Here is a 144,179-nt window from a genome sequence, read left to right as displayed (position 1 = left end):
TTACATCTATACTGATTCATATGCAGTATACAAAGGCTGTACTGAGTGGCTCCCTTTCTGGCAACAGAATGGCTGGGAAGTTAACAGAATCCCAGTGTGGCAGAAGGATAAATGGAAAGAAATCCTAGAAATCGCCAGTAAAGGAAACCTTCTGGTCGCTTGGGTAGCTTCTCATCAAACTGATGGGAACCAAGCAAGTGAATGGAATAACAGAGTTGATGAACTAGCAAGGCTTAGCCGCCTGAAAAAAAGAAACTATCTCAGAGGATTGGAATAAACTGTTAGAATGGTTTCATGTAAAAAGACAGTACACAGGTGCAAAAGATCTGTGCCAGGAAGCACACGCCCGCTGCTGGCCGGTCACCAGGGAAATGTGTAAAACATGCATATCGGCCTGCGAACAGTGCCACAAGCGACTGGAAAGGCACCCTTTAGAGGATGAACCTCTGCATTTGAGGAAAGGTAAAGGCTTGTGGGAAGTGTGGCAGGTAGATTATATTGGTCCTTTTAAGAAATCAGGAGGAAAACATTTTGTGTTAGTAGGAGTGGAAATTGTATCTGGGTTGGTATAAGCTGATGCTTTTAAAAGGGCCACAGATGATAACACAGTTAAAGCTTTGCAGGGGTGGTTTGGAACTTTTCCAAAGCCGCAAGAAATTCAGTCTGACAACGGGTCTCACTTTACTGCCAAGGTGGTTCAGGATTGGGCCAGAGCCGAAGGCATAAAGTGGACCTTTCATACTCCTTACTACCCTCAGGCTAACGGGATCGTGGAAAGGACAAATGGCCTTTTAAAGCAGTTCCTTAAGCCCCAGAAAGCAAGCTGGGACTGCCGGCTGTGGGAGGCTGTTAAGGGGGTAAATAGCAGGTGGGGGGTGAACGGCTGTCCCAAAGACACTGCTTTTTACCACACACCTCCAAGCATCATCCCTTCGCTGGAAGGTCCCGACGATGCAAACAATTCATCACACTACCCTGGACAACCTGTCTTAGTGGACCTCCCCACAGTGGGCGAGGTACCACTTGTGCTGAAAACCCCTCTGAATAAATATGCATGGGTAGCCTCTGACGCTCTTGGAAAAGAGCACCGCATACACACACGCTGGATAATCCCCTCATTTTAAACTCCTTTCTGCCTCTCAGTGGAAGGATTTTTTGTTGTTCTTGCTTTTACAGGTGAATCATCCTCTTTAAGTTTCTTCCTCCCTCTAGTGACTATGACAGCTCAGATGACAAATTCCTTTTGGTTGCCTAGCTTTTGGGTAGCTAAAGTTAAGTGAAAATCCTATGCTAAAATATAAATTACTTCCTCCATTTTAAAATCTGAATTACATTAAAAGTCTACTTTGAAGGGAATGAAAAAGTTCTATATAGAACCTAAGCAGTTCAGTTCTTTCCTGTAAAGTTGCCATATGGCAGGGGAGTGAAGAACTATTGAGAGTGAGATATCTTATCATAGAGCATTTGGACCAAATTCTCCTCTCAGTTACACTAGTGAAAATATGGAGTGAACAACCCTGCCTTGATAGTAAATTCAGGTCACTTAGTGGATATACAAAGCCAATTATTAGAGTGAAATAAAAGCAAACTTGAGAAATATTATGGTACAGTAAAGAACACATGGTAGTGCAGCAGGCCCTGAGGCTGCAATGCCTCCGTGGCGTTCAGCAGCCTAAGATAGGAAATGCCAAGTCATGGTGAATGGGCTAGAAGCCCGTCTTTCGCCTTTTGGAACCCCTGCTTATCTCTTTGTAACCCTATAGGTCACTTTCCTTTAACCTCTGCCATTGGACAATTTCTGATTCCCCTTGAGACAGAGGAAAAATCCATTTTGAATTAGGTGAAGTGTCTAGGAGAGGTAAAAAGTCTGTGAGGCCAAAGCTGAAGGGAAAAACTGCAGGCCAGAGACAGTGAGGGGACAGAAAAAAAACCCCAGAAACGACCACAAGGTCGATCTGCCCCCGACCTAGGAATACTTTTGATAAAGAAGAACTGGCGATACATGTCACGTGGAATAAATATGTATGAACCTATTGTGAAACTGTATACATATGTATTTGGAAGGGGGATAAAAGGAGACCTGAAATCCTAAGAGGTACGCATGCATTTTGAGGAGAGTTTCCTCCGCATGTGTCCGGCGCCGTAATAAAACATACCGAGCTTTACAACTTTTATAAAGTTGTGAGCTTTCTTCTTTTCTCCGCAAAACATCATGGCGAGCCAAGCCGGGAGTTCTCTGTCCCCGCAGCAGCAGGGGGGATAGACGGACCTCCAAGGCGAGCCCAGGATCTTTTTTCCTGGTGGTGCTCCGCTCGTCTTGACTTGCCTCCTGCGAGGACAGACAAGGACCTGCTGGCCTGTGGAGGAAGAATACGGTATGTACTGAGGGGCCCCCGGGGGGGGAAGGAGAGCTAGAAAGTAAATCACTCAGAGACGTCTGGGTACAGCTGATGAAGCAGCTGGAGTAGAAACGGGGTTCATTGTTCTGATAGGGCAGACCACCAGCTACTCTAGGGGTGGGTCAGGTGAACCCGTGTATGTGTGTATTGGGGGTTCATTGTTCTGATAGAGCAGAACTGCTGAACCCGTGTGTGTTTTGTTTGTCTGTGTGTGTGTGTGGTGTCCGGACACTGGGTTGCTGTATGGTTAATGCATTGTGTGGTCGGTGCACTGTGTTTCTAATCATGCAAGTGTATAAGTGTATGGTGTATAAAAGAGACTAGATCTACAGTGCTCTACAGTGTGTATGTGTGTGGGGGGGTGAGTACTACCCATGTTTGAAGCAGCCAAATGAGGCTTGATGCACCGGCTGCAGCAGGCTGTGGGGGCAGGGAGAGATGTGCCCCGCGGAGAAGCGAGTGGAGAAAACTCAGTGATGGTATTTATTGTGTTTAAATGTAGTGATTTGTGTAAATTTGGTACATTTTAACTGTGAGTACGAGCTCAGAGAGTTCCTTTGCCCTGGATGTTTGGACTTGATCTCTAGACTGTGTGCTGTTATTTTGATTGTGTCCAGGAAAAACTGATGTGAGTAAATGCTGAATTATGGTATGCTGTGCTGTGTTGAGAAGAGTGGGCACTTTGAGAGATATGCCCTGTGATTTTGTGTGGTGATTTTCTTCCACTGCATTGTGGTAATTTGATTCTCAGATTGTATAGTGGTGTTTGTGGAGATTTTAAGATTTTGCATGCAACAAGAGTAGCATTTTACACAGAAGGACTATGGTATGGTGATTTATGCTTAACTACGGTAAAGCAAATTAAAGGAATTCCAAGAATTCTCCCCTCACAGCAATTCAAGCCTTGGCTCTAGTGAATTTGAGATAAAGGGGGGGGGTGCATGTGTGTCTGTGGGCATATCAGAGTTTCGGCTGTGACAAGCACAGCCTTTTTGCAAGGCAGTAAAACAAGTGTAAGTAGACACAGCGCTTAATTAGATTGTGCAAGAAGAGAACTAGAAAAGACTGATATTTTGGAAAACAGAGTTTAGATAGAAGAGATGAATGAGTTTATGAGACTTCAGCTGGTACTATAGTAAGTCTGGACTGAGAACAGCCTGCTGTAGGGATTTAGAGTTCTCTGTAATAAACAGAATAGCCTGCCTCGGCGGGCAATTTTGGAGAGCCTTTGGTGCATCAAGAGGCTGGCATGCTGTGTGAGGCGACAGTGGCAGTCCCCTGAGGACAGGGACAGCTCTGGCTGCCCTGCTTCCCCAGGGAAAACGGGAATGACCTGTGGGCAGAAGCTGGATGTGCAGGTATTATTGCAGTGCCGTGTTTGTGAGAAACACTGGTATTGCTGTTTTGCTGTTCTAATAAGAGTCAGGGCACATGCCCTGAGTGTAAATTACAGGTTTCTGATGAAACGGATTCAGAACCTAAGATCTTAAGGCTCATGTGTTAGAAATCACATCTGATACCTGCCACCTGGAGCTGTGTGTGTGTAGGAGGAAAACTCAGAAACTACTGTGAAGGTCTGTAAAAAGAGGTTTAAGTGGAAGCGAGATAGGGAAAGGAGAAATACATAATCAGAACTGACCAGAGCAAAGAGGTTCCTAAATTATCCCCTTTTAGGAGGGGCTCACTGGGAGAAGATTGCCAGTAAGAGCAGCTCAGAAAATAAAAAGATTTATAATACTACATTGCAGTTAGTACTGTTTTAAAATAGGAAGATAAATGGGATAGGGTTTTTGTATGCTGAAATGTCTTTTTGTTTTAAGAAATCACCCAGAAGGGTAAAGAGACTGTGAGATCAGACCGCCCTCTGGTCTTGGACCTTGAAAAGGAAAACAAGGCAAAGAGAAAGCAAATCAAACGTGTGGTTCAGCATGCAGCATAAGATAGCAACGTATGAAGTCAAGCAAAGATTATCATGCTGAAATGCAAAGCAATCACAGTTCGCAAAATAAGTACATATGATTTGTTAAAGGCTCCTCCCAAGGTAAGGGAGGAAGGATAAAAATGACCTCCCCAAAAGGGAAGAATTTCAGTCGACACAAGGGTCATAGATTCAGTTTTAAATAAAGCTTTAGTACCTGTGGAGAATGTTTATGTTGTAGTGTGGGGAATGAACAACTGGCCAGTCTGAGAAGGCATGCTTTTGCTAACCTTTAAAGTAACATGTGTACTATGTGTACCTAAAAGCTTTTGTACAATTCGCTCAATTTGCTAAACATTCCCAAATGAGAAAGGTTACTCTGGAGGCAAATAATATAAAGATGTTAGGCTTAATATCAACAGACACTGAAATTAAGACAGACATTAGTAAGGAGATTTTAGAATAAGTAAATAAGTGTTTTCAAGGGTATGGGCCTCTGCTGTACCAGGGAGAGTGAAAGATGCCCCCCCATGGTAATCAAGCTTAAGGAAAGAACACAACCAGTGAGAGTTGAGTAGTACCCTCAAAAGGAAGATAAGGAAGGAATCAGCCCAATAATTGATAGTACTGGATTAAGGGCTGTCAATAAGATAACACAGAATTTATACCCTGTTGTAGCAAGTTCATATACTTTACTAATTTGTTTAACACCTGAGCTAACCTGGTTCACTGTTTTAGGCCTAAGAGATGCCTTCTTTTGCCTCCCTATCCACGAAGCCAGCCAGAAAATTTTTGCATTCAAACACAAGCTCACATAGTCCATGTGCCTGAAGGCTTCAAAATTCCCCAGTCCAGTTGGAGAACAGCTTGCAAAGACCCAGAGTCTCAGGAAGCTCCACAAGAGGAAAGGAGGCTGTTGCAGTACGTGGATGATCTTCTAGTAGCCACTCAGACGAGGGAAGCGAGAGAAGCCTGGACGGTAAGCCTTTTGAATTTCCTAGGACTCCAAGGATGCAGAGTCCCAAAGAAAAAAGCACAGGTAGTGAAACAGAAGGTAATCTACCTGGGGTAAGAAGTGAGTGCTGAGCAGCAGACTTTAAGGCAGGGAAGCCATATGCCAAACCCTGAAACCCCAGACAACAAAGGAACTCCGAACCTTCTTAGGCATGGCAGGGTAGTGCCAGCTATGGGTTTATAATTATGGACTGCTCGTCAGACCCCTCTATGCTCTTATTGCCGTTGGAAACAGAGATCTCCAATGGACAAGAGACGCCGCACGGGCCTTTCACCAGCTAGAGTGGGCCCTCATGTCAGCTCCAGCTTTGAAACTTGCAGATGTAAGTAAACAATTCTTTCTATTTTTTCACGCAAGGAATTGCCCTGGGAATATTGGCTCAGGACTTGGGTCCATACTGAAAGGCAGTTGCTTACTTCTCTAAGCAACTAGAGGCAACAGCCAAAGGATGGTCAGGTTGCCTCAGAGGTGTAGCAGCAGTTGTGCTGAATATTCAAGAAGCACGCAAGTCTACCCTAGGACAAAAATGACTGTGCTAGTGTCCCACACAGTGTCCGCAGTACTGGAAGTAAAGGGTGGCCACTGACTTTCACCACAGAGGTTTCTGAAATACCAGGCCATCATGGTAGAGCAAGATGATGTAGAGATAGTGGTGACTAATATTGTCAACCCAGCTTCTTTTCTCAGTGGAAATCAAGAAGAAGCAGTACACCATGATTGCCTGGAGACCATTGAAGCTACCTACTCCAGCCGCCCAGACTTAAAGGACGCTCCTTTGGACGATACAGAGACCTGGTTCACTGACAGGAGCAGCTACATTGCCAATGGAAAACGACATTGCAAAGTACACAGTGACTACCTGCAGAGAGGTAATACAGTCTGGACCCTTACCAACAGGTACCTCTGCACCGAAGGCTGAGATAAATGCATTGACCCATGCCTTAGAAACAGCAAAAGGCATTCAGAGTTGTGCATGCACATGGAGCCATCTGGAAGGAGAGGAGACTGCTGACCTCGCAGGGAAAGAAGAGACAATCCAGCTGCTGGAAGCAGTTCAGCTACCTGAAAAGGCATATTAAGGCACACCAGAGAGTGAGCTTAAAATTAGAAGAAAGAAATGAGCTAGCGGATGGAGAGGCAAAGAAAGCAGGAAAGGGTGAGGCACAGATTTTCCTCAAAGGTACGCCATAATACAATAATACTAATCAAAAGAGACGTACAACAACAACGGGTGGGCTACCATTGAAAGGGAGCTAGTAATCCCTTCCCATTTTCGTGGTTACTAGTGAAGGAAGAGCACTAGAAAACACACTAGGGCCTAACTATCTAAAAGCTTTTTACAGATTGTGACTCCTTTCTCAAAATGACCAAGGCTGCCAGTGATACAGTGTGCATTGAAATGAAGTGATGACTTTGAAGTAGTAATTTCCACAGGCTTTCTAGGACAGACACCTGACTGAAAGAATCGTTGTCAGGAATTTTCATGCCAATATCACTCAGGTAAGCTGACAATGTGATCCTTGCCTCCAGACTAAACCCAAAATACCCCCCGGCTGAAACTCGGTCAGACTGGGGGAGGCCATGGGCCTGCACAGCAGTGCTAAATTAACTTTTCAGAACTGATAAGGAAAGGGGTGTATCAGTATTTAATGGTATTGGTAGATACATTTTCAGGGTGGCCAGAAACATTCCCCACCAGAACTGTCAAAGCTCGAGAGGTGACCTGATTATTTTTACAAGAAATAATACCACGCTTCAGAGGTCCAGCCACGATATCCTCAGATAAAGAATCATATTTCATTTCCAAAGCAGTGCAACAGATTAGTGGCCACCTGGGCATAGATTAAGATCTTCACGCTCCATACTGCCCCAATCAAGCGGCCAGGTAGAGAAAATGAATCATTTGATTAAGCAACAGATTGTAAGACTGGGGCAAGAAGTTAATCTACCCTAGCCCCAAGCTCTTCCACTAGCACTACTGCTAATTCAAACTAAACCTTGAGCTAAAGGAATGTTGAATCCTTTTGAAATGCCTTATAGAAGACCATATACAATACAAAGGGAATGTCCAGAATGTCCACCTACATGGTGGCTTTAAGCAAACAGCTCAGAGAAATTGAGAAACATGTGGCTGGAACTCGGAGCAGGGAGATAGATAGCCTGGGGATGATGTATATGTTAAGTCTCTTACAGAGAAGACTTCGGAACCACAGTGGGAGAGACCGCTGCAAGTACTTCTCACTACCTTCACTGCAATCAAATTCAAGGAGCAGAATGCCTGGATCCATCACTCTGGAGTGAAGAAAGCCCTGGAAGTCCCTTGGAGAGTGATACCAGAAGAGAATGAACTGAGACTACAACTTATTCGGGCAAAATGAGTATATTGCGGTCGGGAGTAGCTCCTACTTTAGTTTGCAGAATTGTTTTGTATGTAATTATAACTGAAGTTTTAGAACTAGTGAGTACCTCTGTTTAAAGCAATGCCTAATGGCCTTGGTCCCAGGCGTTTAATCAGTATACTGGATCGATGGGAAAAACTCCTGAGATAAAAAATTTAAACCTATCCACTGTAGTAATTCACGGGGATCAGGTATATGAGGAGCAGGAATGGCAGGAACAGGAACCGTGGACACTTCAAGGGATCAGAGGAGAAGAAATCAAGGTAGGGTGCTGGATGATAAATGGGACAGTTTATGAGAGACCAAATGAAATTAGTGTTGTAACTTCTCCTGGTGTATATGAACACCAGGAAGTTTGTGATAGCCTAAGTGAATCAGACTGTTGGTGTAATTTCACCTTGATACAGCCTGTAGAAGTGACCTGCCTTTGAGCTTGGGTTACTATCAGACTTTCATTTGAATTCAAAGTGGACACTGCAGTTTTTACCACAGCAGGACCTTATACAACCCATAGTAAGACTAAAATAGTTCAGACTCAACCGAAACTTGAACCTGAGGTGTATGGAATAGCCCCCTATGTAGTGAGGAATGTGAGTGAATATTACAACGTCATGATGAAGGTCTTCATGGTGAGAGAAGTGGACGAGAATCTTGGTTCATGATCAGAAGGCTAGATTTATTGATATATGATATATAATACATTATTACTATCCTAAAAGGAATAAAGAGAGAAGTTGCAGAGGCTGCTAACCCAAGAATAGCATAGAAAAGAAGAATAACAAAGTTCTGTGTCCAGCAGAAAGCAAGGACAAACTCTCCTGTGAGTGGTCAGCAAATCCAAACACACACAGAAGACCAATCACAGATGCTCCCGTTACATTCCACATCAGCAGATAATTATTGTTTACATTTTTCTTCAGGGGCCCCAGCTTCCCAGAAAGGACAAATCCTAAAAGAGAGGATTTTATGAAAAAATGTCTGCGACAGGTGAACAACAACTATTATTCAGTCCAGAATGGTCTCTCAAACGTGTGGAGTTGATAATGCAAATTAACATCTCAAAAATCCAACCAGCCTGCTCCACCTTCCTAAAAACATCCTTTGAGGGCTGAACAACGTGGTTACAAAGACAGGCATATCTCAGGAGCAGAATAAGAAAAGATCAAACTGGCATATTAGGGACAGGATTAGGAGTTTTAAATGGAATTGATTCAGAAATACTGATGAATAAACTGGCCACTGCAGCAGGTAGCCTAACAAAATTGAAGCAGCCTTTACAGTCATCTCTATTGGCATTAGGAACTAGCCAGTGGCAGATTTCAAAAATACTGCCAAAGTGGGAAATGGCCGGGGACCAAGACCACAAGTTGATAGTAGAAGCACTTAGTACAGTTCAAGATAATGTGTCTTTACCTTTCAGTGGTATCCAAGCACAGTTATAGATGCAAGCAACAGCAGCTCTGATCATATGGGAAAGGGGTGAAGGTAATTTTCCAGCTGAAATTGGGAGAATTGTTTGGGATAATGCAATTGATTTTGAAAGGAAGTTTCAATCCTGGTGGACTATGGTGAATTTCACCTATGATCCTGCTTTTTATGTGGCCACTGCCTTTGTGCTTACCATACGTAATGCCACTGTTTATGTTATCCATCCCATCATTGCCCTAAGATTAAACCATGAAGAAACAATACTCTGTCCTTCAGAACATAGAGTGTGGGCACGAAAAGATGAATGAAAAGCGGCAGGCAGTAAACTTAGAATCCTGCATTCCTAGAGAACAGATGGGATTCATTTGTGAAAGCAATACTATTAATACCCAGGATGTGTGTTTAGACACTGAACAGAGTATTTGCCACTTCGAAGTTCATCCAGTCACTGACCAGAAAACTGTGCTCGTATATACTAGAAAAGGGTGTGTATGCCTGAGAACTACTTGTGCTGCTGTAAAAATTGATAGCAATGATGTTATTCTGTCTAGTAGAAATCATTCTAATTTCTGTATTTGTAATTTTGTTAAGATTATCGGGTGTGATTTTCCGTATTCGGTACCAGTGACATCCCACCAGCTGATCAAAACTAATTACAAAATGTATCACAGACTATCACCTACCCCTATTGGGATGAACCTTACATTAATAAAACAATTAATTAAGCACCAAGACCTATTGGAAATCTTGAAGGAAATCCAAGAAAGTGGAAAGAAAACATTAATTACTGTCCAACATGATACAAAAGAGATAACCAGAGTTCTACAAAGAATAAAACAAAATGTGGATCATCACTGGTGGAATGTGATCTTTGGGTGGTCACCGACTGCAAATGGAATCTTTAATAAGTTGTGTCATCCCATTTTAGTTTTGTTAATATTAGTTGGGATAAGCTTGGGATCATCTATTATATTGTTAATTTTGAACTGGAGAATACTACAACGAATAGCTGTATTAACCTCTTTGTCAAAACGTACATGGTAAAGCATTAAAAGACACCTCTTGTCGTAAGGGTTTGCATTAAGTAAAAGAATTTACTTATTTCCTAGGAAAGGGGGGAATGAGACAGAGGAAAAATCCATTTTGAATTAGGTGAAGTGTCTAGGAGAGGTTAAAGTCTGTGAGGCCAAAGCTGAAGGGAAAACTGCAGGCCAGAGACAGTGAGGGGACAGAAAATAAACCAGAAACGACCACAAGGTCGATCTGCCCCTTACCTAGGAATTCTTTTGATAAGGAAGAATTGGCGATACATGTCACGCGGAGTGAATATGTATGAACCTATTGTGAAACTGTATGCATATGTATTTGGAAGGGGGATAAAAGGAGACCTGAAATCCTCAGAGGTATGCATGCCTTTTGAGGAGAGTTTTCTCCGCATGTGTCCAGCGCCGTAATAAAACATACTGAGCTTTACAACTTTTATAAAGTTGTGAGGTTTCTTCTTTTCTCCTCAAAACACCCTGTACCCTATATAAAGAGCTGTTTTAGCCCAGCTCTGCCTAGAAGAGCTGTCACTGGGACCCTTCACAGAAGAACCAATAAAGACATCGCTGTAGAACTCCATACAGCTTTCTCCTCTCTCTCCATGCGTCTGCCTGCCTAGGCACCTAGCAAGCTGGAGGGCTGAAATCACAATGAGCTGATAATCACTAAAGAGCTGATCTCACTTAAGCTTGCTAAGGTTGCCTGCAGCTGAGAACTGCTTGGGAACTCGGACACTCTGTCCCAAACAGGACTGCGCTATCCAGGACCCTGCAGCCTGCTGGGGACACCCTGAAATCCAGCAAAGGCCACTAAATGGTAGGAGACAGGAAGCCATTGGGCTCAGTATGCTTACTCTTCCTTTGAAAAAAATCATCCAAACTATCGTAACCACGAGTGGACGAGATCTTGTTTTATGTCTGAACTTGAAAAACTGAATTAAAGCTGTGGTGAAACATCTGTTCTGGGTTCCAAATATTTATATAGCCCTTTGTTAGCGTACCAAAAGTGGCATCACATCAATAGAAAGGGAGCATTGCAGAAGAAAGCACTACAGGGGTGGTAGAGGGAAAAGTCCAAGATTCACACAAGACCTGCGGTGTATTACACACCAATAGCTCTCATTTATTTCTTTATGAACATTCAGCTGATCAAAACTTTGATCTACATTTGACAAGACAAAACTAGGAACTGCTTCAAGGAGACAGGTCATGGTGTATTCTTATTTCTATACTATTTAGAAATACATTATGGACAACTTAGCAGCAAAAACTGCAACGATAGCACTGTTTGTCTACTAGATTACAAAGACAAAGGAAAACATGTAGCTGAGAAGACTTCTGGAAATATAATTGGAGGCATATTTGTTCAATAAGAGTTGAGTATGGTTTATTTGAAACAGTCTTGCAACCAACTGGCAAAAGAACTACTTTCTATTCAGGATCCTTTTCACCTTCTGTAAGATAATCAGAAATGTATATAGGTTTTTTGGACCTACATGGCAGATCAATGTCATTCATGTAAACTAAAAGAGATAACCAGGAAAAACTAAAAAAAAAAAAAAAGAAAATTAAAACCCCAAATAGATTTGCCATCATCAATTCTGCACACAAAAGAGTTAAACTGCAACTTAATAAATTATGTATATTTTTTCTTGGAGGCTTATAAAGACTGAGTTCTTTCAAATGAGTTCAAAGGCAAACTATAGGCAACTCAGTGTCCACAGGTTTTTTTGAACCAGCATGAAACATTTGGCCAGAAGAAATGGTAGCAACTGTTCAGTCCAAAGCCTATACTTTAATTTTCAAAAGCAAAAAGCTGTGATCTATACCTCCAAAAGTAAGAAGTAAACGAAACCAAAAATAATCAAACAGTCCATTCTGTGTTTATTATTTTAGCAACAGTTTGTGGGTTGGATGATGAGGTACACTCTTGAAGATTAGACATCACCAGGTTGGGTTTTTTTAACAAAACAGTAGGAAAAATCAAAATTCACCTAAAGCAGAGGCAGTCCATGTAAAAGTTCAGAACTGTTTTGGCTCCCCCTCATCTCTTTGTTTTTTAAAAATGGAAATGCATCAACCAATAGTGGTAATCAGCTTTGGCTCACAGGCAGCATTTTTGCTTCCAGTTAAGGACAATTAAAGGCACAGTATCAACTGACCATTTATTAAGTTGCGTAAGCTCTGTGGATGCCCATTGATTTTTGTAACATAAAAAATTCTCATGAAAAATGGAACTGTTAAGTGTAGACATCTGGTTTCTTCTCCTTTTCAACTCAACAATTTGCTAGTTCAGAGGAAACTAGGTAGCATTTTGGAGAATAAATGCCCACTGAAAGCAAGTAGTGTAGTTCCACTGACAAAATCAACTGACAAGTAAAATCAAATGGAGTAGATGATGAGCTAATAATCTATTTGTTCAAACCTGGTAGTATCCTTTGGAGTATGGCTAAGGGAATGAGGTCTTGGTCTATATAAAGTGCTGAAATTTAAGAAAAAGAAGATTGGTCCATACTTATTGTGATAATATTGCCATCACATGATTGCCCAATGTGATTTGTTCAGGCCTTCTAAACTATCAAAATCACCTTAATAGATGTCTTTAGTAGGTGAAGTTTAGTTCCTTAACAGTTAGGCAACCCAGATGGGATCCAACTGCTAGCACTGGGTGAATTTACCTAGAATCTTTGGAGCAGGAAGGAACCAAAGGGTTAGTGTTAAAATTCCCTGAGCAGATTTTGTATAAAGGTGGATTTGAGTGTCTCCATTGGTGTGGCATTTTGTGCAGATTTGGTGAAATTATTAGTACTGAACTGAGAACGGGTATGCAGCCTAATCAGCATAAAGTGCACATAGAGGAGATGTGGTGCCTCCATAAGGCATGAGGTGGGAGGGCTCAAGTTTTTCCTAGGACACAGATGGGTTTTGGAGACCTGCACGGGGAGAGGCTTATGTCCCTCAGACTATACAGGGGATGTGAAGTACCTCATACCACACAAGGAATAGTAGAGTCCCTTGGCACACTGCACACTGTCACAGTGGTCACAAGGGTTGCAGGATGAAGAGAGAGACGAGAATGTTGACCTCATGTTCAGAAGGCTTGATTTAGTATTTTATGATATATATATATATTACATTATGACTATACTAAAAGAAAAGGAAGGAAAGTTCTCAGAAGGCTGGCTAAGCTAAGAATAGAAAAGAATGAATAACAAAGAAGCTCTCTCTGACTCTGTCCCAGGGAGAGCTCGGTCCTTGATTGGCCATTAATTGTACACATCCAACATGGGTCCATCACAGGTGCACCTGTTGCATTCCACAGCAGCAGATAACCATTGTTTACATTCTTTTTCTGAGGCCTCAGCTTCCCAGAAGGGAAAATCCTAAAGAAAGGATTTTTATGAAAAGATGTCTGTGACAGCACACAGAAGGGAGTTTGAAGTCCTTTTTATTAGCACATTAAAACAAGTTTCAAGTTCCTCTTAGTGCTTGAAATTATGGAAAATAAACCCTGCATAGATGTGCTTGCCATGAGGCTTGCTTTGTTGACTGTATATTAGTCTTGTGCTTTTTAGTGGCTGCTTTTTGCTTTCACTGGTTGCTGTACTGCTGATCACCTCACTGTATTGTACCTGGGAAGACTTTGATAACAGCCATGGCAATGTGCCTGTGCTGGCAGATGGCCAGGTCATTGCTGCTGTTTCTGTGCTGCTGTACTGGAAAGGCTGGAACTCCAGTGTGAACTTGAGCTGAAAGGACTGTGACATGTGAATAAGTCCACAATGGAGCAGAGATTCACCCGCAGCCTGTGACGGACCCCATGCTGGAGCAGGTGGATGCCTGAAGGAGGATGTGACCCCATGAGAAGCCCATGCTGGAGCATGTTTGCTTGCAGGACTTGTGACCCCACAGGGGAGCCATACTGGAGCAGTTTGTGAAGAACTACAGCCTGTGGGAAGCACCCATATTGGAGAAATTAAAGGAGGACTGTTTCTTGTGGGTGGGACCCCAGGCTGGAGCAGAGATTCCCCTGCAACCCATGGTGCAGCCCATGGTGAGGCAGCTGTCCCCCTGCAGCCCATGGAGGACTATGATGTGGACTATACTAATGGTGAACCCTAGAAGGAACCCCTTGTTGCAGCCAGGCTGGGAACAAGGGAAGGAATTCATTGCAATGTTAAACACTATAACCTGACTCAAAAGGACCAGGAGTGGAGATTGTAATGGATTGTGTTGTTTGGGTGACTTCAGCCTACCAGACATCTGCTGGGAACTTAATACAGCAATAAAGAGGCAGTCCAGGAAATTCTTAGAATGTATGGAGGACAACTTTTTGTCACAGCTGGTGGGTGAACCCACCAGGTGAGGGACTATGTTAGATCTGCTGTTTGCAAACAGAGATGGGCTGGTGGGAGATGTGGTGGTTGGAGGTCGCTTGGGGCAGAGTGATCATGAAATAATAGAGTTCTCAATATTTGGTGAAGTCAGGAAGAGCACCAGTAAAACTCTTGCATTGGACTTCCGGAGGGCAGACTTTGGCCTGTTTAGGAGACTTATTCAGTGTCCCTTGGGAAGCAGCCCTTAAAAACAAAGGAGTTCAGGAAGGGTGGGCATACCTCAAAACAGAGATCTTGAGGGCACAGGAACAGACCATCCCTGTGTGCCGAAAGATCAGTCAACAGGGTAAACGTCCAGCCTGGCTGGGCAAGGAGATTTTGGAGGAACTTAAGAATAAAAAAGAGGATGTATCAGAGTTGGAAGAAGGGTCAGGTCTCTAAGGAAGTATTCAAGAAGGCTGCTAGAGCATGCAGAAAAAAAATTAGGGAGGCCAAAGCTCAGTTTGAACTCAGAATGGCAACTTGTCATGGTTTGAGCCTGGCACAGAGCCAGTGCCCCCATGAAAACACCCTCTCCCTGGGGTCTGCTGTGAGATGCCACTAAGAATAAGCAAAACAGGCTCTAGCTTAAACATAAAGAACACTTTATTACTTAAACTACAGGAAAATAGGAAAAAAACTATAAGGAAAAGGAAAAAAAAATTGAAAACTTTACAAAAAACACTTTCTTCTTCCCTACCACCAGAATTTCTCAATCTGATACATTCTCCCAAAATCACTACCTGCTCAGCCTGGCACTACTCTTTAGAATACTCAAACGTCAGTCTATGAAGAGGAGTCCTTCTTGTTCCATAGTCTTTCCCTGGAAACACGCTGAAACCTCGTGTGCTTCTAATGTCACTCGGCACCGCCCGGAAAAGTCTTTTTGCTGCTTGTGACATCTTCCTTTCATGCCCAGTGCTCTCACCACTCTGCATGGACCAGAGCTGCTTTTAGGGCTGTCTTTTAAGGATGCTTTGTCTCACTCCAAAAAGGCACAGTCTCTGCTTTGGGACATCTGTCCCCCCCATATTTTTCCAACCCCCTGGGGCCGAGGGGTCCCCACGATGAACTCTCCTGGTTCTGAGGCACTGCTTCCCCCCCAAGTGCAGTCTCTGTGTCACAGGAACAAACTGAGTCCATGGCTACAAGAAAAGTGCAGCCAAAAGGCCACTCTAATCACCTCTTCCCACTCAATCATCTCCACATCCTTTGGGCCAGGTCTTTGTCTCATCTCATCTCCTATTTCTCTTCTTATTCAGCTCTGAGGAGGATCAGCATTTTTTGCAAGGCCCTAATCATGAAAGAAAGGGGTTAAAACTTCAGTCTCTGTCTGTCCCGAAACACTCCAGCACTCCCACACACGCTGCTGCTGCTGCGGCCGGCCGGGCTGCACCCTTCTCTCCCCTTTCTCCTCCTGGGCCGGCTGCTATCACATTCAGACGCCAACTCTCCCTCTCTCTCCCTCCTGGGGGGGGAATGGCTGCTCGATGTCTCTTGGGCCTGCTCCTCTACCCTTCCATCTTCAAGGGCCTTCTCACCCCCATCTCTGTCCAGGCCCCGGCCTACCACATGGCTGCCCCTCCCCCGCCCAGCAGCAGCGGCTGGACAGGGGAGGGAGATCTGACCTCTTCGCCTCGACGTCCCAAGAGGCTTCTCAGGGCCGAAGCTCTGCTTTTTAACGCCTGTGTATTCTCGGAGGTGTGTCCAAACCGCACTAGTCACACCAGGTGCCAATATCAAACTCCGAGCATCCATTGGTTTGACCACAGCCTCCCAGAATTCTCACTTCTTCTTAGTCAAACCACTACACAACTTCTGTAAAGGATAATAAAAAATGTTTTTACAAATACATTATGGTAGAAGGAAAGGTAAGACCAGCCTTTGTTCTTTATTGGACAAAGGAGGGAACTTAGTATCTGAAGATGAGGAAAAAGCAGAAGTGCTTAATGCCTGTTTTGCCTCAGTTTTTAGTGGGAAGATGACTTGCCCTCAAGACACCTGCCCGCCCAGGCTGGTTGATGGTGACAGGGAGCAGAATGGTCCCCCCATTATCCAAGAGGAGGCAGTCATAGAACTACTGAAATGCTTGGATATTCATAAATCTATGGGACCAGACGGGATCCACCCCAGCGTAATGAGAGAGCTGGCAAACGAGCTTGCAAAGTCACTCTCCATCATTTACTGACAGTCCTGGGTCACTGGTGAGGTTCCGGATGACTGGAAGCTGGCCAATGTGATACCCATTCACAAAAAAGATGCAAAGGAAGATCCTGGTAATTATAGACCAGTCAACCTGACCTCAGTACCTGGCAAAATAATGGAACAGTTTATATTAAGCGCCATCACGCAAAATTTACAAGATGGCCAGGGTATCAGACACGGCCAGCATGGATTTAGGAGGGGTAGGTCATGTTTGACCAACCTGGTCACCTTTTATGACCAGGTAACCCACCTAGTGGATGCAGGGAAGGCTGTATATGTTGTTTACTTGGATTTCAGCAAGGCCTTTGACACTGCCTCCCACAGCATACTCCTAGACAAGCTGGCAGCACGTGGCTTGGACAGGAGCACTCTTTGCTGGGTTCAGAACTGGCTGCATGGCCGGGCCCAGAGAGTGGTGGTGAATGGTGCTGCATCCAGCTGGCGACCAGTCACCAGTGGTGTCCCTCAGGGATCTGTGCCGGGGCCAGTTCTGTTTAATATTTTTATTGATGACATGGATGAGAGTTTAGAGTCCTTTATTAGCAAATTTGCAGATGACACTAAGCTGGGAACGTGTGTTGATCTGTTAGAGGGACGGAGGACTTTGCAGAGGGACTTGGAACGGTTGGATGGATGGGCAGAATCTAATGGGATGAAGTTCAATAAGTCCAAGTGCCAAGTCCTGCACTTTGGCCACAATAACCCCCTGCAATGATATAAGCTAGGAACGGTGTGGCTGGACAGTGCTCAGGTGGAAAGGGACCTGGGGGTGCTGGTTGACAGCTGGCTGAACATGAGCCAGCAGTGTGCCCTGGCAGCCAAGAAGGCCAATGGCATCCTGGCCAGTATCAGGAACGGTGTGGCCAGCAGGAGCAGGGAGGTCATTCTTCCCCTCTACTCAGCACTGGTGAGGCCTCACCTGGAGTATTGCGTCCAGTTCTGGGCCCCTCACTTTAGGAGGGACGTTGAGATGCTTGAGCATGTCCAAAGGAGAGCAACGAGGCTGGTGAGGGGCTTGGAACACAAGCCATATGAGAAACAACTGAGGGAGCTGGGGTTGTTCAGCCTGGAGAAAAGGAGACTCAGGGGTGACCTTATCACTCTCTTCAACTTCCTGAAGGGTGGCTGTGGTGAGCTGGGGGTCGGTCTCTTTCTCCAGGCAACAACAGACAGAACAAGAGGACACAGTCTCAAGCTGCGCCAAGGGAGATACAGGCTAGAATTAAGGAGGAAGTATTTTACAGAAAGAGTGGTCAAATACTGGAATCATCTACCCAGGGAGGTGGTAGAGTCACCATCCCTCGAAGAGTTTAAAAAAAGACTGGATGTGGCACTTGGTGCCATGATCTAGTTGAGGTGTTATAACATGGGTTGCACTCGATGATCTTAAAGGTCTCTTCCAACCTAGAATTTCTGTGATTCTGTGATTCTGTTTTTGCATGGCCTGGTTTTTGGTAGCGGGGGATTTGAGTTGTATGTTACAGGAATTACTATAACAGGAACCACTCAAACCAATGGAGGAGAAGCCTTACAAGAAGCAGTTGGAGTCCAGCAGTAACCTCACCTGACCTGAGCTGGCTTTGGTGCCCAGTAACTCCATGCAAGACACCACCTCTTAGATCCCTGTAGAGGCCCAGAGAAGCTAACTTTAGCTGCATGCTTCCCCACCCCCCCCCCTTTCCCCCAGGCTGCACTATGATGCGAGAAATGCTCCTTAGGCCTTGGCCTTGACAAACTACAGCTGGACTAAGCCCCTCTTCAGCTTATCAGAAACACTGTCTGTTCCCAGGAATTAGTGCTGTCTAATGAGCACCTGTTTTTTAATGAACAGCCTTGGAAACTTATTTTTCTTGCCTGAATAACAATCCAAGTGGAATAACATTTCTGTTGCTGAACCTTCAAAGAAAGCTACCATCTTGAATTGCAGCCAGAATGAAAAATTACTATGACTAAAGCCCACTCCAACAATCCTATAAACAGCAGTCCAAAGTGAGATCTTCTTGAGCTCTCGATTCCCAGAAGGGGCTAATGTGTATGTCTCAAACACCAAATACCAGAGGACTGTGAAGGCAACCAAGGACTGTTGGTAATAACCAAGGACTATTGTTATTAACATGCCGTGAGAAAGAACAAGATTTGGCTGGAGAAAGGAGCCCGGGTGGAGATAGGGCAGCACTTTTCTGAGAGAAAGAACCATAGCACAGTACAGTGCAAATACAGGAATAATTGGCAGGAAGTTGAGACAGAGTAGAAATTCTCCAGAGTAGAAATTCATTTTGATTTAGGTGAAATGTACATCTTTGAGTTAAGTCTGCAGTTTGAAAACATAGCTATTTAGTCTGACTGCTTGTTCTCGTAAAAAGCCTAGGCTCAAAAAACTGCTTCAGTGAAGGACAGAGATAAGGGGGGGAGACAGAAAGAGACAGAGACTGCTGTGAGAGCAGGTCAACCTGACTTAGGAATTCTTTCTGATAAAGAAGAACTAGCAGCAAATGTCACACGAAATTTGAAAAAAGGAACCTATTGTGAAATTGCGTGCATATGTATTTGAGAGGGGGATAAAAAGGGACCTGAAGTTCCCAGAGGTACACATGTAATTTTAAGGAGAGTAATCTCCACATGCATCCAGCACTGTAATAAACATACCGGCTTTACAACTTTCACAAAGTTTTGGAATTCGTTTATTGATGAAGTGAAGGGAGACGACCCATCCTCTGATCAGCATCGAACTCCGATTTATTGATCCACCAGGCACATTTTATAACAGTGTTAATTAAGCTCATACATATTGCAAAACCCGAGCTCATCATAGGTTACAGATTACACATTAATCCCTCGTTTTGTTTTCAATACCTGTGGTTTGTTATTGAAACCAAGGTTTGTTTTCTCACCCTGATATGAATGGTTCTCAAGGCCTCCATGTTTGTCACTCTGCTTTCCCATACCTTATCCAAGGACAAGGTATTTACTTGTTATTGAAGACAGGCTTGAGAACTCTTGCCGTTTACAGAAACGTGCCTGAGAAACAAGCTTGAGAATTAGCTGCTTACAGCTGCCTTTTACTTTTCCATCAGCTGTATATTTTCATGGCCTTTTTTCCTTCAAGCCATGTCTGAGCAAAATTCTCCAACAGTTTATCCCCGTAAAACAAAGTGTAAATGGACTATAAGGTGGGATTGGAACCACCAAAGACCCCCAAAGCTCTCTGACCCATTTTCAGAAAGGCCTGAAAGAATGGACTGCAGATGATAACTAATTTGCGTAGAAAGTGAGAAACGTGTCTATAAAAAGGTACCCGTTCTAGGCCTAGGCATTGTCCCCTGGACATCTCATCAACCAGACTGATGCAGCTGGATTGATGCTTATCACCTGAATCAATGCTGAAACACAAATTGGCGTCCCCTCAGCTGGGTTGGCTCTGAGACCAGGATTGGCATCCCATCAGCTGGATCCACACTGTAGCATGCGCTGGTAATCCCTTTTTTCTCTCTCTTTCTTTTCCTCTCTTTTTCTCTTTTCCTTTCTTTAATTCATGTCTTTCATTTTTAATTAACATCTTTAATTTCTCTTTTTCTTTTCACACTACCCTTTTATCCAAAACCCACTACTGTGTGCCTATATAGTAGGTCAGGGATTAACAAACCAATTTCCATTCAAAGTGTGTAATTTACTAATAAAACTCTCTGATTGTTTGGGGACCCTTTAACTTTTGTTGATCCTTTCAACCAATAGGAATTCTTTTATCTTAAGTACTTCCTGTGGATGCTGACAGTCTAGTCAGAGAGAAAGTCAGATAAACTTTCCCAGGCATTGTTCTGGGAGAACTTGAGATAGCTCAGAGAAAGAATTAAAATAATCCTTAATCTTTGCAGCTGGTGTTTTGAACTTGTTTACTTGTAAGATGTTTACAAGAAGGATGTTGTTCTTAATTAGCCAATGATGTGAGGGGTATTGACTGAGGACCAATCAGGTCCAGGATTCTTGGGACAGTCTATAAAAATAATGTGATGTCTAATAAACTTTGCATTTGCCTTCTGAGACTGGAGTCTGTGTTGCCTCATTCAGCCGTCCCTAATACGAGAGCAACAACTTCCTTCCTTTTAAGGGTGGGTCATCACAATCCTGAGTGACCACCATGACAGATGGAACCCAAAGTCATGGACTAGATTAATTCAACAGATATTTTGATGGGCTAAGGTTAGGTTAAAGGAACCAAGAACAAAGAGATAAAGCCTATTCCATGGGGCTCAGAGAGGAAACAAGATTTTAAAGCAATAAAAGGAGCTTTAGTGTTTGCTCCTGATCTTGGGCTTCCAGATCCTTCAATCTGTATGTACATAAATGTAAAGGAATAGCCAGCAGAGTGGTAACACAGAATTTAGGACCCCATCAGAAACTGGTTGCATATTATTTACTATATATTAATTACTCCATTCAATTAGATCCAGTTGCAGCAGGGGCACCAGCCTGCAATAAGCCAGTGGAAGCAATGGCAACAATATTAGAAAAGAGCTGCTCCCTTATCCTGGAACATCGTCTAGCAGTCCATGTCCCACGAGGCAGGGATACTGGTGAGACCGTATGCAAAAGACTGATAAAATACAGCATGATTTACTACTTACAAATTTCTATTGAAACCTATGTGTTGACTAAATCCATGGGGTTTTATGGAAATGTACTACAAAAGAGATTCAAAACTTTATATTCAATAACCCAAAGCAAAATGGTTCATTCAGCCCAAAGGCTAAAAACATTCAGAGGTAAAAGCCTGGAAGAATTATCTGCTTTGCTTTAAAAATGCATCTAAAATGAAGACACATTAGCAAATATAATCTGCTATAGCTGACATAATTCCTGGGCATCGATTCAAATTCCAAATTTCATTTCGGTGAAGCTTTAGTAAAAGTAGTGCTTTCTGCAGATTCAGACCCATCTGACTGAAGTTATCTACTGATGACAATAAAAAGCAAGTTAACCAAATATAGTTTCTGTAAACAGTTCTTAAAATTAAGGATAAACAAAATATATGTTAAATTGCATTAGGACATCATTCTATTGGATGTTGCTTACTATTAGCATAGTTTATACCCTCACAAATAAGTATCAGCATAGAATTTAGAGTTCTTTTGAATACACATTTTTGTTTAGATAGACACATGCTTTGTGTCATAATGTGATGACTTATGATATATTGCTAAGGTGAAAATGTACATACTACTGAAGAAAGATATATAGCAAGATGAGAGTTAAGAGCATGTGAGCCAAACTTTGACACAATGAGCACGTAGATATGAATTGATCTTCCTAATAGCACATAATGTAATCTTATAGAGATGTAACACCTTAAATCCAGAGGGCCTAATGCCTCTACCTGATGACAGAGAACATCACCAGTGTTAGCGAATTATACATATCCCAAGTAAATCACGGCCTGATTTAACAGGTAAGGCTGGAGTAGAGGCATTGTTTCCTCCCACTGAAGGTAGACCGCTCAAAAACCAGAAGTGTAAGATGCACGGTCCAGTGATTTTCAGCCCAGTAGACAAGGTGGTCTTTTGTTTGCAAATCTTTTTTAGAACTCTATCAGATATATGGCATGAATTGAGTTAGGCCAGGGGACAGGCATTCCTTCCCTTATGCCCCAGGCTTAGCTGTCACTTAGGAATTACAAGGTATTTCCACACTGAACTACTGACTTGACCCTCTCCTCTATCCTGGTATCCAAGTCCTCCACACTCTGCAGGTGTTGGCTGGCCATTAGGGAGCCATTTGATCCATCTGAGAGGGAAGCTGGGCACAGCCAAACCAACAGTGTGCTCCAGGCTCTGCTCCAGGCACAGCATGGACATGCACAACACAACTTTGGCTCTTTACATTGTACAATACTTGAATGCTAGTCTGAGGTTCTCAAACCCCAGTATCCCTCCTGTCACTCCCCATAGCGCACAGGAAGTGGAGAGCTGCAGAAAAGACCCCATTTTAACATCTGTATTAGAAAAAAAGCCCACAGAAAAAATTGTAAACCAGGGCTACAGGGAGATGTTGCCCAATAAAAATCAGGATCAAGCACTGTGCACCATGAATCAGTCTGCCCATTCCAGATGCTCACAGCTCTTGCCTATGTGAACACAAGCCAGCCTGCAACAAGCAGTTGAGAGGCATAGACTCTCTTTCTGGTTTGGCCCAGTGTTGGTTTTGCACAGCCTGGTTTTTGGTAGCGGGGGAGTTTGAGAGACAGCCTGCAGTTCACCTCATTTTCCTCACGACTGTCCCAAGGACAGACATCAGGACCCTGAGGACCCTGATCGGAATTCTGGCCTGCCAGTGGTGGATGAACGCCAAGATCCTGAGGCCCCTGAGCAAAGTTGGCCTGTCAAGTGATTGTTCGCAGCTGTGTCTACAGTGACTGCTTCTAGCAGAGCCTGCCAGGGGGTGACGTGCCCTATATGCTTGCACCTGCTTCGCAATATTAGCCCAGGAATTTTCCCACCTCTTGGCCAGGTGAACTTGCTGGGGCAACTTTGGTAGCCCCCTGCCCCCCCCGCCCTGAAAAATCCTTCATCTGCTCCACTACCACCACGATGGATGAAGATTCAAGCCCCACACACAAGGACTGAGACTGAGACCCCCATAATTCTGATACAGGGGTGCTGGCCTGACTGAAGTGGGATGCCTGCTAAGTGTTGCCTGCAGATGTGTTCACCGGACCTAGACTGGTTTCCCATAGAAACCAGTCCTGAAACAACAGGTCCCACTCACCGCTGATATTGACTTATCCTGCTGAGAACATGGGCTGTCTGTACCCATCTTCAAAACCTTTTTCTCCCTCAGTGATTTCAGTAGACTCACTCTTTATTGTATCTGTTCCCCCTCAGGGATTTCAAGATCTATTTACCCCCCCCCCCCCCAGCAATGGACTATAATAGAACCTTGAGTTAACCAGGACTTTTGAGATCTCCCTAATGTGACTAGGCGAACTCCATTGACACCACACGAGTACTTTGTCTCTCTACATTTGGTAGCTATACTCCCTCTCTGTTTCTCCCTCTCTTTTCTATTTTTTTCCTCTCCCTAATTCCTTTAACACATTTGCTGTGGTCATTCAATAAAGGTGCATTTGTTTTGACTGATACTGCAATTCCCTTTCTGTGTTGTGTTTTGCGCTCTGAGATCAGTTAACGAACCATCACAACCCCCGCTCGTATGAGCATATCACAACAGGGGGCCACAGGGGTGGCTTCTGTGAGAAGCTGCTAGAAGCTTCTGCCATGTCCAGCAGAGCCAATCCCAGATGGCTCTGAAGATGGACATACTGATGGCCAAGGCTGAGCCAATTAGAGAGGTTGGTAACGCCTCTGTGATAACATATTTAAGAAGAAATCCAAACAAAGGTTGTGGTGCAGTTTTAGTTCTAGAAGCCAGAGGAGAAGGTGAGAACATGTGAGAGAAACAACATGCCGACACCAAGGTCAGTGAAGAAGGAGGGGGAGGAGGTACTTCAGGCACTGGAGCTGAGATTCCTCTGTAGCCCATGGTGATGACCATGGTTAAGCAGCTGTCGTCCTGCAGCCCATGGTGGTCCACAGGGGATGCAGAGATCCACCCACAGACTTTGGGGGAGGTGCCCATGCTGGAGTGGTTGGATACCTGGAGGAGGCTGTGATCCAGTGGAAGACCTGGTAGAGAGAGGGGGCTCGGCTTCCAAGCTGGAACAGCCCATCCTTGTAGGACTGCATCCTGTGGAAGAGCGACCCATGATGCAGCAGTTTGGAGAGGATTGCTGCTCGTGAGATTGGAACCATGCTGGACAAGTTAACAGAGAACCGTCTACCGTGGGAGGGACCCCACAGCGTAGCAAGGGAAGGATTCATGTCCCCAAGCAGTGGAAGAAAACCTTGGGTGATGAACTGACCAGAACCCCCATCACCCTGTCTCCCTGTCTTGTCAGTGGGAAGGAGGGAGGGGCTGGGGGAAGAAAAGGTGTTTTTAAGGGTTTATTTTACTCTTATTACCCTACTCTGATCTTCTTAGTATTACATTCACTTTATACCTCTAAGATGAGCCTGTTTTAGCCTTGGAGCCTGTGTTAGGTTAGCACAATCTGATTTTTGGTGGGTGCAGAAAAAAGGCACAAAGGCTGCTTCTGAGAGAGAAGCTTCTTGAGACTTCTACTGTCCAGCAGAGCCAATCCCTAAAGGCTCTGACAATTGACATATTGGCTGACCCAATTAAAAAAGCTGGTAATGCCTCTATGATAACATGTTTAAGAACATATTTAAGCTTTCTGCCCTCTGAGGAGTGGTGAACCGGCTGCTGAGCCCCTTCCCGGGGAGCCCACTGGGCTCCGTCCTGGTGGGGCAGCTGGGGCCCCTTCCCAGCAGGGCCAGGCCCCTAAACAGCGGACTCTGCTGGTCTCTTTTCTGGTGGCGCCGTCAGGCCATGCTGGCACTGCGAGCAACCATGTGGCCAGGACAAGTGCTGGGAGCGGCCCCATGGCTGGTGCTGGGGGTGGCCCTGAGGCCAGGAGTCGTCAGGGCCAAGGCCAGCCGCATGGCTGCATGGCTGCCGCCATCTTTTTTGCAGGAGCAGCCACGTGGCCAGGACTGCACGGCCGAACTCAGTGCAATTGGGGTGGTGCCGCGTGGCTGCGGCTGTCTCAGCATGGCTTGCAATGAACTTTATTTGCTTAGTCGCTTTTAGCCAGCCATGCTGCAGACAGAAGGAGAAAAGCAGCAGCAAGAGCTTTTCTTTTTTTCGGTGCCCTGCATGAAGAAAAGTCTCAGAAAGGAGCCAGCACCCTGCACGGCTTGCACTGTGCCGGCAGAGACCACATGACCAACACAGCGAGAAGCACGACGAGTGATTTCCCGATGCAAAGCCTGGAAAAGATCAACCTTTCAGCACTGAAGAACGCTATAAAAACTGTTTCAATTGGTAGAATTTGAGAACAAACAAAGCTATGAACATCAATTCTCTCCCAAGTCAGAGAAAAGGAAAAAAAGTGAAGACACCTGAGAAGAACATGGCAACACTAAGGTCTGTGCAAAAGAGGGAGGGGGAGGAGGAAGTGCTCTGATCATCGAGCTGAGATTTTTCTGCAAGTTGTGGTGAGGACTATAATACATCAAACTGTTTCCCTGTAATTCATGTAGTGCATGGGGGGATGCAGCATTGTCTTAGGTTGGAAATTAGTGTGTGTATTCTATTCCTATCTGTGGAGCAGTTATCTTCTGTTAATTGGGCAGTTTTTCTTAATCTCTTTCACAACCAATCCTCCCTCTGGGGAGATATTTTCTGTTAATGGGCCAATGAGTCTCACTGCATGGCTGATAAAATTACATCATCCCATTGTGAGAAGCTCCACTAAGAGGGAAGAGCCAAGCATTTCTACCTGGATATAATCTGAGATTTGGAAGACCACAGGCAGCCTTTTGCATTGGAATCCCAGAGGAAGACCAGGCCCATCTACACCACCACTGGATCTTCAGAGGAAGACTACACCCTTCTACAGGATCACTGCTTCAACAGAACCACATCTGTCACTCCAGGAGGACTGCAACCACCATTTCAATTGGACTGCTACCAACACCCTGACCAACAGGGTGTCAGGTTGTATTCTGACTTTGTCAGTGTTGTTTTGTATTACTGCATTGTTTATTTTATTTGTTTGTTTTCTTTCCAAAAAAGAACTGTTATTCCTGCTCCCATATCTTTGCTTGAGAGCCCCTTAATTTCAAAATTATAACAATTTGGAGGGAGGAGGTTTACATTTTCCATTTTAGGGGAGGCTCCTGCCTTCCTTAGCAGACACCTGTCTTTTCAAACTAAGATAAGCATTCACCTGCAGCCTGTGAGAAACAGGTGCTCATGCTGGAACATATAGATGCTGAGAAGCTGTGATCGGGTGACAGGCTTGAACAGAGAGAGAGAAACCTTGCATTCAGACATAGAGGAAAAGGACCCCTGCTTTTATTCCAAACCAGCTCATCCTTAAAAACTGCACCCCATAAACTAAATAGCCCACAGAAAGCAAGCTGTGGGAAGATTTTTTTTCCCGTGGGAGGGACTCACATTGAAGCAGGTTACAGGTGGGACTGTGACTCATGAAAATTAAAACCACACTGGAAAAGTTCACAGAGAACTCTCTTGCAGTAAGGACTCCATGGCGTAGCAAAAGAGACTCCCTAAGTGAACTGAAGAAACATTTTTAGAAGTGACAAATGTACTAAAAACCCCATGTTTTTGTCTCCCTGTGCTGTTGGTGGGAAAGAAAGAAGGGCTGGTGGGGCTGTGGGGGAGGGGGGGCCGAAGGTGTTCTAAAGGTTTGATTTATTTTGCATCCTCTTTTAATTCTGTTAATAAATTTTTATTTATACTTTTGAAAGTTTTGAACCTGTTTTGCCCCTAAAGTATTTCTTCCCAATCCTTACTTCAACTCATGAATCCCATTAAAGTGTTTTCTTTCCCTCTCCTCTGCTTAACTATAGCAGAGGAGAATGAGTGTATGATATTCATGAATGCACTGGTGTTTGACCAACATCAACACCCATCACAGTGTTTACTTTTGAGCCTTATTTTAACTCATGAAGCCTACATTAAATTTTTTCTCTCCTCTGCCTGACTGTGGCAGGGGAGAGTGAGTGACTTTCCTGGTTGCCTAGTGTTTGGCCAATGTCAAACCATGACACATTTTTACCTGCTAGGGGTTTCTATGATCTCAGCAAGATTGTCTCCTGATGAGCAGTAGAGGAGAATTTGTGCCAGTGTATGCTCTACCCACTCTTTAACATAGGAGTGGCTTCTATTAGCATTTCAGCAGTGTATTTGGTCTGGCTGAGGTAGAATTCACAGCCCTCACAGTGCTGTGCTTTGCATTAGTAGCTGGAGGGGTATTGATAACAGACCAGTGTTTTGGCTACTGCTGAGCAGCACTATCCCTCTAACATTCCATCCCCTATCAAGGGGATGGGAATGGGCAAGATCCTGGGTATTGCAGTGACTTGTGAGGGTTCCTCAGGGTGAGAGAGATGGACAAGAATCTTGCTTCATGATCAGAAGGCTGGATTTATTAATATATGATATACAGTACATTATGACTATACTAATAGGAATAGAGAGAAAAGTTGCAGAAGCTGCTAAGCTAAGAATCGAATAGAATCTAAAAACAAGGTTCTGTGTCCAGCAGAAAGAAAGGACAAACTCTCCTGTGAGTGGTCAGCAAATCCAAACACTCACAGAAGACCAATCACAGATGCACCTGTTACATTCCACAGCAGCAGATAATTATTGTTTACATTCTTCTTCTGGGGCCTCAGCTTCCCAGAAAGGACAAATCCTAAAAGAAAGGATTATTATGAAAAAATGTCTGTGACACCTGGGAGTGGACACAACCAGGCCATCTGACCCAAATTAGCCAAAGGGATATTCCAAACTAAATTACACCAGTCCAGATATAAAAGCTAAGGAAAGGAGGAAGAAGGGGGGAGCATTTGTTATTTACAGTGTTTGCCTTCTGGACCAACCGCTCCATGTGCTGAAGCCCTGCTTCCTGGGAAGTGTCTGAATATCACTTGCTGATGGGAAGGACAGATAACTTTTCCCTCTGCTTATGGGTGCACAAACTTTCACTTGTTTCTTTCTTTCACTGTAATAAACTGCCTTATCTCAACACACTGGTTGTTTTTTCCATCTTATTCTCTCCCCTGTGCTGCTGGGAGTGATAGAGGGCATCTGGCACCCAGTCAAGGTCAAATCACTACAAGAAGTTTGTCTTTTTATGCAGGAACTTGCACACCTGGCTTAGCTAAACTTTTAATAGGTACGCTTCCAGTGTGGCAGGAAATGTTAAGCACTGCTTATTGTTACTTAGAATTACATACCCAAATGCCATAACTCCATACAGAGTTCCCAGGCATCTAGCTACATTACTATATGCCACAGCACAGTATATCATAAATAAGATCATCCTTACCACCTACTTTAGGTATCATATCATGATGCAGTGTAGGAGCCAAAGAATGCTGAGTTTGAAAAATGCATTCATTGCTTCAGATTGCAATGAATTCCTTTAAGATGAGATCAGGCAACAACCATTCATTTGAGTGCACTATATTTCACTGCTCTTATTTACTGAGATGTTGTCTCACTAGATCAAATCAAAGAAATTGCAACAGTGTACTGACAACAGCTGATACTGTTGGAAATTGTAATATATGTTGGGAAATAATTCATGCTATAAAAGAATGCATTTTATAAAGATTGTGAAATCCAAACGAGTCTCTGACCACAAGCAGCCTGAGAGGCAGACGTCTATTCAAACTCTGAAATTCCTGAAGGTGGCGGAATAACCATCAGCATTTGGCTTATGAATAGATGCACCCAGTGCGATGATCACCGCCATCCTGAGCCATCGGAAGACGCCTAAGAGCGATCATCACCCTGTTGATAACATCGATCAAGATAGCCGAAGTCGTCAGAAAGATACATGTAAATACGCGACTTCCCAGGATTCGATCAACGCTGGCTATCAACCAGGAAATGGTGATTGTCTAGCTCTGCACAGTGAAAGAACCAACTATGAATATGCAGAATTACAAAAGAAACTTGGACTCCTTCACCTCAGGCATGATAAACTGTATAAAACATCCCCACTAGAAGCGGCTCTTGTGAACGAGGACGGGTCCAATGCAATAGAGGTCGGATCCAGGTTCACCCAGCACTGAACCTGGGCTCGATGCTGTCTCTTTGGCTGTGGTGGTTTTGAGGACTGTATTTTGGTTGCGGAAAAGGATAAATAAATCCTTTTGCTTTTTTTGATAATTTGGCTTTCGATTGATCATTTATAACAATTCTGGTGACCCCAGCATGATTTGAATTTGGAGTTTGGGGACCCCTCTCCGGCCAGAAGGCGCCCCGCTGATTTCAGCGGTCTGATGGGATTGGGAGTTCACGAAAACAATGAAACACCGAACCTAAGCCACAGCCACAGACAAAGAGGGATAAAACGGGCCCAGAGCTCTCCGAAACTCAGAACGATCCGAAGAGGGATCTCTGAGGCCGCGGTAGTTTTTTTTTCACCCAGAAAATCGACATGCACGAAGAATCCATGTGGGAAAGTAACCGTGAGAACTGTGTGGTTGAGTGGGGCATGATCGAGCGTGTGTGTGAGACGTGATTTTATCACGAAGCAGGTGTGGACCCCACAATCGCAGTTCCACTTTCCCGTGAGGGAAGTGGTCAGTCAAGGGGGAAGCGAGTGCTTTTTTTTGTCACCTGTGGGACTTGGGACTCGTAGGGAGTTCAGGCGATCGATCACAGTAGGGTCAGGAGGGGAAAGAACGTTCCCGAAATATTTCAGGAGCTGGTCCGCCTTCTGATCCAGAGAATCAGATAAGAGAGCTCAATATCAGTCAAAAGATCCGCAGAATGGTTCTCCGCATGGCTGAGTAGACTGGTAGTGTTTCACAGACTTAGGAAATCGACATCAAAAAAAGACTTGGGACTCGTGTCAAGAATCCCAGCCAAAGGACACAAGGTGAGAAAATTAGCAAACGGGGTTTTTGGGAAAATGGGATTGAAAAAGAGTAAGTGCCAGAAAAAGCCCCAGGAAAAACCTCCCCAAGATCCTGAGAAGGTTCTGCCTGAAATCCTGAGGGGAAGCCCGTTGGGATGGATGTTAGAACACTGGGACAACAGCCCCAGGAGGGTGGGAAAGTCCAAGGAAAAGATGATACATTTTTGTATGGAAAAGTGGGGGAGAAAGGAGATTGCGAAATACGTGGTTTGGCCAGTGTTTGGCACTTCTGAGATATGGACGTGCAAATCTATGTATGACCACGTAGTTCATCACCGTCCGCAGGATTTTAAAGAAAATTGAGTACCCTGAGATGTGGAAAGACGCTTGTTCGGGTTTATACCCGATCAGAGCCCTCAGATGCTCGGCAAACTGGGGCAAGGAGTGGGAAAACAAACCTTCCACCTCCCTACCTTGTCCCTCTGCCCCAGCCTGCGCCAGCCCAGGTACCCCAGGTGTCCACGTTGCCTCCAGAGGCATTGATCCGGCAGGGACAGGCTTCGGTGCCGCCGCTCCCACCAGAGCTGGCCGCGGCGCCTTCTCTCCCATGTGAGCAGGCAGTGGTGCCTTCACTCCCATGCGAGCAGCCCCAGCCACCAACCCTTCCCAAAACTGAGGAGAAACAGGTATTTCCCTCAAAGAAAGCAAACTCTCCTCTGGCCCATCAAACGAGGCGGAGAACGAGGAGGGCAACCACTGGAGATAGTGATGACGAGGAGGAAAAGCCCGGTCTCTTCCCTTTACAGGAAGTACTAACAGCTCCGAGAGTTATCGGCTTCGTACACTCGCCAATCGACACTGGGGACTTGAGGGCTTTCAAGAAAGAGATGGGGAAGCTGATGGACAACCCTTTGGGGGTGGCAGAAAGACTAGATGAATTTCTAGGAACCAGCACCTACACGTACGAGGATCTCAATGTGATCCTGAGGTCGCTGTTCTACAACGAGGAGAGGGAAATGATCAGAAAAGCCACGATCAAGGATTGGGAGCACAGGAATCCCCAGGGGGAGTGAGGAGATCAGAGGTGGCCGGACCAAAAGCCATCTTGGAGCACCCAGATGGAGGAAGGGAGGCAGAAATTGATAAATTTGAGAAATATGATAATACAATGTATCAGGGAGGCGGTGCCAGAGGGACAAAACATAAGCAAAGTACTCAGGGAATGTCAGGGAAAGGACAAAACCCACACAGAATGGTTGGAAAGGCACTGAAAGAGCCTGAGAATGTATTCCGGAATGGACTTCGAATCTCCGATTGGAGCGGTCTTGTTGAAGACCCAATTTGTGGTGAAATCATGGGAAGACAATAAGGAAGAAATTGGAAAAGATAGATGGATGGCAGGACAGGGAACTGCAGGAATTGCTCCGAGAAGCCCAGAAGATCTACATGAGAAGAGACGAAGTAAAGCAAAAGATTCAGGTGGAAGTGCTAGTGGCTGCAGAGAGGGAAGCACAGAAACAGGAACAGGTCAGAGACTCAGCAAAAACGGTGCTGGCAAAGAAACAAAATCCTTCCCAAGGAAAGGGTTCGAACAACCAAAAGAAAGTCTTCTAGTGCTACTACTGCAAGCAAAAGGGGCACATTCGGAGGAATTGTCCCAACAAGGTCAAGGATCAAACTATGTTCAGGAAGATTAGGGGTGTCGGGGCTTTTCAGTTTGGGGTCTGGAACACCAAGGGAGCCCTTGATAAAATTGAGAGTGGGACCCCACAGGCAGGAAATTTGGTTTTTAGTAAATTCTAGACCTGAGCGGACCAGGGTGCAGGATTTACCATGAAGGTGCTCTCTGAGCGATGAAGCGATGATGGCAATTGGAGCAAAGGGGGGACCTTTTAAGGTTCCGATCATAAAGAATGTTGAGATAGAGGCAGAAACTAAAAAGTGTATAGGAAATATGTTATTAATAAAAGATGCAGACTTTAATTTGCTGAGATAAGATTTGATGATGGCACTGGAAATGGGTTTAGCAGTGCAAGATTCCCAGCTCAAGGTGAGATTGTATCAACTCACCACCCAGTATGAGGAGAAAATTAATCCAAAGGTTTGGTGTGTCCAGGGGGAGGCCAGGAGGTTGGACATAGAGCTAATCCACATTGAAATCGAAAGGCCAGAAGACCCCATTTGGGTCAAACAGTACCCCATCCCCATGGAAGGGAGGAGGGGGCTGAAACCGTTGATTGACAAATTGATAAAGAAAGGAACGTTGGAGCCGTGCATGTCCCGGCACAACACATCGATTTTGACTGTGCGGAAGACAGATGGTAGCTACAGGCTAGTGCAGGATTTAAGGGCTGTGAATCAAAGGACTAAGACACTGTTCCCCACGGTCTCAAATCCTTACACCCTGCTGAATAACATCTCTCCCAAAGACACATGGTACAGTGTGATCGATTTGAAAGATGCTTTCTGGACCTGTCCTTTAGCAAAGGACAGCAGAGATTACTTTGCGTTTCAGTGGGAAGACCCAGAAACGAACAGAAAGCTGCAACTCAGATGGACATCATTGCCTCAGGGCTTTGTTGATTCTCCAAACCTTTTCGGGCAAGCACTTGAACAAGTGCTGAGTCACTTTGCACCAATGGAGGGAACAAAATTGCTACAATACGTAGATGATTTGTTGATTGCAGATCTGAGGGAGGAGGATGTGAGGACGAGTACCATTGAACTTTTGAACTTTTTAGGGGGAAAAGGATTGAAGGTTTCTAAGTCAAAGTTGCAATTCACAGAGCCCGAGGTCAGATATTTGGAACATTGGTTAACCAAAGGGAAAAAGAGATTGGATCCTGAAAGGGTGGCAGTGATTATTGCCCTACTGCCCCCATGGACAAAAAGAGAAGTAAGGTAATTGCTGGGGTTGTTGGGATATTGTTGGCAGTGGATCAAAGGATACAGTGAGAAGGTGAAGTTTTTGTATGAAAAACTCACCACGGACAGAATCAAATGGACAGAAAAGGATGAGGAAGAATTTAGGGGAGTCAAGGAAGCGCTCCCATCAGCACTAGTGCTGAGCCTCCCCGACGTGAGATGGCCATTCCAGCTGTTTGTGGACGTGAGCAATCACACAGCACACGGTGTGCTGACACAAGCCTGGGTTAAGAAATCGGTCGGTTACTTATTTAGGCTTTTGGACCCTGTAAGCAGGGGCTTGCCCACGTGCTTGTAAGCAATTGTAGCTGTAGCATTGTTGGTGGAGGAAGCCAAGAAAGTAACTTTCAGAGCACCTTTGGTAGTATTTGCACCGCACAATATGTGGGGTATACTACAACAGAAGGCAGATAAATGGCTCATGGATGCTAGATTGCTGAAGTATGAAGCCATTTTGATTCACTCGCTGGATTTGGAATTGCAGACAACCCAGCTCAGTTTTTGCTTGGGGAAGATTTGGAAAAGCTCATCCATGATTGTGTGGAAGCGGTCGAATTACAGACAATGATAGGAGCAGATTTGGAAGAAGAGGAATTAGACAAAGGGGAAAAATGGTTTGTAGATGGCTCAAGCAGAGTGGTCAAAGGAAAAAGGAAATCAGGATATGCAGTTGTGGACAGGCAAACAGGGAAAGTGATAGAGCCAGGCCCTCTGAACGCAGGTTGGTCAGCACACTCTTGTGAATTGTACACAGTTCTGAGAGCCTTGAAAGGACTGAAGGGAACAATTTTTACAGACTCTAGGTATGCCTTTGAGATGGTTCACACCTTTGGGAAAATTTGGGAAGAAAGGGGGTTGATCAACACACAGGGATGGGGACTGATGCACAGGGAATTGATCCGGCAAATTCTGAAAGCAATAAGGGAGCCAGAGGAAATTTCAGTTGTCCATGTGAAGGGACATCAGGCAGGGATGCAGTTCCGGACCCAGGGAAACAACTTGGCGGACCAGGAGGCCAAAACCATGGCATTGATGACGGTAAGTACACCAGAGATCGATGGGATCGAGGTCCCCAACTGTTGGAGATTTTTTCAGAAACGGCTTAGAAGGCAGCTGTGAGGAGTAAAATTCTCACAGCCTGTTTCTGTAAACAGTAGAAGTTCTCAGGTTGTTTTTAATTACAAGTAAAAGTGACAAACATGAAGGCCTTGAGAACCTTGCATACCAGAGTTCTCAAGCAGCTTTCTCATAACAAGTAGATATTCTATCTTTGGCTGTTTTGGGAAAGCAAAAATAAGTTTTGAGAACCCAAATCTTGGTATTGGAAACATAAGGAGGGGTTGGTGTGTTATCTCTGACCTATTGTGAGCTCGGGTTTGCAATATGCATGAACTTAATTAACACGGTTATAAAAAGTGACTGATTGAGTGAATAAACAGAGTCAGATGCTGACCAACAAAGGTGGGTCTCTCCCTCCACTTCAATACCCAACGACCCTCCTCAACCCTCCCCAAAAGAGATTGAAAATTATGAGAAGACTGGGGGGAAATTGGAGGAAGATAAGTGGAAATTACCAGATGGGAGAGAACTAGTCTCTAAAGGTTTTACCAGAAGAATTTTGAGGACACTGCACCAGCAAACTTATTGGGGGGCTCAGGCCCTGGCTGAACAGTTTTTGAAATTTTTTGGATGCAGAGGAATTTATGAATTGGCCAAATAGGAGGTACAGAGATGCCTGATCTGCCAGAAAATTAAGGCGAGACAGGCAATCCTGGGGAGTCGCCCCATCACGTACAGACCTTTTGAGAGAATTCAAGTTGATTTTACTGAATTGCCCAAGGTGGGAAAGATCAAATTTGTGCTTGTAATAGTGGACAAATTGACCCATTGGGTGGAAGCTTTTCCCAGTCCAAGGGCAACAGCTCAGACAGTGTCCAAGAAATTGCTGGAAGAAATTGTGCCCCGATATGGGGTGGTGAATTACATAGACTCAGATCAAGGGACTCATTTTACTTCAAAGATTATTAAGGAGATGGCAGAGGCACTGGGCATTCAATGGGAATACCACACCCCGTGGCATCCCCAGAGCTTGGGACAAGTTGAAAAGATGAATCAGACTTTGAAGGCGCAGTTGTCTAAATTAACTTTAGAAACTCGGATGTCCTGGCTGAAATGCCTCTCTCTTGCCTTGCTTAATATCAGGACAATGCCTCATTCAGAGATGGGGCTCTCGCCCTTCGAAATGCTATATGGAATGCCATATAAGCACGGGATGCCAGTGGGACACCACAGATTGGAGGACAGCCAAATTCAACCATATTTAGTAGCAATAAACAGAAACTTACAGGAATTGAGAAAACAAGGGATAGTATCTCAGAGCACCCCTCTGGGATTTGCTATCCACAAAATTCAACTGGGTGACAGAGTGCTTGTGAAAGTATGGAAAGACGTACCCCTCTCCCCTCACTGGGAAGGCCCCTTTCTTGTCCTTCTGACAACAGACACGGCCATTCGGACGGTGGAAAAAGGTTGGACACATGCGTCCAGAGTGAAGAAGGTTGAGCATCAGGAGGAGGCCCCCGAGTGGAGGATCACCTCTTCTCCAGACAACGAGAAGATCAAGCTCCAACGTCCTCATAAATGACTGACGGTGAATGGATAGGTTGTATACTGTCAGATTGTGTATGCTATCAGTTTGTACATTTCAAGTGTGAATATTGTCAAGGGGTTTTTGTTGTACATTGTAGAAGGGGGCAGAGGCCAAAGGGATTGTGCACCCAGTGTCTGGAAGAGGAGCTTGAGCTGACTGACCGCATTCTAACCCTAGCCACAAATTTAGGAATTATTGAATTAGATTCACAAGAGTGGTTCCACATTTTCCAGAACGGGGTGAGGGGAAAACTCAAATCTAAGGCAGAAATATTGGATGTGGAGTGCCGAAAGTCAATCAAAGTACCATGCAGCTCAGATGCTGTCAAGATCTCGAGGTGGGGCACCTTTAAGAGGAGCTATGAGGCAAGGTCTGAGAATGTATTCCCTGAAGAATACTCCTCCTGCCACGAAGATGGTCTTCCTTGCCATTGGTGGCACCCCAGGGGGCAGAGGCAAAGAAGTACGCCTAGTGGGACTCCTGATCAGCCTGAGCCTAGCCATGTGCGGGACTCAGAGTCTGCACATTGAGACCCCGATCAATGATGGAAATCAGAGCTCCATGGATGAGTCTAGGAAGTGCACTCATATGGTCCCAGTCGAGCAAAGGGACAAGGGGATCTCAGCATACCAAGCCCTGGAGGAATGCATCAGGGAGTCTGGCAGGTACTGTTTGATAAATGGCACTCGGGTCAAATTGTGCAGATCAGGCAAAGAGATCCTGTGTTTAGATCTGAAGGCTGGGACACAGAACGGGCAGTCAGACAACCACCAACACCGAATACTGAAAAGAAATGTAGAACCAATGTTGATCCCCGTTTGCAGTCAATGTAACTGATCAATGTGGGTGGGGGGGAAAGAAAGAATCAATTTTTGTAGAGTATCACCAGGTGAATCCATTGTGTTAGGACAATTCAAAACTGGGAACGTGTGTGATGAACGGGAAAATGTACTGGGTGGGAAGAAATATAAAATTTGATAGCAAATTTACCTTGAACAGAGAGCTGATCATATTGGACATAGCACAGGCAAATGATGGTAGAGTCTGCCTGCAATATGATCGGGCTGTCTGTTTTGCAAGGAACAAAGATGGAATAGATCCTGAAGGAAAGATGAAAGAGATCACTCAGGAACTGAAAAGAAGGGAGTCAGAACTGAGAAAGAAAAGGGTGGAACAGAAGAGGTTGAAAAGTTTGAGCGAGCAGTACAAACAGTTCGAGAGACAATATGCTGATGGGGAACGACCTTCCCCAGATCAAAACTTATTCATTGATTTAGTTCAGGAAATTGCCACAGAATTGGGATTGTCAAACTGTTGGATTTGCGGCGGGCTGAAATCAGCAGAGAAGTGGCCTTGGAAGGGTGAGGGTTTGGCTACAGAACAGCTTTTGAAATAGGACAACCCAAGGGTCTCAAAATTGGCACAGAGACCTGAGGGATGGGTGTTGGATCAAAGGATGATTGGAACAATCTGCATCAGTTGAGAGGGGAAGGATATAACGAAATGGTGGGATACACTCCGCGTATAACTACTTTATCAGTAAATTCGAACAGCAAGAGCAAAGTCTGGCAATCAGAACCTCATACAGGGCACTGGAGTCAGAGAAACAAGACAAGTTGTGACTGGAATGGCCAGATAGGATTTTGCTGGATCAAGAGTCCCAGAACTAATCCTCACCAATCATTGGGAGGACTGAGAGAATACTGGGGAGACCCAGGGAAAACTAATATCAGATGTAAAGCCCCAGATGGAATTTATTGGATTTGTGGAAAGAAAGCATACAATGAATTACCTCCAAGGTGGAAGGGATCATGCACTTTGGGCATGATCCGGCCAGTGTTCTTTACTCTCCCCTGAACAAAAAGTAACCTATTAAGGGCTCCTCTGTATGAGACCCTAAGGAGGGAGAGAAGAAGCATGAAGAAAATGATACCTGTCATAAGCAGCAGGCAAACTTGGTGGGAGGAAGAATGGCCGGTGGCAAGGAATAATTGATTATTACAGGCCAGCCATGTGGGCTCAGGACAGAAACTATGGATATAGGACTCCAGTCTATCTGCTGAACCGGTTGATCAGGCTGCAGGCACTGGTGGAAATTGTGTCAAATCACACCTCAGAGGCCCTAGACTTGTTGAGTCGGCAGCACACTCAGGTACGGGCTTTTGTGTACCAGAATTGAATAGCTTTAGACTATTTGCTGGCATGCCAAGGAATGGGGAGTGTTTGGGATATTCAACGAATCGGAGTGCTGCACTGAAATTGATGATTATGGGGAAACCATAAGAGGTTTGGCAGCTGAAATAAAGAAAGTGGCCCATGTCCCAGTTCAGAAGTTGAACTCAAACTTGCAGTCATCTTGGTGGGACAGATTATTTGACGGGGCCTTGTGGAACAAAATAATGTTTTTTTTGCTGTGTTCAGTAGCTGGGGTCATATTCCTCTTGTGTCTAATACCTTGTTTTATTAGACTGACACACTCTATGGTACAGGGTATGCAGATAGCTGTATTGCCCATGGACCCGGAGTTGGCTTCCGGATAGAACGTGTCTGTCGCAGACATCTTATTCACTAAAAATCCTTTCTTTAGGATTTTCCCTTCTGGGAAGCTGAGGCCCCAGAAAAAGAATGTAAACAATGGTTATCTGCGGCTGTGGAATGCAACAGGAGGATTTTTGATTGGGCCATCTTGAATGTTTATAATTAATGGCCAATCAAGATGGAGCTATCTCGGACAGAGTCCGAGAGAGCTGCCTTTGTTATCATTCCTTCTTTTCTATTCCTAGCTTAGCTAGCCTTCTGAGGAAACCTTTTCCTTCTATATCTTTTTAGTATAGTTATAATGTAATATATATATGTTATGAACAAAAATTCAGTTAATATTTTTTTTGTGAGAAAGAGTTACAGGGACGCCGCCAGATCGGTCTCTGCCAGGATTCTTAGTGCTTTGTTATTGTAATACCGGGTCGTTAAGGCTTATCTCCTCTTTTGTATTAGTAAAAAGCCTGGCTGGGTGCGGTGGACCCTTCCCCCGAGGCTGTGCTCTCTTACAGCATAGGGAAGACACCTGAGAGGGTGGGGGGGGTTATGCAAAGTGACTCCAAAGTCCAGAATGCTTTGTGGGACCCCGACTCCAGAGGCACAGAAAAAAACCCCAAAAACAACGAGCCAAATAAGAGTTGAGAGACTAAAGTGATGTCTGGACGTGAGGAGCCGAGTGCTGAGCCTGCAGAGATGCTGAACACCTTCGGAGCCCCTCTCGCCCTGAGCAGAGAGTCGTCCGGACGCCGGGACCAGACAGGACCGAGCCAGGCAAAGTAACATCTGACGGGGACCTCACGCCCTAAGGCTCCCACGAGGACTGGATCCCCCGGCTCTGCCCCTAGTGGACAGAGCTGCGCATATCCTCCTCCTCTGAGTCGCCCTGGGAGACGCGACGGGGACTGCAGCCCTGCCGAGCCGCCCAATCCTGAGCTGATCACTTTTAATAAAGGCATTATAAAGGAGAAGAAGTCTCCTGGCCCTGTTTATTTCATATATATCATAAAATAATAAATCAAGCCTTCTGATCATGGAGTCAACATTCTCATGTCTTCCCTCATTCAAGAACCCCTGTGACCACGGTCACACGTGTCCAAGATCATGAGCCTGGGAGAAAGGAAGTGTGCAAGCAATGCTGCAGAGGTCTTGGTAAAATTTGAGAAACAGGTCAAAACAAATGGGAACAATTATAATGGTTATCAGGGAATCCCACAAGGAGAGCATGGCATGAGAATTTAATAAAGCCTTCTCTTTGTAGGTGACACTTAAAGGTGGAGGGTAGATGTAGGAAGTAAATAGATAATAGTAATTTGAGCTGTAGAGGGAGCATGAATGAATGTAAATTAATTAATATTAAAGGGGAGGTATTGTAATATATGTTGGGAAATAATTCATGCTATGAAAGAATGCATTTTATAAAGATTGTGAAATCCAAACGAGTCTCTGACCACAAGCAGCCTGAGAGGCAGACATCTATTCAAACTCTGAAATTCCTGAAGGTGGCCGGATAACCATCGGCATTTAGCTTATGAATAGATGCACCCAGCGCGATGATCACCGCCATCCTGAGCCATTGGAAGACGCCTAAGAGCGATCATCACCCTGTTGATAACATCGATCAAGATAGCCGAAGTCGTCAGAAAGATACATGTAAATACGCGACTTCCCAGGATTCGATCAACGCTGGCTATCAACCAGGAAATGGTGATTGTCCAGCTCTGCACAGTGAAAGAACCAACTATGAATATGCAGAGTTACAAAAGAAACTTGGACTCCTTCACCTCAGGCATGATAAACTGTATAAAACATCCCCACTAGAAGAGGCTCTTGTGAACGAGGAGGGGTCCGATGCGACAGAGGTTGGATTCAGGTTCACCCAGCACTGAACCTGGGCTCGATGCTGTCTCTTTGGCTGTGGTGGTTTTGAGGACTGTATTTTGGTGGAGGAAAAAGATAAATAAATCCTTTTGCATTTTCTGATAATTTGGCTTTTGATTGATCATTTATAACAGAAATTATATAACTTTCTTACACTCTTTAGTTTTAAGTAACTTTTAGTCATGGGATCGTTCACTGTTACTGCATATCAAATGAGCTAGCTACCAAGCCTCGGGATTGACTGACCGGGGCTTCTCCCAATCAGATCTCTTTTGAAGCTGCAAGTATTTCACTGGCCAGCTCCCAAGGGGGTGTGGAGTTCAGACTAATGAGAATATCCAGCTCGGGTCTTTCAAAATGCCCTTTATAAGGGGCGGGGGGGGGGGAAGCGTGGAAATAAACTGTTCTGTTGCCACACGAACATCTGAGGGTGAGTGTCTTTGTCTCCTTGCCTCTCAGCCCTCCCCCCCCACAAGCAGCCTAACATGTGGTGAACCTCCGAAGTTATTGGGATTCAGCCATAGCCTGGCGCAGAGCAATGGAGACAGATGGGGAAAAGCTGGTATGGTATTCAGAGATGGAATTATTTGGCATAACAGCTGGAATTATTTGGTGTAATAGCTGGAATTATTAGGCAAAAAAGCCTGGAATAACACAGCCTGAGAGCTGGGAATGGCGTAAAAGCCAAAACGGTGTAAAAACCAGACTTTCGGTGAAAAACCGGGACTCCCTGGCTAGACAGTGGTAAAAAAACTCCTAGGCAGACAGCAGAAAGTACAGCGAGGGTTTAAAAACCTGTTCTGTGGACTAAAGTCAGAACCGAGACCATGGGAGCTTAGATATCAGGACCAGAAAACACCGTGATTAAGGTACTGATTTTTTATTCCAAAAAAGAGAATTTGTTTCCCTCGGGAGAGAGGGAACCCCAGCAGATGCTGGCATTATCCCGGGAGCTGGTGGGACGGATTGAGAAATCCAACCACGTGAAGAGATAGCAGCCACCACAGCCCCAGTTTCTCCGAGATGCCCTGTGCCATCCCCAGGCTGCAGTAATCACTATGCAGTCACTTTGGGCTACCATATCACTTACCCAGGCAGGCACACCATGTCACCCTTCTCAGGGAGAACTGAACATGTGGTGGCTTCTTTTGCCCTTCCAGGGCTGCCGTGCCATGTGGCCACTCTGACCCCTCCCGGGACCAGGAGAAACCCTGTGACCATTGCTCCGTCCCACATGATAGCTGGGATCCACCCCACACCCTTCTTGGCCAGCCTGCCAGCACCCCCCATCCAGCTGATGTCACGGGGAGGAGCCCCATCCCTGATCCAGCCTCCGTGGAACACAGTCATGCCTCTGTGGAGCCTGGCTGCAACACCAGAGGGAGTGGGCCCGCCTATTGTAGCAGCGAGCCCCTGAACAGGGAATAATGAGCATTGACTCCATGATTGCAGAAGGCTGATCAATTGCTTTATTGTACTATACCATACCATACCATACCATACCACTAAGAAAAACCCATCACCCTTGCCAGACAGTCCAATACACACATGGATCCAATTGGTCAATGAATCCAAAACATCACCAGAGTCCAATTAAGCAAACCACCCTTTGGTAAACAAATCTCCATAACACATTCCATATGTGCACAACAACAGGTGCAGCAAGTGGAGGTAAGAATTGTTTTCTCTGAGCTTTCTCACAGCTTCTCACAGCTTCCCAGGAAAATCCTGGGAGAGAATTATGTCTCTCACTGTTCAGAGGATATGCGATTACCACACCCACCCCCAATGCAGCCTCCGTGGAGCACAGCCACCCCTCTGGAGGGAGCGGCGCCACCACCAAGCCTGCCTCTGAAGAAAGCTGCAGAATGCAGAAGCAGTGTGGAAGAAGCTTTTGCAGAGGTCCCGCTTAGGAAAAGGCATTGCATGGAGACAGGTGGGGGTGTGGTACAGCAGGGGCAGAGACGGTCGAGTCTGCCCAAAGAGATGGAGTCAAACACATGGGCTAAATATCTCTCAGCAGCCGAGATCAGGGCACACTGTCACCCAGACAAGCAAGAAGTCAGCAGCTGCTTGCAAATGGAAAGCAAACAAGCAATCAGACACTAACTTTCCTTCCTTACAAAGCATTGCAACCATGTTACCTCCTGATAAATCAAGGTTTTTGTGTTACAAAAACTCTAATAAAGACACTGAAAGGTTGCCATACAAAAGTTATGATAATGTACAACTGTTTGTAAAATATGCATTAGAACTCATGGTACAATATTCATTATGGGGTTTTGCGTTTGTTAGAACCAAAATAAGGAAGCCCATGATCAGTAAGGTGTTATATTTCTGCCTCAGACTATTAATGCTGTGTATCAGGGAAGCATTGCTGTGTGTAGTATTATGTATTTTTTAAATACTCCTGGTAATTATTGTTGCATTGTTTCAAGAAGGATGGGTAAGATCCAGGGGATATCCACTAAGATACCCATAGCAAAATTAATTTATCGAAAGCAAATTTCAGTTGCAAAATTCTTCAACTGAAGTTTTGCTACTTGTCATAATTTTAAAAAATTGAAAGCCAATTATTAAATCACTAACAAAATTTCTAGCTTCTAACTAGGCAAGAAGGGAGTATTGCCTACACTGTGATTCATATTAATTTTTTTTTCATTTTGTTTTGTACTAGATATTAATACAAACTTGGTTTTATACAGGGAATCTCTCCCAACCAAGTCATTGGCCTGATCAACCTATGAACCTGGCTGTTAAAGATTCTGTGCAAAAAGCTAGCCCTTTTTCTTTTGAGACAGGCATAGAGGCTTCATCCAGAAGGAGCCCTCCAGGTTTGCTCATAATGAAAAAGAGATCTTTCAGCAACCCTCTACCTTATTAATACTGTTAAGAAATGCATTATTTATTTCTATTTTTACTTATTATGCAAAGAAAAAAGGGGGGGAAAGGTTGGGGTGAAGGTACACCCCACCTTTTTGAGTTTTGGGTGGTATCATGTTCTTATGTTTTATACTAAGTCCTATAACAGTACAATATTCCTATGAAATCCAAGGCAAAGGACGCTGGACAGCATTCTGAAGTCTCTTCAACAGAACAATGGATTACAAATGACCACCTACCTCATGGACAGTCAATATAAGGACTTGAATTGTTTACAAAGTGTTTTTCTGTTTACAGATTTTTTTCTGGGTGTTGGGTTCTTCAAGGGATAAATAGGTTACAGGTTGATTTTTAATAGTTGGGCTTTTCTATAAGGGTTAAATGGGTTAAAGGTTTGTGGGATCTCAGCACCTCAGGACTGAGGTGCTGAGCCACCGAGACCACCCTTGGGGGGCTCGGGAGTCCTGGAATGTTGCCAGAAGTGTCTGGTGGCTGGACTTTGATCCTACACGGGAGACGACACCTGTATGAGGATAGGAGGACTTCACCGGGGTGAATGGTGAAGGGATTAGTTAATTAGAGGGTGAGACACAGGGTTTAGGATTTCTGTACAGGGGGGTTTAGAGAAGTAAGATGGAGGAATTGGGGCGTGTCCTGTCCTTCTTCTTCTTCTTCTTCTCCTCCATCTTCTGTGGTGATGGTGGCACTTTGGGATTGGTCATTACTGAAAGTGCACCGGACAATAACAATAAAAAGGATTGGGGAAAAATGATAAATATTGTACACGTAACTATGGGTATAAAGATAGGTGACTGTACGGAGGGCGGGACAGTGTGCTCATGGCTGGCTGCTGAGCAGACCTCTGTCGGGCCGAAAGAAAATCTTTTAGATAAACAATTAATAAACATAAAGACCGAAAGAAGAACCGAAGCCTCTTCTTGTCCTTTGATACGCGGGCTGCCCCAAGGCCACTCCGGGCCTTTCCAGGCCCTTCAAACAGCCGAAAACCGGACAAAGGTTGAATGGTTTTTGTTTTTTGTAAGTTAAAACATATAAGCATCATGCCTGTGGCTTTGAGTTCTCCCCCAACAGATACTGAACAGAACTGCTGCAGCTTCCGTGCAAATTTGGCCATGCTGTCTTTTGTTGCCCCGTTTGTAGAGGGTCCTTGCAGATGGGTAACAGAAAACAAATTAGAAATTTTATTAAACAAAGAACGGTAAGATGTTACCGCATAGCATATGAGCTAGCTACCAAGCCTCGGGATTGACTGACAGGGGCGTCTCCCAATCAGATCTCTTATGAAGCTGCAAGTATTTCACTGGCCAGCTCCCTAGGGGGTGTGGAGTTCAGACCAATGAGAATATCCAGACCGGGGTCTTTCAAAATGCCCTTTATAAGGGGGATGGGGGAGGGGGGAGGCGTGGGTGCATGGAAATAAACTGCTCTGAGCAAGGCCTGCTAAGCTTCAATAAACAAAAAGGGAGTTTTGGAGGTCTAGGATTTTAAAATTCTCATGTTGGGAATAGCCAGAAGATAAGATGAAATAAACAGGCATTACCCCCTGGCAAAGTTGGAGACATCTTGTCTGAGAGAAGAATGATAATGAAATTAACAGGGCAGGAGACTTTTTCTCCTTTTAATGCCTTTATTAAAAGTGGTCAGCTCAACGTTGGGAAGCTCGACGGGTCCACGGTTTGCCGTCGCCGCTCCCAGGGTGACTTGGTGGAGGAGGAATGTGCAGCTGTTATATGTAGTAGAGATAATTCATGCTATAGAAATAGGTATATGTATGTATGTATAAAATATTAGTAAAGTTTAAACCTATGCTTGTGAAACCACCCTGTCCAGGAACAGAAGCTATTCACTGGTTCCTGGACAGAGTTAAGATAAAATTGTTGCCCGAATGATAAAGGACACAAAACTCGGATAAGTTTTGTGCGGCGCTTTATTGAAGGGCCCGGGGGCCTGCGGACTAGCGTCCCCAAAAACAGAACCCCGAAATTCACACATGGGTGTTTTCCTTTTATATACATGCAATTCATAACAAAGTCTCCAAGAAACAGTGGCCCTTCGCCAAACTACGGACCCTTGTAATACATTCCCTAGTTCACGAACAAAATCATAAATCTTCTACCTGTCCTATTGTATGCTATCCCCAAACCGGTTAGTCTTCTTACTCTCCTACCCTGGCTTAATGTTTATTAGGTTTCTAAAGCTACTTGCCAGGGTTACACAAAACTCAATCACATAATATCAACGGCTACAAAATTATTTTTACAAACCAATTCACACAAAACTCATAACTAAACTATAATAAAACATTTTGCTAAATTTCATTTCTTTTCCAACATTTCCCCCCTTTTGAGCATCCTTCAGTCCTGCTGCAAGGATGCTCAACCAACGGTATTGACAGTAACATCTTCATAACAAGGTGGGGGATGTTCTTCGTTCTGCCACCCATGGGTCATCACCTTCAGCAACCGGATAGATCGCTTCCTTTCCTTTTCGATCACACCTAAAAGGCATCTGTATACAATCCATATAGTCACCAAAAATACCAAAAGCATTAGTACATACTGTATAACGGAAGTAATCCAGCCAGACAGGTGAAGCCCCAACGAATCAAATACTGCTCCTATCCAATTATGCTGTGCTTCCCTTTCAATTTCCTTGGTTTTTGTTTCCACTTCTGCCAATTGGGAAATATCTTTCTCTACTTCAAGTGTAACATTTGGAATGTGTACACAGCAATGATCTACTCTCCTACTCAGGTAACCACAAACTCCATGTTCTTTTAACAGTAGCAAATCCAACGCCATTCTCTTTTGTAAGGTCATTCTTGATGTAGCTTGCAATTGCAAATTTAGATCTTTAAATCCCTTCTTAGTAGCTGCTGCCAATCTTTCTGTCTGTCCTAACAAGTTGTTGAGCATTTCCCTATTTCGATATGTTGCTATCGGAGGGAATAATGACTCTAATATCCACCCAAATTGTACTCCTGTGCCAGGTTCATGCCACTGCTCCTCTAGGGATTCTTCCCTCTTTTTGAGTCCTTTCCTTTGAATCAATCTATTCTGCTTCCAGTATGGACACAATGTGGGAACCCCTAGGGTAATTTGTGTTACTGATCCATCTAAAGATAAATGTGTGGTCCACTGTCCGTGTCCCAACACCCAGACTAAATTTCCAGGACTGTGCACTGTAGTATATCTGCAGTCTATAGGTCCATCCATGGAGTCTCTGCTAACCGTGTGATTATACCCCCTACACTCACATCCCCATTTTAATGCCATTTTCACCGGTACCAATCCAATTTGGTCTTCCGGTGTATCACATGTAAAAACCTCAGTACAATTCCAATCCTCTTTCTGCGGTCTGAACTCTCGGGAAGATGTAGACGTGATGATGGCCCTATAATGTGACTGATTCTTTACCCCTGACCATTGGATGCACCATTGTACTTCCCCAAGGTAACTATAGTGTTCCAAAACACTGGGTCCCCACAATGTCTTCCAACTTTTCCAGGTATCAAAATTCTGTGTGATATTCTGACAACTCATCTCATTTCGTTGGGATTTTGTTCTTATTCGTACTGTATTGCATGGCTCATCTACTGGGGTTGCAATCAAACACCTCCTGGTATTTTGAATACAACCAAAATGATTTGGTTTCATTTCACATTCCTCTTTAGTCATAGCCCGAATGGTCATGCACAAATCCCTCCATACCTCTACTTGTTTAGGAACTGACTGGCAGGACCATGAAACATTCTTGAATGATTCAGGCATTTTGGTTACCGGTATTATTCCCCAGGGAATTGGTTCACCTGCAGCCTGTGGTAATGGCAGACAAGCTGTTATTTTAGTCACGTTCTGCATGATCCCAAAATCTCTAATTAATCCTACCACTAGGTTTTCCTGCTCAGCATTTCGTTCTATTGTATCATTAGCCTCCCGTCTTCTCCTTCCACCGTGTCCCTGTGAGGATGACATCATTCTGTCATGCCTCCACCATGCATTCCCTATTCTAGGATTAGTGACATTCAACCACCCACAACCTTTGCCTCCCTTCTCCCACCAGCTCGTCCCGTCCTCTACTCTGTCCCAGGTCAGTTCCCTATTTTGCTTCCTCCCAGCACGATCCCTTGTCCATGGCAAAACACTCATACTCACTCTTTTGTAATCAAAACTATCCCGTATTTTGACCAAACATGTATATTCTCCCGTATCATTTGTGGTTACCTTAGTAAGATTCAGTACCGTGTTTCCTTGTTGTTTATCCTGATCCCAACCGACTTCTGTCTTGCCTCGGCTTCTTTCAGCCCCCCGTTGCCATATTGCAATAACTTCACTGGCCTCAACTTTCTGGCTGTGAAACATAACACAAGTTAATTGAACATCTATCCCTTCCATGGCTGTAACCTTTGTTTCTTTAGCCTGTACTAAAATAGACCCTTGAACGGGTACCAGTCTCATGATTACTAGCAGCAATATAATTAAGAAGGCGGCTTTGCGCGGAAGATCATCCGGGTTGGAGACACTATCTGGGTTTCCCATTGGAACGGTGCCTTCTTTACCCTGGTGTAATGGATCCAAGCGTCCATCCCCTGGACCTTCACTGCCGTGTAGGTCGTCATCATCACCTGGTGGGGTCCGCTCCATGATTCCCGTAGCGGATCCGTAATCCACTTCTTGACGTACACCTGGTCCCCAGTCTGGATGTCGTGGACAGAGTTCTCCAGCGTGAGTGGTTTATTCCACTGTAACGTATTTCTTAAAGAATTCAAAATCTTATTAAGTGACATAACATATTCTGCAATTGCCTGATCCCCACTCACATGTACCTCCCCTTTTAATACAGTTGCATGATATGGTTTGCCATACAGTATCTCATATGGACTTACGCCTACCTTTTCCCTCGGTTTAATTCGAATCCTGAGTAGGGCCAAAGGCAAAGCCTGAGGCCAGTGCAGTTTAGCTTCCTGGCAAATCCTTTTGATTTGTCCTTTCAGAGTGTGATTCATTCTTTCCACCTGCCCACTAGACTGAGGTCTCCAGGGAGTATGCAAATTCCAGGTTATATCTAACATCCGTGCTAATTCCTGCACTACCCCGGCTATAAAATGTGGACCCCTATCTGACGACAATCCTAAGGGTACTCCAAATCTTGGTATTATTTCTTTTAACAAGGTTTTTACCACCTCCTTAGCCTGATTAGTTCTACACGGAAAAGCTTCTGGCCACCCTGAAAACGTACATACGTACACTAACAAGTATCTGTATCCCTGTGCCCTAGGCAATTCAGAAAAATCAACTTGCCAATAATCTCCTGGCTGTGGCCCAATTTGCAACTTTCCCATTTGTATTTGTCTCCTAACTACTGGATTATTTTTCAAACATACCGGGCACATTGCATTAAACTCTTTTTGCCATTGTTAACATCAGATTAGAGATTATCTCATTCTTTAAAAATTTTACCAATGCTTCTGCCCCCCAATGGCATTTATTATGTTCTGATTCCAAAATAAATTTCATTATGCGAGTCGGTACCACTATTTGTCCCATCGGCGTAACATACCCACCGAGCTGATTCCTCTGTGCCCCTAGCAAGTTTATTAGTTTTCCATCTTCTATTGAATATTTGGGCTCCTGATTCAGGTACGGGGTAGCCGGATTTGTTCTTACCGGTACCAATGCCATTTGAGTCCATACTTCCCGTGCCACTTGCCGTGCTGTAACATCAGCAAATCGATTTCCTCTGTAAACTTCTCCTTCTGCATTCTGATGTCCTCTAACATGCATTACTGCAACTGCTTTGGGACTATGCACTGCATCCAGTAGCTGTAGCACTTCCTCCCGGTGCTTGATATTGGTTCCCTGTAAATTCAAAAGCCCCCCTTTCTTTCTATAACGCCCCATGCACATGAACCACACCAAAGGCATATTTAGAATCTGTCCAGATATTAACCCTTTTGTCCTTGCTCAAGTACAGAGCTCTGGCGAGTCCAATCACCTCTGCCTTCTGGGCTGAAGTTCCAGGTAACAAAGCCTTTGCTTCTATTACCTGATCCGATGTTACCACTGCATACCCAGCATAGCGAGTCCCATTCTCAACAAAACTGGATCCATCAGTGTATAGTTCCCATTCAGGGTCTTCCAATGGTTCATCCTTTAGGTCAGGTCTGCTGGCATACACTTGTTCAATTACCTCCACGCAATCGTGCACCAGTCCCCAGCCTCCTGGTCACTGCGTAAAAACTCTGCTGGATTAACATGGTTAGTAGTCTTTATTTCAATATCATCCTGTTCTCTCAGGATAGCCTGGTATTGCAACATTCGACTTGATGATAGCCAGTGACCCCCCCTTTTGCTCCAAAACAGCCATGACCATATGGGGAACAAACACTTTCATTTTTGCCCCCAAAGTCAATTTCCGGGCCTCCTGAATAAGGATTATTGTTGCTGCCACGGCTCGTAAACACGAGGGCCACCCGGAACTTACCAAATCCAGTTGTTTAGAGAAGTATCCTACTGGCCTCTTCCATGATCCCACCTTCTGGGTGAGGACCCCCAATGCCAGTTTTTGCCTCTCATTTACATATAACTGGAATTCCTTGGTCAGGTCAGGGAGTCCTAGGGCTGGGGCCTCCTTTAGTGCCTGCTTCAATTCCTGGAAGGCCTTCTTTTGTTGTGTCGTCCATTCCAACCGATGCTGCTTCAAGGCCTCATACAGTGGCTTGGCTAGGAGACCGAAGTTCATGATCCACAGTCGACACCATCCCACCATTCCTAGAAAAGATCTCAATTCCTGATGGTTGCGAGGCAAAGGAATAGCACATATTGCCTCTATTCGGTTAACTCCCAAACGTCTCTGCCCTTGTGTGATCTCACAACCGAGATAGATAACACTATTTTTGATCAATTGAGCTTTTTCCTTAGAGACCTTATACCCTGCTTGGCCAAGCATATTAAGTAATTTAATTGTTAATTCCACACACATGTCCCTTTCCTTAGTGGCCAGAAAAATGTCGTCCACGTACTGCAGGACTACATACAAGGATGGGGATATTGTTACCTGGGTTATCTTCCATTCCTCCAGCTCCTTGGCCAGTTGATTTCCAAAAATAGTGGGGCTGAGCTTAAACCCTTGTGGCAGTCTGGTCCACGTAAGCTGCCTCTTTCTCCCAGAATCAGGACTCTCCCACTCGAAGGCAAAATATTTCCTACTCTCTACTGCCAGTGGGATGCAGAAGAAAGCATCTTTAAGATCAATCACAGAGAACCATTTAAACTCCTCCGATACAGATGTTAACAATGTATAAGGATTAGCAACAACTGGATGTATGTCCTTTACTATTTCATTAATCGCTCTCAAGTCCTGTACCAAACGATATTTACCATTAGGCTTTTTCACTGGAAAAATTGGAGTATTATACTCCGATTCACATTCCTGTAATATTCCTTGAACCAAAAATTGTTTAATTAACGGGGCTACTCCCCTCCTTGCCTCAAGCTTCAAGGGGTATTGCTTTACCCTCACTGGTCGGGCCCCTTCCTTAAGTTCCACTTTTACTAGCTGGGCAGCTTTAGATTTCCCGGGGACCCCCGACTCCCACACCCAGGGTACTACAGCCTGCTCAATTTCTTCTGGAATAGGAGAGGCATCTACTTCCTTAATCACAAAAATGCCTGCTATTTGTTCCTCAGGTATCTCCAATTTCACCCTTCCCCCTTCAAATATTATTTTCACATTAAGTCGGGACAATAGGTCTCTGCCAAGAAGGGGTGTGGGGCAATTTGGCATATACAAAAATTGATGATCCAATTCCTTCCCCCCGAACCTAAGATTTAAAGGTTGTAAAAATGGTTGTTCCTCTAGCTTCCCTGTTGCCCCCACCACCTGTACAGTTGTGTCACTCAAAGGTCCTAATAATCTATTAAGTACAGAATATGTAGCTCCAGTGTCTACCATAAATTCCTGACCCTTCCATCTATCTCTAAAACTACCCTCAGGTCTTTGTCTAGTCAGCTTTGATTCTGATAATTTCCCAAAACTAGTGCTTGAGCTGCCTCTGTTGGTCCTCCCGTAAATCCTCCCACATGAGTATTCCCAACTAACCCCATATTCCCCCCTCTAACCGGGCATTCATTTTTCCAGTGCCCCAATTGTCGGCAAAATGCACACTGGTTTGGATCCAACCTCCCCATGTTAGGTGCAAACCCAAATCCTCCCCGACCTCTCATCATCCCCCTCTGTCCACGATTAGCTCCTCCCCGACCTCGTCCCTTAATGAATTTTCCTCCTGCCCCTGTCTGTTGCATTACAGCCAAAATACTAGCTTGTTGTCTTTTTGCAGTTTCTTTTTCCCTGTTGTTGTATACCTTCCATGCTACCTCCAACATTTTATCCAAATTCCGAGTATCCTCCCCTTCCAGCTTTTGTAACTTTTTCCTAATATCCTCTTGTGATTGCCTTAAAAACAATAATGCCAATTGAAGTTTCCCTGATTGATCTTCTACATCTAAATTAGTAAACTTCCGAGCCGTGTCTTTTAACCGTTCCAAAAAGGCAGACGGAGACTCATTCTTGTCCTGCTTGACCGAATACAGCTTAGACCAATTCATAGTCTTAGGTATTCCTGTTCTAATTCCTTCCACCAACAATTCCTGATATCGTTTTACAGGCCTTATTCCTCCCGTAGAGTTTGGATCCCACCTGGGTTCCTCACTTGGCACCAATTCATCAACTGTTTCATTTAGTTGTCGCAACCTAATCTCCTCACGAGCCTTTTCTCTCATAGCTTTAACAACCATCTCCTTTTCTGTAGAATCCATTATAGTATCTAATAATACCTGTAAATTATTCCAGTCCGGATTCTGAGTTTTTATCACCATTTTAACCACCCTTGCTACCCTTTCGGGATCCTCCCGGTAACTTCCAGCCGATTGTTTCCATATTACCAAGTCCCCTGGAGAGAAAGGCACCTTTATAAGTATCCTTTCTCCCTGTGGTCCCACAGCTTCCCTTAACGGCGCAATTAACTGTGGCCCCTTCTGCCCCTTCCTTCCTTGGCGAGTCCGCTCTGCTAACGGAGTCCTTTTAATACTTTCACTCTTTTCAGTATCACTGTCACTCTCACTAGATGCCCTTTTTATAGTTATGTCAGCAGGAGGAGCAAAAGGTACATTAGGAACAACCGGACCCCTCGGAGGTGCTACACAATAGGACAAATCTTCTTCAATCGGGGGATACAAATCACGCTCCTTTCTTTCTCTACATCCAACACACCTGCTCTCATCATTCATCTGTAAAACCAAAATACCACACTCCTTTTGCCATTCTTTCCGATATAAAACGAAAAACAAATCTAAATATGCTATTTCATCCCATTTCTCATTCGTCCTTAAAAAGTGCATCAAAGATTCCATTATCCCCAATTCCAGTGTACCATTCACTGGCCATCCCACTTCCCCAATCTCATATTCAGGCCACCAACGGTTACAATAATCTATCATTTTGCTCTTATCTAACTCTTGAGAAAAGCCTTCACCTTTCCACCTTTTCAATATACAACCTAATGGCGTATTTCCAGGTATTTTTCCATTGGCCTGCACCAAAGTTTTAAAAGTTTTAAAAGACATCATATTACAGCCTTTAATTTTTTTTTTTTTTTAATTTTTTTTTTTTTTTTTTTCTTTTTTTTTTCCTATTCCACCTTTAATCCCAATAAACCAATATACCTTTTCGCCGTCCTTCCCCAAGAAAAAAAACAATAGGAGGCGAATTCCGGACCTGCGTACCCTAGACGTCTTATGGCCGGAGCCTAGGCTTTTTCCATTAACCACCAAACCAAATCCAATTATCACCTTTTTCCAATATAAAGCGCCTACGGGCTTACCTTCTGCAGTCGTCCGACAGGCGCGGGGGGTCGGGCACGACCCGATGACTCCTCCGAGAAGTGCTCGGCGCCGGCTTGGAGTGGATCGAGACGCGAACCGCCCCAGCAACCCTCGGAGTCCTGCCGCGGTCGCCAGAAAACTGTTGCCCGAATGATAAAGGACACAAAACTCGGATAAGTTTTGTGCGGCGCTTTATTGAAGGGCCCGGGGGCCTGCGGACTAGCGTCCCCAAAAACAGAACCCCGAAATTCACACATGGGTGTTTTCCTTTTATATACATGCAATTCATAACAAAGTCTCCAAGAAACAGTGGCCCTTCGCCAAACTACGGACCCTTGTAATACATTCCCTAGTTCACGAACAAAATCATAAATCTTCTACCTGTCCTATTGTATGCTATCCCCAAACCGGTTAGTCTTCTTACTCTCCTACCCTGGCTTAATGTTTATTAGGTTTCTAAAGCTACTTGCCAGGGTTACACAAAACTCAATCACATAATATCAACGGCTACAAAATTATTTTTACAAACCAATTCACACAAAACTCATAACTAAACTATAATAAAACATTTTGCTAAATTTCATTTCTTTTCCAACAAAATCAAACCCCGTTCTCATATGAACAGAGTAGCCCTGAGCCACAGTGCCTGCAATTTTCCTTGTCTGGGCTAGAGATATTCACATGGCAACCAGTTCCCGAACAAGTATCAGATGTAGGAGACAGGCTGGAGCCATCTGAGAGGATTTCCTCTGCACCTGGAAGATATCATCTGGAATTTCCTGGGTTATGATCAATGGGACATCTCAGGAAGCCAATGAGATCATGCACCTGGATTTGATGGAATCTCTGCTGCTCAAGAGATGGCATCATCTACTACATGTGAATAGCTCTTCCTCTTGGGCACTCAGACATTTGTCTGGGCTTTGGACACTCTCTTTGTCTGTTTCTACACATGTATGGATCCAACTTTACATGCAAAGAGAGACAAAGAATTATGTGGTCATCTCTGCCTCAGGCAGAATAAACTGTATATAAGCAGGCTGCTGGAAGCACTCAGTGTGTACCTTCGGGGGAACGCTGTCGCTCTGTCAGCAGGATCCCAAAGGGCACCCAGCGGCTGCATCCGGGGCTGGCGCTGTCTTGGCTGTGGTGGGATTTCAAATTTTCTATTTTTTGTTAATTTACTTAATAAATCTTTGTCAATTTTTTTTATAAATTCGGCTCCCGATTTGATCATTTTTAACAGCAGCTTTGTCCACTAAAGGGCAGAGCTGAGGGTCCCAACCTCACAAGAGCAGTGGGCATAGCCGTGTTTCCTAACTTTCGAATTCTCCAGGCTCAGAGGTCCTGGTTCCAGCTGAGGTCTTTTGCTCAGGGTGAGGGGCAACAAAGGTTTTCAGCATCTCTGCAGGCTCGGTACTTTGTTCCTCACGTCCAGACATCACTCTGATCTCTTAATTCTGTATTGGCTCATTGTTTTTGGGGTCTTTTCGGTAAGTTTGGTGGGTTAACTTCCCATGGCATGCTGGTCTTAAGGCTATTTTGCATTCTCTCTGATGCCCCCCCCATGTCCCCTCCTTCCACTGTCTGGGGAGAACCATCAACTTACCCCCAGGCAAGGCCTTACCGATACAAAAGGAGCAATTAGCTAAAACGACCGGTGATTAAAATAACAAACAGATAGAACTTTTCTTTAGCAGCAACTGGTTTAACTGGTTTTGCAACTCTTTTTTTTTCCCAAAAGAAGTTGGCAGATTTTTTGTTTATAACAGATAAGGGAACCAAAGAATGCTGACCAAATTAGCATTAAAACCAAGGGATCAAAGTATTGGGCATTGTACAACCAATTAACAAGAATTTCTTTGTTTTCTATAAATGTACAAATATGTGAAAAGTCTTGTAAGGGACATGCGTAGTTGGAATGACTTTCACTGCACATTCTACCCAGAATAAAGTAATGCCTGACTCACTGGCATATCAAAGAACATTTTGAAGAGTTTTATTTCTTCCTGAATTCAGTGACAATATCTGCCTAGAATCTCAGAGAGGCATACCTTTAACAAATGCCTCCAGTTTCTGTCGGTTCAGCCTGTTCTGCTGGAAATAAAAAAGTTAGTTTTCCAATGTGCTAGTCTGGGTCAGAAGCTCTTTTGGGCAGTCGTACACAGGCACACATATTGATTGTCCTGCTAGCAGTAAACTTGGCCCCATTGTGCTAAAGGAGATGTGCTACTGTCCTTCGGTGCACTTCCGAAGGCCGCATGTGGAGTGTACACAACTCCACTCTCAGCTGAGGTGGGAAGGTTGTTCAAAGCAGTTTTGAGGTTTTGCTAAAAAGCAAAACAGGAAATCTGCAAGAATTAGATTTAACTATTTTTTTAACTTGTTGCTTTCCCAGATGTATTTGTTTGTTCATTTGTTTTTAATAAAAAATATATAAAATATATGAATGACAAACATTCTGCAACAGACCTTGTCCCAGTTTTTGTGTAAGCCCAAGGTTTTACTGGTGCAGACTAGACTTCAGGCAGGAAAAAGAATCTGGAGTAGTCTGGGGATGTTTTAGTTCTTTTTTAAGCAAACCAAGCAACTCAAAGGGTGTGTCAACTTACTTAAGGGCTCTTTATGTCAACTAATTATAGCTGGCACAGAAAACAATGCTGAATATTGCTCCCTTTCCTGCCTACACTGGAGACAAGGAAGGCCAAAGACAGAGCTGAAAACAGCTCTGCTATATGGATACACTCAGCCCAGCTGCTTGGAAGAAGAGAAAGTGAAATAAACAGGGCCAGGAGACTTCTTCTCCTTTTTAATGTCTTTATTAAAAGTGATCAGCTCAGGATTGGGCAGCTCAGCAGGGCTGCAGTCCCCGTCGTGTCTCCCAGGGCGATTCAGAGGAGGAGGATAAGCACAGCTCGGTCCACTAGGGGCAGAGCTGGGGGATCCGGTCCTCGTGGGAGCCTTTAGGGCGTAGTGTCCCCATCAGATGTTCATTTCGTCTCAGTCTCGCTTCCTCCCAGACCTGGCCCGGAGGGCTCTCAAACACAGGGTGAGGATCAACGAAGGTTTCTAGCGTCTCTGCAGGCTCGGCACTCGGCTCCTCACGTCCCGACATCACTTCAGTCTCTCAACTCTTAATTGGCTCGTTGTTTTTGGGGTTTTTTCTGTGCGTTTGGAATCAGGGTCCCAAAAAGCATGCTGGTCCTGGAGTCACTTTGCATAACCCCCCCCACCCTCTCAGGTGTCTTCACTATTCTGGGAAAAGTACACCTTAGCCTCGGGGAAGGGCCATTACCTCGCCCTAGCCAGAGCTTTTACTAATACAAAAGGAGCAATTAACCACAACGACCCGTGATTACCATGACAAAACACCCAGAACCTTGGCAGGGACAGTGATCTGGCTGCCTTTTTGTAACTTTTTCTCACAAAAATATATTAACCGAATTTTTGTTCATAACAGTCCCCCCTCTTTTTCTTTGATCGAGCTTAAATTTTAAGCTCGCATCAACTCACAATTTTTTTGTTTTGCATCTACTATAAATTGCTTGTGCACTTTGGTAATCATGGTTACTTAACCTTGTTACTTTCCTTGGTTTCTTCAGATTGGTCTGCACAGGAAATACTATTTTACTAAAACAGATAAATAAGCATAGTAAAAAGAGCAATCCTCCAAGTACACACACAGCAAGAAAAAACACCTTTTCCCATACATCTTTTCTGTAAATCTCCAAGTTCTTCCACCCACTGGGATCAAGTGTAGGAGTTTGATCTTGAATATTTACACATGCTAATCTTTTTATTTCATTTGAAATGCTCCTGATAATTGAATTCTTTATTTTTAATACTGCCTGGAGCCGGATGACTTTGTTCAACACAGATATTGGGATCCGAACTTGGCTTTTACAATTTTGGATTTTCTCAATTTCTATTTCACTTTCCCGGTTTTGTTTAATTTCTCCCAAATCATTATATATAGGAACTCCCAAACTTGATCCAGTTTCTTTGGGTAATAAGAAAATTGGTTTTATCACTCTAGCAATGCAGTGGCCAGATGAGATTAAACTTAGGGGTTTAGAGCTCCCGTGAAATGTGTTCCAAAAGGGATTTATCTCTTTTCCAGTACACTCATATAAATACTTGTAAGAAACAATTTTTCTTACCATTTTCACCATTTCTTTGCTTTTTACTAGATCTGCTGAGCTTGTTTCAGCAGCATCACATTCAAAACACAACCAGGCTTCCTCTATAGGGCACTCTCCTAGGAGTGGCTGCCTAAAAGTGGCAGTATTGTATGCTATCCAATACACTCTTATTTTTCTGATAAAGGACCAATTGGGAGGGGTTAACACAATCAGGGTTAGAACTGATGTCGACTCTCGACAAGGAGCTCACTTCCTCCTCATAGAGGGGTTGGTAGCATTCACTGCACGGCTCAGCTGGGCTCCCCAGAGCACCACCAGCAATCAGAGCCATCATTACTACCCTTCCCAAGAGTCCGGTATGGGTCATCTTGCACAGCCTGCCCACCCGGCCTTGCCTCTTGGGGAATTTTTTTACTGAGAAGAAGCTTCCAAGCTCTTTAGAGTCCCTTCTACCCACTTCTCTGGTTAAACCCCTCTTGGTCTGTTCCCTACCAATTTTGGTTTCCCCCCCAGGGGAGTGTTCTGTAGAGGATTAACCTGGAGTCTTTAGAATTAAATTAGGGAACTTAACCAGAATTACTTATTTACAGTCTTAAACCTTTTACCAACATAGTTTACACAGAACAGTCTTGAAACACTTTAAGCAATGTTAGAACTCTTGATACCAATTTTTTTCCCATACAGTTCAGTCTTTTTGACTCTTCCTTCTGAGAGTCAACCTTAAATCACAGTATACTCAGGTGATTTCACTTGTGATGTGGATGAACCCTTATCCAGTGCCTGGAGGTGAGTGGTGTGGACTCTGGCCCAATGCCAGAAGGAGAATGGGGTGGAGTCTGGTCCAATGCCAGAATGCCAGAGGGAAAAAAAACTGGTGTTGAATCCTGGTCCAATGCCAGGGGGTGAGAGTGATGTGTGTCCAACCTTTTTCCTTTGGTCTGCACAGTCAAATTAGTAATGAAGAGTACCTGAAACGGGCTCTCAAACACAGGCATTAATGGTCTGCTATTTAATGATTTTATCAAAACTCAGTTTCTCTGTTTACTGTTATTGGTAATTTCTCTTTTTCCATAGCTTGTATGTTTCTCTCATCAACTTCTGCATACTCTGTATTTTGCAAAGAGTTGTATTTCTCAGCTAACTTAACTCCCAAAGTACTTTTATTCTCCTATTTTTCTGTGTAATTAATTCACTGATTTTCTGTTCTATTTTTCAAGATCTTATTTATTTATCTCTTGCTTCTGTTTCTTACTTTCACTTAGAGCTTAAATACTTCTTTCAACCCCTTACACTTAATTTTTTTTTTCCTTACACCATTCATCTACGCAATACACTTCCCTCTAAGGAGATGTGGTAAAACTTGTAATGCACAATCTACATTACCTCTATTCTAATTTGTTTATATTCACTCTCTCATTTCTCATTCACTTTCACACATTCCTCCACACCCTCAAGACACAAACTTATTGCTAGAAAATCACGGGTCCCTGTAGCCCCCCCTTCACCCTGGGGGTTGGCCCACAGGTCTCAGTATCTCTGGGCCTCTTGGAAGGGCCCAGACTCTGGTTGCCTCTGGTGCACATTCACCTGTGAGGCTGTCTGCGTGTCACTCATGCTCTTACAGCTACGGCTCCCTCACATATCTGGGGAACACTAGTCTCGTTTGCAGGTCACACACACACACACACACACACACACACACGCACCCCCCCACACACTTTGGCCACAGCCCCCACCTGCCCGGGGAACAGTATCCTGGTATTGCAGGTCACACACACACACACTTCCACTGCCTCCTTCCCACCTGCCCGGGAAGTTGAGGCTGACTTTTCTTGTGACTCACTCTCACACACACAACAAGACAACAATAAGGTACCTTTTACTTTCACATCACTTATTACAAGTTAAGTCTTACTGGCCAGTTTTGGTGCTATTGGATATCCTTTCTACCTAGCTGTTTTTTGTCTAACTTCAGATGTTACTTTGTTGAAACAGGACTTATCTGCTCCTGTATCAGCCAAAAATTCAAATTCTTCATTTAGGGGTCCCACCTTAAAGTTTACCAAGGGCTCTTCTAGATGTTGCATCAGGTCCCCTAAAGTGTAAAGCCCCTGGCCCTCCAATCGTCACTTCTAAGGATCTTTTCTAAATTATCTTGTTCCCTGGCTATTGCCGCATCGAGACTGAGCTTTCTACAAAACCTCCTGACGTGTCCTGGCTCTCCACAGTAATAGCAATGTCGTTCTCTCAAAGGGACTTGAAGTGTCTCTATCCCTTTTGCACCTGACAGTACAAGAGGCCTATCCTTGCCTCCTCCTGGTGGTGGACCCGCCCACCCTGCACTTTTTCTAGCTACAGCAACCATGATCTTAGCCTTGGCCTTTGCTTTTTCTTCCTCTCTCCTTAAATACACCTTCAATGCCTCTCTTAATAACACATTAATGTCCTTGTCTTGCCAATCTTCCATCTTTTCCAGTTTCCTCCTTATATCAGGCCAAAATTTGGTAACAAATTCGACTCTTAGTAGCATTTGACCTTCTGGGGTGTCTGGGTCTATTCTAGAGTACAACTGGAAGTTCCACTTTAGGCGGTTAAGCCAGGCAGCAGGAGCTTCATCTTTCTCCTGTGTGCCCTCAAATGCCAATTGGGTGTTAGTTCCTTTGGGAACTGACTCTTTGATCCCCCGTATTATCAAAGACCTATATTCCATCATGGCGTTCCTCCCCTCCTCCTGGTTAGGGTTCCAGCTGGGATCCGTTAGTGCCAATTTCTGTTCGCCTGATGGCACCTGGGGGCCTGGACGGTTATCTTTCTCCCAAATTCTTATGCCAGCCACCCTAATCATCTGGACCTCTTCTGGGGAAAATAATATATACAGGATGGAATTCATCTCCCCCCAAGTGTAGATATTTGGACCTAGAAATTGATCCACTTGGTTGGCTATGCTCACTGGGTCCTCAACTAAATGCCCCAACTCTTTCTTGAATCCTCTCACCTCAGAAGCAGTTAAGGGAGCATTCACAAAGGCAACACTTCCGGCTACTCCTCCCATAGGAACCTCTCTGAGGGGAAAGAGTCTCTCTGCCTTGGAGGTCTTGGATCTGGTACTACAGTACGGCGCATCTTTAGATGCCAAACTACTTTGAGGGATATCTGGGTTACCCTGAACTTTCTGCCCATCAGCAGGTGTATTTGCTGATAGCTGTTTATCCGGCGAGGAGGCATTTGTGTCCCAACTAGGAGGAGGTAAAGGGACAGCAATAGGAGGGGGAGAAGAGTCTGAGTGAATATTAAGTGGAGCTGGAGAAGGGGTGGAGAATGCAGCAGGTGGAGTAGGCACTTGTGGTGGTGCAGAAGGAGCTGGAGGGGATACTGGGTTTATCATAGTGGAAGCTGAAGAGGTAGAAGGAGGAGTTTGAGCAGGTGCTAAAGAGATGGCAGCCGGGGGAAGAACCGGACCTGCCATTTGAGGTGCTTGAAGAAGGTGATTATAAGCGGAGGGGCAGAAGGAGGCAAATAATCCAGGGGATCCCATCTTTTACTAGTCCTGTAATCCACTCCTTCATTCCCCTCTTTCTTCCTCTGTGTCTTACAAATTCGCACCCCTTCATCCCCAACATCGCTCTTTAACCAGCAAGCTACATACAGTAATTTCTCAGGATCAGTATCGCCTCGAGCTGTCAGATAATGATTTAGTTGCTGGCACATCCACTTATCCTTTGTCCCACACCAAGGCTATCCTCCTTGCACCTCTAATTCCGGCCAGACCTACACAGTAGTGGATCATCTTCATTATATCTAATCCCTCTGTGACCTCTATAGAATCCCATTTTACTAACAGTTCTCCTAAGGGACTATTGGGAGGTATATCCTTCAGTCTCTTGCCAGTCTTTTTACTATTACACCATCCCATTTTACAGGTCTTAACAGTAAAAAAATCCCAAAGGTGCCTTTACTGACCAGTAATTTCAAAAAAAACCTTCTTTGAGGAGCTTCAGCCTCCTCCACTGAACTTCAAATTTCTGCCTGATGCTCAGGACTTTATACTGAAACAACTGCCCGATCTCTTGATTGCCTAACTTTCCCCATGTCAGGTCTTACATCTATCGGGACTTGAACACACGAAGCCTCGGCCTAAGAATCCAGGTCGTGCCTGACTCCCTCAGTCAGGAAAAACAACTGCCTGATTTTTAGTTTGCCTAACCCACCAATTTTTAGGCTTGACCGTATCAGGACTTAAAAGCAAACCACAGCCTCCTTCGCTGGGGTTTGTGCCTGACTCCCGTGTCAGGACTTACTTTTGCCTGCAGGGCTTGTGAGCTACCCGAATCCTTCTCGGGACTAACAAAATCTTACGCGAATCCTTCTCGAGACTTACAAATCGGCCTGACTTCCCTCTGTCAGGACTTACTTTGGGTGCGTGCCACTCATACAAATATTCCCTCCGCACACCCGGAGGGGGGGCCCTTTATTCCCCTTTGGGAGACGGCTCACTCATGCTAATTCCAAGCACCACCCCCTGTTCCCGGCCGGCTTTCTCGCAAAAGCTTGGAACTGCAGTACTGAGGGGTCCGCTCTCACTTCGAAGGTCCGGCTGCCGGCCTCCGTCTCATTCACACACACATGCGCACGTCTCCCACCCCCGCCACCGGCTTTCTCACCAGTCTGGTGCTCCGGTGCTCCTCTGCGTCGCTGTCCCTGAGCCGATCCCTCTGGTCCTGATAGCCAGCTGTCCTGAAGTTCCAAGATGGCCAGTCTTGAGTCTTCTTGCAGCGTGGCTATCCCAGATGAGTCCCCAGCTGAAATAAACAGGGCCAGGAGACTTCTTCTCCTTTATAATGCCTTTATTAAAAGTGATCAGCTCAGGATTGGGCAGCTCAGCAGGGCTGCAGTCCCCGTCGTGTCTCCCAGGGCGACTCAGAGGAGGAGGATAAGCACAGCTCGGTCCACTAGGGGCAGAGCTGGGGGATCCGGTCCTCGTGGGAGCCTTTAGGGCGTAGTGTCCCCATCAGATGTTCATTTCGTCTCAGTCTCGCTTCCTCCCAGACCTGGCCCGGAGGGCTCTCAAACACAGGGTGAGGATCAATGAAGGTTTCTAGTGTCTCTGCAGGCTCGGCACTCGGCTCCTCACGTCCCGACATCACTTCAGTCTCTCAACTCTTAATTGGCTCGTTGTTTTTGGGGTTTTTTCTGTGCGTTTGGAATCAGGGTCCCAAAAAGCATGCTGGTCCTGGAGTCACTTTGCATAACCCCCCCCACCCTCTCAGGTGTCTTCACTATTCTGGGAAAAGTACACCTTAGCCTCGGGGAAGGGCCATTACCTCGCCCTAGCCAGGGCTTTTACTTATACAAAAGGAGCAATTAACCACAACGACCCGGGATTACCATGACAAAACACCCAGAACCTTGGCAGGGACAGTGATCTGGCTGCCTTTTTGTAACTTTTTCTCACAAAAATATATTAACCGAATTTTTGTTCATAACAATAACTCTTATCAAATTTTCTTCGCCTCTCGTGGCTGCTCTAATTATGAATTGACCCGTTCACACGCAGGTATTAAAGTCAAAAGCAGCCTCTTTAGTTGTGTCTAAACTGTTTTTTTTCCCCTATTATTAATGTTAATAATGCTTTTTCATCATAGTCTATTTCCAACTCCTTAAGAAGAAGTTTCCATACCTTTAGTACTGGGTGAACCTGTGTAGATATAAAGTTTCTCATGTTTCTGGTGGGGTTTTTCTTCTATTTTCAGCTTCTCCAGTTTCTTTTTTCACACAGCCCTTTGGCTGTGATTTCTTGCATCCTTTGTTGCAGCTTTTATTCTTGCAGCCTTTGCTGCCTATTTTTGGGGTCTTCCGGCCTCTTTCTTTCCAGCTTTTCGCTGTGGGGACAGGCTCTGCAGGGTCTGCCCTGTCTCTCTCCGCTCTATCTGCAGGCTAAAACTTGGGCTGCTCGTCCTCACTCTGGGGTCATCACGTGATACCTTGTTGTTCATATGTCTGAGACATGACAGACCCCCATTGCTTCATAGCCAAACAGCCTGTTTTATTTTTCCTGAACAGCTTTTGTAGGCAATTCAAAAACTCACGGTGCTACATAGTCATTGTTCTAGTCTATATGCCTCTCAGACGCTAGACAATTGAAATGCTTGCTGAGGAGAGTTGTTATTGGTTGAAACCTCTGTCACTCAGCCCAGAGGGTGGTTCATGGAGCTGGGCTGGATTTCTTATCCATAGCCAAATTAATGTTCAGTACAAGTCAGCTTGTACTACAACACACTCCCATCCCCTTTGGTGGGGGAAGGAATGTCAGAGGGACAGCTCTGCTCAAGATTAGGCAAAACACTGGTCTGTTATAAACACCTGTCCAGCTACTAATGTAAAGCACAGCACTGTAAGGACTGTGAACTTTACCTTGGTCAGACCAAATACATGCCTCAACAGATACTTCACTCCAGAAGTCAACCTCACCAATTTTAATAGAGAGATGCTTGATTTATGCCAGACTGAGACAAGAATTTGGCCATGATTCTTTATTCCCTTTTAAAGCCAAGAGCCCAGGAGAAGTCAATTGTGCTTGATGTGAAGCTGCTGCACACCCAAGGTGGAATCTACACAATTCCATAAGATAGCAGTGGTCTGAATAAAAACTTCAAACAAGACATTCTGGCATTTTCCATAAAGAGCAAAAATAAATAGCTGGGAGCCACCAAGTTGCAAAGGAAGAACTGCTTGACTGTTGGACAGAGAGCAAATTAAGAGGCAGAAATTAGGCAGAGTTCTGGGGTGTGGATGTGACAGCCTGGTCAGAGAGAGAGAAAGCTAGATAAGTTTTCCCAGAATTGGCCTGGGAAGCTTGAGGGTGCTGGAGATAAACAATGATAGGCAATTATTAAAAGCAACCTGCAGGTGGTGTTTTTCTAATAGCTGTTTTCCTGTTATTCTCATAAGATTGTTTACAAATGGGTGTCCTGTTAATTAGCCAATCAGGTGAAATGTATTGATTAAATGACCAATCAGGTCTACCTGTATTGGACTAGTGTATAAAAGAAGCAGTTTCAGTAAAGACAGAGCGCTTATGCCACCTAGCCTTGTGACTGACACTGTGTCACTTCTGACTTAACAGTGACACTGGGAGGCTTGCAACACTCCCTAAAAGCAAAAGGATCACAACATTTAGTTTGATTAATTAATCACTGATCCAAAAGACTGTATTGAGCCTCGGGCAGAGCAATAAACATACAACCATTAAGAGAAGAAATAAAAGGTTGGTTAGGCGGTAAATACTCCAGCTCCATCTCCCTTTCCAACTTTGCTTTTGTTTCTTCTCTCCTTGGTCAGTGCAAACATTGGAAGCAACACAGTAAAGCGAACGGCAGCATTAAAACAACAACACCACCCACTGTATTTCAAATGCCTTAGTCAAAACACTTTCAAGGAAAGCTTTGACTCACTTTCCCCATAATTTTTGCTATCCCTTAACAGCCCGTTCCTCTCAGAAATGCTGTAGGCTGAATGGAGCAACAGACTTCAGCAACGCTTTTGACACTGTCTCCCATAAGATCCTAGTAGGTAAGCTCAGGAAATGTGGGTTAGATGAATGGACAGTGAGGTGGATCAAGAACTGGCTGAAGGGCAGAGCTCAGAGGGCCATGATCAGAGGAGTAGAATACAGTTGGAAGCCTGTAGTCAATGGCATTCCCTAGGGATCAATACTGGCTCCAGCCTTATTCAACTTTTTTATCAATGATCTGAACAAAGGGATAAAATACACGCTCAGCAAGTTTGTGATGATATGAAACTGAGGGGAATGGCTGATATACCTGAAGGCTGTGCTGCCATTCAGCAGGATAGGCTTGAGTCTTGGGTGTAGAGAAACCTAATGAGGTTCCACAAGGACAAGTGCAGGGTCCTGTACCTGGGGAGGACTAACCTCAAGTAACAGCACAGGTTGGGGGCTGACCTACTAGAGAACAGCTCTGCTGAGAAGGACCAGGGAGTCTTGGTGGATGACAAGTTGACTATGAGCTGGCAGTGTGCCCTTGTGGCCAGGAGGGCCAATGATATCTTGGGGGGCATTGAGAAGAGTGTGACCAGCAGGTCAAGGGAGGTGATCCTATCCCTCTACTTGGCCCTAGTGAGGACATATCTGGAGTATTGTGTTCAGTTCTGGTCTCCGCAATTCAAGAAAGACAAGGAGCTACCGGAGGCGGTCCAGCAGAGGCTACAAAAATACTGAGAGGTCTGGAGCATTTCTCTTATGAGGAGACTGTGGGAGCTGGGCCTGTGAAGAGGAAGAGAAGAGATCTCATTAATGCATATAAATATCTTCAAGGCAGGTCCCCAGAGGATGGTGACAGACCCTTTTCTGTGGTGCCCATTGACAAGATGAAGAGCAACGACCATAAACTAAAACACGAGAAGTTTCACCTCAACATGAGGAAGAGCTTCTTTACATTGAGGGTGGCAGAGCACTAGAACAGGCTGCCCAGGGCAGTTGTAGTCTCCCTCTCTGGATATATTCAAAACCCACTTGAACGCATGCCTATGTCACCTGCTCTAGGTGACACTGTGTCTTAGGTTACAATGCAAGATGTAACCAAAAGTATGTCTTTTAGTACCATCTGTTAACACCAGGTTTGCAGTGGTTTTTATCTCTTCCCTGACCCATCCTCCCTCCAGGGATATATCCTCTGTTAATGGGCCATTGAGTCTCACTGCATGACTGATAAAATTACATCATCCTATTGTAAGATGCTCTGCCCAGGTGGAGGAGCCAAGCATTCCTACCTGGATATAATCTGAGATTTGAACACCACAAGTAGCCTTTTTCCACCGGATTCCCAGAGGAAGACCAGACCCTTCTAGACCACCACTGGACCTTCAGAGGAAGACCACACCCTTCTACAGGATCACTGCTTCAACAGAACTACATCTGTCACTCCAAGAGGACAGCAACTACCATTTAATTGGACTGCTACCAACACCCTGACTGACAGGGCATCAGGCTGTATTCTGACTCTGTCAGTGTTTTTGTACTATTGCATTTATTTCAATGTTCCTATTAAGTTGTAGTTTCTGACTTGGAGTCTCTCACTGGTTTGCTTTCAAACTAGTACACCCTGCCTTGGCAGGGGGATTGGACTAGATGATCTCCAGTGGTCCCCTCCAACCCTAAAAATTCTGTGACTGTGATTCTGTGAACAGTCATGCTAGCTTGGTCTCCTTTCCCCAGGTCTGGCAGAAGACTTAGAGCAAAATAAGAACATTTATTCTAAGGGAGCCAGATTACGGTTTTGGAGCTCTTTTTAGTAGTTTTGATTTGTACTCCTAGAAGTTTTCAAGGCCCCAAACAGCTGTTTTGATAAATGTAATTGTATTTAAAAATAATGGTACTTTGTAAAGCTACAATGGCAACTTTTATGGGCCAGATTGTACAAACACTTACCCCGTAACTGTACAGCACTTGTCCCTCACTACAGGACACAGGAATAGGGAACAACTCCCTGCTGACACTTTTGCAGCTGCTTGAAGCTCTGTAGGAGCCTGGGGTGTCCAAGGAAACCACAGCAGAAGCAGAGCTGGGAAAAGGGAGGGTGACATACTCCATACATCCTCAGTGAGCAAAATTCACATCTGGCTCTTCTCTCATCTGCTTTAAGCACTGCCACTGCTCCCATGCTGCATTTACTGGGCATCAATGTGTATCAGAGCTTACTGTGGATCTGTATAACAGGAAACTGCTTTTATCCCCTTTACCCAGTGTGGTGGTTTGACCAGGAAGAAGTGGGAATTCTGGGAAGCTGTGGTCAAACCAATGAAGGTTTTGAGTTTGAGACTGGCACCTGGTGTAGCCAGTGGGGTTTGGACACACCTCCGAGAATACACAGGGGTTAAAAAGCAGGGCTCTGCCCCTGGCAGCCTCTCTTGGGACGTCGAAGCGAAGAGGTCAGATCTCCCCCCGTCCAGCCGCTGCTGCTGGGCGGGGGAGGGGCAGCCACGTGGTAGGCCCTGGGCCTGGACAGAGATGGGAGGTGAGGAGGCCTCGAGGATGGAAGGGTGGAAGATCCCAGGGAGTCAGCCCTCGGGCAGCCATCCCCCCCCTCCCCCAGGAGGGAGAGAGAGAGAGCCGGCGACACCGAATGTGATAGCAGCCGGCCCAGGAGGAGAAGGGGGGGGGAAAGAGTGCCCGGCCGGAGCAGCAGCGTGTGTGGGAGTGCCGCAGCTCCGGGACAGAGACTGAAAGTTTTAACCCCTTTCTTTCATGATTGGGGCCTTGCAAAAATGCTAATCCTCCTCGAAGCTGAATAAGAAGGGAGATAAGAGATGAGATGAGACAAGGACCTGGCCCGAAGAACGTGGAGATGATTGAATGGGGAGAGATGATTTGGAGTGGCCTTTTGGCTGGACTTTTCTTGTGGCCATGGACTCAGTTGTTCCTGTGACACAGAGACTGCACTTAGGGGGAAGCAGTGCCTCAGAACCAGGAGAGTTCATCGTGGGGACCCCTCGGCCCCAGGGGGTTGGAAAAATATGGGGGGGACAGATGTCCCAAAGCAGAGACTGTGCCTTTTTGGAGTGAGACAAGGCATCCTTGAAAGACAACCCTAAAAGCAGCTCTGGTCCATGCGCAGTGGTGAGAGCACTGGGCATGGAAGGAAGATGTCACAAGCGGCAAAAGGACTTTTTTTCCGGGCGGTGCCGAAGTGACAGGGAAGCACACGAGGTTTCAGTGTGTTTCCAGGGGAAGCCTATGGAACAAGAAGGACTCCTTTCCTCTTCATGAACTGAAGTTTGAGTATACTAAAGTGTGGTGCCAGGCTGGGCAGTTGGTGTTTTGGGAGAATGTATTGGATTGGGAAAGTCAGGTAGTGGGGAGGAGGAAAGTGGTTTTTGTAAGGTTTTCAATTTTTTTTTTCTTTTCCTTATAGTTTTTCCCTATTTTCCTGTAGTTTAGGTAATAAAGTGTTCTTTATGTTTAAGCTAAAGCCTGTTTTGCTTATTCCTGGTCACATCTCACAGCAGACACCAGGGTGAGGGCATTTTCATGGGGGGCACTGGCTCTGTGCCAGGCTCAAACCATGACACCCAGACAAACACTGAGGCTTACTGCAATGTAGTCACTTTTCCTGCAGTCACATGATAAAACTATATGGAAGATAGGTCTCCAAACTGTGCATAATGCCATATGAAATATGACACTGTAGAGTCAAATGCCACTACTGAAGAAACCAAGGTGATATAGACGTGTGTTCGAATTGATATCTATTGAACTTCATTCATAACCTGATTGTCACTTTTCCTCCTGTGCTCCAGTATGTAAAGTTCCATCCATGAATATATATGTAAGACCCAGACAGGATAGACATTCATTTTATGTCTCTAAGCTGGTCAGATGAGAAAATGTTCATCATAGTGTCCATAGAATCATTAAGGTTGGAAAAGACCTCATTGTAAAGTCCATCACTAAACTATGTCTCTAAGCACCACATCTACATGTTTTTTGAACACTTCCAGGGATGGTAATTCCACCACTTCCCTGGGCAACCTGTTCTAATGCTTGACCACACAGTGCAGAAATTTTTCATAATATCCAATCTAAACTCCCCCTGGTACAACTTGAGTCCATTTCCTCTTGTCCTATTGCTTGTTACTTGGGAGAAGAGACTGACCCCACCTGTCTACAACCTTTCAGGTAGCTGTAGAGTGTAATAAGTTCTCCCCTCAGCCTTCTTTTCTCCAAACTAAACAACCCCAGTTCCCTCAGCTGTTCCTCATAAGACTTGTGCTCCAGACTCTTCACCAACTCCACTGATGTTCTCTGGACACACTCCAGCACCTCAATGTCTTTATTGTAGTGAGGGGCCCATGACAGCGGGTCCAACAGTGTTAGACCACTTCTTCACCTATTATTGAAAAAATGTGTTCATTGCAGAATAATGAACAAATGTTGTGATTCTGGGGCTATATATACAAATATATACAAATATATATATATAAAGTATATGCTGAAAGTATTATACAAAAATCAGCAAATTTTGGTTAATAAGGCAGTTGTCTAACCCTATTTGCCTATGTCTTCCATATACATTCAGAGGAATAAATATGTTTACCTGCTACTGAAATACAGGTCCTTTTTCTTTTGCAACAGGCAAAAGCTCTCCTTGCCCACCTCACCCTCCCAGATGCCTTTGTACAATAGGTATAGGGCTCTGCATGTGGAAGAACAATCAATGGATGATGAGGACAAAGGTCCCTCTCCACCAGAGATTTTGCCAAGGCCAGAAAGGCCTATACCTCATATCAAGACCAGTTCCACAAGGAAGAAAAGAAGGGTTGTAGTGGTATGTGATTCCCTTCTAAGGGGAGCAGAGGGTCCAATATGCCAGAAGGACCCTCCCCTCAGGGAATTCTGCTGCGTCCCTGAGGCCTGGGTAAAGGGTGCCACCAGGAAACTTCCACTTCCTAGCCTAGTTTGGCCTTCAGACTACTACCTGTTGCTGGTCTTCCATGTGGGTGATGGTGAAGTCACAATGTGTAGTCAAAAGGCAATCAAAAGAGACTTCAAGGCCTTGGGATGGCTGGTGAGGGAATCAGGGGCGCAGGTTATTTTTTCCTCTATTCTTCCAGTGGCAGGCAGTGACATTGAAAGGAACAGAGAGACATAGTCTATTAATATATAGCTCCATAACTGGTGTCACCACCAAAATTTTGGGTTCTTTGGTAATGGGATGGCCTACATGGCACCAAGCTTGCTGAATTCACATGGGATTCACCTTTCTCAATGGGAGAAAAGGGTCTTTGGTCAAAAGCTTGCAGGGCTTATTAATAGGGCTTTAAACTAGATATGATGGGGGGAGGATATAATCAGTTTTAACAGTGATAAGGTGTGGAATGACATGCCATCCCACTAATACCAGTGGCCAGAGCCAGCAAGAGATGCCCAGAGCCTGGAGAGGTATCACAGGTCAGCAGGAGAGCACCTGAAGGACAGCACCAAGGAATTCCAGCCACTCCAGACAGAAAGTCAGCTTCATTGGGGGGCCAATTTAAATGCCTCTATGCTACTGCACACAGCATGGAGAATAAACAGAAAGAATTAGAGACACGCACATGCCTGCAGGGCTACAACTTTATTGGCATCATGGAAATATGGTGGGATGACTCCTAAGACTGGAGTGTTGGAATGGAAGGATACAGGCTATTCAGGAAGGACAGGCAGGGGAGATGAGGTGGTGTTGCTTTCTATAGCAATGACCAGCTGGAGTGCATGGAGCTCCACCTGGGAATGGATGAGGAGCCAACTGAGAGCTTATGGGTCAGGATTATAGGGAAGACAGGGACAGGTGATTTAATAGTGGGGGTCTGTTACAGACTGCCCAATCAGGAAGGCCCTCTACGGACAGATAGGAGCAGCCTCACATTCACAAGCCCTGGTCTTCATGGGGGACTTCAACCATCTCTTGGAGGGACAACACAGCAGGGCACAAGCAATTCAGATCACTGGAATGTGTTGATGACAACTTCCTTCTCTAAGTGATAGAGGAGCCAATGAGGATAGGTGCTATGCAGGACCTTGTTCTCACCAGAAGGAGGGGCTGGTGGGGAATGTGAAGCTCAAGGGCAGCCTGGGCTGCAGTGACCATGAAGTGGTGGAGTTTGATATCCTTAGGGCAACAAGGAGGAAATGAAGCAAGCTCACTACTCTGGACTTCAGAAGAGAAGACTTTGGCTTCTACAGGGATCTCCTTGGTAGAGTGCCATGTGATAGAGTCCTGAAGGAAAGAGGGGCCTGGGAAAGCTGGATGATATTCAAGGACTGTCTCCTCCACAGTCAAGTGCAATGAATCCTTACTAAGAGGAAATCAGGGAAGAACACTAGGAGGCAGTGCATGGATGAACAAGGAGCTCCTGGACAAACTTAAACACAAACAGGTAGCTTACAGAGGGTGGAAGCAGGGAAAGGTAGCCTGGGAAAAATACAAAGAAGTTGTCTGAACAGCCAGGGATCTGGTTAGGAAATCTAAAGCAATGTCAGAAGCAAATCTGGCCAAGGACATTGAAAGTAACAAAAAAAGCTTCTAGAGGAAGATCAGTGATAAAAGAAAAACTAGGAAAATGTGAGTTCTCTCAGGAAGGATATAGGAGACTTGGTTACCCAGGACATGGAGAAGTCTGAGGTACTCAATGATGTTTTTGGCTCAGTCTTCACCAGCAAGTGCTCCAACCACCACACCCAAGTTGCAGAAGATGAAGGCAGGGATTGGGAAAATGGAAAATCACCCACTGTGGGAGAAGACCAGGTTCAAGACCATATAAAGAACCTGAAGATGCACAAGTCCATGGGACAGGATGAGATACATCCCCAAATCCTGAGGGAACTGGGCAAGGAAGTGGCTAAGCCACTATCCATCATATTTGGAAAGTCATGGCAGTCCAGTGAAGTTCCCACTGACTGGAAAAAGGGAAACAACTCTCATTTTTAAAAAGGGAAATAAGGAAGACCCAGGGAACTACAGGCCTTTCAGTCTCACCTCAGTGCCTGGAAAAGTCATAGAGCAGATCCTCCTGTAAATTTTTCCAAGGCACGTGGAAAATAATGAGGTGATTGGTGACAACCAACATGGCTTCACTAAAGGCAAATCATGCCTGACAAATTTAGTGGCCTTGTATGATGGGGTAACAGCACTGGTGGGTGATGGAAGGGCAACAGACATTGTGTACCTGGACTTGTGCAAAGCATTTGACACTGTCCTGTATGACATCCTTGTCTCTAAACTGGAGATACATGAATTTGACAAATGGACTGCTCTATGGATAAAGAATTGTCTGGATCATTGCACTTGAAGAGTTGCAGTCAATAGCTTGATGTCCAAGTGAAGAGCAGTGACAAGTGTTCCTCAGGGGTCAGTATTGGGACCAGCACTTTTTAACATCTTTGTTGATGACATGGACAGTGGGATCAAGTACACCCTCAGAGAGTTTGCCAACAACACCAAGCTGACTGTGGTACAGTCAGCACAATGGAGGGAAGGGATGATATCCAGAAGGACCTTGACAGGTTTGAGAGGTGGGACTCTGCAAGCCTCATGAAGTTCAACAAAATCAAGCATGAGGTCCTGCATCTGGGTCAGGGCAATCCCAAGCACAAGTACAGGCTTGGCAGAGAATGGATTGAGAGCAGCCCTGGGGAGAAAGACTTCAGGGTATTTGTGGATGGGAAGCTCAACATGACCTGGCAGTGTGCACTCACAGCCCAGAAAGCCAACTGCATCCTGAGATGTGGCAAAAGTAGTGTGACCAGCAGGTCAAGGGAAGCGATTCTGCCCCTTCTACTCTGCTCTTGTGAGACCCCCACTTGGAATACTGCATCCAGCTGTGGAGTCCTAAGCATAAGAAGGACATGGACCTGTTGGAGAGAGAGTCCAGAGGACACCATGAAGATGATCAGAAGGCTGGAGCACCTCTCCTGTGAAAACAGGCTGAGAGAGTTGGGGTTGCTCAGCCTGGAGAAAACAAGGCTTTGGGGAGACCTTGGAGCACCTTCCAGTAACAAAAGGGAGCTTACAAGAAGGCTGGAGAGGGACTTTTCACAAGGGTGTGTAGTGATAGGACAAGGGGGAATGGCCTTAAGCTGAAGGAGGGCAGGTTGAGATTAGATATTGGGAAGAAATTTTTGACTGTACGAGTGGTAAAGCACTGGCACACGTTGCCCAGAGAAGTTGTGGATACCCTGTCTGTGGCAGTGCTCAAGGCCAGGTTTGATGCGGCTGTAAGCAACCTGGTCTAGTGAAAGGTGTCCCTGCCCACGGCAGAGGGGTTGGAACTAGATGATCCTTAAGGTCCTTTCTAATCCAAACCATTCTAGGATTCCAGTATTCTATGATTCTAAAACTGTGGGTGATTAAGGCTTTGAGACTAATAGTCCATATGAAAAATGCATATTCTATGATTGGCTCTTTGCAAATATTAAAATTAATACTATATGTATTATGTTGGAAAGTTATGCTGTACTATTTTTTTTAAGTAGTGCTGCATTAATATTCTAAGTAGTATGGTAAATATAGTTTGTAGGCTTGTCGTGGATTGTCAGGCAAGTTGTATTCTATTTGCCATCTGTATGGCAGTTGTCTTTTGTTAAGTGGGCAGTTTTCCTTATCTCTTCCACAACCATTCTTCCCTCGGAGGAGACATCTGCTGATAATAGGCTATTGAATGTCACTGCACGACTGATAAGAACTATAGCATCGCATTGTGAGATGCTCTGCCCAGAGGGGAGAGCCAAGCATTCCTACCTGTTGTCATTATATTACAAAGGTTCCATATTGTTGTTTCCTTATTACAAGAGTTTCATACCTCCTTGATGTTTCTCGTAGGTATCTCCTCTAAGCACTGACTCTTCCTTTTTCTCACAATAGCCACCTGACTCCATGTCCCCCTCAACCAACCAATCCACTCTTTTATAACACTCTTCTTATTGGCTACAGCTGTGGTCTGTTAAAATCAAGCCTGCTCCTAATCTTTAATAATTAGCCCAGCTGTAACTCTTTAGGGGTAAGATTACTTTCTATACTACCTCTATTTTCTCATTCTATCCCCCTACACCTACTGGAGATAAAATCTGGAGATTCTGGAACGTGAGCATAGTTTCTCCACTGGATTTTCCCAGAGGAACAGCTGCCTCTTCTTCCACTGGATCTTCAGAGGAAGACTACACCCTTTTCTACAGGATCCCTGTTTCAACAGAATCACACCTGGCACTCCAGGAGGACTGCAGCCACATTTCCAATTGGACTGCTACCAACACCCTGACTACCAGGGTGTCAGGTTGTCTTCTGACTCTGACAGTGTTGTTTTAGTTTGCTGCGTTGGTTTTTTTTATCTTTTTATTTTCTTCCCTATTAAAGAACTGTTATTTCCTACTCACATATTTTTTGCCTGAGAGCCCCTTAATTTAAAATGTATAGCAATTCGGAAGGGGGGGGGTTGCATTTTCCATTTCAGGGGAGGCTCTTGCCTTCCTTAGCAGGCACCTGTCTTTCCAAACCAAGAAAAGGCTATAGCATAATATTAAAATAGAAATTATGTGATGTAAGATACTTTTTGTAACTAGCTCAAGGAATGGATAAGGTAATCAAGAAATTCTTCACATAGAGATAACAGCAGACAGACACCAAAATCCTAAAGAGAAGAATTATTGCCTCCTTATCAGGAAGGCCCAGACTCTGAGAAACCTAGAAAATTGATTTACATCATGAGGGGGGAGTTGACATTAAACAGAAGCACCCTTAGTTTGAAAGGAATGTTTGCATCATGTATGAAATATATGAATATGCAATAGGCTATTGCTTTTCAGGGTTAATCCTTTGTTAGCAAAATGTGCTTTGGTGGCAGAGAGCAAAAGCGCCTGGATGTCCATAATTCTTTGCTTTTTATTGTCTTTTATTGTCCTAACTTTGATTGTCCAAATTCTTACTGTCCTAATTTTTATTATTATTTTTATAATTATTTTTATTACTATTAAACTTGTAAAATTTTAACACAAGTGAATGGCATTTTTCACAATCCAGAACTGCATATGCTGTTTCTTAAAGGAAACTCCAAACAACACCCCCCCTCAAACCAAAACAAAACTCATGGTGACTTTGCCAATATTTCACCATATTTGGTTTTGCCTATAGCAGCTCCGGTTTTAAATTGTACTAATGCATTTGGCCTTCTGAGAGCGAATGGACCAGAGATTTATTCAGTGCTGTGTGGCAATGACCCATTCCAGAAGGAAACTGAGATATGGAGGGAGGTTTTGTCAGGGAAGAAATCTCATCTGGATAAGTGACACTCCTCAACAGAGCACGGATATTTATATGTGTGTTTGTACTGACATGAGATGAATGCTGTTCATTCATTTGATTGTCACTTCTCCCTTCTTCCAGTATTCCTCCAACTGTCCCTTTGGAAGGTCTAATCACCCAATGTAAGGCTTTTAAGAGGAATGTGCTGGTTTGAAGGTAAACCAGTTGTTATGAACAAAAATTCTGTTGTGTTTTTTTTTTTTTTTTTTTTTTTTTTTGTGAGAAAAGGTTACAAAAAGCAGCCAGATCACTGTCACTGCTGAAGTTCTGCGTGTTTTGTTATTGTAATCACGGGTCGTTGTGGCTAATTGCTCCTTTTGTATTAGCAGAGCCTTGACCCGAGGCTAAGTTGTACTTTTCCCCAGAATAGTGAAGAGACCTGAGAGGGTGGGGGGGGTTATGCAAAGTGACTCCAGGACCAGCATGCTGTGGGGGACTACGGCTCCAAAGGTACTGAGAAAACCCCAAAAACAACGAGCCAATTAAGAGTTGAGAGACTGGAGTGATGTCTGGACGTGAGGAGCCGAGTGCTGAGCCTGCAGAGATGCGGAACACCTTCGCAGTCCCTCTCGCCCTGACCATGGGAGTCGTCCGGACGCCAGGAGCAGGCGGGACGGAGCCAGAGAAACTAACATTGGATGGGATCACCACGCCCTAAAGGCTCCCACGAGGACGTGATTCCCCAGCTCTGCCCCTGGTGGACAAAGCTGCGCATATCCTCCTCCTCTGAGTCGCCCTGGGAGAGACGACGGGAGACTGCAGCCCCGCCGTGCTGCCCAATCCTGAGCTGATCACTTATAATAAAGGCATTAAAAAGGAGAAGAAGTCTTCTGGCCCTGTTTATTTCACCAGTGGGACAAATTAACCCCCACACAAATACCTTGAAGAGATTTTAAGTCGGATAATGCAAAGATTATAATAAATGCAATGATATAGAAAAACGGGTTTAAAATTACAAAGACTACAACCCAGCCCCTGTTGGTCAGGGGTGGTGGTGACAATCCAATTAAGCAGTGGTTGCAGTGCTGTTCAAGTGATGGTTGTGATCTTCTTGAGAGCAGTGGTCCTGTGGAAATTTGGGTCCTCCTCTGGATGTCCATGGTGATGATGGTGTCCCAAGTCCCCAAATCTCGAGATTATATAAGGTGGTGTTCAGGTGGTACCTCCCCAGGGTGAGCAGTTTCACAGTGGAGTGATGTAATCCTAGGAGTCATAGGATATTTTGGAGAGTTCTTACTGGCCTGGGTCCTTACAGCTGCCCATTATGCTGCTGAGCCATTATGGCCCATTAACAGAAATGGCCCCCTCAGGGTGGGTGTAACTCTGTTGGTGCTACCCTGGAGGAAGTTGTCATTTGTGAAGATAAAGAGACACTACTCCACCCTTCACAGTTCATCAGAAGGTAATGTAGACGGTGGTAGAACACATACTTTGGTTATACCCCACATTGTAACCCAGGACGAGGAACAAGGGCACTTTTAAGATAAAGATGTTGGAAAATAACTTTTAAAAGTACACATATATTTGTGCATTTCATAAATGTGACTTGCATATGTTTGCATGCGTGACAGAGAGCTAGGAAATAGCCATATGCATTAACTTGGTGTATTTAACCCCAAGAGGCCCTAAGAGAGATGTAAAATAAGACAAAGCTCACAGGACTCACTAATGAATGGCCTGTGATAGTTCAAGTTGGTGCAGTACAAGGAATGGACTTTTGCTGTGGCCAACCAAGGCAGTTGGTGGCATTCCCTCAATGGGACACTTCACTCTTGGTACAGGTTTCTTGTGGGAGGACTGTGAGGCAGGACTTTCCCCCTTACTACAGAAGAGCTTATCTGTGAATTGCGGAAAGCGAAAACAAACTCCACAACTTTGTAAAAGTTGTAAAGCTGGTATGTTTATTACAGCGCTGGACACATGTGGGGATCGCTCCCCTTCAAAGACATGCGTACCTCTGGGAACTCCAAATCCTTTTTTATTTCCCTTACTAATCCATATGCATGGAATTCCACAATAGCTTCATACATATTCATTTTACTGATTTCACCTTATACTTTCGTCTAGTTACTCTTGCAGCTATTTTTTTATCAGAAAGTACAGAAAGAACTACTGGGTCATGCTGCCATGTCTCCCACAGTCTCTTTGTCTGTTTCAAAGTTCAAGGCCTCCCTTGATCTCTGTCCTTCAGCTGAAGCAGTTTCTTCAAGCATAGTTTTTTTTTTGCGAGAACAGGCAGTCAGACCAAACAGCTATGTTTGCAAGCTACAGACTTAATTCAAAGATGTACATTTTACCCAAATCAAAATGGACACTCTGGATAATTTCCACTCTGTCTCATTACTCCCCTTTTCCTAAAGAAAATAAGTAAATTCTTTTACTTAATGCAAATCCTTACGATAATAAGTATCTCTTAATGCTTTTCCATGTACATTAGATAAGGAGGTTAACACAGCCACTCGCTGCAGTATTCTCCAATTCCAAATTAGCAATATAAACGATAACCCTAAAACCTTAAAATTACTCCAACTAAAATTAACAAAACTACAATGGAGTGACACAACTTATTAAAGATCCCATTTGCAGTTGGTGACCACCCAAAGATTACATCCCACCAGTGATGATCTGCATTTTGTTTTATTTTTTTATCATGTTGGACAGTGTCCTGGGGAGATGTTATGATGCTTGTATCCCCATTCATATGTTCTGCGCCTTTAAGACTGGCTCTGAAGAGTGAAAGTTTTGTTTGGGTTTCTCTTATCAGGGACACAGAGATGGGCAGTACATAGGGCTGTTTTCGCTTTTTGCTTTTGGCTTTCTGCTTTGCACTCTCTCTCTGTCTCTCTGCTCTCACTTCTGCTTGCTTTTGCTTCTGCTTATTAGCTAGTTCTAGCTAAACAGTCCAAATTTCTTCCTGGACTGTTTCTCCTCTCCTTTTTCTTCGACCATCTCAAACCAGCTCCAGACTGGGACCTGGGAACACCGAGGGTTTTCACCATTTGGCCTGCAGCAGCTACCCCAGCGCTGGAGGGACTAACAGAGCAACCACCCCCGAAAGAGACTTTCTGATTTTGTCATTTTCACTGTGGTGTCATCCGGTATTGTTCATTTTGTGTGCTGGGGGGTGCTGTGCCTGTTAAATAAACAGGTTCTTTCCACTTCTCTGTGAGGAATTCTTCCCGAACCGGTTGGGGGGAAGGGCCGTGTGGGTTTGCTTTCTGGAGGGGCCCTCCTTTGGAGATTCTCTACCAAATTTGCCCTAAACCAAGACAGACAGTAATTAGGGTTTCCTCTCCACTTTTTTGGATTTTCTTCAAGATCTCAAATATGTAATTGTTTTACCAATGTGAGGTCCATTCAAATAGGAGTAGGTCTGTGATACATTGTGTAATTGGTTTTAATTAACTGGTGGGATCTCACTGGGGCCAAATATGAAAAATCACACCTGATAATCTTAACAAAATTATAAATACAAAAATTAGAATGGTTTCTACTAGACAAAATAACATAGTTGTTATCAATTTTTACAATAGCACAACCAGTTCTCAAGCGTATACAACCTTTACCAGCATATACAAGCACAGTTTTCTGATCAGTGACTGGATGAATTTCGAAGTGGCAAATACTTTATTCAGTGTCTAGACACACATCTTGGGCATTAATAGTATTGCTTTCACAAATGAATCCTAGTTGTTCCCTAGTAACACAAGATTCTAAGTTTACTGTTTGCCACTTTTCATTCCCCTTTCATGCCCATACCCCATGTTCTGAAGGGTAGAGCACCGTTTTTTTCATGATTTACTCCTAGTGCAATGATGGGGTGGATAACATAAACAGTGGCATTTCGTATAGTAAGCACAAAGGCAGTGGCCACATTAGAAGCAGGATCATAAGTGAAATTCACCATAGTCCACCAGGACTGAAACTTCCTTTCAAAATCAATCGCATTATCCCAGACAAATCTTTTGAATTTCAGCTGGAAAATTACCTTCACCCCCTTCCCATATGATCAGAGCTGCTGTTGCCTGTATCCATAACTGTGCTTGTATACAACCGAAAGCTAAAGACACATTATCTTGAACTGTACTAAGCGCTTCTACTATTACCTTGTGGTCTTGGTCCCTGGCCTTTTCCCACTTTGGCAGTACTTTTGAAATCTGTCATTGGCTAGTTGCTAATGCCAACAGAGATGACTGTAAGGGCTGTTTCAATTTTGCTAGACCACCTGCTGCATTGGCCAGCCTGTTCATCAGTATTTCTAAGTCAATTCCGTTTAAAACTCCCAATCTTGTCCCTAATATCCCAGTTAGATCCTTTCTCATTCTGCTCCTGAGGTGTACTTGTCTTTGTAACCATGTTGTCCAGCCCTCAAAGGATGTCCTTAGGAAAGAGGAGCAGGCTGGTTGGATTTTTGAGATATTAATTTGCATTAGCAATTCAACATGTTTGAGAGGCCACTCTGGATTGAGCAACAGTTGTTGTTGACCCATATTCCTCACTGCATATGGGCCTATTTCATTTACTTCATGTTCAAGTTTGGGTTGGGTCTGAACTGCTTGAGTACTGGTGTGAGTTGTATAAGGTCTTGCCGTTGTAAAAGGTATAGCATCTATTTTAAATTTAAATGAGAGCCCAATTGCATCCCGAGCCCAAAGACAAGTCACTTCTACAGGCTGTATTAATGTGAAATTACACCGTCTAATTTACTTGGGCTATCACTAACTTCCTGGTGCCTGTATACATACAGGAGAGGCTTAGACACTAATTTAATCTGCTCTCTCATGAGTGGTCCCATTGACCACCCGGCATCCTACCTTGATTATGTCTCTTCTGATCACTTGAAGTGTCTACAGTTCCTGTTCCTGCTACTCCTGCTCCTCATATACCTGATCCCCGTGGATCACTACAGTGGATAGGTTTAAATCTTTTATCTCAGAGGTTCTCCCATGGATCCAGTATACTGATTAAAAGCCTGGGACCAAAGCAATTCAGCATCAGTTTGGAAAGAGGTACTCTCTAATTCTAAGACTTCAGTTATAATTATACACAAAACAATTCTGTAAATCAAATTACAAACTACCTCCAGTCGCAATATACTCATTTTGCCTTAGTTTTAGTCTCAGTTCATTGTCTCCTGATGTCACTCTCCAAGGGGCTTCTGGGGTCTTCTTCACTAGAGAGTGGTGGACCCAAGCATTCTGCTCCTTGATCTTGATTGCGGTGAAGGTGGTGAGAAGCACCTGGAATGGTCCTTCCCACTGTGGTTCCAAAGTCTTTTCTGTAAGAGACTTAGCATATACATAATCTCCAGGCTGTGTGTTATGTACTGGTCCATCTAGCTCCCTACTTCGCTACTCCGAGTTCCAGCCACATGTTTCTCAATTTCTCTGAGCTGTTTGCTTAAAGCCACCATGTAGGTGGCCAGTGTTACCTTCCAATATGGGTGGACATTCCCTTTTGTATTCCATATGGTCTTCCATAAAGCATTTCAAAGGGACTCAGCCTTTCTTTAGTTCTAGGTTTAGTTCGAATTCACAACAGTGCCAGTGGAAGAGCTTGGGACCAGGGTAGATGAACTTCCTGCCCCAGTCTTAAAATCTGCTGCTTAATCAAATTATTCATTTTCTCTACTAGGCTGCTTGATTGGGGGTGGTATGGAGTATGAAGTTCCCAATCTATGCCCTGGTAGCTAGTAATCTGTTGCACTATTCTGGAAATGAAATGTGATCCTCTATCCGAGGATATTGTGGCTGGAACTTGGAAGCGTGGTATTATTTCTTGTAATAATACCCTAGTCACCTCTAGAGCCTTAACAGTTCTGGTGGGGAACGCTTCCGGCCACCCTGAAAATATATCTGTCAATACTAATAAATACCAATACCCCCCTTTCCTTGGAAGTTCTGAAAAGTCAATTTGCCACTGCTGTCCAGGCCCATGGCTCCTCCCAGTCTGACTAAGGTTTTGTCTGGGGGTATTTTTGGGGTTAGTCTGAAGGCAAAGATCACACTGTCAGGTCACTTGAGTAATAATGGCATATAAATTCCTGGCAATGATTCTTTCAATCTAATAGGTGTTCAGGGTATCTATTCCCCAGTGTGTTTTTTTGGTGCTCCTCCCTTTCTAGTGACTGTAACAAATGGGAAGGGATTATCAGCTTCCCTTCAATGGTAGCCTATCCTTCTTGGTTGTATGTCCCTTTTTGACCTTTGATTAGTCTTCTGTCTTTCTAATTATATTCTGGCTTACTTTCAAGGGAAATTTGTCCATCTGGAATTAGAGTTCCTTCAATATTTACCTCACCTTTTGCTGCTTCCTTTGCCTCTCTATCCGCCAGCTCATTTCCTTCTTCCAATTCTGAGCTCACTCTCTGGTGTGCCTTAATATGCATAATTGCTACCTTTTCAGGTAGCTGAACTGCTTCCAGCAGCTGGATTATCTCTTGCGCATGTTTGATGTTCTTTCCCTGTGAGGTCAGCAGTCCTCTCTCTTTCCACATGGCTCCATGTGCATGCACTCCGAATGCATAGCTCGAGTCTGTGTAGATGTTTATTCTCTTTCCTTTTGCCATTTCTAAGGTACAGGTCCATGCAATTATCTCAGCCTTCTGCACAGAGGTGCCTGTTGGTAAGGGTCTGGATTCTATTACCTCTCTGCAGGTGGTCACTGCATACCCAGCATGTCGCTTTCCATTGGCAACATAGCTACTCCCGTCAGTGAACCAGGTGTCTGCAGCGTCCAAAGGAGGGTCCTTTAAGTCTGGGTGTCTGGAGTAAGTAGCTTCAATGGTCTGCAGGCAATCATGGTGTACTGCTTCTCCTTGATTCTACTGAGAAAAGAAGCTGGGTTGACAATATTAGTTCTTGTTCCATCATGATGGCCTGGTACTCCAGGAACCTCTGTGGTGAAAGCCAGTGGCCCCCGTTTACTTCCAGTACTATGGATACTGTGTGAGACACTAGTACAGTCAGTTTTTGTCCCAGGGTAAATTTGTGTGCTTATTGAATATTCAGCATGACTGCTGCTACAGCTCTGAGGCAACCTGGCCATCCTTTGGCCATTGCATCTAGTTGCTTGGAAAAGTAAGCAACTGCCCTCCGATATGGACCCAAATAGAAAGAATAGTTTACTTACATCTGGAAGTCCCAAAGCTGGAGCTGACACAAGGACACTCTTTAGCTGGTGCAAGGCCCATGTGGCTTCCTTTGTCCACTGGAGATCTCTATCTGACGAACAGTCCATAATTATAAACCCACAGCCAGCACCACCCTGCCATGCCTAAGAAGGTTCGGAGTTCCTTTGTTGTCTGGGGTTTCGGGGTTTGGTATATGGCTTCCTTGCGAGCCTACCCCAAAGTCCGTTGCCCAGCAGTAACCTTGTACCCCAGGTAGATTACCTTCTGTTTCACTAGCTGTGCCTTTTTCTTTAATACTCTGTATCTTTGGAGTCCTAGGAAATTTAAAAGGCTTCTTCCTTCTTCCTGTGGAACTTCCCAGGACTCTGGATATTTTGCAAGTTGTTCCCCAAACAGAGTGGGGAAATTTTGAAGCCTTGAAGGCCTTGAGGCACACAGTCCATGTGAGCTGGGTTTTGTGCCTGCTTTCAGGACTTTCCCATTCAAAGGCAAAAATTTTCTGGCTAGCTTCATGGGTAGGGAGGCAAATGAAGGCATCTTTCAGATGTAAAACAGGAAACTAGGTTAGCTCAGGTGCTAAACATGTTTGTAAGGTATATGAGTTTGCCAGCACTAGGTGCAGATCAGGCTTTTACTGCCTGACCCTAGCTGGTTGTTTTCCTTAACTTGCACAGAAGGTGCATTCTCTGCCCTCCCTGGTATGTTAGAGGCCCATACCCCAGGAAACACTGGATTAATTATTTTCTTGTTAATTTCATCCTTATTTTCAATTTCAGTTGCACTAATTGTTACAATTAAGCCTAGTATGTCTACATATTGTTGATCCTTTACCTCCAAAATAATCTCCCCATCTTTAAATGTGATCTTGGCTTCCAGCTGCTCCAACAAGGACCTTTGGAGAGTTTGGCATATAGAAAAACCTATGAATATTTTGATGGTTTTCAAAGTATGCTTTTCCATATTGGCCATTTGCCCCCTTACCATAACATAATAATCTGTTATAGGCATCAAAGCTTTATTTAACACTGAGTATGTTGCTCCCTGTGAGAGTCTATCCGAAAATCTTTCATTTTTGCCTCACAATTGTCATGAAGAGAAAAGACCACCGAAAGGTTAAAAACTGTTGAGCCAGTTGGGAAAGAAAGTCTTATGCTTATTCAGTGTGTTCACAGGTGGTGTTTGCAGAACATGCCATGCTGAACTCAAAAGGGGCATGCTGCCCTTTCTGAACAATGGATCTGGACTTTGTCCCTACCTCCTGACCTGGCTGGTCTGAGCTCTGGGGTGGCTCCCTCCTCCAAGAGAAGACCCCTCTTGCCTGCCTTCAACCACCGTGACAGACAAACAGAGATGCGAATCCCCTCATCAAGGAACCAAGACAAGACAAGAAACCCCCTTGGCACCCCCCTGGCCTCCCCCTTGGCACCCCCTTCCAGAGACTGGGACTGAACCCCCCCCCCCCAGCTCGGGGAGGGGGGGAAAAACTGCCCAGAATAAACGTACCTGCGAGCATTCGGCCATGAAAACAATAGAGTAAACACCCCCCTCCTTCTGTTCCTATTCTTTTCCCCTCCTTGGAAACCTAATTTCGGCCACCCTTCCCCCAACGCAAAACGGTATATTTTGGGGTGCAATCCGACCGTGCTTTGAGATCTCCCCGGGAAGTGCACCAGTGAGCTTTGACGGCTGGACCCCCGAAGGGCAACGACACGTTTCGGTAGCTATAGCCCCCTGACCTTCTTTCCTCCCTCTTCCCTTGTCTTACCCTTTTCTTCCCCAGATTCCCTCACCAACGCACATCAGCTGTGGTTATTTCAATAAAATTGCATTTTGTTGATTTGTTACTGCAAACCCCCTGTGCCTTGTTGGTTATTTTTGCACCAAAAAATCATCCGTCACCCGTTCACTCGGGCGGACCTCGACACTCCCGTATCTACTAAAAACTCTATTTTCTTAGTTCCCATCTTTCTACCCCATCCCAACTCTTTGCCTTAATTTAAAGTCTTGGGGTATAAAATAGGCTGAGCACACTCAACGTTAATTATTTCTGTTGGGTTTCTTAAATTACTTGAAACTTTCTAATAATTCAAATACCCTGTTACTTTTCTTCTCATGACTGGTTGCTACTAAAATCCTTATAGCTCTCTGAATAGCCTTCGTTTCTATCCTGGGGTGACATTATGATGTTTGTATCCCCATTCCTCTGTTCTGTGCTTTTAAGACCGGCTCTGAAGAGTGGAAGTTTTGTTTGGGTTTCTCTTATCAGGGACACAGAGAGAGCGTACATCGGGCTGTTTTTCTCCTCTTCTTGCTTAGCTTGCTGCTTGGCTGGCTTGCTTTTCTGCTCTTGCTTCTGCTTCTGCTCTGCTTTGCCTCTGCTTATTAGTTAGTTTAGCCAAACAGTCCACATTCCGTCCTGGACTGTTTCTCCTCTCCTGTTTCTGTGACCATCTCGAACCTGCTCCGGACTGGGACCCGGGAACACCGAAGGTTTGGCTGCAGCAGTTGCCCCAGCGCCGGAGGGACTGAGAACAGAGCAACCACCCCCAAAAGAGACTTTCTGATTTTGTCATCTTTCTCAAAGCGGTGTCATCTGGTATTGTTCATTTTGTGTGCTGGGGGGGGGGTGCTGTGTCTGTCAAATAAACAGGTTCTTTCCACCTCTCTCCGAGGAATTTTTTCCCGAACCGGTTGGGGGGAGGGGCCGTGTGGGTTTTGCTTTCTGGAGGGGCCCTCCTTTGCAGATTCTTTAACAAATTTGCCCTAAACCATTACAGTTTCCCTAGAATAACACAAATGACAAAATGCCTGTCTTGGTCTCCTCCACCTAAACTCTGTTTTACAAAATCTCAGTCTTTTCCAGTTCTCTTCATGCACAATCTAATTAAAGCATTGTTTCCACTGGCACTCACTTTGCTGCCTTGCAAAAAGGCTGTGCTTGTTACAGCAAAAACTCTAATATGTCCACAAACACAGACCTCCCCCACCCCTCCCCATATCTCAAATCCATGAGAGTCAGGGCTTAAGTTGCTGTGGGAGGGGAATTCCTGGAATTCCTTTTATTTGTTTTACCATAGTTAGACATAAATCACCATACTGCAGTTTTTCGGCGTAAAATGCTACACTTGTTGCAAACAAAATCCTAAAATCTCCACAAACACAACCCTACAATCCCAAGAATCAAATTACCACAATGCAGGAGAAGAACCACACAAACTCACCAGGAGAGGGGTATCTCTCAAAGTGCCCACTTTACTCAACACAACATAGCATAAAGCACTTCAGCATCTACCCACATCAGTTTCCTCTGGTCCTCACACACTCTGCACACAATCAAAATAACAGCACACAGTAAAATTCCAGGGATCAAGTCCAAACTACTGGGGCAGAGGAACCCCCTGAATTCGTCTAGCCACGGTTAAAATGTGCACAATCTACACAAATCACCACCTTTAAACACAATAAATGTCCTCACCCATGTTTCTCCACTTGTTCAACTTCACTGCAGGGCACTTGCTGCCCCCCATAGCCCGCCCCAGCCGGTGCTCGGGGCCTCACGTGGCTGCTACAGACACGGGTAGAATTTCCCCCACACGCCGTGGGTACACTCACTCGCTTGTTCACTCTCTTTTATACACCATGCACTCACACCATTACAAACACATTAACATTAACCACACAATGCATTAACCATACAATGTCCAGACACCACAAGCATACAAACTTCAGGTTCAGTTGACTCACCCCCGGAATCGCTAGCGGTTGCCCTATCGAACAATGAACTCATCTCCAGCCACTCTATCGGCCAATGGCTGCCTACAGGCACAGGAACGAGGCTGCGCACTCAGACATCTCTGAGTGACTTACCCAGCAGTCCTATCTGTCTCTCTCCCCCCCAGGGCCCCTCGATACATACTGTTTATTCGCACAACAGCAGGTTATTGTGAGACAGAGTGGTGCCCCCTCCAGGGAACATCTTCAGGGCGCGCCAAGGAGGTCCATTCTCTCCTCTGCCCCTGCGAGGACAGAAAATCTCCTGGCTGGCTCGCCATAATGAATTGCGAAAAAAGAAAACCAACTCCACAACTTTGAGAAAGTTGTAAAGCCGGTATGTTTATTACAGCACTGGACACATGTGGGGATTGCTCCCCTTCAAAGACATGCGTACCTCTGGGAACTCCAAATCCTTTTTTATTTCCCATACTAATCCATATGCATGGAATTCCACAATAGCTTCATACATATTCATTTTACTGATTTCACCTTATACTTGTGTCTAGTTACCCTTGCAGCTATTTTTTTATCAGAAAGTACAGAAAGAACTACTGGGTCATGCTGCCCTGTCTCCCACAGTCTCTTTGTCTGTTTCAAAGTTCAAGGCCCCCCCTGATCTCTGTCCTTCGGCTGAAACATTTTCTTCGAGCATATTTTTTTTGCGAGAACAGGCAGTCAGACCAAACAGCTATGTTTGCAAGCTACAGACTTAATTCAAAGATGTACATTTTACCCAAATCAAAATAGATTTCTACTCTGGATAATTTCCACTGTCTCATCTGTTCAGTCTATCAGCTGGTGTGATAGCTCTGGGCATTCTCCCCTTCACATGCATTGTTCAGATAACCCAGGCCGGACATCTGTCATAGTGAGTTATCTATGGTGCCAGTGGGGTGCAATCTCCAACTGACAATAAATATGTTGCCTTGAGAACAAGATGGAGGGAGAGAAGATGAAATTTCTGACTGACAGACACTTCACTTTACAAACTATAAAAGCTACACAAAACTTTCACAAAGCAGAAGTCTTTTGCACACACCATGAAAACATGTAGGGCTTCTCATCAAGGTTTGGACACATCTTTGTGGTTACTTTCCTGGGAATTGAGTGAAGAACCTCCATCATCAATTTGGTGGTAAGCTACATTGACTCCTAACCTATACTATTTATTCACTAGCTGTAATATAGGTACCTTTTATTGTGCACTGTATTTTTATCTACTAATAGTTCTTTTTGTTTATTCTGTGTAGTAAGTAAATAAGTCTGTTTAAAATCTTCTGTCTGGTAATCTTGTGTCTATTCAATAAATAATTCATTTTATAATAGACCAAATCAGCCATTCTTAAGAACTTGTGAGTGAGAACCATCTGGGGTGTAGGCCACCTCAAACAGAGCTACTGCCAGAAATCTGAGTAAAGGGCAGGACTTGTCTAAGCTGTCACTCCATTTGTATCAGACTGCAACCAGCTCCTCCAGAAAGTAAGAGGAAAAACTCTTCCCTTGACATCTTGATATTTCTAGATCGTAAAATCATATATAGGCTTTAAGGTTATATGACAGGATGGTTTTCTACCATATGCATGGCCACTACATAGCAGCAGAGAACACTGAACTTTTTAAAAATAGCTAAATGCTGTTACAACACAAATAAAAATTTTAAAATAGCAACAATTCAATGGTACCTGCACCAGAACACTACATTGAAACAAACTGCAATTCCTGAATGCCTAAGAGCACCTAATGGTTCTCTTGACCCTTATATCACAGGTATCTCCACTGAATGCAGGTGGGTTTTCTCCATATTTCATCTCCAGCAACATACAATGAAGTTACAAATGGTATTACTGAGCATACCAAAATTTCCACTCAGTTAAGATAATACTGAAATTGTGATATAAATCTATTTTCATCTTTCATCTAAATATTTAGGGTGTCTCCTCTTATCTCTGTTATATATAATTTTTATATTGTGAAAAATGACAAATACCAAATGAAAAGAGCAATTAAGCAATGGAAGTGGTTTCCTGGGACAGAGCTATATGACCTTATAGGACTTTTTTTCTTTTACCTTTTATTTTCTGATTAGTCAATCACTGTTTAGCCATCACAGGGAAATGTAAGGTGAATTAGCAGAAAGAAGGTGAAGATTATAATGGAAAAGTTTAATTCTCCCCTCAGCGAGAACTGGTCAGCAGTTATGGCTAGACTCAAGTGAGGACCTATGTTGGGAATTCCAGTGAAGGTCAAAGGCAGAGAGGATAAAAAGCTGCACTGAGATCTTAGTGTCATGGCTTAAAAAGTATTAAAAAAAGTTTTAAAAGTTTAAACAGGAAATCTGATAGAGCTCCTATTGCAAGTTCTACCACACCATCTTATGTTTTTATCGGCATGGACAATAAACTGAAGGAAAATAACATGAAATGGCCTTTTTTAACTAATTATATTTCCAAGCAAGCCTGGTGGGGATCATGCCTCTACTTTGAAAACTCTTTTGGGTTCAGCAGTATTGAGAATTTTGACAATTTGTTGCATCTAAGTGAAATATATTAAATTGGAAGTAAAGGTTTAGCAAACATCTGTTCAAAAAGCAAAAAGGCTACAAATACAACTGTTATCAAACTGTGAAATCATAAACTTCCACTAAAAGACCAATAAATAGCCTTGTTAAAATTTTTCAAGACTTTTAACCCTTGTCTTCTAGGACACAACTTCCTTAATGCAATAGACACTGGAGCATTTGCTGGAGAATATTTTTTTTATTTGTCAGGCATATAGTAACCCTGATACAACCAGTGACTGAATTCAGTCTCTTTTCCAATATGTTTCTGTCTCTCATTTCTGGGTGTCACAATTGGTCTGATATAATACAGTTTCACGAATGGGAATGTTTTCCTTGGGTAAGCTCTCATTTTAGACTGTTTTTCATTGCTATAGTCCAGATACTGGTCTCGGTGAAGGAAATGGAAATGTCTAGGTGGCTTAAGCCTGAGCAGTCTTTGGCACTCAGTTACAAGTCAAAAAAAACCTTTGGAGCCTTACTTTGGCAGGTTATACAAATTCTCGGCTGATTCTCTTTTCATTTTGAAGGCTATGAATTACGGGGTTTTTTGAAGCTCTTTTTTTAGCACATCACAATGTCATCCACCACTGGTTGGTTCAGTAAAGCTCACCCTTTTCTAGAACCTTGTGTGAAATCTGCTTTGTGATAAATACCTGACAGTGCAGGAGCTCTGGGCTTGCTTACAAGCTAAATTCATTTATATTGCAGCAAAACACCTGCATCTGTGTCATCACAAAAGCATCTCCCTTTAGTAAAGTACAATTCAGTCTCTCAGACAAGATTCAGATTCCTTTCTTTGCCCCTCTGCAGGAGATGAACAGATGTCCTTAGCATCGAAAGGAGTTTCTTCCTTCTTCATCTACGCAGTTTATATATCCAAGTCATGAGACCTAAAACTCTTCAGAATCAGTTGTTGAGGGTTTATTGCTTCCATTACACTAGTCCCTTCCCATAGCCACTCAGTGCTCAGGATAATTTCTTTACATGACCTCTGCCAACTGGAAGTGAGAGATTTACACTGATATTGTACCCAGGATCTCTATATATTCAGCACAACCATCACCGTGATGAGTCCCTCTGGATCAGCAGTACACCACAGCAGTCATGGGACACAGACCCAGCTCCACAACTTCCCATGCATCTGGTCCTTCTCATCAAGACATGGCTTTTGTATGCTTTGTGAGCTGGAGCAGAGATTCTTCCCTCTGTACTGTGGCTGTTCTCCCAAAGGCTGGGCAATGACTACCACGCCATGAGAGTTGACACCGATGAGGGATACCTACCTTGCCAACAGGTATTATAATTGATGCTGTTGCAGAATGTAATGGTGAGATTTTTTTGAGGAAGCTCAACAAACTATGAGAGATAGGTGAAGGCAGGACAAATATTCAAAACAATGTTGTGCAACTGTCACAGACATCTTTTGTGGAAAATCCTTTCTTTTAGGATTTTTCCTCTTCTAAGAAGCTGGGGCCCCAGAAGAAAAATGTAAACAATTATTATCTGCTGTTGTGGAATGTAACAGGTGCATTTGTGATTGGTCTTCTGTGAGAGTTTGGATTTGCTGACCACTCACAGGAGAGCTTGCTTGCTTGCTTGCTGCCTGGACACAGAACTTTGTTATTCATTCCTATTCCTATTCCTATTCCTATTCCTATTCCTATTCCTATTCCTATTCCTATTCCTATTCCCATTCAATTCTTAGCTTAGCAGCTTCTGAACTTTTCTCTCAATTAGTTTTAGTATAGTCATAATGGATGATATATCATAAATTAATAAATCCAGCCTTCTGATCATGAAGCAAGATTCTCGTCTATCTCTCTCACCCTGAGGAACCCTCACAAGTCATGCAATATGCAACAACTCAAAGACTTTTAAAGGTTTTGGCTTAAAGCATGCACAACTTTCTTGTTGATCTCCCCAGAGTCTGGATGCAGACTGGCAGTCAATTACAAAAAGCCAGAGAAGTTATTGACCCATCAATATATTTGGTGTAGATGACAAGTCCCTCTTTGGCATTAAAATTTAAATGTAGTAGGTAAAATAGAATAAAGCAGAATTTACCTGAAGATGCTGATGAATCATAAGTACTTCTGTTCTTCCTATTTATCCTGAAGGGCTGAATGTCCTTTCCCCTGAAAGCTCCAAACCCTTCAAAGCTTCTTCTTTTATTCCCACTTGCATCCTTGTTCTGCTTTTCACTTGAGGAATTAATTTCACCAAACATGTCCAGGGACTCCGACCTTCCATTACTCTCAGTATTACCAGAGTATCTCTTTGTGCAAGAGTCAATGGGATCATTGCTTGAGTTGCTATTATGTTTACTCTGTGTCCACTGCTGGGCATCAGAAAATGATAACACAGACAGTGTATCCACTTCAAAGTTACTTTTTGAGCCTTTGTGTCTGGTTTCACAATGCTGGTGCTTCTGCTCCTCCTTGTGTTTTCTTTTCTCATTGAGCAAGGAGAAGTCTTTATCTGAGCTGCTTAGCTTTTCATTGATTGCATGGCTGGAGAAGCCAGTGGACTTGCTAGCAGAGACCACTCAGATCTTCAGGTGTCCCCAATATCTGCTCATCCTTATGCTTATGTTTGTGTTTCCTTTTGTGAAGTTGGCCACTTGAAAGGCTTGTTCCTCCAACTTTTGGAGGAGCCAAAGAGGACTGCATGTCTCCAAGACCCATTCCCATAGGGGCCTGTAGGTGCACTTCATGTTTTGCTTTATGTTTGGCAGTGGTGGACATCTTCATATGAGAGCTTGCATGGAATTGGGGTGGGGGCACAGTAGGTCTCAAAAATGGGGAAGCCGCTCCAAGTGTGTGAGACAGGTACAGAGGAGCTGGATACTGACCATAGTAACCAAGATTCATCATAGGCATAGATGTGTAAGGCATTCCATAGGGTGCATAGTAACTCCCACTGGGAATAGGGTAACCAAACCCTTGTAAAAAGGCACCTTTGTCATGGCATCATTGGTTTTGGCAGGTCTACCATGCTTCTTCTTAGACTTTATATCAGAGGTCTTGCGAAGATACAGCCATGGGTCATACTGGATATATGGCACAGGGTAGTAGTGACCAAAATTAATCCTGAAAATGCTGGGATATGGATTTTTATGATAAAATATATAACTTTTATGAGAAATCCTGAACACTTGAAACTTATTGTTGAGTTCATCAAGGTCTGCCAGAAACTGGAGGTCATCTCTGTTCTGCTGGCTTTTCCTTTTCCTCTTGTGCTTTGGCTTTTTAATACCCTCATGAAAGAGAAAGTTATCCACAATGAGATGTTTTTGCTGATGACCATGCCTGTTCTTTATGCTGGTGTCAGATGAGATAGCCTCAGGATTGTCCAGGGTGCAGAAATCAAAGGAGCATCTCCAGTGGGATTCTGAGCTTTTCTTGTTTTGGTCAGAAGTACTGTTGATGTCTGTACCTACCCCACTGTCGCTCGGGATGGTTTCCTCTCTGTGAGACTCGCTCACTGGCGACAGCGTGACTTCTTTCAGAGAACCTATTTCACAGAGGTGAGAAGGTGAATTAGCCATTAACCAGGGTGGAGACAGCTTCCAAGTTTTACGGTGCATTCCTTTCTCGGTTTTTGGAGGAAGAGCACTGATAGGTTGAAAATTTGGCATAGTTTTTAACTCTGAAAAATTAGTTTCAGTGCTTGCAGGGCTGAGGTTGTCTTTAATCCTCACTGTGTTGAAAATGGATGAATAGCTGCTGGTGATGATGACACAAGTGACTGCAGGTTGGAAGGCACTGCTGGGTTTTCTGGCTGGCTGAAAACAGGCCTTGAGTGCTTGATGGCTATCTTAGGTTCTTCTGTCTGAGGCTGCCTCTCTGCCCTTGGCTTTCTGCCCTGTTTTTTACCAATGTAGATAGTCCCCCTCTTGCTGACATTGATCTGCTTCCCTAGTCCAGCATCAATGGTGGTTGGCCCAACACTAAACAGGGTCTGGACTTTTGCTTTCAGAGCTATGCAGCTGGAGCAGGAGGACAAGATTTGATTGAGAATGTTTTTCCTCTTGAGGGTTTCCATTTTATTAATGATATTGATGGTCTTTTTATCTAAAACCCCAAGCTTCACGATCCTTTTGTGAAACTTGAGTTCACTGATGGACTTGTCCTCTCCTGCAACTATCTGGGCCAACTTGGGCAGATTGCTTCTCCTCTTCCTTTTCTTTGTTCCTGGAAATTCATGACTGATTGGACTCACTGGGCTGGTGGAGGTTCCCTCATGAATGGTTTCAACAGTGAGCAAAGGCTGTTTCTTTGGTTGTCCTCTTTTTTTCTTGACAGGTGTGATCGCAGTAAGACTGTCTGCATTGGTATAAAGAGGGCTAGATGGTGTGATTGGATAGGCTAAAGGAGGTTCTACCATCAGCTTCTCAGATGTTGTCATGGAGGTCTCCTGAAGGATAGATTTAGGTTGGTTACAGGTCCATCGCCACTTATCTGCATGTTTGGGGTGCTGGACTTCAGATAATTTGCTGGCTGTGGGAAGATCAGTGGGTATGAGAGTGGATGTCGCAGATACAGATTTTCTGAGTCTGGTGGCACATTTGGGGGAGGCTTTGTCAGTGAACACACCACTGTCAGTAGCTACTAAGGGGGACTCATTTTCAATCACTTTTCCTGTCTTTGTGGCTTGAAGATCTTTTTTACTCCCCTCTAGCTGAGAGCTAGTCCTGTTTGCTACTTCACTGCTCATAGCAAGTTCAGAAGGCAGGCTTTTCTCCTGGATAGTTTTCTCTATGAAAGATTTTGTGGACTGCCTTTTTTTCCTTTTGTGGCCAGAAGTATCTGTTGTCAGAGACTTTATTGGGATAGTAATTTGTATGCGACTGGTGTCACTTTCACAACTGCTAGCAGAAATGGGATTCTGATTTGAGGGTGATGTATCCAACACACCATCCATTGAATAAGACTCCTTTTTTCCTTCCACGCTGTCATGGGATTTGTTGTAAAATGCTTTCTGAGCACTCTTTACCGATTCGATGTCTGTGATTTGGATGGCTTGACTTGGAAAATTGTTTTTGCAGGACTTCATCTTTGTACTCCTGGTGGGCTGATTGGGGGCTTTCAGCTGCACACCTCCCTCCTGATCTCCAAGAGGCAAAAGCCCATTGCACTCGGAGGCACTGCTCAGCTGGGAAGCCCTGCTGATGCTGTTGGGTGATGGGACTGCACTGCAAATGGCAAGCTCATTACTACCAGCTGACAGCTTCCCCCATGTGCTGCAGGCGCAGGACTTTTTTGCCTGGGATTTGCTGAAGGAAACTCCTGGCTCCATAGTGGAGACCTTGGTGGCATGTAATGGTTTAGGGCAAATTTGTTAAAGAATCTGCAAAGGAGGGCCCCTCCAGAAAGCAAAACCCACACGGCCCCTCCCCGCAACCGGTTCGGGAAAAAATTCCTCGGAGAGAGGTGGAAAGAACCTGTTTATTTGACAGACACAGCACCCCCCCCCCAGCACACAAAATGAACAATACCAGATGACACCGCTTTGAGAAAGATGACAAAATCAGAAAGTCTCTTTTCGGGGGTGGTTGCTCTGTTCTCAGTCCCTCCGGCGCTGGGGCAACTGCTGCAGCCAAACCTTCGGTGTTCCCGGGTCCCAGTCCGGAGCAGGTTCGAGATGGTCACAGAAACAGGAGAGGAGAAACAGTCCAGGACGGAATGTGGACTGTTTGGCTAAACTAACTAATAAGCAGAGGCAAAGCAGAGCAGAAGCAGAAGCAAGAGCAGAAAAGCAAGCCAGCCAAGCAGCAAGCTAAGCAAGAAGAGGAGAAAAACAGCCCGATGTACGCTCTCTCTGTGTCCCTGATAAGAGAAACCCAAACAAAACTTCCACTCTTCAGAGCCGGTCTTAAAGGCACAGAACAGATGAATGGGGATATACAAGCATCATGATGTCACCCCAGGACATGGCACTAACTGCTTCTCTACTGGGTTCTCTGTTAACGAAGCAACTTTGAGAAGTGAATCCAGTATCAGAGCTTGCTGACCAGTCAAGATGGTGCTGGTTGCTACTTTTCTGCTGGTGCTTTGATTTTAAGGTGTCACTGGTGAAATCTTGTTGGACACCTGGATTATAGTACAGAGCAAAACGTTTTTGTGGTCTGTCATAAACCTGAAAGGTAGCAGAAAATAAAAATTAAAAAAAATAGTTTATAAGTCCATTCATAACCCCTGGTTGCAGCTCTTTATTTTGTACAGTGAATGACAACTCTTCTTAACCAATGTTCTTGTAAGGGTTCTAAACCTTTATAGAATCTTATATTTGAGCCAAATTTGCATTTAGATTTATGCATTGTAAAAACGTTTTGTTTGGTTTTCCCACTCTAACAAAAAGGGAAATATTTCTATAAATGCAAAATTGCTAAGGAAACATATTCTACTGACTTTTAATTTAAAGAACAAGTAAAATCACAGAATCAATTAGGTTGGAAAAGACCTCTGAGATCATTGAGTCCAACCTAAGACCAAACACCACCGTCACAACTAGACCATGGCACTAAGTGCCACATCCAGTCAGTCCTTAAATACCTCCAGGGCTGGTGACTCTACCACCTCCCTGCACAGCCCATTCCAATATCTAATCACCCTTTCAGTAACAAAATTCTTCCTAATGTCCAACCTAAACCTCCCCTCATGCAGCTTGAGGCTATGTCCTTGTCTTAGGTTGGAAATGGGGGTATGTATTCTATTCCTATCTGTCAGAGGTGGGGCAGTCATCTTCTGTTAATTGGGCAGTTTTTCTTTAGCTCTTCCATGACCAATCCTCCCTTTGTGGAGATAGTTTCTTTTAATAGGCCATTGGGTCTCACTGCATGACTGATTAAATTGCATCATCCCATTGTGAGAAGCTCTGCCCAGAGGGAGGAGCCAAATATTCCTACCTGGATATAATCTGAGATTTGGAAGACCACAAGCAGCCTTTTGCATTGGAATCCCAGAGGAAGACCAGGCCCATCTACACCACCACTGGATCTTCAGAGGAAGACTACACCCTTCTACAGGATCACTGCTTCAACAGAACCACATCTGTCACTTCAGGAGGACTACAACCACCATTTCAATTGGACTGCTACCAACACCCTGACCAACAGGGTGTCAGATTGTATTCTGACTCTGTCAGTGTTGTTTTGTATTACTACATTGTTTATTTATTTGTTTGTTTTCTTTCCCAATAAAGAACTGCTATTCCTGCTCCCATATCTTTACCTGAGAGCCCCTTAATTTGAAAAATTATAACAATTTGGAGGGAGGGGTGTTGGGGAGGATGAAACAAGAAAGCCTTTTAAATATGACTGCCTGGCAAAAGATTTTGAGAATATAGAAACTATAAAGGAGATTGAAATGAAAGCAACCTTTGAGATACCTTAGTTGTGACCAGTTGAATGCAATCTCCCCTGGAGGAAACAATTCCCTCTGCAAGCAGGCAGGCCTAAGAGTCAGAGCAGGCCTTGCAGCTTGGCAGATAAAGCCCAAAGAATAAGATTTAGGGTTTAACACGTAAACATAGTATGGTAATGTAGTGATTCTTATAGGTTGTGTGGAAATGTTATAAGATATGTATGCTGTAGTAGATTGGTTAATGAGAATCTGCATATTCAACACTAAAGATGATTTATTGTGTTGTAACGGGAGCTTCGCTCTCTTTTTGCTCTCTCTTTTTGCTCTCTTTTCGCTCGCTCTTCGCGCTCTCTTATCTCTCTTCTCCCTTATCTCTTTGCCCGCTCTCGTGCTCCTCTTCGCGCCCTTTTCTTTCTTTGCCTCTTTGTCTTCCCTCTGCACTTCTTCACCCCCTCCTTTCTACATGCTGTCTGCTCTTAAACCTTTGCCGTTGACTCTCTTACACTTTAAGCCTCTCCTCTCTGGGCCCTGCTTCGAGCTGAGCTGCGGCTGGCAGCTCGTAACAGGGCCCTTCACCCATGCCCTTTGTAATAAACCGATAGTTTCACGACTTGGCTTCAAAGAGATCTCGTCTCCGTCCGTCCCTACCGTGCGTGACCCCCGTCGCCTACAGAGGGGATTTACATTTTCCATTTCAGGGGAAGCTCCTGCCTTCCTTAAGCAGACACCTCTCTTTCCAAACCAAGACAGTCCTCTCATTCTGTTGCTGATTGCCTGGGAGAAGAGGCTGATCCCCACCTGGCTACAACCTCCTTTCGGGTAATTGTGGAGAGTACAAATATTCCCTTTCAATGGAAGTATGGTGCAACTCAGCCTCCTGGTGAGAATTCCTTTTTCCTAAAAAATAATCCTTCACAGAACTTGAAGTTCATCAACAGCAATTAAGCTCATTATTGTAAACAAGAAGAATGCAAAACTGTCTCTGGAGCTGCTAGCAAACAAGAGGAAAACCCATAGGTCCACTTCCCTATTGTAATAAGTAACAATATATTTGGTTATTAATAGCTAGATGATGATTTAAATTATAAAACAATAGCTAAATAGCTCTTGTTTAAGTAGAATATCTATAGGGCTGTATGGGAAACTTTTAAGAAGTGCTTGGGTTACAAACCCCCCCCCTCTGGTAACCAGATACAGCCACATCTGGTAATAATTACTAACCTTGTAGAATTGCTTGCTCTGCAAAAATTCTACCCTATAGATATAGGAGACTTTCTGAAACACATATAGTAACAATTATTAACCTTGCAAGAATGCTGAGCTTGAAAAAAAATTAGACTTATAGGTATGCCTTATAAGGAAAGCGGCCAAAGAGGAAGACTTGGGGCCTTCATCCCACCACCACCAGAAGGCAGAAAAAGACCCCTAGCAACAGGAGGAGCACGCGCAGAAAACAGACCACGTCATCCAAGAATCCGGAGAAAAAGGACAATAAAAAGCGAACTCTAAAGGGGGGAGGTGCGCGCCTAAGAGATCGAAGTCTCCTGGCCGCCCAGCGCTGAATCCTGCTTATCCCTGCTTGCATAATAGTAAAGATTATTGTACAATTCTTAAATTCGGTCAATTCGTTTATCACACTTGTGAAGCCAGAATCTGCAGATTTATTTCCCTAAATTTCCCCCCAAACTTAGTGCTTGATATCATATGCAGAGCATCAAGTGTGTGAAGCATACTTGGCAAGTTCAAGATTTGCTTTACTCTCTTTCCATTTTAATAATCTGATATTTGCAATGTTTGTGAAAGGTATTTTCAATATGATTTCAAATCTTCTGACAGGAGCTCTTCAAGCCACAAAGGTTACAGCAAGGGCAGATTTATGCTGAAGACTGTTTGTAGCAGGACATTGCCTGCCAAAGGAGGTCTTATCTGTTCTGCCTATCAGCTGCTGCAATAGCTCAGGACATCCTCCTCACATGAATCTGCTGATTGGTGCAATAACCCGGTCCTGACATAAACATCTTGCCTTGAGACCAGATTGAAGGGAGATAAGCTTTGAATTTTTGAATGAAAGACACTTCATTTTACAAACTATAAAAGCTACACAAAACTTTCACAAAGCGGAAGTCTTCTGCACATTCCCTAGAAATGTGTAAGGCTTTTCCCTGAAGCTGAGATGCTGCTTCATGGTTACTCTTCCAGAAGTTGAGTGAAAGGGCTCTGTGTATTCCATCATTAATTTGGTGGCAAGTTACATTGACTCCAAATCTATACTATTTCTTTGCAAGCTATAATAGAGGTACTTTTATGTTGTACATTGTTTTATGTAAATCTACTAGTAGTTCTTTGTTTCAACCTGTGTAGTAAGTAACTCTGTTTAAAGTATTTTGCTTGTTCATCTCCTGTCTATTCAATAAATAACTCATAATAAACCAGATTTGCCATTTTTAAGATCCTGTGAGCCAGGGCGGTTTAGGTGTGGGTAACCTGAATTTAAGCTGCTGCCAAAAATCTGAAACTAGGTCAGGGCTTGTCAAATGCTTTCACTCCATTCATAACACTGTTGCAGAGCAAAAGAAAGTTTTGTGTTTTTTTTTCTTGCTGGGCCTCCTTCAGCTGAAGAAATTTTGCTACAGCTGTAACTTTTTGAGAAGTCTCTTAAAGCAGAAAATTTTTTTTTCTTTTGCTTTCATTAACTGAATTTTTCTAATAATTTGTTTTCTTCTGTTACATTTAGGAGTTTTTTTTGGTAAAGCTCTGGATCAAATTGTACAAGTGATTTTGTACAGCTAGTACTACACACAACTGTCACACACATATTTTATGAAAAATCCTTTTACTAGGATTTTTCTCCTGAGAAGCTGAGAGGCCTCAGAAACAAAATGTAAACAATAATTGTCTGCTGCTGTGGAATGCAACGGGTGGATCTTTGATTGGTCTCATGTGGATGTTTCTAGTTAATGGCCAGCCACAGTCCAGCTGTCTCAGACTCTCTGGTCAGTCACATGATTTTATTATCATTCCATTCCTTTCTATTGCTTGCTAGCCTTCTGATGAAATCCTTTCTTCTGTTCTTTTAGTATAGTTTTAATATATAATTTTCTTTAAATATAATATATATCATAAAATAATAAATCAGCCTTCTGAAACATGGAGTCAATATTCTCGTCTCTTCCCTCATCCTGGGATCCCTGTGAACACCACCACAGACAATTGTTCTAAGCAAACTGTAATGACACAGTTCTGAATGCCAAATAAATGATGGGAGACTTAAATTTGTAACCAAGAAAAGAGTAGAAAACAACTGCTAAGTGTCTTGTATTTATGCATGTTATAGATACAAATTTTAATATTGGGTTTTTGCAAATATTAAAATGGATTTTATATGTTATAAAGATATAGTTTTTATTTCTGTTGTTAATTAAGCTTAGACATAGTTCTGAAATAGCTATGCTTGTGTAAAATGCCTGCTTGGATGGGATAACATCCAATGAACATAGGATGAGGACACCTGCTACGGATATGCCAACTATCAGCACTCACCATCTGAAAACAGTGTGGACCAAGGCCCAAACTGGAAGTGATAAAGAGAAGGAGCCAAAACCACAGCCAAGAAACACACATGCTCTAAAAAGGCAGATCCCAAGCAGGCGCCATGTAAAATTGTTCCTGGAATATGTAAACTAGTTTATGGATATGCATAAGGGTTTATGAATATGCAATGGGCTGATGTAAGGCAAAAGGTATTTAAGGGGTATCTCCGAAGGTGACAGTGTTCTCTTGGCTGAGTGTCAAGATGCACCCGGCCGTAATAATCTTTGCTCTATGGTCCTTGTCTCCTATTGTCCTGTATTAAACTTTTCAAATTTTTACAGGAGAGTGAACGTGTTTTTCACATGCAAACACTCTCTTACAATTAAGTTTCTACCAGTAGTGTTACATTATGTGAAAAGCGCCAATACTTGTTTTTTAAAATTTAAAAAGTTTAATAGTAATAAAATGGTTATAAATATAGTAATATAGAGTAATAAAAATTTGGGCTATTAGGATTAAGACAATACGAGACAATAAAAACAAAGAGTTACGGACAGTCTGGGTACCTTTTTCTGGGCAAAATAAGCCCGAAAAAGGACACCCGTTAACAGAGGATTAACCATTAAAAGCAATAGCCTGTTGCATATTCGTACATCTCAGACATGATGCATAAATTCCATCCAAACAATGGAGTCCGTCTGGTCAGTGTCAACTTCTATCCTGACAGCATCTTCAGGGATGAGTGAGGCAGGAAGAAGTTAGTTTCTTCTGATAAGGGAGCAATAAATTCTTTTTCTCTGAAAGATTTAGGTGTCCTGTGACTGCTATCTCAGTGTGAGTACCTCATTCCTCTCTTTAAAAAAATATCCCACATACATAGTTTTTATTTTAACTACAAAAGCTATATTTTAACTACAAAACTACATTTACCATACTATTAAAATGTTAATACAGCACTACTAATCAATGCAACATAATACATATAGTAAATATCTGTGTAGAGCCATATAATATGCACTTTTCACAATTAGGTCCCTGTTCAGGGTGTTTGCAACAGTTTTTGGGCAAGGAGAATGTCAACATAAGATGATTTTGACCTGGGAAATTAGATGTCCCCAGTTCTGAGCAACTTCAGCGGGATTTGAAAAGGGCTAAACACTCTCAAGCCCATGGTGCATTATCTAGTGACCGCTAAGCATACATGTTATTGGCAAATTGATGTTGCGATATCTTTCATGAGCATATAAAAATGGGCATATGACTTTTCTGGTTATTTGCAATAACAATGAAGGTGTTCTGGTCCATCATCTGTGGAGTAATCAGGGATTGTAAAGTCCTGTGGATAGTTCAGCTGCTATGCACATGGACCGGCAATGTTCAGGAAAACAGATTTCTAGGAATTGTGGAATGAGAAAACGAAAACATGCAGCTGCAGTGAAGCTGCAGATGCTGCAGGCAAGTGACACGTGGTTTCTCCAGCCTGAGAAAAAAAGCCAAATGCATAAACAACCCTCAGGCAATGAATGACTTTTTCCTCCTCCTCCCAGCGATCCTGCGCAGCGACCTCCTGCATGTGAGCCACACAGCACATGGTGGCCATGATGCATGCCCTCTTTCAGAAAATGGAGCCCATCTGTGCCCATGTCCTTGAGATGAAGCATGGGAGGGTTCAAAAAGAAACCAGCAGTGCTGGCGTTGAAGTTTGATAGTGTGAAAAACACATTTACTCTCCTGTGAAAATTTAAAAAGTTTAATACAGGACAATAGGAGAAAAAGACAGTAAAGCAAAGATTATGGCACCAGGTGTGTCTTGTCACTCAGCCAAGAGCACACCATGACCTTTGGGGATACCCCTTACATACCTTTTCCATTACATCAGCCCATTGCATAGTCATAGACCCTTATGCATATCCATATTTTTCCACAAACTAGTTTACATACTCCAGGAACTATTTTACATGGCCCCTCCTTTGGTCATGTCAATGGGTCAAATGAGGTTTCGGCCTCATTATGCTGGGGGAGCTATTTTCTGGGTATGATGAGGGAATTCACCTCCCTCTCCCTGCCCAAGATTGATGTGAATGCTTATTGTCAGAGACTGAAATGGTTCATGCCTTAAACATTGTTATGAAGGAGTTTTGCCCATTATAGCAAAATCCATATAAAGAAGCTACAATCACAGAAGCCCACCCCTCCTTGAAGATTCCTGACTGTAATTTGGACTGTGAGTTAAGCCACCTAGATAAGATAAAGGGGACACTATTGTTCAGTCATCTCAGGTCTAGGGAGAAGTAAACAAGGCTGAGGGAAAAGAATGCATCCACAAGAAAGCCAAAGGCATCAGAAAATCATCCCTGGCTGGGCTTGGGTTGGGAGAAACCACAGCCCACAAAGGCCAGGTTTGCACACACTTTCCCCCAAACTGAGGTGGGAGAAGGAGGTTTCGGGTGTGTGGTGCAACCTCTGGTCAGAGACACTAAACAACCCTCCTCCCTTATACAAACCAGCACAGCTGTGAAACTCCCAACCCCATAGGCCACACCCTCAGGACATTCACGTGGGAGGCAGCTGAGGGGGTGTTATAATCCACCAAAGACCCCCCAAAGTGCTCCCCAGACTCATTCCTGAGGCCTTGTACCACAGGACTTCATGTGATGCAAAGTGATGCAACAGACCCAGAGTCTGCTGTAAGTGACTGTCAAACTGCCCACCTCCCCTCAGGGGGAGGTACATGGGCATTCCCACCTGGCCTGAGCATATATTAATCCATTGAATAATGCAGTCTCTCATGGTCTTAGCTCATCCTTATGTAAGCTGTTTAATACTGTGTCTCGGGGTGACTCTATTATACCGTATCCCCTATTGTCTGCTTTATTCACAGACATGGGTCCTGTAACTTTAAGCTGGGTCCAAGAGAAGGAGGGAGCTTGTGGAATTCTTTCTGAGGTCTGTGTTCAAGCATAGGTATTCCCCCGGCTCTTTATCAGGAGACACACGGAGAGTTGCATTGTTTGCTTAGCTAGCTTATTTTCTGTTAGCTGAGGCAAGAAGTTTTTTCTGGGACTGTGGCTTCTTCTTCTGGAACTGTTCAGCTTTGCTCCGGACCAAAACACCGCTGGGTATGTGAGAGTCTGTCTGAAATATTCTTCATTTTTTGCCACATGATTGCTGTTATGAACAAAAATTCGGTTAATATTTTTTTGTGAGAAAAAGTTACAAAAAGGCAGCCAGATCTCTGTCCCTGCCAAGGTCCTGCGTGTTTTGTTATTGTAATCACAGGTCCTTGTAGCTTATCGCTCCTTTTGTAAAAGCCCTGACTAGGGCGAGGTAATGGCCCTTCCCCGAGGCTAAGGTGTTCTTTTCCTAGCATAGTGAAGACACCTGAGAGGGTGGGGGGGGTTATGCAAAGTGACTCCAAAGTCCAGAATGCTTTGTGGGACCCCGACTCGAAATGCAACGAGGAAACCCCAAAAACAACGAGCCAAATAAGAATTGAGAGACTAAAATGATGTCTGGACATGAGGAGCCGATGGCTGAGCCTGCAGAGATGTGGAGTCCCTCTCGCCCTGAGCAGGGAGTGGTCCCAACGCCGGCACTAGCCACCTGGGAAGGTCTCAGGATTAACATCTGACAATCTGACGGGGACCTCACGCCCTAAGGCTCCCACGAGGACTGGATCCCCGGCTCTGCCCCTAGTGGACGGAGCTGCGCATATCCTCCTCCTCTGCGTCGCCCTGGGAGACGCGACGGGGACTGCAGCCCTGCCGAGCCGCCCAATCCTGAGCTGATCACTTTTAGTAAAGGCATTATAAAGGAGAAGAAGTCTCCTGGCCCTGTTTATTTCAATTGCCATGAAGACCACCAAAAAGTTAAAAACGTTTGAGCCAGTGGGGGGGGGGGGGGGGAATCATGTGCTTCTTAGCTCACTGTTTCCACAGGTGTTGCTTGCTACACGCCACGCTGAGCGTGAAGGGGCACCCTGCCCTTTTCTGAGTAATGGATCTGGACTTTCTCCCCACCTCCTGGACTGGCTGGTTTGAGCTTTGGGGTGGTCCCTCTTCCAAGAGAAGACCCCTCTCGCCTGCCTTCAACCATTGTGACAGACAAGCAGAGATATGGGCCTCTTCATCAAAGAACGAAGACAAGAAACCCCTGTGCAAGAAACCCCCCCTTGCACCTTCTTCCAGAGACTGGGACTGAACCCCCCCCCCCCAATGCGGGGGAGGTGTGCAGTGGGGGGAAGGAAAGCTGCCCAGAGCAAGCACAGGTGCGAGCACTGGGCCATGAAAACAATAGTCCTTGCTTGTTGCCTGGCTTGCGTTTGTGTACCCCTATTCTTTCCCCCCCTGAAGACCTTTGTTTCAGCTGAGAAACTCATCCCCTTCCCCCAACGAAAAATAGTATAACTGGGGTCCAGTCCAGCTGTGCCTTTTGAGATCTCCCCGGACGTGGCCTGGTGAGCTTCAACGGCCTCAAAGGATAAAAGCAGCATCACGTTTCGGTAGCTATACCCATGCCCCCTCCTTTCCTCCCTCTTTCCCTTATCTTTTCCTTTTTTCCCGGTTCCCCCTCACCAACGCATTTCTGTTGTGGTTATTTCAATAAAACTGCATTTATTGATTGTTATTGCAAATCCCCTGTGCCTTCATTGGTTCATTTTGCACCTTGAAATCACCGCGTTAACCATTCACTGGGACGGATTGCGACAGAGCCCCACGCTGCAGCCCGGCAGGGGAGGCTGCAGGGACACCGCATCCCGGCTCCAGACCTTGGGAGAAGCCTAGCAGGACTCTAAAATCCACCAGCTTTCTCTACAACAAGAAGGTTTTATTATCTAACATTATTCATTCTTTTTCCCGTGCCTGCATGCAGTCTGTTTGTTAAATAAACAGATTTTTTTCGCTTTCCTCCAAGAAATTAATTTTGAATCGGGGGGGGAGTGCCAAAACCTGCCTTTGCAGCAGAGAGGACGCCGTTTCCAGATGCTTCCTCCTAATTTGTCTCAAACCGAGACATTCTGTTAATAATATTAGTTAATACTCTTGGCACACTATGGGGCTTGTGGAATCTGGTGTCATCCTGGTATAAGAGAAAACAAACTTTAGGTGAGGAGATATTGAAATATGCCCTGAGGTGTCCAGTTCCTGGGCGGCAGGGACTTGGGCAAGTTCCTAGGGTGGTTATCACCTCCCATTACCTGGGACTTCATACCTGAACAGGCAAGCTGTTGTTGTAAGGGGCCCCCAGCCGGGTAATAATTAGTATAAACTTCATGATTTACAGAAAGTTGATTAATAATAATCTTTATTAATAAACCCATTGTTCTTTTATAGACAGTTGTAATACAGGTGTACTTGAGTGGTCCTTTAATTAAAACACCATCACCATTGCCTAATTAGGAAACCACCCTTTGGTAAACAAATCTCCATAACACATTCCACATGTTCACAATACTAGGTGCAGCAAGTTAAGATAAGAATTGTTTCTCATTCTTTTCTCTGATCTTCTCACAGCCTTTCCCAGGACGATGCCTGGGAAAGTCATCTGTTGCTCTCTGTGACCAGAGAGCTGCTGCCACAGCAATAAACTCTGCCAAAGGGATGTGTCATCTGATAGAAGGGTGCCTTGCCTACCCCAATGAAAACTAGCAGCTTCCCACCCTGTACTGACACCACTCTCTGTGAAAGGATGGGGGGATAGTCATTAATGAAAATGTATATTTGGTATAGAGATGGTTTGAGGATGTAGTTTAAGTTGTATGTGTGGGTAAGAAGGAATTCAAGTAATGAGAAATAAATTAAATTGAACAATTATAAAATATATAAAGCATGTGGGATCTGAGTATGACACAAATGGTATGGAATAAGGGGTGGAGATTGTATTGGGTCTGACTGAAATAGAGTTCATTTTTCCTTAGCAGTCCTCACAGTGCTGTGCTTTGCATTCGTAGCAGGAAAGGTGTTGAAAACACACCAGTGTTTTGGCTACTGCTGAGCAGCGCTAGAACAGCATCAGTGCTCTCTCTCAACATTTTTTCCCCTCCATCAAGGGGCTGGGAGTGGGTCCCCTGGGAGGGGACACAACCAGGCCAGCTGACCCAAATTAAACAAAGGGATATTCCATTCCGTATGACACCAGCTCATATATAAAAGCTAGGGGAAGGAGGAGGAAGGGGGGGGAGTATTTGTTATTTACAGTGTTTGCCTTCTGGACCAACCTCTCCATGTGCTGAAGCCCTGCTTCCTGGGAGGTGGTGAACATTGCTTGCCGATGTGGAGGGGTTTTTTTCACCCTTTGCCTATGTGCACACAAACTTTTGATTTTGCTTACTTTAGTAAACAGACTTATCTCAACCTACCAGTTGTTTTCTATCTTATTTTTCTCTCCCCTTTCCCACTAGGAAAGGGAATGACAGAGTGGTTTGGTGGGCACCTGGCATCTAGTCAAGGTCAACCCACTACATAGTAGGATGCAATTTGAATGCCAAACTCATGAGTTTCAGTCCTCAGCTTTGGCAATGGTGGGTAGACCCATGAGCAGGATACATCTCTGACATGGTTTGAGAAGAAGTAAGTTTTCTGGGATATGAAGTGGTCAGGCCAATGGGTGCTCAGATTTTAATATTGGCACCTGGTTTGGCCACTGTGATTTGGATACGCCTCTGAGAACACACAGGGGCTAAAAGCAGAGCTCTTGCCTGGGAGGCTCTCTTGGGATTTCGGCAAGGGAAGCAGGTCAGCCCTCCCCTGCCCAGCTGTCCACTGCTGGGCGGGGGAGGGGAAAGCCAGGCGGCCGTGAGGTAGGCCAGGCCTGGGACAGAGATGGGAGGTAGGCCTGGCCTGGCCCAAAGGTGGAAGAGAGAGACACCGGGAGCCATTGGGCAGCCCCCCCCCCCCATCTTAGGGAGACGGAGAGAGAGAGAGGGCCGGTGCCTGGGACTGGACTGTTACCTTGAAATTTGATATCATGTGCTGCCGGCACAGCTCGGCCTGCCGCGAAGGGGGGGTGTGGTGCAGCGAGGAGAGGAGTCCGGCCGTTTGTAGGAGCTTTTAACTCCTTTGGGGACAATGAAAACTTTGCAGAGCACTGACCTTTCCTGGAGGGGAGATGGAATGGAGGATGAAGAGGGAATTGAGCAAGTGTTGAAGGTCTGAGCAAGGGAGAGATGAGAATAGAGAAGCACTTTGGGTGGAAGAGATGGTGGAGTGGCTCTTTTGCTGGACTCTTTTTGTATAGCCATGGACAGAACCATGTTTCCTTGTGATGCGGAGACTGCATTCCAGGGGGAGGCAGTGCCTCGGAACCAGGAGGGTTCAGTGGTAGTACCCCTCGGCCCCAGGGGGTGAAAAATTTGGGGGGGACAGGTGTCCCGAACGAGAGACTGTGCCCTTTTTCAAATGGGACAAGGCATCCTTAAAAGATGATTCTAGAAGCAGCTCTGGTCCATGTTCAGTGGTGAGAGCACTGGACATGAAAGGAACAGGTCACCATGGCACAAGAAGGACTCCTCTCCTCTTGATGAACTGAAGATTGGGTATTCTAAAGGGTGGTGCCGGACCAAGAGTTGGTGATTTGGGGAATGTATTGTATTGGAGATTTGGTGGGAGGAGGAAGTTATGTATTTGTAACGTTTTCATTTTCCTTGTGTGTTTCTCTTTTTTCCCTAGTAGTTTAGTTAATAAAGTCTTCTTTATTTCTAAGTGGGAGCCTGCTTTGCTTATTCCGGGTCACATCTCACAGCAGACACCAGAGAGAGAGTATTTTCATGGGGGCACTGGCATTGTGCCAGTGTCAAACTGTGACAATCTCATACACTGGCAACTGAAGAGTAATGGCCAAAGAACAGATAAGTTGTTTACACTATCTAATTACACCTGCCTAGCCGGACCTCTGCAACCCCACACCTGCAGAGTTGCTTACTGTGGGATCTCAGCACCTCAGGACTGAGGTGCCGAGTCACCGAGACCACCCTTGGGGGGCTCGGGAGTCCTGGAATGTTGCCAGAAGTGTCTGGTGGCTGGACTTTGATCCTACACAAGAGACGACACCTGTATGAGGATAGGAGGATTTCACCGGGGTGAATGGTGAAGGGATTAGTTAATTAGAGGGTGAGACACAGGGTTTAGGATTTCTGTACAGGGGGGTTTAGAGAAGTAAGATGGAGGAATTGGGGCGTGTCCTGTCCTTCTTCTTCTTCTTCTTCTCCTCCATCTTCTGTGGTGATGGTGGCACTTTGGGATTGGTCATTACTAAAAGTGCACCGGGCAATAAGGGTGAAAGGTATTGGGGAAAAATGATAAATATTGTATACGCAACTTTGGGTATAAAGATAGGTGACCGCCCCGGAGGGGGGACTGTGTGCTCATGGCTGGCTGCTGAGCAGACCTCTGTCGGGCCGAAAGAAAATCTTTTAGATAAACAATTAATAGACATAGAGACCGAAAGAAGAACTGAAGCCTCTTCTCGTCCTTTGATACGCGGGCTGCCCCAAGGCCACTCCGGGCCTTTCCAGGCCCTCCAAACAGCCGAAAACTGGACAGCTTACTCCTCTTAACAGTTTTAATCTGGCATGCAGCCCTTGCAGCTGAGGAGATGGGACTGTATCAGTTCCATGATGAGCAGTACTCTACTCTGCAAGTAGTACTCAGCAGCAGAATCCATCCCTCAGGCACTCTTTTCATTTAACTTCTGGATGTCTCATTCTGCCTCCCCTTTTGTTGGGACGGATGAAAGTTAGACAACAAAGTCTCACAGATATGTGTGCTTGGCAGAAAGATTTTTGAATGTAGAATCTGAAGAAGGAATAGAAATGAAAGCAAGTGTTGATATAGAAGAAAAGAATTGCTGAGCCAGTCTTACAGGATAACTAAGAAGGCTAAAGGGTATGTTAGTTAGAAGGGGTTTTTATGGCTTAGAGCAAAGGATAAACCCACCTCAAACAGAAGATGTTTTTACCAAGCAAAAAGATTCCACAGGCAAACAATTCTGCCAATGTTGCAAGTAGAAAAAAGGTCTCAGAATTTTCCACTGCAAGAAAACTGAAAAACAACTTCTAGCTTAAACTGTAATGTACTAACTTTTTGTGATTGGAGAATAGTAACATGAATATGGTAATGATAGTAGTTATGATAGGCTATAGGTAAAAGTAAAGGTATAGATTGGTTCCTCTGTATTAAGATGCTCAGCAAAGTATATAATGCATTGTAACCAAAAGTAAAGGGTCTTCAGGTTTGTCTGCAGCTGGAGCTGACAGCTTGTAGGCACAGGCTCTGTCACCCACGACCCTGGACTGCGGTAACATCTTGGATACAATAAAATGCATTTTGAAGAGCCACCTGAAGTCCTGCATCTCCCGTTCAGGCTCTTACACCCTTTCCCTTGTCTGAGCTTCTGTCTATATCAACATGCTGTTTCCAATCCCAAACAAAAAAATGGAAGGACATGCCAGCAGCCAAATTAGGAGCTTAGGAATATTGGAAAATAATATAGTAGCAATAGTAATACAATTAGGGAAACCTAACATCTGAAAAAAATCTGATTGCTTACAAGGGATGGCCCCCTTCTGCTCCAAATGCACCTTTTTAAAGAGATAACACACATACAGCTTTTCCAGAATCTGGATGGCAAATCAAAGTTAATACTACAATGCCCCCTCTAAATCATTTGCAGAACCATCTGTGTAATGGCTCCTCAAGTGCAATTCCTTATTAAGAGGCTTTATCTGGAGAGATAAGCAGCTGTTCCCACATCACTTATTGTTGCCTGCTGTGATTTTAAAACACCTGCACTATTTTGCTCTTCATTTTCATATTTTAATCACCCTGAAAGTTGAAAAAAAGTACATAATTGTTTCTGTGGATTAATTAGTACACAGTCTCCTTGTGGAGACAATTTAAAGGCAGACAGAACCTCAATCAGCAAGTTTGTTTTAAAAATTAATAGCATTGGGAGCATTTATGGGGTTGGTATCCACAGTAACACATCAGAGTGTGCTCTGGGGACATACCATCCTTTGTTATCTTTTTCATAGGAAAAAGAAAAGAAAAGAAAAGAAAAGAAAAGAAAAGAAAAGAAAAGAAAAGAAAAGAAAAGAAAAGAAAAGAAAAGAAAAGAAAAGAAAAGAAAAGAAAAGAAAAGAAAAGAAAAGAAAAGAAAAGAAAAGAAAAGCTTTTCTTAACTAATGATGTCACTTAGAGTCTTGGGAAGTGCTCGCTTTAATCTGAGGGCCACCCCTAACTCTCAAGTGAGATTAAATCTCACCAAAATACCAAGTAATACCTCTGTGTGGTCTAGGAACTTGTAAGCCATCTTTGGTAGCAATTTTGGCGACAAGGAACTAGCATCTCATTGGAAATCCATGGGATGAATCTGTGACTGCTTGAACATATATGGGCATTTACTCTGCTTGCCACCTGTGTTGGCAAGATGCTGGGTCACCAGGTGGTGTGTCCAAGGCATGCAGAGGTTATTAGCTCAGGCACAGCACTCTGCTATAGTGTCTTAGGGTGAGGCTTGTATCCTCAATTGTGTGTTCTGTTTATGCTGGATATTATGTTCTGTGCCTTCAAGACTGGCTCTGAAGAGCAAAGTTTTGTTTTGTTTTTTTATCAGCCTGCTCACTCCGCGAACAGTTGTCGGGACACAGAGATGGGGGCAGTACACAGGGCAGCTTTTGCTTGTTGCTCTTGCTTTCGCTTAGCTCTTGTTCCTGCTTTGCTCTTGCTTTTGCTTCTGCTTGTTAGTTAGTTTAGCTAGGCAGTCTGAATTTTCCCTGGACTGTTTTTCTTTCCTTCTCTTGGAACCACTTGAGCCTGCTCTGGACTGGGACCTGGGAAACACCAAGAGTTTGCACCTTGTGGCCTGCAGCAGCTATTCCCAGCGCCAGAGGGACTGATAACCGAGCGACCACTCCCAGGAGAGACTTTCTGAATTTGTCATCTTTTTCAGAGTCGTGAAAGACTTTTGTCATCGGGTATTGTTCATTTTGTCTGCTGGGAGGCGCTTTGCCTGTTAAATAAACAGATTCTTTCCACTTCTCTCTGAGGAATCCTTCCCAAACTGGTTGGGGGGAGGGGCCGTGTGGGTTTGCTTTCTGGAGGGGCCCCCTTTGGAGGTTTTCTCCCAAATTTGCCCTAAACCAGGACATATAGCAATGATATTGCATGTTAAGTGGGCCTTCTTGTAACCACACAGGTCAGAGGAAGGGCAGGCCTGAATTCATACCTCCTTTAACTTAGGTTTATACTTGAAAGTACATCAGACAATGCTGATAACAGAACTTTGGTGCCTAGGAAAAGGTCAACCTGAGATTTTAAAAACTGAATTAATAAATCTGGCAGCACTGAGTGGAAAATGGAACAGGTACCTGCCTTCTGAAAAATCAGACTTTGTTTTGGTCCTTCACAAGGAGCTCCTAAAAACTCACAAAGCTCCAGGTGATTTGTTTCTCTTGCAAAAGCTTTCTCTTCAGTTTCTGCTGCCTAGACATGCATGAACACATGTTACTGGGGAAGAAAACCCTTCAAAAGGAAGAAAAAAACTTAGATTCTGGCTTCAACACATGAATAAATAATCCTGGCCCAGATCATATTTCTTCTCGATGTCACAGTACAATAGGTTGGATTCATACCTATACAGGAGACCCTCAGCCAACCCTGTTCAAGCTTAGATGCAGGCACACCACTGGCTAGAGATCTGGGCGGAGAGAGATCCCATCCAATGAGCTGTCCAAGCCCAGAAATCCAAACCCCCTATATAAAGAAGGTCTGAACAATAAAACAGGCTGTTTGTCTCATGATCTTCAGTGTGTTGTGTGTCTGTCTCCAACCCACGACCTCATGTAACAGCTCAAAATTGAGCATTTCTTCTTGTGTTCCAGTGGGCAGCTGCAAATCTGTCATGGTTTGACACTGGTCAAACGCCAGGCACCCATGAAAGCCATTCGCTCACCCCTCTCTTGCTCTCAGTTGGGCAGAGGAGAGGGGACAAAAAAAATTAACAAAGGGCTCATGAGTTGAGATGAGGACCAGAAGAAAACGCTCCAAGGGCAAAACAGGTTCAAATTTAAAGGTTTAAAGTCAGAGGAGGATAATGAGAAGCAAAATAATCCCTTAAAACACCTTTTATTTCCCCCAACTCCTCCCTCCTTCCCACCGACAGTACAGTGAGCCAGGGTGTGGGGATTTTGGTCAGTTCATCACTCAAGATCTTCTGTTTGCTCAGGGAGAGGAGTCCTTCCTTTGCTGTGGGGTCCCTCCTGTGAGAAATGACTGCTCACTTCTCAAAATTTTAAAAGCTTTGTTAAAACCTTTACAAAAATTACAACAAAAGGACTAAATAAGGAAAAAATTACAGCACTGGGAGCCCCCCCCCTCGTGGCTGGTAGCCACATGGCTGGCTCATCCACAAAATGGCTGTTCTACCTTTTACACCCTTCGTGTTGCAACAGGTAACCCTAGCTCTTCCCAAAGTCTGTCTGTTAACTCTTCATCACTGTCCATTGGTGTAGACTGCTTTCTTGTAACTTGACTGGAGGTCAGGTGTTGCTATGCTGCGCCTCTTAATAATAAGCCTGCCCCTCCCCCAAATGCTCAGACTACCAAGACCATCCTGGGATAAAAATGGTGGGGGGGGGGGGGGGACACATTGCAGTAACATAACTATACATCTATAAAACTTCTCTTAACATACTTATAATGTTCACCCCTTAATTGTGAGAACCAACCGTCTCATTATTCATCTATAACACTCCCATGGGAGATAGTTCTCTGTGAACTTCTCCAGTGTTGCTCTAATCTTGTGAGCAGCAGTCCTGCCAAAAGTGCTGCAATGTGAGTCCCATCCATGGGCAAACAGTCGTTCCAAAACTGCTGTGGCATGAGTCACTCATCCACTGAGTGCAGTCTTCTAAGGATAGGCTGCTCTAGTTTGGAATCAAGGACCCTCTATCTCTGGAAGCAGGGGCCCACTCTCTCTATTCAGGTCTCCCAGTGAATCACAGCTTCCTCTGGCATCCACCTGCTGTGGCATGTGTGACCGTGTTCACAGGGGTTTTCAGGTGAGGGAAGAGACGAGAATGTTGACTCCATGTTCAGAAGACTTCATTTATTATTTTATTATATATATTACATTATAACTATACTAAAAAGAATAGAAGGAAAAGTTTCATCTCAGAACGCTAGCTAAGCTAAGAATAGAAAAAGAATAATGAAAACAAAGGTCTGTGGCTCGGACAGAGAGAGAGAGCCAGCTCTGCCGTGACCGGTCATTAATTCCAAACATCCACACAAGAACAATCACGGATCCACCTGTTGCATTCTACAGCAGCAGATAACCATTGTTTACATTTTGTTTCTGAGGCCTCTCAGCTTCTCAGAAGGAAAAATCCTAAAGAAGGATTTTAATGAAAAGATATCTGTGACATCTTTCCACCCAACCTGTGAGCCAGTTGCTCACCCACCACATGATGTGTTTATACATGCGGTTGGCATGACTTGAAACCTATTCCATTATGATTGCCCCCCCCCCCCCCAGCTGCTAAGGGGGATGGAATGAAGAGCGGAGCAGAGTGGAGAAACTGCAGCCAGGCTCTGTAGAAATCCCTTCAGGGAAGGGAAGACGATGGTACTTTGCAGCCAATAAACTGCATAGCACCTGTCAACTAGGTGAGAGAGGAGATGTCCTGCTGCTGAGCCAGCAACTGTGGCAAAATCCCTCTTCTTAGATGAACTTGCTTCATTAAAGCCTAATAATAATATTAACATATACCTCCATTCCAGAGTTACCTGTCTCCAAGGTATGACTGTGGCCACAGCTCTCTTCACAGAGAGCAGCAGGCACAACTTTCCCAAGGATTTTTCCTGAGGAAGGCAGAGAAAGCTCAGAGAAGAAGAGAAAACAATTAATATCTCAATTCACTGCTCCTGTTGTTTGGCACATGTAGAATGTGTTATGGAGATTGTTTACCCAAAGTGATTTGTTAATTGGACACAGGTGAAGGTTGTTTTGATTCCTTGACCAATTGGATCCATGTGTGTTGTGACTGTCTCCAGACAGTCACAGGTTTTTCTTTAGTATTTTTTAGTATAGTATCTCTTTAGTATGTAATTTAGTATAGTAATAGTGTAATATAGTATAGCTTAAGAAAGCAATTGTTCAGCTTTCTGAAATCATTAGTCAATGCACATTATTCCCCGGCTGGGGGATTGCCTGTTTCTACTATATATGACCACTCCCCAGTTGGGCATTTACTCTATATTCTTTTGACTGTATCTTCAAAAGCAAAGTGAGAGAATTTTGCACCAATCAGTAATAAAGGTATGTATGACTAGAGTCACTCAAGCTCTACTTAAACACAAAGAAGTGGTATAAAAATAACTCGAGAATGGGGGGAAAGTTAGGGAAGACTCCATTGTAACTGCTAGGATCAGTTGACGGGCTGAACCTGTCTTCTCCTCCGTAGGGACACCTATTGGGTAAGAAGCATACTCTATGCATGCTGAACATTTTATTAGGGATTAGAGCTTGTCTGTAGATTCCTTCAAATATATTTTTGCAGTCAGACCTTATCACCAACAACCTTTGAGCCTTAACCTGTCACAATTTTATATTAATAGTGTTATTCCATAAACTCTTAGTGTGTATCCTTTGCAGACACTGGCAGTCACTGGCAGCAGGTAACGCACTCTAATAAAGAGGAAGACCTGCTGAGGGGTCTCCCTTATGCTGTTGGTGTGTTTCCCTAAGTCAGTCAAACCACCCTCCAATCCAAGAGGACTGCTCAGTGAAGGATCCCCCTAACAGGATGCTGACAGACTGGTCAGGTACAAGGGCCTCGACTTTCCTGTGACACTTACAGACAAATTAAAGGGTCCAGCAAATTTCCCCACACTAAGGGTCGAGAAAGCCTTCCCTTTTCACATGATACTGTGCCCTTAGGAGGTGGTACTTAAAAAGTAACCAGCACTGATGGACCCCAGCATCTTCAAAAGTATTTTCCCAGGGGACCTTATTTACTAATTCCTTGAGTATCCTGAAGTCTGCTCTCCTCATGTCCAGGGTTGAATTTTTGCTGGTACTTTTCCTGCTGTCAGCAGAGATTCTAAACTCAATTGCTTTGTGATGTCTGTGGCCAAGATGACCACAAATTACTGCTTCACTCTCTCTGTTAACAGGCAATAAATCAAGGAGGGAATCTTCCCAAGTCGGCTCCCTTAGTATCTGTATCATGAAGTTCACATCCAGGTGTTTTACGAATCTTCTGGACCTCTTTCTGCCAGCTCTATGGTGTTCCCAGTTAATATCCAGCAAGTCGAAGTCTCCCATAAGGACAAGGTCAGTTGACTTGGAAGCTTCCCTTAGTTCGTAAAAGAATAATTTGCTGGTGTCATGGTCCTGGCTAGGAGGTCTATAGTAGACTCCCACAATGGCATCCACATTATTTGTTTGACCCTTGATTCTTACCCAGAGACTTTCAACTCTGCCATTGCCAACTGTGAGCTCCATACATACCCTTCTATTACATACACTGCCACCCATCCACCTCTTCTGCCCTCTATCCCTTGTGAATATTCTGCAACTGTCCAACAGGGCACTCCAGTCACAGGACTCGTCCCACCAGCTTTCACTTATGCCAATGATGTCAAATCTCAGGGACTGGATCAAAGCCTTGCACTCCGTTTGTTTGTTCTTCGTGCTGCATGCATTAATGTAGAAACATTTCAGGTGTGGTATATTGTATCCAACACCTCATGAACCAGATTGAGGGATCCCATCAGTGTTCGTTTACTCAAGTTTTAGAACACCATCCTATCGATCATCACTGGCAAGCCTGGTTTTGTCCCTTTTCCCCTTACAAACTATTTTAAAGCTCTACCAACAAGCTTTCAATGAGTTTTACCAACATCTAAGAAGGCACAAAACTAAACTAGCAGGTTTTGTCACACTTTTTTTCCCTGTGGCAGCCACAAAGTCATGCATGGCAAAATCTTACAAAATTATTGCAAATTCATAAAAAAGGACAGGTGGCCTTTCAGAACACACTCTTCTATAATTTTTTTTTCATATTATGAGGGAGTGTGGATTCTTTGATTCTTTTTTGCCAAGGTCAGGATTAAATCTGTGAGACAGTATTTCTTGTTCGGACTCAGATGTTTATTATTTCTCATCTATATTACAGTCTCACAAATTGTGAGTTCTACAGCACTTCACACTAACAAACTAAAAATGGAGCCCTATCTCTCTCTCTACGAGGCCTTTTAATGATAAACTGTCCAATTAAGAAATGACACCTAAATTATTTTTACTGTTGACCCAATAACCAACCACCTGTGGCCCACAATGCGGACTTTTTTATCCAATTACACAATACCACCCAAACCCATGAGGAAGAAGGTGAAGAAGAAGGACTAGCCTCCACCCTAAAACCTTCATCTTGCTTTATATATATTACTATAGTCTAAAACATTAAACTCTTAAGTTTTCCACCATATGACATTATACACTTATATTCAAACTACACACCTATAATCCCAGTTCTACCATTCAATTTTGGAAGCCTTCTCCACGGCCTCAGGTCAAATGCAGTGTTCTCTTGGGGATCAGTGCCTGTCAGCACAGAAAGTCTAAAATTCTCAGCAACCAGGGTTCCAACATGGGAGGATGATTTGAGTTTCCAAACACCTTTTAGCAATTCAGCAGGATGAGGACCAGCCAGCTGGAAGTCATGCAGCCTGCCACTGGGCTCCTCTAAAGAGAGGAAAATCTTTCTTGGCTTGTGTGAGTCCAAACAGACAGAGACATTTTCTGTCTACTGATATATCAGAGATTTAATAACAGGGAGGTTAGAAAGCTCTTTAGGCTCATTTGCTCTCTGAGAACCTGAAAGAAGAGGGTATGAATAAATTTAGGGTATAGACTGGAAGAAGTAGTGGGAACAACCAACCAAATGAAGGTTAAGTCAGGACTTAATAGATTTGTGTTGAGAGGATTACAGGACACGGGATGCACTCACTGTGAGCTGGATATGACAACCTAAGAGGCCCCACCCATCTTTACAATGACCTGATTCAACCTTTGTGCAAACATCATTCAGATAGTAGAGATAGCCATAGTGGTGGTTAGGATATCTAGTGGACATGGCTCTCTCCTGTGCCCAGAGCTCTGTTTCAGCTATACAGGGAGCTTGGAAGTCCAGCTGGGACTAGATGTTCACATTCTTAAGACAGGTCATGGTAGGGTGATAACTGCACCCTTTGTCATCCCTGTTTTCTCCACTATATTTTCCCCTGTAGTTCTGAATTTGAATAGCTTTCCTCATCCATCAGCATCAACTCTTTTTGCTTCTTCCAGAAGATGAAATTGCATTTCCTACTGATGTAAAGCATGATAGCTCCACTCCGTCCATGGAGTTACGTGAATGTAAAACTGTCAGGAGATCAGTCAGGCCTTCAGATATGGCAGACAGTAATGGCAGAAGTTCATTCAAATACTGTAGCTTCCATTTGTCTGGTTAATCAAAATGTGCTTGTCTGCCTTATCCTTGATGCTCAAAGACCATGAGATAAAGAGAAAAACAATATAATGAAAGCATTGTCTTAGAGAGAAACCATAATTTTCTTCTAATAAAAAAATCATTTTTGCTAGGAAGGCAAATCAAGTCAGCCTCTCAGACTTTTTGTTGGTTTGGATTTTTTTGTTTGTTTCGGGTTTTTTTTTGTTTTCCAACTAAAAAGAAAGTAGTTACAAGGTAAATAAAATGGTAATTTTTAAGGGGCTGGAATTTGGGAAGGAGCAGACATTTTTCTCAACTCACTCTTTCACAGAGGTAGTGGCATGCACCTTTAATATTTGAATGCCAAACTGGCAGCAAGAAATTTCAACAGCACCTTTACGTCTCCTCTTTTCTATTTATACATTACACAAAACTATTTTTCCTGGGTTTAATTGCACATCAAAGGACCACCCCTCTAACCACACATTTCCTACTGAAGGAGATGCCAGTAATAAGGCTCATTTCAGTCTTTCAGAGATGCAGTGACAGATCTTTGATAACATTCAGGTGTCTCAGAGTCCATGAACACATCCTTAAAAATGAAATGTAGCCTCCTATTCATTCAGGGATGTAAAAAAGGAATGCCTCAGTTAACTTAAAGGAAAAGATATTTACCTTGGCAAAAATGGATTTTGAAGGACTGTTCCAGGATTACAGGAACATAAAAATCACAACATTAAAATTAATTACATTGAACCCAGACTGAGTGCTCACTGACTTGGTAAGTAAATAGAAATGCCTACACCTCTATATTCCCATCGTAACAGAGGTGAGCACCGCAAATTACCTCAGCTGGCTTAAAACCATTTCCCCAGCACTGAGTCCATCTCCTCTAATCTTTATGCACAAGAAAGGTAAACAAGCACAGCTCCAGTCTAAGTTGCACAGCCTTTTTGGAACACTGACTTGATTATTTTTATCTACTTGTGTGAGAAGGGCTGCTAGAAAGACGGGACTAAAAGTAAGTAAAGAATCCCCAAAGAGGGAGAGATGAAAGGATGCCCCCTCGATAGCCCCCGGAGAAGAGGACTTGTCCGGTGGAGCTGTGACCCTATCACCAAGGGTGAAGATAAGGTTATGCAGTATTGTGTAATAGAGTGGACTGAGAGGGTGCCGCCTCCTGGGCCCGCGGGGCAGCCCCGACCAGCCCCGCGGGTGCGGCCACCTCCCTGGGCGGCCCTGCCCCCGGCTCTGGCTGTTTCAGCGACTGCGTCTGCATGGCCGATCCCGGAGCCAGGGGCAGAAGCTGCTGCCACCCCTGCGCCCGCTCCCTCTGCATCGCAGCCGGCAGTTGCATTCACAACTGTGTCAGCAGCAGCGGCGGGGGCCGACCCCGTGCCGCCCCCGCCATCCTCTCCCGCAGGGACAGAGCTTGCGCCTGCGCTCCCGCTCCCGGAGCCGAGTGAGGCAACAGCGGCGCTTTCCCACGCACCTCTCTCACCCCTGCCGCCCCCACCTGCTTCCCCGGCGGCCTCGCTGCCTTCCGCCAAACCGGTCCCAGTTCAAGATGATGCTGAAAACAGCGCCCAGCCCTTGGAACCGTCTTCGGAGCTGCCCGCGGTCCTGCCGCCCCCAGCAACGGTTGCCGCGGCACCTGCACCCAGCGTGACTTCCCCCCCCCCCCCCCGAGTTTTTCGGGCTGTCCTGGGGCTGCCCCTGCAGGGGGAGTTGGGACAGGGGAAGGGGGCATCGGCCTCTCCTTCCGTGAATGAGGCATGGCCCGACAGCTGAGTTCGGGCGCAGCCTGGCTGCCTGCTTTCAAACTCAGCAATTTTGGCAGGCCTGTTCGTATTTGGTCGGGAGGTTCTCGTTGGGGGTTACAGTGGCTGACGTCCCTCGCGCGCCCCAGCAGCGTGGGGGAGGTGGCTCCCGGGAGTTCTGCCTCGGGTCCCCAGCCCAGAGGGGGTTGGGGTGGTGCCAAGGGGCAGAAAGGGGGAACACCTTTTGCATTGGCATTGCAGGGGCAAGAGAAACAGCGTAAAGCAACCATTGCTCGCTTGCTGTGGGGACAAAACATCCCCAGATCCGAGATGACGATTCTCGGGAAAGCTTCTCTTCCCCAGGTGCTGGTCTGTACTGGTAGTCAAGGGAGGAGGAAGCGTTTGGTCACTCGTGCTGCCCAGGCATTGGCAGCAGGATGCTGGGTTGTGAGAACACAGAGGCCGCCTCGCGGGCCGGGTCTGGGCCGTTTGGCTCAGTTCCCTGGGCCAGGGCCACCGCCTGGCTGGCTGTTGGGTTTGGGGGCTTTGCTTCCCCTGTCACGACCTGGGCCACCATTCTGTGGGCCAGGTCTGGGGTTCCTGATCCTTCCACGAGGGCCAGGGACCCCCAGGGCCTCTCAGGCTCCTCTGCTGTTGCTGCTCTTTCCGAAAAAAAAATAAAGAAATAAATAAAAATAGTTGAAAGAGCTAGTAGCAGATCAAAAGCATTGAGGAGCCAAAAATTAGCCTCAGCTCAAGTGGTTCAATAAAGGGCTGTGGCCAAGACATTCTAGAAATTTTCTCACAATTGTTTGATGACTGTCAATGGATTTTTGATAACTGTTGATGATTTTCTTTAGCAATTTGTTGTTTCAGGATTCTGCAAGCCTGTTTCAGGACCAAAAAGGACTTTCAGAGATGTCAAAGAGGAACATCTTCAGTCCATAGACTTCTCCTGAAACTCAGCTGTTCGGACTTGAACTTTCTTTGCATTGTTTTTGAATTTTCCTCTATTGTAAGGTTGTTTTAGTGATATGATAGAATTTTATGTTCTACAGGTGAAGAATTTCCCTGATCATTCCACATCAGCATTTGATTGAGGTTTTGATTGGCAACAGATAACCTGTCAAGTGTTTGTTCTTTCCTCTTGTGCTGGTTTAGGGAAAATGTGTTAAAGAATCTGCAAAGGAGGGCCCCTCCAGAAAGCAAAACCCACACGGCCCCTCCCCCCAACCGGTTCGGGAAAAAATTCCTTGGAGAGAGGTGGAAAGAACCTGTTTATTTGACTGTCCCAGCACCCCCCAGCACACAAAATGAACAATACCAGATGACACCGCTTTGAGAAAGATGACAAAATCAGAAAGTCTCTTTTCGGGGGTGGTTGCTCTGTTCTCAGTCCCTCCGGCGCTGGGGCAACTGCTGCAGCCAAACCTTCGGTGTTCCCGGGTCCCAGTCCGGAGCAGGTTCGAGATGGTTGCAGAAACAGGAGAGGAGAAACAGTCCAGGAAGGGATGTGGACTGTTTGGCTAGAACTAGCTAATAAGCAGAGGCCAAAGCAGAGCAGAAGCAAGAGCAGAAAAGGGAGCAAGCAAAGCAGCAAGCTGAAGCAAGAAGTGAAAAACAGCCCTATGTACTGCTCGTCTTTGTGTCCCTGATAAGAGAAACCCAAACAAAACTTCCACTCTTCAGAGCCGGTCTTAAAGGCACAGAACAGATGAATGGGGATACAAGCATCATAACGTCACCCCAGGACACCTCTGCATGTGCACAGCAGTCAAAATTACAAACACTTTTCTTTTTAATTTAACTAAAATAAATAAAGGTGACATGTCGCAGACATCTTTTATGAAAAATCCTTTCCTTAGGATATTTCCTCCTGAGAGTTTGAGAGGCCTCAGGAACAAAATGTAAACATTGATTATCTGCTGCTGTGCAATGCAACAGGTGGATCTTTGATTGGCCCACGTTGGATGTTTGTAATTAATGGCCAATCACAGCCCAGCTGGCTCGGACAGAGAGCTGAGCCACAAACCTTTGTTATCATTCCTTTCTATTCTATTCTTAGCTAATCTTCTGATTAAATCCATTCTTCTATTCTTTTAGTATAGTTTTAATGTAATATATATCACAAAATAATAAATCAAGCCTTCTGAAACATGGAGTCAGATCCTCGTCCTTCCCTCATCCAAGAACCCCTGTGAACACCGTCACACTACTCTGCACCCCACTCCATCCAAACAGAAAATCCTGGATTCAAGAAAAACACTGGCTTGGGGTGTGCTTTGTTTCCCTCCTTCCTTTTGCCACTTCCTACCTTATTCTCTTTCTCTGTGAACACTAATTTTGATCAAGTGTAACACAGAAAAGTTGTACTCCACTCAAATTTAACACTATTTTTTTAAATGCATATACAGTGATTTCGAAATAAATTACCTTTCTCTCTTTCAGTCTGAGATGAAGTCTTGATGAACTCTGTTTCAAGGTCACTGTCACCCCTGCAGAGAGGCCTGGAGCTTTCCTTACCATGTGTGCCTGATCCTCAGAGTACTATGAGCTGCCCTTCACAGTAATAGAGACCACAGGTACCCTCCCTCCCTTCAGTTAAGGCGTAAGAAGTGCCTGTTGACAAAACACAGCAGTTTAGCTACTGCCACCTGCCCTTCCTCTTCCCATCCTCTCCTGAACTACTGAACAGCCCCACTGGGATAGCAAGAGCTGGGCCTGGGGCCTGGGAACTGCTGCCTTTGGAGTTGCATCTCCTCCTCCTGTAGCCAGTGCTCGAAAGCCCAGAGGAGGTGCTCTGTGAACTTTAAGTTCTACCAATATGCTGGGGTGACATTATGATGCTTGTATCCCCATTCATCTGTTCTGTGCCTTTAAGAAATGAACCCCTGTCTCACTATCTTGCCCAAGGCTTCCTGGCGTGGCTATTCACAGATGTGGTCCTTTCCACTGACTGCCACGGGAGCTTCCGTGTTCCATCTCTGACACCTCGGCTGGCTACCTCGTCATCAGTCAGGTGCCCTACCCCAGGGTCACCACATAGATACCGACTTTAGGGATGGGACGCCCACTCCAGCACCCCACACAGCACACGTCAGCCCCGAACCCCGGGCTCAAGCAATCCGTTAGGGCTCAGCCTCCCCCACGGCTAGGATTACAGGTGCGCACCACTACGCCCGGCAGGATAGCTATTCAGGTCACTGCCCCTCTGATGTAAAAACTACGTATTAGGGGCAATACTAAAGGTATTTCTGGATAAGAAAATAAACCTAGGGACCAGAGAGGTATTAAAATCTCAAAAAACCCTAGGGACCAGAAATGCATGCAAACCTTCACCCCAATAGACATTATGAATTCAGAAAGCATGGCTATTAGATGATATAAACGAACACAGAGTAATAGCAGCCAAAATGCAGTCAAAACAGGGTTTTTCCACTCTCTCTCTCGCCTCACGTTTGGGCGCTGTCGTGGTTTGACCAGGAAGGAGTGAGAATTCTGGGAAGCTGTGGTCAAACCAATGAAGGTTTTGGGTTTGAGACTGGCGTCCGGTGTGGCCAGTGGGGTTTGGACACACTTCTGAGAATACACAGGGGTTAAAAGCAGGGCACTGCCCTTGGCACTTTCTTTTGGGACATCGGCGGCGAGGAGGTCAGATCTCCCCCCCCCCGTCCAGCCTTGCTGCTGGGCGGGGGAGGGACGGCCATGCGGTAGGCCCGGGGCTTGGACAGAGGTGGGGGTTGAGGGGGCTTCGGGGGGGCTTCGAGGATGGAAGGGTGGAAGATCTCAGAGAGTCAGCCCTCGGGCAGCCAGCCCCCTCCCCCCTCTCCAGGAGAGCAGCTAGCCAGGAGGAGAAGGAGGGAGAGTGTCCGGCCGGAGCGGCAGCGTGTGGGCAGCGTGCGTGGGAGTCGCTCCGGACCGACAGAGACTGAAAACTTTTAACCCTTTCTTGCATGATTGGGGCCTTGCAAAAATGCTAATCCTCCTCGAAGCTGAATAAGAAAGGAGATAAGCGATGAGATAAGACAAAGACCTGGCCCGAAGAATGTGGAGATGATTAGATGGAGAGAGATGATTTAGAGTGGCCTTTTGGCTGGACTTTTCTCGTAGCTATAGACTCAGTTGTTCCTGTGACACAGACTGCATTTAGGGGGAGGCAGTGCCTCAAAACCAAGAAGGTTTCTTCGTGAGGACCCCCCGGCCCCAGGGAGTTGGAAAAATATGGGGGAGACAGATGTCCCAAAGCAGAGACTGTGCCTTTTTGGAGTAAGACAAAGCATCCTTGAAAGACAACCCTAAAGCAGCTCTGATCCATGCACAGTGGTGAGAGCACTGGGCATGGAAGGAAAATGTCACAAGCGGCAAAAAGACTTTTTTTTTTCCCGGGCGGTGCCGAAGTGACAGAGAAGCACACGAAGTTTCAGTGTGTTTCCAAGAGAAGCCTATGGAATGAGAAGGACTCCTTTCCTCTTCATGAACTGAAGTTTGAGTATACTAAAGTGTGGGGCCAAAGCTAGGCAGTTGTTTTGAGAGAATGTATTGGATTAGGAAAGTCAGGTGGTGGAGAGGAGGAAAATGGTTTTTTGTAAGGTTTTCAATTTTTTTTTTCTTTTCCTTATAGTCTTTCTCTATTTTCCTGTAGTTTAAGTAATAAAGTGTTTTTTATGTTTAAGTTGGAGCCTGTTTTGCTTATTCCTAGTCACATCTCACAGCAGACACCAAGGTGAAGCATTTTCATGAGGGGCACTGGCTCTGTGCCAGGCTCAAACCATGACAGGCGCCAAAGATTTGTCCTGGTTTAGGGCAAATTTGTTAAAGAATCTGCAAAGGAGGGCCCCCCCAGAAAGCGAAACCCACACGGCCCCTCCCCCCAACCGGTTCTCTTAAAGGCACAGAACAGATGAATGGGGATACAAACATCATAATGTCACCCCAGGACATTCCACCCCTTATCCCCATATCATTCTTACCCCACAATCAGATCTCCCTGAGGTACACATCGTGTTGTTCCATCTCTTTGCATTATCCACCACGTGCAACCTGGTCCCTGAGCAAAGACAACCCCACGAATGGGTTTGTCTGTACTCGAGGCAGAATTGATCCACACAGTCTTCCCTAACAAACCTCTGATATGTACCACTGGGACTTTGTCTCCATCTGTTACATTCAGGGACTCAGACCGGGCAGGACCTGCTCGGTCGGTGGAACCTCGGGTGTAAACTAGCCAGGTGGCTTTTGCCAGATGCTGCTCCCAATTCTTGAAAGATCCCCCACCCAAAGCATTCAACTGGGTTTTTAGTAGTCCATTGTACCTCTCCACTTTGCCTGCAGCTGGTGCATGGTAGGGGATATGGTACACCCACTCAATGCCATGTTCCCTAGCCCAGGTGTTGATAAGGCTGTTCTTGAAATGAGTCCCATTGTCTGACTCAATCCTCTCAGGGGTGCCATGTCTCCACAGAACTTGCTTTTCAAGGCCCAGGATGGTGTTCCGGGCTGTAGCATGAGACACAGGGTAGGTTTCCAGCCATCCAGCGGTGGCCTCCACCATGGTCAGCACGTAGCGCTTGCCCTGGCGTGTCTGGGGCAGTGTGATGTAGTCAATCTGCCAGGCCTCCCCATACTTGTACTTGGACCACCGCCCACCGTACCAGAGGGGCTTCACTCGCTTGGCCTGCTTGATGGCAGCACATGTCTCACAGTCATGGATAACCTGAGAAATACTGTCCATGGTTAGATCCACCCCTCGGTCCCATGCCCATTTATCAGTGGCATCTCTGCCCTGGTGGCCTGAGGCATCATGGGCCCATAGAGCTAGGAATAACTCTCCCTTATGTTCCCAGTCTAGGTCTATTTTGGACACTCCTATCTTTGCAGCTTGGTCTACCTGCTCATTGTTTTGGTGCTCCTCATTGGCCCTACTCTTGGGTACATGGGCATCTACATGGCGGACTTTCACAGGTAGCCTCCCTAACTAGGTTCATCTGTTCTGTGCCTTTAAGACCGGCTCTGAAGAGTGGAAGTTTTGTTTGGTCTTAAAGGCACAGAACAGATGAATGGGGATACAAGCATCATAATGTCATCCCAGGACAGCCATCTAGGCTAGAGCCTACATGAGAGGAGGAGAGGTTCACCAGAGCCCTTCTGCGGCCGTGCTCGCTCCAGGGCAAGGACTGAAAGAGAAACTAGCCAAGGCATAAATCCTATCTGCTCTTCTGGTTCCTGTAGAATGTGACTCTCTAAGAAGGCCAGAACTCCATAGAAATTTTGGCTTCTGGAGCAGTGGGGTAGGGCTGTTGTTAGTTCCTACCCCAGCATCCTATGATGATCTAAGTGGTGAGGAATGCCATATGTGCTATGCACTGGCAGTGATCCTCAATAAATCCTACTAATCCTTTCCTTCATGCTGGTCAAGCTCCTAAGGAAGACAGGACAGCAAAAAGGTGCTCAGTTTTGTGCCCTCCTGCCCTTGTAGAGTAAAAGGCAGGAGGTAAGAATCCAGCATGGTCTCTCTTTGACCTTTCCTTTAGGACAGCACTGTCCGTTTCCATTCCAAAGGCACAGAGGGTGCTCTTGGCCCCACCGGTAGATAATAGCTCTGCTGGCCCCCACTGGGAGTGCTGGAACATGAGTCTGTGAAACTAAACAGTTAATAATGCCTAAAAGGGGGTAGCAGGCAGTAGATGTGCTACTATTCTCTTTCCAAGACCCCACTAGGAGTTCTAGAATATAAGTCTGTAAGGCTGAACAGTTAAATATTGCCCAAAGGGTAACAGGCAGTGAATGTGACTCATATCAAGACCAGCCTGGCCCTTCTTGTTTGTACAGAGAATGAACTCACTGTCCACTGCAAATATTGTCTTTCCGGATTCTCTATGTGTTATTTATGCTAAGAAGGAGATTTCTAAGTTGCCTTTTGTTTCTTCATTAAAGGCAAATTATAGTAAGCAGAACTCTGCAGAGGGTAAGATGAAGAAAGGAACACAATTGGTTACCACTGAGACCATCAAAGGAAAAGAATCATCCTATTTCCCCCCCTCTGAACCTCACCAAAGGGAAATAACCAATAAATTGTCCCCAAAGACAAGGTTCTGCATGGCCTTGTGTTGCCTGCAAGGATACCAGACCTATCTTAGGGTGTGTGGAGAAGAGAGTTAGAAAAGTGAGTACAACTTATAGTGGCATGTTTTAACTAATTGTGAGGATGATTAACTAATTAAGTGGTATAAAGAAAACTGTACCACAATGTCCCACCCATACTCCCCTCTCCTGTCCCCATCTGTACCCTGTCATGATCCCACGGGAAGGGACCCACAGGGGGTCAGGGCCAGGAGGGCTCTGGAGAAGTGCTGTGCATGTGTGTGTCAGTGTGTATGAGTCTGCCCAGCTCTGGGTGCATGTCACAGACATTTTTTCATAGAAATCCTTTCTTTGGGATTTGTTCATCTTCTGGGAAGCAGAGGCCCCAGAAGAAGAATGTAAACAATTGTTATCGGCTGGTGTGGAATGCAACAGGTGCAGTGGTGATTTGGCTTCTGTGAGGGTTTGGATTTGCTGACCACTCACAAGAGAGTTTGTCCTTGCTTTCTGCTGGACACAGAACTTTGTTAGGGATTTTTTTCTATGCTATTCTTAGCTTAGCAAGCCTCTGCAACTTCTCTCTTTATTTCTTTTAGTATAGTAATAATGTATTATATATCATATATCAATAAACCCAGCCTTCTGATCATGAACTAAAATTCTCGTCCAGTCCTCTCACCCTGAAGACCTCATCAGGTCACTGTAATAGGTGCACACACAGGTGCTGAGGTGCATGTGTGTCAGTGTGCATGGCTGTGTGAACGTGTGTCTTCTGGTGTGCCCAGATGTGAATGAACACGTCCTGCTTTCCACATTGTACATGTGTGCTGGTGTGCACAACACTGTGCACATAGATGTGCTGATGCTTACATGTGTTGTGTGGAGAGTTTTGTCAAAGTGTGGCTTGAGGAGAGAGGACACAGCCAAATTAATTTGGTAAAGATGTCCTAACTAGGGCAGAGGCAGGCAGAGGCCTTTTTGTGTCTGTTGAGAATGTAGCAGGATAGAGAATGGAAAAGTACAAGACCATGGTTAGTTCCAAATCTTGCAGGTGCAAGATAATGTGTCCTTGGGCCTAGCGGAGTATGATAAAGAAATGGACAGTGAGGCGTGAGAGGTAGAGAACATAGGCCCAAAGGAATGTGGATGAGTTAATGGTATAGTTTAACCAATAGATTGCTTGGCTTACAGAATATTCATAAGCTTATTATTTGGTGTATAAGTGTTTGATACTTTCTTCAATAAACTGGACCTGTGATGAACCATCTGGTGTCCTGGTCTCCTTCCTATGACAGTGTTGCATGCACTGCTGTGTGCATGTGTGTTGAATTGCACACTCTCAAGTGTGAGTAGGTCTGTGCACAGCTCTGTGCTTGTGGATGTGCACAGGCTCTGCAAGTGTGAGCATGGCTCTGTGTGGGATGTGTGTGTTGATGTGTATAACACTTCATACATTGGTGTGAACAGCTCTATGCACGTTAGTGTGCACAGGCTCTACATGCAAGCAGGTCTCGTGCTTGTGGGCACATATGCAATAGTAGAGACTGTACATAGGTGAGTGTCTATGGGGCACACGTGTGCTGGTATGCACAGGTTGAGCGTGTACAGCTCCGTGTGCAAGTGTGTTGCCGGCAGGTACTGCTGTGCACAGGGGCTCTGTGCAGGTGAGTGTTGGAGATTTTTTCAGAAATGGCTTAGAAGGCAGCTGTGAGGAGCAAATTTTCACAGCCTGTTTCTGTAAACAGCAGAAGCTCTTAGGTTGTTTTTAATTACAAGTAAAAGTGACAAACATGAAGGCCTTGAGAACCTTGCATACCAGAGTTCTCAGGCAGTTTTCTCATAACAAGTAGATATTCTATCTTTAGCTGTTTTGGGAAAGGAAAAGTAAGTTTTGAGAACACAAATCTTGGTATTGAAAACAAAAGGAGGGGTTGGTGTGTTATCTCTGACCTATTGTGAGCTCGGGTTTTGCAATATGCATGAACTTAATTAACACGGTTATAAAAAGTGACTGATTGAGTCAATAAACGGAGTCGGTGCTGAACCAACAAAGGTGGGTCTTCTCCCTCCGACTTCAATAGGTGAGCAGGAACCTGTGTATGTGTACTAGCTCTGCACATGTCCCTGGGTGCACACACGGGCTAGGCACGCCCAGAGACATGGCTCTGGATACACAGCTGTGTGCATCTGGCTGCTGTCCCACCTGGAAAAACAGATGTGTGTGTGTGTGTGTGTGTGTATGTGTGTGTGTGTGTGACTACTGAGCTCTGCTAGCTGGAGTAGCCCCTTACTCTCTGTGTACACTCTGTTCTTGTTGGAAAAGAAATGAAATTTAGCAAAATGTTTTATTATAGTTTAGTTATGAGTTTTGTGTGAATTGGTTTGTTAAAAATAGTTTTGTAGCCGTTGATATTATGGGTTGAGTTCTGTGTAACCTTGGCAAGTAGCCTTAGGAACTCAATAAACATTAAGCCAGGGTAGGAGAGTAACAAGACTAACCGGTTTTGGGGATAGTATACAATAGGACAAGCAAAAGATTTATGATTTTGCTCGTGAACTAGGGAATGTATTACAAGGGTCCGTAGTTTGGCAAAGGGCCACTGTTTCTTGGAGACTTTGTTATGAATTGCATGTATATAAAAGGAAAACACCCATGTGTGAATTTCGGGGTTCTGATTTTGGGACGTTAGTCCGCAGGCCCCCGGGCCCTTCAATAAAGCGCCGCACAAAACTTATCCGAGTTTTGTGTCCTTTATCAATCGGGCAACATTCTCATACAGAAAAGAGTTTGCATCTGCGTTTAAGATTGCCAAAAAGATTTGTGTGGAGTTGTGTGCAGTGATTTCCATCGAGTTTAGTGGTGTTTGAGTTTCCATTAAATCTCTATATAGGCGGGGGTGTCTCCAATCGCTGCAACTGTTTTTCATGCTTGAAGCTTAAATGCCAGAAAGTTGCATAAAATAATGATCCCTCAAAACTACTGCTCTAGATTTCAAATGGAAAGGCACAAGTTGGTTAGAGATTATACAATAGTAGTAGTTTTAGGACCACCTGAGTGTGAAGTAACCCTGATAATAGTTTTAATTTCTTGATAATGCTGTTTCAAGAATCAGATTTTCTGGGTTTAGTTTGCTTTTCTTGTTACTTAATCCTCTGTTGTAGTTTGTTTCATTGCTTGCAGCAGTGTAAATTGCCTGGGAAGACACAGCTCTTTATGAGTTTGCTGTAATTCTAGGTTGTGCGCTCAAATTGCTGTAATTTGTATCTAATAGATTACATAGATTGAGAGCCCTTTTATAACTGTTAGAGCAAGGAGGGACTGCCCGCCCTGTAAAGAAGGGGAGACATGCTGGTCATGGCCAGTCCCTTTGTCCTCTTTCTCTGGGAGAATAGTCCTTTTTCATGATCCCAGGGGCTGGGCAGCCTAGCACAGCTGAAGACCCAGTTGGGTACAGGACGAGCAGGCGGCTGTGGCAAAGAAGCTTTTGCTAAACCTGGAAAGTTTTGAGAGATGCTGATGGCAAGTCCTGATGTGGTGTTGCCTTCCTCTAGTCACTGTCCCTGTGCTGTTGGGTGGCTAACTGCTGAGGATGTTCTTCCTCCCTAGACTTGCTCTGCCTTGACCAAAAGGAGACCCTTTTGCCTTTTACAGTAGTTGCCAGTCCTGTTTGTCACCTTTCTCACAAAGTCACCCTCTTCCATCCTACGTGCAGCCCACGGTATGAATGTGGCAGTGTCCCCCATCAGTGACAGCAGTAACCAGATCAGTAACAGCTGCTGCTTGTGCCTTTCACTTGCCAGCACAAAACCACAGCATTTTCTCTTGTCCCTGAAGAAGCCCATGCCACTGGCACATCTCCACAGCCTAGAGTGGCAGACATCTAGGTCTTGCCAGCGCAGACAAGCCTGGAGCATCCTGGAGACCCTAAGAACCAAAGATTGAGTGGTGTGTGTAAGCTGGTGGTCATTGCTGCTGCAAGAAATTGGAGCCTGGAAAAATCCATCTGTTTATTGGAGAAAAACTACTTGTGCTTTTAGTATTTTTTAATGCTGACGGCTTTCTTTTATCCATGTAAGCTCAACTGGGATAACTGCGGTGTCTCTGCCAGATGCAATGGCCAGGGGACACCTGCCTGCAATGGTTCCTAAGTCAGCATTGCAGTTCTGGCCAGGCTGGCAGGAAGATTGCCTGATCTCTGCTGCTTCTCTTCCTCATAATGTTCTCTAGGATAGAATTAAGAGCCCAGTGGAAGAACCCAAAGAATGAACCATAACATCTAGACCAGGTGATGCAGAACTGACTCTTAAACAAGGACTGAGACGTAATGAACTAAGATCACAGACAACTGAGAAATAAGGCAAGGTGTATATCAGCAGTTTCAAGTAGTCTAGACAAGTTGTAAGAAACCTCCCACATCACTCTGGAGGAGAAATATTTCTGCCCCAAGCAGAAAGACCAAGACTGTATTGGTCAGGAGGTCTGTCACAGTTTGGTGCTGGCACAATGCCAGCCCCCCCATGAAAATATATGCTCCCTGGTGTCTGCTGTGAGATGTGACCAGGAATAGAGCAAAGCAGGCTCCAACTTAGGAATAAAGATGAAAAAAACTTTATTAACCTACAACTATATATAAAGAGAAACACACACAGAACTCGGAATGAAAACCTACCAAAAAACATTCCTCCTCCCCCCATCAAATTTCCAATACACCCACCCCTCAGATCACCAACTCTCAGTCCATCATCACCTGTGGGGGCCTGAATATATGTTGTATTGTAAGATCTGTGTAGGTCGGAGTTGCTCCAAACGAGCTACAGCTGCAAAGTCCTTAGTTGGGCAGCAGCTGTAGCTCGTGAAGGTAACGGAAATAAATAGGGGTGGGTCGAGAGCGCAGGAGGAGCCTCTGAGAAGACAGGAAGGATTGTGCTGCAGGGAATGGAGAAGAGCCCCAGCAAAGAGGCGAGAACAACACTGCAGTGAAGATTACAACAATCACCCTTTAGATAATCAATTCTCAGTTCATCAAGGAGTGAGGAGTCCCTTTTGTACCATAGGCTTCCCCTGGAAACACAGTTGAGACCTCTTGTGTTTCCATGTCACATGTGGCACCACCCAGAGATCATGTGCCATCGTGACATCTTCCTTCCATGCCCAGTGCTCTCACCCCTGCACATGGACCAGAGCTGCTTCTAGGGTTCCCATTTTAAGGATGCTTTGACCAGTTCAAAAAAAAAAATCACAGTCTCTCACTTTTGGGACACCAGTCCCCCCCCAAATTCACCCCCTGGGGCCAAGGGGGTCTCAAAAACAGAGGTCTTCTTCTTCCCTGAAGACGGAGGGCACCACCACCCTCCACACCCGTCGTCTCTGTTCACTTACTCCTTCACATAACATCACTGCACTCCCTTGGCTCCAAGCCATTGCTTCTCCTTAAATGCAGTCTCTGTGTCACAGGAAAAAAATGGTTCTGTCTATGGCTATACAAGCAAAGTCCAGCCAAAGGCCACTCCATCACCTCTGCTCACCCAAGATTCTTCTCAACTTCTCTCATGGCCCATTTCCTCTTATCTCATCTCTATCTCTCTTTTCATTCAACTCCAGGAGGATTAGCATTTGTAAAGTTTCCAACATCCAAGAAAAGGGTTAAAAATCTCAGGCTCTGCCTGTCCAGAATTCCCACAGCTGCCCTGCCGGGAACCGTCTCACCACCCCCCCCCCCCCCCCCTTCTCCTTCTCAGCCCAGCCATGATATCAAATTTCAAGGTGGCACAAGCACAGACACAGACACAGACACCAGCTCGCTCTCTCTCCTGGGGGGGGGGGGGCTGCCCGATGTCTCACAGGGTTCCTCCACCCTTCAATCCTGCAGGGGCTTTCACCTCCTTTCTCTGTCCAAGGCCCCGGGTTACCTCACCCGGCCGCATGCAGGGTAAAGCAGCCGGGCAGGGGAGCTCTGAACTCTTCACTGACCGGAACCTAAGAGAAAGTTTTCCTGGGAGTTCTCTGCTTTTAACCCCCTGTGTTCTCAGAGGTGTATCCATGTCCTCAGTGGACACACCAGATGCCAAAATTCAAATCTGAGCACCTATTGGTTTGACCACAGCATCCCAAAAAACTCACTTCCTCTCAAACCAGGACAGGATCCTAATGTACTAACATTAGCATGTGATTTGTATCTTTGTAGATGAGAACTACTAGTGTCTGCTAAATGGAAAGGGCCTGAGAGACAGTGAAACAGCCATAATAAAAGACTAAATTGAAAAATAGCAAAAGAGAAAGTGACCAAAAGTAAGAGGGCCTCTGTACTCGCCACCATGAAGATCATATACACCTGCTGTGGGTAGTAACCCCATAGGCATGGTAGGTAGGAGTAAAAGCCATACTGAACCTCTGTTACTTCCTTTTGTCCGCTATTTGTCTTTTCATTTTGAGAAGTCGAATCAATTAATGTCACAAACACCACTAATCATTTTGCTTAAAACCCAAGGGTTTTTTTCCCTTTTTCCACTGTCTTCACCCACATCAACAGATACTAATATGACTCACCCAAAAATCAAATTTGACTTACAAGAAGCATAAATAGGTCACCAAAGTTGCAAATTAGAATTAATTGCTCCAGCCAAATAACTTATAGAAAAGGAATAAAGGTTTTTTTTTTATAGGCGGATAATGTGATGATTGGCTCTTGCAATTAAAGGGTGGATATTATGTGTATATTAAGAGAAGTTTTATTGATGTTATTGTAGTTTGTTGTTTGGACATCCTCTGTTCTCCCCATAGTCGCCTTCCCCCTCTCTGTATTGTTGCCACTGGAGAACTTTAGTTGTTGGAGACATGTGGAGGGAGGGTGTGTACATGTGCCCCTTGCATGGGGCAGTTGGGAATAGGGAAGGCTTGTTGCTAGGGAGGTGCAGCATGGCAACACCTGACCTCCAATCAAGTTGCAAGAAAGTAGTCTCCACCAATGGACAGCAAAGAAGAGTTGACTGACAAACTTTGGGAGGGTTCAGGGTTGGCTGATGTAACACCAAAGTTATAAAGGGAGGAGCAGCCATTTTGTGGACGAGCTTGTGGCAGATGGTCACAAACTCCCAGCACTGCTCTTTTTCCTTATTCAGTCCTTTGTTGTATTTGTTAAGGTGTAATATCCTCCATCCCCAGCCCTCCCACCTCTTCCTCTCACAATGGCAAAAAGAATGGCTGATGGCTCTGAAGATGGACATGCTGCTGGCCAAAGCTGGACCAATGAGAGAGGTTGGTAATGCCTCTGTGATGACATATTTAAGAAGAAAATCAAAGAATTGTGTCATGGTTGCCAATGACATCTCCTCAGAGTGGAGAACCACTGCACCCACAACATGCCTGGCAGGTCCATTCCAACTCACAGCTGCCCAAGCACAGGCAGGCTGCAGTGCTCACAGGTGCACACGGATGTGCACACACACGTCATGGGGAAGGTCATACTCTGTTTGCATCCCTTGGCATTGCTGTAAATTCAAACTTCCTGCAGACTTGTGCTTGGCAACTGAATCTCTCCTCCTGCTTGTGGGACCAGGAGAAAAACAGAAGTGGAATAAAAATGGAAGGAGGGTGTATTTTTAAGCAACAAAAACATGGCACTGAGCACTTCCAGCAGCAACTTCTAAGCCTGCTGTGCTGGCAACCAGCTGCTGGTTCTAGCCTGGCACCAGCTTTGATTTGTTTTTTTCTCCTCTTAAACACCCTCCTCCCAAATATTTATTACCTTTTTATCTCTTAATTTTTATCTTCACCTTTTCCCTCTTAGCTTTTCCATAGACAAGACATGTCCATAGGCTTGTCACATTCTCTCTGGTGACCAATGATAGGACCCAAGGGAACAGCATGAAGTTGTGTCAGGGGAGGTTTAAGTTAGATATTCGGAAAAAGTTTTCCACCTCTAGGGTGGTTGGGCACTGGAACAGGGTACCCAGGGAAGTGGTTACAGGACCAGACTATCCGAGTTCCAGAAGCATTTAGACAATGCTCTCGGGCACATGGTGTGACTTTTGGGGATGGTCCTGTTATAGATGGATGAGATGATTGGCTCTCGCAATGAAGGGATGAATACTGTGTGAATATTAAGAGAAATTTTTTGATGTATAATTCTGTTATTGTAGTCTGTTGTTTAGATGTCTTCTGTTCTCCCCATAGTCCCTTCCCCCCCGTGTTTTTACCATCAGATAGCCTGAGTCATCTAGGACAGGTAGAAAGAAGGCGTGTACAAAAGCTTGTTAAAAGCTTGTTGCTGGGGGGGGGGACACGGCATAACAACACCTGACCCTCCAATGTTGCAAGAAAGCAGACTCCACCAATAAACAGCAAAGAAGAGTTGACTGACGGACTTTGGGGGGTGGGGCCAGGGTTGGCTTATGCCCACTCCACCCCCCCCGCCCCGGGGTATAAAAGGCAAAGTATCCATCTTGAAGATGAGCCAGCCATGTGGTAGGCAGCCACGAGGGAAGCTCCCAGGCCTGTTTTTCCTTATTTAGTCATTGTTATATTTTTGTTAAGGTTTAATAAACCTTTTAAAATTTTTAAAGTGAGCAGTCATTTCTCACAGTCCTGTGCAGGGCCAGGAGTTGGACTTGATGATCCTAATGAATCCCTTCCAACTCAGGATATTCTATGATTCTAGAGGGACTCCCTCCTACTCCCACACATGTGGCATTCACATTCTCTGAAAAAATTCCTTTGCCCAAGATTTTTCTCCTGGGAAGCTGAGAAGCTTCAGAGAAAAGGAAAACAATTCTTATCTCATTTGCTTTTCCTGTGTTTTGTTCCTTTGGAATGTGTTTGGAGATTGTTTACCCACAGGTGATTGTTTCACTGGATTCTGGTGTGAGTTGTTCTGACTCTTTGGCCAATCAGGGCCAAGCTGTGTCAAGACTCTGGAAAGAGTCATGAGTTTTCATTATTAGCTTTTTAGCATTGAGTAAGTATCCTTTCTGTATTCTTTAGCATAGTATAGTATTCTTTAATATAATATAGTATTATAAAGTAATAAATTAGCCTTCTGAGAACATGGAGTCAGATTCATCATTCCTGCCTTCATTGGGACATTCCCAGCAAATACAATACACACACAAATCTAAAGCAGCATGTATGGAAGGAGCACCAAAGGGAGTGACACATGATGTAAACTTCAATGGACTGAGAAGGGGGGGGGGAGAACCCCAGCCCACTCCTCGAAGGAGGGAGAAGGCAGATTTGGTTGGGAGATGGAGAAAGATTGAGGCAAAATGGATGTTCTTCATGGAAAGGACCCGAGAGAGCAAACTTCCAGCCAGCAATATGACTCAAATTAACCCAGAGCTTGAAACACTGACATGTGCATGATGGAGATAAAGTGGTGCAAAATGAACCTCATCTGGTGCCTGGAGGAAAGAGATTTGAAGAAAAAATATAGTAATGCAAATGCTGGGGATGGCTTGGAAGAGACACGGAGGGAAGAAAGAAGATGCATTGAGTATTTTCTCATGGCAGAATGAGTGTATTAAGCTTCAAGCTGTTGGCGTTCAAAAACACATAATCACGGGGGATTATATGCGGTGCTTTTTATTAAGAGCTCTGGGAATCGGGGTATATTCAACCCAAATCTGACTCCGACCATACATCCGAAATGATCATGTTTTATACTCTATCGTTACATAACTTTCATGTTAATTATTAAACTTATATTGTTCTATTGTATACATAAATTTAGCCCCTCTCTGAATTTCCAACATAGTTTCTCACTATTCTTCTTATGGTTATATAATAATTACATTTAATTACTAAACAATCATCACATCTAAAAATTATATAATTTATCATACTGCTTGCGCAGGTGCAGTTGATCTGGGAAAGCACAAAGCCTAACATTTTAGATTCTATCTTTAACTTTTTCCAGGGTTCCACTATCATTCTCCCCCCTTTGAAAGCATTTTCACTTCACTATAGGTGTAAATGTTTTCACTTGATACAGTCCTTTATTCCTCAGTTCGTACTTGGTTCTTCAAATCCAGGGTTGATGTAAACATTGTCGTGGATGCTGTTACGAACTGGAGAACCACAAGATGGTGGGCATGGATCTCGTGTTAGTGCCTTTATTATCCTCTGGTTCCAGGATGTTTTCTTCTGTATCTCTCCCTTTAAGATGCTGTAAACTAACCAAATTGCTAAAAATACAATTAGTAAGATTATCACATTCTCAATGATAGATTTAATCCATGAACTCACATTCCACCCCAATCCTTTAAAGATTTTTCCTAACCAGCTTGTAGCCAAATCCTTTTGCTCTTCTTGTGTTTCATTATCTATTTGTTTCAACTGATTGATGTCATATTCTACATCTGCAGTTACATTTGGGATATGAACGCAGCAATGATCAACTTGTCCCTTTAAAAATCCACACACTCCATGCTCTTTCAGGAGTAACATATCTAGGGCAAATCAATTTTGTAAAGTCATTTTTGTGGTGGCTTATAACTGTATATTTAATTCTTTAAATCCTTCCCGGGTGACTTGCCAGTCCACCTACCTGACCTGTAAGTTTGTACAGCATCTCTCTAATCTGATAGTTTGCTATAGGACCAAGCAATGACTCTAGGGCCCATCCAAATTTCACTCCACTAGAGGGTTCTTGCCAAGTGTCATCTGGATTTTCATTGTCTAGAACTTCTCGTCTTGCTCTTATCTGCAGAAGTTCATGTTTTTCATTAAATGGGGACTTTTTCCAAATTGGACATAAGGTTGGGAGGCCTAAAGTAATCTCCTTTACTTTCCCGTCTACAGGCAGATGTGTTGTCCAGGTACCATCACTTGCCGCCCATACACATTGTCCTGGACCTCGGATTGTAATCCTGGTACACCCTATAATTACTTTATAATTCACTCTGCCTTGTTTATGTTTGATCCCTCTGCAAGCACAACCAATTTGTAGGGCTATTGCCAGGCGGGGCATCTGTTTTATCTCTTCATCATCTGAAGTGCAGTCGTAAGTTTTATTACATGCCCACCAACTTACTCTGTCTGCCCTCGTTCTGCTACTAGTGTCAGTGTTCGTTATTGCTGGATCTGTTTCATTCTCGGGGCCTTCCCACTTAATACACCAAGGGGTGTTGGCCATATATTGGAATCTTTGAAGAATACTCACAGACCACGCACTGTCCCAAGGTTCTATCTGATCTTTCTTATCCTTGGCCTCACATTCCCATACCAGAGTTGTTTCTGTAACTTGCCTCGATTCGGGTACCGGTTTACATGTAATTGTTTTGTTCTTTTGTATTTCAGGTAGTTTTGATGTTACGATTCCCCAATTTACTGGGTCTCCTGCTGCCTTTGGTATTGGCAGACAGGCAGTTATTCGGCTGGTGTTTTGCATTTTGGCAAAATCTTTGACTAAGCCAATCATTACATTCTCAGCCCAAACTGCATTAGAAACCTGTATCACCTGTGTTTCCGTTTGTACCTCTCTCTTCATTCTAGAATGAAAAGTGGTTAGTTGATCATTTTGCATTCCACATCCCAAATATATTAATAACCATAACGTTAGCACAATTACTGATAGCATTCTGAAAGCAATTAAACACGTCTTATCTGCAGCCTTTGTTCATTCCACAGTTTATACAGTCTGTGATCCAGGATGAACTTTCTTCACTCAGGTATAGTGAATCCAGGGGTCCACGCCAGCTACTTTGACTGCTGTAAAGATGGTCAGTAGTACCTGATGAGGTCCACTCCACTTTTCTTTCAGTGATTCCTCGTTCCAGTTCTTGATGTACACCTCGTCTCCTGGATGTATGTTATGGACTGGGTTCTCGAGAGTCAGTGGTCTGTTCTACACGAGGATACTCCGGAGCCGAGCTAAAGTTTTCCCAAGAGACAGAACATAATTATATACTTCCTGCTTTCCTGTGACATGTACATTAGGGTTAGGCTCAGGAGATTCATATGATTTCCCATACAGTATCTCATAAGGACTGACTGACATCCCACTCCTAGGCTTTATCCAAATCCTCAACAGTGCTATTGGCAAAGCCTGGGGCCACTGCAATTTGGCTTCTTGGCATATTTTACTGATTTGCCTTTTTAGTGTCTGATTCATCCTCTCTACCTGTCCACTTGACTGGGGTCTCCACGGTGTGTGGAGGTCCCAAGTTATCCCCAGCAATCTACTTACCTCTCTTACTACTGTAGCTATGAAATGGGGTCCCCGATCTGATGATACCCCTAGGGGTACCCCGAATCTGGGAATAATCTCCTGTAGTAACCACTTAACTGTTTCCTTTGCTTGGTTCGTGCGACAGGGAAGGGCTTCTGGCCACCCAGAGAATGTGTAAACCCCCACTAACACGTATTTGTATCCTCGAGTCCTTGGTAGCTCTACAAAATCTACCTGCCAATAGTCTCCTGGCTCTATTCCTATCCGAATTCTTCCTAACTGTGCCTGTCGCCTGGCCACTGGGTTGTTTTTCAAGCAGATATCACATTTTGACATTACTGATTTTGCCATTGTTAACATCTGTACTGAAATTAAACTCTGCTTTAGTAATTTTACCAATGCCTCTGCTCCCCAGTGACATTTGTTATGTTTAATTTGTAGAACTTCTCTCATTATCAAGGGGGGTACCACTATTTGTCCTTGTGCGGTCACATACCATCCCTCTGAATTCTTTTGTGCATTTAGCAAACGTGCCAGTCTCTCATCTTCTACTGAATATTTTGGTTTTGGAGGCAAATTGAATTGGGATACATTAAGCTTCAAAGGTATCAATGCCATTGTTGTTTGTACTTCTCGAGCAACCTGTCAGGCTGCCCAGTCTGCCTTTCGATTTCCCTCACAGATTTTGGAGTTTCCTGATTGGTGTGCTTTGCAGTGTATGATTGCCACTTGTTCAGGTTTTTGTACTGCCTTTATCAATTGCAGGACTGCATCCTGATGTTTAATGTGCGTACCCCGAGAAGATAACAGTCCTCTTTCTTTCCACAGTGCTCCGTGTACATGCACCACTCCAAAGGCATATTTTGAATCAGTCCAGATATTTACCTTTTTCCCTTCACTTAATTCTAGTGCCCTGGTTAAAGCAACCAGTTCTGCCTTCTGGGCAGATGTATTTGGTGGTAATGCCTTTGCCTCCACTGCTGTATTGACTGTTGTTACCGCATATCCAGCGTATCTGGTTCCGTTTTCCATGAAGCTGCTCCCATCTGTAAACAGCTCCGGCTGCTCTAATGGGATGTCTTTCAGGTCTTCTCTTGCTGAATAGGTGTACTCTATTACTTCTACACAGTTGTGTTCTAATGGGCCTTCTTCAGTTGTGGTACCTAGGAACAAAGCTGGATTCAAAAGGTTAGTTGTTTTTAATGTTACATCATCCTGTTCAGTCAGGACTACCTGGAATTTCATCATCCTGCTGGGAGACAGCCAATGGCCCCCCTTTTGTTCTAAGACAGTGGTTGCCATGTGTGGTACATAGACATCTATTTGCCTTCCCATAGTAAGTTTCCTGGCTTCTTGTATCAGGATCACAGTAGCTGCGACTGCCCGCAGACATGGGGGCCACCCGGCACTTATGTTGTCGAGTCATTTGGAAAAGTAGCCCACCGGCCTTTTCCAGCTTCCCAGACGTTGTGTCAGGACTCCTAGTGCTAGGCGCAGCCTTTCATGTACAAACAGCTGAAAATCTTTAGACAGATCAGGTAACCCTAATGCTGGAGCAGTTGTCAGTGCTTCCTTTAATTTTAGGAAGGCTTCTTTCTGTGGTTTGCCCCAGGTGAATGGCTGCGTCTTCTGAGCTTCATACAGGGGTTTAGCAATCAGTCCATAGTCCATGATCCACAAGCCACACCATCCTGCCATCCCGAGGAAGACTCGCAGCTCATGTAAATTCTGGGGCTCTGGAACAGCACAAATAGCTTGGATATGGTTAGTACCTAGTTTTCGTTGCCCTTGTGAAATTTCACATCCCAGGTAAATCACAGTCTGTTGTGCGATTTGTGCCTTTCCTCTGGATACTTCATAGCCTCCCATTCCCAGTGAATTTAAAATCTCAATGGTTACCTTTATACAGGTTGCTCTTTCTTCTGTAGCTATTAGTATATCATCAGCATACTGCAACAATAAGTATTGGTCTCTTGGTACTTGCCCATTTTCAGTCCAAATCTCCAGTTCCTTTGCCAGTTGGTTTCCGAATAGGGTCGGCGAGTTCTTGTTGTGGGAGTCGTGTCCAGGTGAGCTGGGTCTTTCTTCCGTTCCCTGGGTTTTCCCACTCAAAGGCAAACAGTTTCCTACTTTCTTTGTCAAGGGGGATGCAGAAAAAGGCATCTTTTAAATCAATTACGGTAAACCATTTATATATCTCCTTTACGGATGTTTGCAATGTATAAGGATTTGTTACCACTGGATAAATGTCCTTTGTTATTTTATTTATTGCTCTCAAATCCTGCACTAATCTATATTCACCATTTGGCTTCTTTACTGGAAATATTGGTGTATTAAATTCTGATTCACATTCTTCTAAAATTCGGTATTTCAAGAATTTCTCAATAATCTTTACTATTCCTTGCCGTGCTTCTGGTTTTATGGGATATTGTTTGACTTGTACAGTCCTTGCCCCTTCTTTTAACTCTACATGCACTGGTTGTGCCAATTTAGATTTCCCTGGTATATCTGTCTCCCATACAGAGGGAATTACTGCATCTTCTACCTCCCTAGGGATAGAGGGGACAGGTTTTTCTTTGATCATTAATATCTGTCCCGTCTTTGATTCAGGTATTTTCATTATAAACTCTCCATTTTCAAAGGTTATTACTGCATCAAGTTTTGCTAGCAAATCTCTCCCTAAAAGCGGAATTGGACACTCAGGTACATATAAAAATTCGTGTGTTATAACCTTGTTTCCAAAACACAAATCTAGGGGTTGCAGGAAAGGCCGTTTTTCCTCTTTGCCTGTAGCGCCAACTATTGTCGTTTCCTTGTCCCCAATTTGTCCTTGCAAATCATTCAATACAGAAAAAGTAGCTCCCATATCTATTAGAAATCTGACCTCTTTATGCCCTAACTGTATATTTACAACAGGTTCCTTAACTTGTTCTACCAGTTCTACGTCTAGTCAGCTGGTATACTCCCCCAGGACCATCTCCTTGGTAGCCTGCTGGAACTGATTGCCCTGGTTAAACTGGTTATTCAAACTTGGGCAATTTTGCTTCCAATGTCCCACCCCCTTGCAATACGCACATTGATTCAAGCTTAACCCCTGGGTAACCGGTCTCCTATCCCAACAATTCCTGTTACCTCCCCTGAAATTTGGGTTCCCTCTCCCTTGTATTACTGCCAAAAGATTCTGCTGCTGCCTTTTACTAGCTTCTTTTTCCCGATTGTTATATACCTTCCAAGAAACCTCGAGTAACTTATCCAAATTCCTTAATTCTTCCCCTTCTAATTTTTGCAATTTTCTACGAATGTCATCCTGTGATTGACCCAAGAATATGAGAGCGAGCTGAACCTTTGCTTGCTCTGTATCCATTTGGAGGTCTGTATATTTCCTTGCTACCTCCTTAAGCCTCTCCAAAAACGCAGTGGGAGATTCCTTCTTTTCCTGTCGAACCTCATATAGTTTGGACCAATTTATAGTTTTGGGCACAGCATTCTGAACTCCTATTTGGATCCACTCTTGGTATTTCCGTAATCTCCTCATATCGCACAATAAATTAGGGTCCCAATTTGGATCCTCAATTGGGAAATTCACATCTAAATTCCCTGTTACCAGCCCATTTCTAATATCTTCTCTTGCCCTCTCTTTGGCTGCCTTAAGTACCATTTCTTTTTCAGTAGAATCCATCAGAGTATCTAATATTACTTGTATGTCATCCCAGTCAGGATTTTGAGTTTTCATAACCATTTTTACTACGCGTGCCACTTTATCAGGATTTTCTCTATAAGTTCTGGCTGACTGTTTCCAAATGACTAAGTCGGCCGGGGAAAAAGGCACTTTTACAAATACTGGCCCTTCCACTCCGACACCTTGTCGCAAGGGGGCAGTCACAGTCCGTTTTTGTTTCCTTATGCCATTTCTATGCACAACTGGAGCAAGCTTTGCCCGACCCCGGGTTCTATGGGCTATTGGGGTCACTGATTCATTACCATTGCTATTTTTTTCACTCGCATACCTCTTTCCCCTTTCTATCACAGTTAGGTTTTGCTCATCTTCCAAGGAAGAGGGATCGGGTGATGATGGGAGAGGAGAATAAAGAGGGAAAGCTGTATTAGACGAGACAGGTTCAGGGGTAGGTGGGTGAGGAGCAGGTAGTGGGATAGGGACAGATGAAACAGGTGGGATAGGGTTAGGTTCTCTTGTTCCTATTGGAGCTACTTGTAAATCAATATCTGTATAATTTTCCCTATTCAAGCTTTCTCTTAACGCCAAGTGTTGTAAGCAACGTTCCTCACAAACCCCACACTTTGCACATGTTTTAACCATTAATAATCCACATTCATCCTGCCATTCTGGCTTTCCCCATAAGTAGAAAAACAGATCAACATATGGGACTTCACCCCATTTTTTTTCTTGTTTACAAAACAACATTAACTGCGAAATAGTGTTATATTGCAGAGTACCGTATTTTGGCCATTTTTCACTGTTCTCCAAGGCATATTCTGGCCACCATGAATTACAATAATCAATCAACTTAGTTTTACATAATCCTTCCCCAAAGTTACCTTGTTTCCAATGTGCTAATAAGCACCCCAAAGGAGAATTTTGCGGGATAGGGGTGTTACTGCCCAAAATCCCTTTAAGTTTCTCCATTTCAAAAATACCACAAATGCCGAACCCGCAACGCTTTCGCGATTGTCTTACAGAATGGCGCCTAGGCTTACACCAACAGGAATGCCTTTAGCCCAACCAAGCGTAGCTTTCACTGCGTCTTATTGGCAGGCATCCAAACCAAAGTAAAAAGCACCTTACCTTTCTCCCGGGGACGTTTGTGAGCGGCGGAAGCGGTCGCGGCTGATGGGCTCCCTGAGAATCCCTTGGTGCTGGCTGGAGAGTGATCGAGTTGCAAACTCGCTCAGCAGCACTCACAAGGGTCCCTTCTGGGTTCGCCAAAATGTTAGCGTTCAAAAACACATAATCACGGGGGATTATATGCGGTGCTTTTTATTAAGAGCTCTGGGAATCGGGGTATATTCAACCCAAATCTGACTCTGACCATACATCCGAAATGATCATGTTTTATACTCTATCGTTACATAACTTTCATGTTAATTATTAAACTTATATTGTTCTACTGTATACATAAATTTAGCCCCTCTCTGAATTTCCAACATAGTTTCTCACTATTCTTCTTATGGTTATATAATAATTACATTTAATTACTAAACAATCATCACATCTAAAAATTATATAATTTATCATACTGCTTACGCAGGTGCAGTTGATCTGGGAAAGCACAAAGCCTAACATTTTAGATTCTATCTTTAACTTTTTCCAGGGTTCCACTATCAAAGCCAGGCTGAAGACCCAGGGCAAAGTACAGTCCCATAAGCAAGAAGTGTGGGTTGGATGTGTGGACAGTGATGTGGATTGAGAACTGGCTGAACAGCAGATTCCAGAGGGTTGTAATCAGTGGCACAGTGTCTAGTTGGAGGCCTGTCACTAATGGTGTCCCTCAAGTTTCAATACTGGGCCCATTATTGTTTAACTTGTTCACCAATGACTTGGATAAAGGGGTAGATGCCTCCTCAGCAAGTTCACTGATGACACAAAGCTGACAAGAGTGGCTGATACCTCAGTGTGTTGTGCAGCCCTTCAGAAGGACCTCGACAGGTTGGAGAGATGGGCAGAGAAGAACCTTTTGAAATTCAACAAAGCCAAATGCAGGGTCCTGCACCTGGGGAAGAATAAGCCCAGGCACCAGCACAGGCTGGGGTCTGACTTGCTGGAAAGCAGCTCTGCAGAGAAGGACCTGGGGGTCCTGGCAGAAAACAAGCTGTCCATGAGCCAGCAGCGTGCCCTTGCGGCCAAGAGGGTAAATGGTATCATGGGGTGCATTAGGAAGAGCATTGCCAGCAGGTCAAGGGAGGTGGTACTGCCCCTCTACTCTGCCCTGGTGAGGCCACATCTAGAGTGATGTGTCCAGTTTGGGGCTCCTCAGTGCAAGAGACACATGGAGCTCCTGGAGTGAATCCATTGGAGGGTAACAAGGATAATTAAGGGACTGGAGCATCTCTCTTACAAGGAAAGGTTGAGGGAGCTGGGCCTGTTCAGCCCTGAGAAGAGATGACTGAGAGGGGACCTCATCAATGTGTATAAATATCTGAAAGGAGGGTGCCAAGAAGATGGAGTCAGGCTTTTCATGGTGGGGCCGAGCAATAGGACACAAGGCAACAGGCAGAAACTGCTGCACAGGAAGTTCCACCTG

The 144,179-nt window shown here is 44.5% G+C and overlaps 1 protein-coding gene and 1 long non-coding RNA gene across 2 annotated transcripts; both read right to left on the bottom strand.

Moving 5' to 3' along the window:
* Positions 1–46,787: 46,787 nt before the first annotated feature.
* Positions 46,788–47,773, bottom strand: LOC135460429 (uncharacterized). The gene is made up of 3 exons (XR_010443233.1): positions 47,750–47,773; positions 47,415–47,541; positions 46,788–47,006 (listed from the first exon to the last, which is right to left on the bottom strand). It is a non-coding gene; the product is annotated as an uncharacterized LOC135460429 (long non-coding RNA).
* A 5,294-nt stretch (positions 47,774–53,067) lies between these two features.
* On the bottom strand, positions 53,068–118,254 carry LOC135460428 (SET-binding protein-like). Its single transcript, XM_064737245.1, is given in 7 exon segments — positions 53,068–53,291; positions 90,594–91,066; positions 91,068–91,476; positions 91,479–92,228; positions 92,231–93,846; positions 94,468–94,667; positions 118,120–118,254. Coding segments are annotated over 7 exon segments (3,807 nt in total).
* Between the last annotated feature and the right edge of the window lie 25,925 nt (positions 118,255–144,179).

This window comes from Zonotrichia leucophrys, unplaced genomic scaffold (assembly GCF_028769735.1).
Source record: "Zonotrichia leucophrys gambelii isolate GWCS_2022_RI unplaced genomic scaffold, RI_Zleu_2.0 Scaffold_45_405039, whole genome shotgun sequence".
Taxonomy (NCBI): domain Eukaryota; kingdom Metazoa; phylum Chordata; class Aves; order Passeriformes; family Passerellidae; genus Zonotrichia; species Zonotrichia leucophrys.
The sequence above is the reverse complement of the archived record's forward strand: the minus strand, read 5'-3'. Positions and strand labels throughout refer to the sequence as shown.